At 33.3% G+C, this 123580-nt stretch overlaps 10 protein-coding genes across 17 annotated transcripts; 1 reads left to right on the top strand and 9 right to left on the bottom strand.

The window, feature by feature from the left end:
• Window positions 1-38256: 38256 nt before the first annotated feature.
• LOC148543631 (uncharacterized) lies at window positions 38257-41235 on the bottom strand. The gene has a single exon (XM_021111329.2). The coding sequence runs from the start codon at window positions 39786-39788 to the stop codon at window positions 38538-38540; it is 1251 nt and encodes a 416-aa protein (XP_020966988.1). The 5' UTR covers window positions 39789-41235; the 3' UTR covers window positions 38257-38537.
• Window positions 41236-62062: 20827 nt separating this feature from the next.
• Window positions 62063-65104, bottom strand: LOC107617467 (FBD-associated F-box protein At5g60610-like). Its single transcript, XM_016319226.3, has 4 exons — window positions 64938-65104; window positions 62853-64121; window positions 62577-62765; window positions 62063-62418 (listed from the first exon to the last, which is right to left on the bottom strand). The coding sequence occupies exons 2-4, from the start codon at window positions 64101-64103 to the stop codon at window positions 62215-62217; spliced, it is 1644 nt and encodes a 547-aa protein (XP_016174712.1). The 5' UTR covers window positions 64104-64121; window positions 64938-65104; the 3' UTR covers window positions 62063-62214.
• A 1528-nt stretch (window positions 65105-66632) lies between these two features.
• On the bottom strand, window positions 66633-70165 carry LOC107614724 (uncharacterized). 2 transcript variants are annotated; one of them, XM_088500531.1, is made up of 3 exons: window positions 69992-70165; window positions 69307-69686; window positions 66633-68180 (listed from the first exon to the last, which is right to left on the bottom strand). In XM_088500531.1, the coding sequence occupies exon 3, from the start codon at window positions 68155-68157 to the stop codon at window positions 66907-66909; it is 1251 nt and encodes a 416-aa protein (XP_088356657.1). In that variant the 5' UTR covers window positions 68158-68180; window positions 69307-69686; window positions 69992-70165; the 3' UTR covers window positions 66633-66906. The 2 variants fall into 2 exon arrangements, with proteins under 2 accessions (XP_088356657.1, XP_088356656.1); XM_088500530.1 differs by having other exon boundaries at window positions 66633-69686.
• A 4575-nt stretch (window positions 70166-74740) lies between these two features.
• LOC148543630 (uncharacterized) lies at window positions 74741-77895 on the bottom strand. Its single transcript, XM_088498607.1, has 15 exons — window positions 77852-77895; window positions 77668-77745; window positions 77515-77580; window positions 77368-77436; window positions 77218-77292; window positions 77091-77144; window positions 76848-76934; window positions 76552-76617; window positions 76374-76469; window positions 76185-76250; window positions 75623-76106; window positions 75449-75535; window positions 75206-75334; window positions 74981-75115; window positions 74741-74890 (listed from the first exon to the last, which is right to left on the bottom strand). Exons 2-15 carry the CDS (start codon window positions 77742-77744, stop codon window positions 74741-74743), a joined length of 1641 nt encoding a protein of 546 aa, XP_088354733.1. The 5' UTR covers window position 77745; window positions 77852-77895.
• Window positions 77829-80023, bottom strand: LOC148543629 (uncharacterized). The gene is made up of 4 exons (XM_088498056.1): window positions 79728-80023; window positions 78763-79038; window positions 78147-78649; window positions 77829-78074 (listed from the first exon to the last, which is right to left on the bottom strand). Exons 1-4 carry the CDS (start codon window positions 79912-79914, stop codon window positions 77829-77831), a joined length of 1212 nt encoding a protein of 403 aa, XP_088354182.1. The 5' UTR covers window positions 79915-80023.
• A 782-nt stretch (window positions 80024-80805) lies between these two features.
• On the bottom strand, window positions 80806-95378 carry LOC107614725 (FBD-associated F-box protein At5g60610-like). Of its 2 annotated transcripts, none has more exons than XR_015900059.1 (4): window positions 95268-95378; window positions 81588-82856; window positions 80895-81500; window positions 80806-80832 (listed from the first exon to the last, which is right to left on the bottom strand). XR_015900059.1 is itself a non-coding variant. In XM_021111330.2 (4 exons), exons 2-4 carry the CDS (start codon window positions 82836-82838, stop codon window positions 80948-80950), a joined length of 1644 nt encoding a protein of 547 aa, XP_020966989.2. In that variant the 5' UTR covers window positions 82839-82856; window positions 83694-83831; the 3' UTR covers window positions 80806-80947. The 2 variants fall into 2 exon arrangements, 1 of the variants encoding a protein (XP_020966989.2); XM_021111330.2 differs by lacking the exon at window positions 95268-95378 and adding an exon at window positions 83694-83831 and having other exon boundaries at window positions 80806-81151; window positions 81312-81500.
• A 7919-nt stretch (window positions 95379-103297) lies between these two features.
• LOC107617629 (uncharacterized) lies at window positions 103298-106630 on the bottom strand. The gene is made up of 3 exons (XM_016319439.3): window positions 106482-106630; window positions 105845-106224; window positions 103298-104718 (listed from the first exon to the last, which is right to left on the bottom strand). The coding sequence occupies exon 3, from the start codon at window positions 104693-104695 to the stop codon at window positions 103445-103447; it is 1251 nt and encodes a 416-aa protein (XP_016174925.2). The 5' UTR covers window positions 104696-104718; window positions 105845-106224; window positions 106482-106630; the 3' UTR covers window positions 103298-103444.
• Window positions 106631-108159: 1529 nt separating this feature from the next.
• LOC107614726 (uncharacterized) lies at window positions 108160-109649 on the top strand. The gene is made up of 4 exons (XM_088498606.1): window positions 108160-108226; window positions 108515-109090; window positions 109217-109507; window positions 109594-109649. Exons 1-4 carry the CDS (start codon window positions 108166-108168, stop codon window positions 109647-109649), a joined length of 984 nt encoding a protein of 327 aa, XP_088354732.1. The 5' UTR covers window positions 108160-108165.
• A 4560-nt stretch (window positions 109650-114209) lies between these two features.
• Window positions 114210-117090, bottom strand: LOC107617628 (FBD-associated F-box protein At5g60610-like). The gene is made up of 4 exons (XM_016319438.3): window positions 116953-117090; window positions 114836-116104; window positions 114560-114748; window positions 114210-114413 (listed from the first exon to the last, which is right to left on the bottom strand). Exons 2-4 carry the CDS (start codon window positions 116084-116086, stop codon window positions 114210-114212), a joined length of 1644 nt encoding a protein of 547 aa, XP_016174924.1. The 5' UTR covers window positions 116087-116104; window positions 116953-117090.
• A 1645-nt stretch (window positions 117091-118735) lies between these two features.
• Window positions 118736-122552, bottom strand: LOC148543628 (uncharacterized). Of its 6 annotated transcripts, none has more exons than XM_088497792.1 (4): window positions 122370-122516; window positions 121992-122146; window positions 121446-121812; window positions 118736-121403 (listed from the first exon to the last, which is right to left on the bottom strand). In XM_088497792.1, exon 4 carries the CDS (start codon window positions 120224-120226, stop codon window positions 118976-118978), a length of 1251 nt encoding a protein of 416 aa, XP_088353918.1. In that variant the 5' UTR covers window positions 120227-121403; window positions 121446-121812; window positions 121992-122146; window positions 122370-122516; the 3' UTR covers window positions 118736-118975. The 6 variants fall into 6 exon arrangements, with proteins under 6 accessions (XP_088353918.1, XP_088353921.1, XP_088353920.1 ...); XM_088497795.1 differs by having other exon boundaries at window positions 118736-120249; window positions 121767-121812; window positions 122370-122510; XM_088497794.1 differs by having other exon boundaries at window positions 118736-120249; window positions 121767-122146; window positions 122370-122552.
• Window positions 122553-123580: the final 1028 nt, after the last annotated feature.

Here is a 123580-nt window from a genome sequence, read left to right as displayed (position 1 = left end):
ATCATTATTTTGATAAAAAAAAATTTAATAGAAAAAGATTTTTTTTTTTTATGTTTTAACATGTTTGACAAATTTTTAGTAGTAAAAGTCAAAGTACTAGAAAAATTAAAATATATTTTTTTGAGAAGCTGTAATTTACATCTTTTTTAAAATTTTTCTTTTTAAAATTTTTTTTCATGTAATAAATAAGCAAAAAAGTGTTTTTATATTGTTATACCTAAACACAATTGATAGATAAAAAGATCTTTTTACATGAGATACTCAAACATAAAATTACTTATATCTTTTCATAAAATCTTTTAAAAAAAGATAACTTGAAAAAAAATTTTTTTTTAAAACTCACCCAAACAAACCCTTAATATATTAAATGTCCAAAATATTCTTATTTATAATTAATAAAATAATTTTATCGAAGATAAAATTATAAAAATAAAAATTTAATTCACATAAAAGTTATTTTAAACTAAAAAATTAAATTTATTCTATTAATATATTATAGTCCTTCCAAATTATAGAATTGAGTTTGAAATAGAAATTATTTTTTTAAAAAGAAAATAAAATTTTTTTCGATATTAAATAATTTTAAACAAATTCCTTTTATGAAAGGTGTAATAATATTTTTTTTGTGACTAAACAAAAAAAAGAAGAAAAAAAAAAAGAGACAAAGCCAAATTAATTGGCTAGGTTCATATCTAAGTCTATTTGATGTTGAGTTCAGTTCACGGTTGAATCCAAGTTGAATAAATGTCCGCACCAAAAGCAACTATTTTAGCTATACAATTTACAATACTATTCGTATTTACCTAAATTAAAACAATAGATACTCTCTAATTCCAATTCATAACCTCCTCTATATGCTTTGCTAAATCTTATTTTAAAATATCATTACCAAATATCTTTTGGTTTATCAAAAAAAGGCTTCTACATAGTCTGTTTCCCAAACGGGCCTGCTACACATACAAGCAAAAAGGCCTTACAAGTTATCCAAGCCCCAGCCCACAAACAATCCACACGCGCAGAGAAGAGCATTGAATGGGGCGTAACATTCACGCGCTCCACTCAAACGGTTACGCTTCGCGTAAACCGCCCCCTTAATGGCAGACTCTTCCACTTCTTCCACTTCTCAAAGCCATTCAGAGAAAAAGCAAACGTTCCATTTTCGAGCATCATTCGATACTGAAAATATACAACTCGTCGCTAATATTCGAAAATTCCATCAACACAACATAGAACTCTCGATCAAGAATCTCCAGAGAAAACAAAGCTATCATACTCAAGGTACGTTACATTACCATTCCTGTATATTTTCCACATTTCGAAATTGAAGAACTAGGTTTTACTGTTCTTCTACGTTGTTTTACGTTTTACTGTTCTTCTTGCTCTACGTCTCATTTTACAGTTTATGATGTTCTACTTGTTCTAGGTTTTACTGTTATTCTTGGTTCTATGTTACACTGTTCTTCTTAGTTCTTCTAGGTGTTACTGTTCTTGTTGTTCTAGTTCTTCTGGTAACTGATTTTTGGGGTATATTCCGTAGTTTGGTGGGTGTATAGGAGGTAATTTGTTGGGTGTATATGGCACAAATTGTTGGGTGTATATTTCTGAACTGATATACTGTAATAGTCAGCAGTTGCAACTGTTCTTATATTTGCTTGTCCATGGGTGTATATTGCTTGACCTTGTATATTGATGCATGTTTGAGTGATATCTGACTGATATATATGGGTGTATCTGAATCATATCTATGGGTGTATCTTACTGATATCTATGGGTATATCTGACTCATATCTGTGGGTGTATCGTACTGATATCTATGGGTGTATCTGACTCGTATATATGGGTGTATCTTACTGATAACTTTGGGTGTATTTTTCATTTCAGAAAAAATGGCAGCGAGAAACCAACCTGGAAGAAATGTAAGAACAAATATATGTCTTAGATGAAATCAGTTTTATATAATAGAAACATATCTGACTATAATTTTATTTTTGTTTACAGCAAACAAAAGACCTTAAGTGTGCAACACATTTGTTAAATGATAAATTCAGAAACATGAGTGAGGAGAAGAAAACGATTGTGAGGGATTTAGGATTCGGTGGCTTGATGCACATCCCACCACTAAGGGTGCATCACCAAGTGTTAAGGGAGTTGGCTAACAACTTCAAATTAGGGGAGAACAGACTGGAAACTGGATACAGTTCTTTTAAAATAACACAAAAAAAAATAGGTGATGCGCTTGGCATCAACGCAACAGGTAACTTGCTAAAAATTATAGGTGTATATTAACTGACGCTTGGGTGTATTTTAGTTGATGCTTGGGTGTATTTGAACTGATATTCATACTTTGTTGTTTTCATTTTTGTAGGAGATCTATTTCCTCATAAAGTCGATTATAAGAAACTTTCTGAGGATGACAAAGAAATTTTTAGAAGATTCCAGGGTAAGACCCTCAAAAGTCTTACAGATGAGATGATGGATATTGGCGTTGGTAACGAAGAGGATCGCCTAATGTTCAAGAGGATTTTCATCCTCTATATACAAATGGCGTTCCTTTTACCAACGACAATAAACAAAATCTTGCCTGTGCACCTGGCCCCAATTTTTGATATGAACACCATAATAGAGAGAAACTGGGGAGGGCATGTTTTGAGTTTTATCGTCAAGAGCATAACTGACTACAAGGAGAAAAAGAAAAAGGCAATTGATGGCTGCCTCTTTGCCCTGATGATAATTTATTTTCATCTTTCTAAAAATAAAGGCAATAAGAGGGCTGAAAGACCGCCAAAACCCTGGATTGCCAACTGGAGTAAGGAGCAGTTGGACGAAAGAATGACGGCAGAAAGAGAGGAAAATATGGTAAGTGAACATAATATGTTGGGTGTATTTTATTTACCTGAATGCTGCTAACTAAAATTTCTAATGTTTCAGGGGATTGTAAAGATGGCGCAAACAAGAGAGAAAATGAAAAAAATAGAGAAAAAAGAAAAAAACAAGAAATAAAAAAAACAAAAAAGGAAGGCAAGTTCAACATCGTCTTCGGAGCAAGAAATAACTGATAGTGACAGTTCTACCTCTGAGTCTGAGACTCAAGAAGACTCAGAGGATTCACCAATAAAACAACCCAGCAAAAGGGGAAAAAAGTAAGTACCATACTTGGGTGTATTTTCTTTATCGAGTTGGGTGTATTTTGTGGAACCATTTGGGTGTATTTTGTTTATGAAGTTGGGTGTATGTTGTTTATTAAGTTGGGTATATTTCGTTTGTTGTGTTGGGTGTATATTGTCCATTCAGTTGGTTGTATCATGTGCATTCATTTGGGTGTATTTTATATCTTTAGTATGTTCTAAATAATGATTGTTTGCCTTCCAGAATGGACTCCAAAAAAAGAAAGAAGAGTCAAGAGGATGAGGATTCTGATTCAGAATCTGAATCAACTGATGAGTAATGTTTTGAAATTATTACTCCTTTCTTTTGGCTTAATTATCAAGATTTCGTGTATTAACTGAAGTGTCTCTTATTAACTTATAGAAGCGAAGAATCATCACCGGTGAAGAAGCAAAAAAAAAAAAAAAAGAAAAAGACACAAAGAACACCAAAAAAGTAAGCACTTCTTTGAATAATATTCCGTGATAAAATTAATTTTTTATTTCTGATTCATACTTGTTTTTTCCACCCAGAACACAATCCAAAAAGAAAAAGGTTGTTGTTGAGTATTCATCTCCTGAAGAAGATCAATCCTATGATGGGTACAGTACTTCGTAAGCTATATTACCGTCTATCATCATAATTATTTTTGTTAACATCTTCTTTTATGAATGTAGTGACAGATATAAAATAGGAAGTGAAGATCTAGATGAATTGTTAAGGGAAAACAATGAAAAATCTGCTGCAGAGGGGTATGTCTTGTTGGGGTGTATATTTCAGATTTTAGTGTGTTTTCTTTGCTAATAATTGTTTCTTGTTTCGCAGGGAGAAGGAAGCTGACCTGCGATCGACAGAAGGTCGCTATGTCTCCTCTGAAACGTAAGAAGCATTATTTAATAAAATCTTTTTATCATGATTTACGTGTATCATATTTTGTCTGAATAACATGAAATCTGTTTAGAATACCGGACGTGAACTTGGGAAGTGATGATCCTTCCTCTCAAGGACACACAGAACAAAGTAGTGTAAACAGGCCTGCAGAGAGCATGTAATTTCTCTTTCAAATAACCGTTACTTTTGTTCTTTTATTACCTTCTACTTCTAATTCTGTATATATTTTTTTTAGAAAAAAAGCCCTTTATTATTTTATTCGAGAAAAAAAAGGCAGGAAAAAAAAAGCAAAAACTGCAATTATGTAAGTTCTCAAAAAACAAAGCCTGTCTTCCTTTTGAATTGTTCGGGTGTATTTTTTGACTTTTTTTTGGTGTATTTTAGGTTGAGTCTGGTTCAAGAGTTAGCCAGTGAGCCAGATGATTCGAATATAATGGTTGTGAGGGAAGAGACACCGTCGGAAGCGCTTGCAATGTGAGTTTTTCAAGAATATTTCAACCTTATAACCTTATTATTTTCAAAGGCGTTGTTAACCTTTCATTTTTCTTCTTGTTTAGAGTTCCGATTCAAGTTTTTGTGTCAGTGTCCCAAACAACCACTGTGCCGGAATTTGAAGAAACACCTGAGACAGATTTTGAACCAACCCCTCTGCTACAAATTGAAGGAACTACAAAAACGTAAGAAATAGTATTGGGTGTATATTTGTTTAGAGTTTGGGTGTATATTGGGTTACAGTTCGGGTGTATATTTGCTTACAGTTTGGGTGTATATTGTTCCTGAATAGTTTTTTTTCATCATGATTAATTTGATGTGCCGTGCAGCACTCCTGACCCCCCCCCCAACAACTTGAAGAAAGCACAGCCACACTTCCCCCAGCTCCATCTAAAATGTAAGTTCATCAGAGTAAAATCAATGTATGGGTGTATATTGGGTTACAGTTTGGGTGTATATTGGGTTACAGTTTGGGTGTATATTGTTCCTGAATAGTTTTTTTTATGTCATGATTAATTTTCTGTGCTGTGCAGCACTCCTGAACCCCCCCCCCCCCCAAAAAAAAAAAACTTGAAGAAAGCACACCCACGCTTCCCCCAGCTCCATCTAAAAGGTAAGTTCATCAGACTAAAATCAATCTTTACTTATCATCTGTATATTCTTACTCTTATAATACGTTATACATGATCACGCAGTTATCCAGCCGAAGAAGACGCTGCTGCCCCGATGATGATGGCACGGACAGCATCGTATGTTCCTAAAACAGGTCCAATGCCATCATTCAGCCTGGGCTTCACTGATTCAAGCCAAGAAGAAGCAGCAACGTAGGAAGGAGCGTCAACGCAGGAGGCAGACAGGGCAAAAACTCCAGAAACTGTAAATTTGCTAGAATAATTAGAGGATTTGGTACAAAAAATAGCAAGCAGTGCGGCGAAAGAAGAAAGTAAAAGTCCACAAATTCAAAAGGAGACTGGCGGAGAAAGTTCTGGGAAGTTTGAAACTCCTGCGGGAATAAATCAGAATACGGGTGATATGAAAGAGAAGTGCTACATCTGGGCGGCACGAGTGAAGACATACGCAGATGGCAGTACTAACAAGTTTGACAACTTGTGCACTCTGATTGCCCAAGACAAATACATTTTGAATAGAATGCACCTTGCATCGCTCCAGGCAGGAAGTTATATAGAATCTGAGATAATATTATAATAACATTAATGATAAAAGGATAAAAAGTTTCAAGAACAAGTATACTGTCTCCCCCCTGATATTGTGGTAAGTGTTACTTCTACAAAATTTGGCTGTATTTTCTGTATTCCTTAGGGTGTATATTCTCTGATCAACGGGTCTGTTTTTGTATTCATTTAGGTGTATTTTTTACGTTTAATTGGGTGTAAGTTGTGTAGTCATTTGGGTTTATTTAAAGTATTCACTTGGGTGTATTTTCAGTATTTCATTTGTTATTTCACAATTGTTGCAGAGCATGGCCATTTCGAAGCACTCAAACGGGGAATTCATATCACCTAAAACCAATAAAGAATTCAAGGTGGAAGACTACCCAATGTTTATTCCCTTCATAGATGGAAAAAAATTAGCTTCGCATCGATATGTGAGTTTTCATTTGTAAAATTTGTTAGTACCGTTCTTTACTTATATGCCAAATAAAATAACACACTGTTGAAATGTGGCAATCCTTCAGATTTTTGCGCCTGTTTGCTACTCAGGCCATTGGTGGTTATGGGTGATTGATACAACAAAGGGGAGATTTTATATACTTGACCCGCTACACAAGAAAGCTCCAAGCGATGGGAGAAAGCAGCTTAATAAATTCACTGTAAGTTGGCTCTGTGTTCTTTATTTTAATAGATAGGTGTATTTCAATTCAATATAAGGTGTATGTATGTTTTGCTTTGGGTGTATTTCATTCGAGTGTATTACTAATTTGTTTTGTTTTTTAAGGGATATGTAATTTCAAGAATTAGAGCATATGCCGGCGGGGCACCTCTGAAGAAAAAGGAGAATGAGTTGGAAATTAAAGCAACATACGTTAAAATCTCAGGCCAAAAATCAAGGTATAAATTTGTGACTCTGAACATTAAACTTTCCTAAATGAGATTTGTAATTTATTTTCTTCGTTTTCAGCTATGACTGTGCTATTTACGTTATGAAGTGTCTTGAGTTAATTGAGCCCGAAAACATTAAAAGGGCAAAGTATGAATGGGATAATTGGCTACAGGTAACTGTCTTTAAAACTATATAACTCTGTATTACTTTACTGGAATTAATATTGTTGTTTAAACAGAATATACTTTTTAATTGTAGGAGGAGGTGGACCACTATAGAGTAGAATATGCTTCGCGGATACTATTCAGTGAAATGAATAAAGAGAGAGATCAAGCAATTAGAGCGAGTAATGCAATAAGACTGTCCAAGCCATCCTCAGTATTATTGAGTCCATTTTATCAGATAAATTCTACTGATATTGAAACTGAGTAATCTAACTGCTAGCTAGTTTGTAAATTGAACAAATGCTGTAAAAATTTGCCATTTATAAACAACTTCTGTTCAATGAAATTTTTTTCCATAGTTAAACTGTCTGTGCTGTTAAACTGTCTGTGCTGTATTCAAAAGCTCTGTATTACAGGTGGTAAAATATGAAGGAAAACATCAAGGCAGATCGAAACACAAATTATAAACTTTTACACCGAACGGAAGTTTAATATACACCCAAGATTGCTTAAATATACACCCAAATTGTCTGTGTTGTTAAACTGTCTGTGCTGTATTCAAAATGTATGAATTACAGGTACTATAATATGAAGAGAAACATCAAATCAAATATACACCCATAACCTGCGATTTTTTACACCCAAAGAAAGTTGAATATACACCCTAAGATCTATCCCCCCTATGCTTTGAGCCTAAAACCCTGAACCCTAAACACTTAAAACATAAACCCTTACCCCTAACCTGTAAACCCTAAAACCCTGAACCCTAATATTATATATATGTATCTATATATAGAATGTGAATCACAAGAAAATTCAGAAAAATACACCCAAAAGAACAGTGCTTTTACACCCATATTCTGTAACTATACACCCAAAGAGTTATCCCCTGCTCCTGGTACCCTGAACTAATAATTCATAACATGTCCTTGATATTGGCTGGAATTTGAATGCACCACTGATGCAGCATCAAACAAGTTTATCTGAATATAAGAAACTCACATATTAGCTAAACTATTAACGAGAAAAATAAACTCAATCACCACAAATTTAAAGAACATTACTTTTACCTCGCTTAAAACTTTCGTTTTCTTCTTCTTTGTGGCATTTGCAATCTGTTTGTCCAACTTTGAACCTAGCCTATTTTTTGGACGTCCTCTTGTTCGAATCCTTGGCGGGCTTTGAAGCTCGTTAACGGATTCCAAGTTGGCGTCTTCGTGGGATAAAGAAGATGTCCCCTTCCTTTTGGCTTTTAATGATTCCATCTCAGCCATGACGTTATCGTATGCACGGTGCAGAATTGCAGTCAGCTCCTCCGATTCGGATGCAAATTCGCAAATATTTTGCGAACGAAAAACTAATTGGTCAAACCTCTTGCTTCTTGGCTCCAACAGTGGCTCGTCGTGGCTGCTCTTGATGTGTGTGTGTGTCGCCTCTTTACCTTCTTGCTCCATCGTTCCAGTATATATCTCGGTGACACTTGGCTTACTTGTTCAAAGCTTAACACGCTTAGTGCGTGACGACACAGTATCCCTCTCGACTCGAATAATAAGCATTGGCATTTTACCTCGGCTGCAACTGAGTCGTAAGTAACCACAAACTTGTTGAATATTGAGCTGGAAACTTGTTCTCCGACTTCGTATACTGAATAGCCTAGAGTGGAATTCGTTAATCTGGTGATGCAATTCGCCTTTCCTCTGAATTGCGCTTGGACTTTCCTAAACTTTTGATGAGTGTACACATCTTGAAACTAAGCTTCAATGGAGGATTTGGTTGCACACGGTATGACCGTATGAAAATCTGCAGCATCTGATTCTCTCTCTGCTTGCTCCCGGCTTCCAAGGCAATTATCGTATTGTTTGACGAACTGAATAAGCGAGTTGTTCTGGGTGATAAACTTGTTAAAAAATGAATGCATGCTCTCGCTCCTTTGTGTGCTTCTCATCCCTACCCAGAAGTGGTGATCCAGATATATAGGAACCCATATATGATGGTCTTCATACAGATCTGCAGAATATACCCAAACACAGACTATAAATACACCCGAAAAAACATGCAATTTACACTTCTGCTGCAGATTTTTAACAAACATTACCTGAAAGCCATTTGTTGTCCACAAGACCAAAATTCAGCAGAAAATCATTCCAATTCCTATCGAATGAGTCTTTGCTATGAGAGTTCCAAACAACTTGGCTCATTTCTTGTTCAATATCTGCATGTCCCTTGTACCCGTTTAATTTGCTTGGTATCTTCTTCATGATATGCCAAATACACCAACGGTGAATTGTTGTTGGCATACAGGCCTCTAAAGCCCTTTTTATTGATGCGCATTGATCGGTGAGAAACCCTTTCGGAGCGTTTTCTCCCATGCAACGAAGCCAACATTCAAATAACCATTTGAATGATTCAATTTCTTCGTTTTTCATCAAAGAGCATCCGAGAAGTGTTGACTGACCGTGGTGATTCACCCCGACAAAAGAACCACAAACCAAATTATACCTGAAACAAATTACCATAGTGCAGAATGCAAAATCATTAGGTACACCCAACAAATGCTTCGTATACACCCAAAAAAATAGCCAATATACACCTCTGCGGCAGATTCATAAAAATACATTAATTTAGCATCATAAACAGGGACCGTTTGTTACCTGTTTGTATTGTAGGTGGTGTCAAATGAAATAACGTCTCCGAAATACTCAAAGGCAGCTCTGCTTCTTGCATCGGCCCAAAACGCCAGCTTAATCGATTGATCCTCCTCGAGTTCAAGCTCAAAAAAGAAATTTTGATTCTTCTCTTTCATTCTTAACAAATATTTCCTGAATTCCTTTGCATCTTCTTGTTCGGAAACATTCCACACTTCTCTCATAATGTAATTCCTCACATCCTTTTCGATAAAATTTAACTCGCGGTGACCCCCCGCAGCCGCAACAAATGATTGGTAGGTTTTGCTTGGTCTGATACCGGCCTCCTCGTTATTATCTATTGTACGACGAATGGACATGCTTAGTTCCCTGTGCTGTTTGAGCATCTCTGCTTTACTTGGATAGCAGGGGTGTGAATGATCCAGCACAACCTTTGAAATGATCCAAGCACCGACATCCTTCAATATGTGTATATAAATTCTTGTAGGATAGTTTAAACCGGATGTCGGATTAGTCTTCTCGGTCGGAGATATTTTAGATTTCTATTTTTCCTCTCTGCTACATGTAATAAATTGATTCTTAATCTCGTTTCCCTTCCTATTTGTGCTCCGAACTCTTGTAGAAAAACCTGCAGCCTTGGCGTAGTTCTTGTAAAATTTTACAACATCTTCAAGGGTGGTAAAGGTCATTCCAACCTTCGGAACAAACTGGTCATCAACAACAGAGAGAGGCTGCAGAATACACCATGTCAAAAACTAAAAATACACCCAATCATTGCTGATATAATACATCTGAACCGAAACAACTCAACTAAAATAACAAAAAAAAAAACCATAAACTGTAAATACACAGGCTACAGAATACACCATGTCAAAAACTAAAAACACACCCAATTATGTCTGATATAATACACCCGAACGACAACAACTTAGCTAACATAACACAAAAAGCCATAAACTGTAAATACACCCACACTTCTCGCAAAAATACACCCAAAAAAGTTCTGATCTACACCTGAGCGTCTGCTATAAATTCCAGATAATTAATCAAAACTAATACATTACATTCAATCGACAGATTCATGTTAACGTGTTAGTTTCACAGTCAATGTTCACGAATTATTCAGCTACACAATGCTATTCAAATGACTGCAACAAAATTCAAAGTAATCGTATGTAAATCAAACCTCAGGAACTTCGTTAGATTCAAATTCATAATCCACTTCGCCCTGATTCAGCTGACAATCTGAGGTTGAATCATCCATAATCTTCAAAATGAGTTCAAACTTTGATTTCAGAAAATAACAAATCAAATAGAAAACGAAGCTGGAGTTGCAGAGAGAGGAACTAACGTAAATGACGAAGAACATACCAGTGAGAAAGGAGGGGAAAAGAACGATCGAGAAGAAGCAGGGAAGAGGCGGGAGAAGAAGAATGAGCAAATTTGAAAATAAGGAGAACGAAGAAGGAAACAAATCTTTTAAATTTTGGTAGTTATATATACGCGAGATCTTATATAGCGCGTGTTGTAAGACCTCTAAATTTTTAAAAGTTATTAATTAATTATTTACGATGCATTATATTTATTTAAGACTGTATTTCGGAGATTTTTATATAGAAGTTGAGTAAACTCTTATTTTTTATTTAGAGTTCTTATAATTGAAAAAAAAATAGTGAATATTTTATATGGCTTAGTTTTAAATATTTATATTTTTAACCTTATTTTATAAATGAAGGAGAATTAATTTATTTGTCTCCAATTTTTATTTAATTAGCATTTAATCGAAACTAATTTATAAATTTGTAATTGAAAGGTATTTTAAAGATGGATATTTTATATTTAATTTAATATAATATCTCTTAATTTTATTAAAATTTAACAAATTTCAATTTGCCCAAAAATCCCTAATTTCACTTTTGTCCCAAATCAAACCCTAATTTGCTAAATATTTCCTAAAATCCTAACCCTAACTTTCCCATTCCCTTTCAGCCGCCACACACCCTTCACCCTTCCAAAATCAAACAGAAAAAAAAAAAACCAACACTTTGCAGCAGCAAAAATTAACTGAGAGGAAGAAAAGAGAGGAGAGGGTGCGAATCAGGAGAGGGGAAGGGGGGAGAGTGCGCCGGCGAGTCACCGCCGCTCGTCGCGCTGCCGTCGTCGCTGATGAGGGAGGAACGAGGAGAGTGTGTTGCGGAGCAGGAGGAGCTACCCACATACGCCACCGTGGTGCACCACCGCCACGTCGCCGACGAAGGGGAAAGAGCGAACCGCGCCGTCCGTGAAGCTTGGCTCGCCGTCGTCCGTGCGCGTCGCTGTCGAGGGTACATCCACGCCATCGCCGGAGCTTGAACGCCGCTGCAACCACCGCGAGTTATCATCTTCAGATCCGCCGCCGTTTGAGTCGCGAATAGGGGAAAGGCGCGAAGGAAACCATCGCGGAGCTGCCGTCGCCGCCGCGTTGCCGGGCTCGCCGTCGTTCTGCCCGCGTGGTTGCTGCGTTGCCGGAGCTCCTCGCCGCCGTTGCTGGCGCCGGAAACCGCCTTTCAAGCCAGTGTCTGTTGGTAAGCCCTAACCCTGCTTCAGCTTCTTTATCCGTTAACTTTACCTTTATCGTGAGAGTTGTCGCTGAGGTTGTCCGTGCCAGGTTATACGGTCACCGTGAGTCTCTCTGTCGCCGTCTAAGCTGCCATCAGAAGGATCCACCACAGCCTCCTCTGTTCTTGTCTTCGGATCAGTACTACCCTTTTCCAGTTTCAATCCCTATTCTGCTATTTCTGAATATGTAACTCCTCAGTCCTTACTCCGCTTCCATTTTGTTTCTTAGTCTTTTTCTATTCTGAATAAGAAAAACCTATATTTCTGTTTAACACTGCTGCTCTGCCTTCCCTGTTTGCTGATGGAATCATCATAGGTAACAGTATTAACGATACTAACGAGCTATTAGAGTTGCTGCCGCTGCTGAAATTAACAAAAAGAGAAGGGAGTTACCGTGTTTAACCTATGTGAATTCAGCTAGTCGAGGTAGGGGTTTTTCTTAAAATCTAATTTATATTACAGAGTTGTGATAAATAGATATTAATGTGAGAAAACATATGCCTGTGATTATAATTGTTTTCTAAATGTGGTTGTTTGCTGGACTGAACGACTGATTGCTTGATTGCTTGAGTAGTTTGTGATTGTTGAAAAGAAATTAATTTGAAAGGTTATTTAGTTGATTATTATGAAAAATGGCTTTTCTTGGTTTTGAAGCTATTTTTGATGATGTAAAGGAATTGGCTTTGGAAATGGTTTAATTTTGAGTTAGTGACTTTATAAATGACTTTATAAATGATTTAGTATTTGAGCTGGTTTGATTTTAAAAAGAGATTTATTATGGGCACTGATTCGCTTTGAAAATAATTTGATATTGGAACTAGCTGAATCTTGGAAAATGATTGAGGTTTTGGAAAGGTTTGAGAAATGTTTGGATGGGACCCGAAAAGGGTGGCAGAATCCAAGTTTTAGAGGAGATGCTGCCGAAATTTTATAAAATTAGAAGTTTCATTTGAAGTAGTTATTTTAAAAGGTTTAATTTTAAGCATTATATGATTTGAGATTACTTCATTTATCAAAGGAAAAGTTATGTTTTGGATTGAGAATTGTTAGTGAACGAAACGGAAAGAGGGATGATGATGATTGATTTGAAATATGATTTTTGAATGAATTTGGAAATGGGATATGGATTGACGAATGATGATGATATTGAGAATGGCTTAGATATTGATGAATGATGAATGAATTATTTATGTGGCTTATGAATTTGAAATATCTGAGATACGAGGTTCCCTGGATTAAGTGCCGTGGCTTGCCACCACGTGTACCAGGTTGAAAACTCGATACTCTGTTGACCCTACGACGTAAGTGTGACCGGGCACTATATAAATTCCCGGGAATGTTACCCCCATTGAGCAATACTGATTATTTGAGAAAAAGCTATGCATAGACTCTTGGGGATGCACGTCGGGGGACAGTCTAAGGACAATTCAGACTTGTCGGGTTGGCTGGATAACCGACAGATGAGCCTCATCAGCCATAGGACAGGCATGCATCATATGCATTTGTATGCTTTGCTTAAGTTTGAACTTGTTTTGGTTTGCCTAACTGCTAAACTGTTCATAATTGCTACTTGAACTATTTGCTGTAACTGATGCCTACTTGTGCTTTCCTTATCTGTCTTGCCTGTGTTTGTCCTGGCGTGCTACATTTAAGATTGAACTTTGGTGCTGAATTAATGATTGTGTTGTTTGATTGCGTGGTTGGTCTCTGATTGAGATTTTCTTATAAGAAAGGAAAGATTTCAGATTTCTAAAAGATTAAACATTGTTTGTTTAAAAAGGTTTTGAACAATTTCCTATTTGGTTTTTAAAAGATTTGTAAGGCAATGATAATCACTGAGCTTGAAAACAGTTTTCTTTTAAAATATCTTCTTATGACAACTTTGAAACTCTGTGGTGAGACCGTGTGGTTAGGTTCTCACCCCCCTACAGCTTTACCTTTTCAGGAACCGGATGAAGAAGCATTAAGAAGAGTTAAACTGCGTTTGGTTTTATATGTTGTTGTATTAATTAGATTATTTTCTTCCCTCGTCTTTGTTATCACAAGTTTGTAAGAGGGATAGGAGTTGTATGTTTTATATGTATATTATATTATAAGATATTATGTAAGGAGTCTTGTATATGAATCCATGCTTATTTGTTTTCTTAAGATAAAGTATTTATTTTTTTTGGTTTTCAAAGAACGCTGCGATACAGTGTCGAGTCACAGGCTCCTATTTTAGTATTTAATATGTAAAGTAGTCGTAATACTTCTTGCTATCAGGATAGTGCAGCCGGAAGCATGACTTCTGGTAGTGAGGGTGTTACACGTGTATTGGACGTATGTGTAGCAGCGCGTCTTTTGGGTTTATTCCTTAATGAACTTGTAAAGCATACAAGCCATTAGGGCTTGTATGCAGAGCTTTTCTGTTTCTCGGGCCCAAATCACTATCCCAAGTTAGAAGTAAACCTCTCCAAATTAAATAACACACAATTTAGCAACAACAAAAAAAAAACACTACACACTTCGACTTTATCTGTGTAACTTTTCAACCAACATCAATCAAAATTGCAAACGATATAATCAAAACCAGTATAGCAAAAAAGAACAAGACAACTAGCATCACAATTCAATTTAACAAAATTGACACGAGGAGGAACCTAATGCAAACAAAGTGAAGGAGGAGACAATGATTGATGCATAGCAAAAATGGTGTGAAACTTCTTTATTGAACTACAAATCAAGCTCACCACTTTATTAGCACTCCCGTCAGTATTAAATAACTCATAATTCCTCCTTCTCCAAATTCACCCGATGGTAGAATTGAAAATAGGTCAGATCTGTAATGTATTAAACTGACTTGAGTTTGGCCGGTAATTTGTTATAGATTTTATTTTAAATATTAAGTCTGGCATGTTATTAAATTTAGCCTGACTTAAAATCTGATAAAAGACTTGATATATATAATTTTGTACTAAAATAAAAAAAATTACAAGATTAATTTTTTTTGAATATTTATATGCAATATACTAAATTCAATTCTTATAATAATATCCAAATTTTAAAATATTTAAAATATAAAACAAATATTTATAATAAAATATAATAAATTTAAAATTTATGATAACTATTTTAATTATAAAAGAAAATTTTGTATTTATTTATATTTTAATAGATTCGAGTAAACCTAACAATCCTATTAACAAAATGCAGGATATTTTTATATTTATTTATATTTTAACATGTCAGACCAGGTTAAATGTAGGCTAAGTTGTAGGCTCTTGGCAAGTTGCCTGATTTATTTTTACCCTTACCAGATGGTTGAGAAAAATAAAAAATAAAAACATCCTCACTTCTTGTGTCTCTATAGAGTCAATCAAGTAAATTTAAGTTATCTAAATGCATGTCTAATAAATTTCAGATCTCTTTAGCACTAGGACACTCTCAAAAGACAATAAAGCACGATTTTAGAACTACTCCGATATCGATGACAAATGCTTGATAAAGTTAAACCATGATCAAATCTAAATTCTACTGTACTAATCATGAAGACCGAGTCAAATAAAAAATTTATACTTCTAAGAAATATACAATCCCCAAAACCACAACTTATAAATATAAAATCAATTTTGTTGTGTATATATAAAACACTAATCATTAAATTAGTCTACCTTAAAAAATATATATCAAAATATAAAATATATATTAAAAATAAATTAAATAATATATATTTATATATAAATAATTAAATATATAGTGATTGATTTGGTGATTAATTCTCAATGTAATTATTATGTAAAATTGATAATTGAGAATGATTAAATAACAACTTAATCAAACATGTCAAATCATCTAATAATTTTTAATTAATATTTTTGCATAAAGATAACTTCACCCTGAATTTTTATCTTTTTTATTGCACATAATAATTTTGTATAAAATTTACCAAATTGATAGATACTATTTTTTTAATACAAATTTTAAAAATAGTGGATATATACAAAATATATTTTAGAAAAAATGCTATGCATCAAATCCTCTAATTCTCTTTCGGAAATTCTCGATTCTCTTAATGTTAGTTAATGTTAGAGTGTGATATTATATCATACAAAATTTAAGTGAGATTAAGAAAAGAAAATATAAAAGAAACTATGTTTATATATTCATATTTAGGAAACAGAATCTAAGTATTGCATGAAAATATCAATGCCTAAACACAAATAAAAAGACTTATAAAATATAAAAATACTATACGCACATCAAAAATCAACCACTAAATTAATTATTATATATTTATGTACAAATATATATTATTTAACTTATTTTAAAGAAAAAGTCTAGAGGATCAGCAACTTTTTCAAATTTTGGCCAGTATAACCAGCAAAGAAAAGTGAGTCATTGGATGAAATCTCATACCAATCTCACACCATTAAAATCATGAGTGATAGCTATTTGATAGCTACAAATCACAAAAGTTACTACCCCTTAACACTCCTCAATTTTTAATATATATTTTATATTTTAATATATATTTTATATTAATAATTTATTTGATAACTAACTTTTTATATATATATCTAACATATTTGTATAAAATATTAGACTCTTTTATTATAATAACTATATATTTTTTTAAATGAATTTTGAAGATCATGTAACTCATCAGACTAAATCATCGTTTAAGTGTATCAGCACCAAATTTCTTTCAACCTTCTTTTAAACGATTAGATTGAAATTAAGATTTTTTAGATATATATACACATTAAAACAAAAAAATTATAATATTTATAAGTATTAGAACAAATTTATAATAATTGGGAGAAAAGCTGCTTCAATCAAAGGTTAAAATATATGTTTAAGAGTATAGGACAAATTATCCATAAAAAGTATAAATCCATAAATCAAATGTGAGCCATAACAATATACAATCAGAAAGTCCACCAAATAAACTAACTTACAAAACTCAACTTATATATTTTCACGTAATAAAATTATGATTTATGCTTTCATGTAATATTAAATTTATGTAAAACCATTTTCTTTTGTGAACTACATATTATTTTTGCTGTAAAAGGAATACAAGTTTTTAGTAAAATTATTTTTTCTCCTGAAGAAAACTGTAAATATAAGCATGCATACTAATCATGACCATGTATAATAAACTTCAAATGTTATAATTCTTCGTTACATGCCAATGAGTTATACCTCAAATGGCATAATCTCCCCATACTCAATTAAGAGGTTGCAGATTCGAGTCTCCTATCTTTGGTTAAAAAAAAAATGTTTCGTTACATAATGGACACTTCAATACATACATAGATGTAAGTTGTAGACCGTGAACATCAAAGTCTCTAACTCTAATTAGAAATGTTTATAGGTTGATAATAGCATTTGAGATGATGAAGACTCTGCTGGAATGGAAGTAGAATTCTAATTTGTAAAAAGGAGAATTAAATAGGCACATATCAATATGAATGAAGATAATAAATGACATATCTCAATGAATGTGTAACGATCACTATATCAAATAGGCACATATCAATATGAATGAAGAAAGAACCATCAAAGTAGCAAGTGGAAGCTTACACGAAATGGCTCATAGATAAAGAGGGAGAGCCATGGCAAAATATTTTGTGGTATATTCCGGATAAATTCCCTCAAGCTATAAAATATTGGGTTTTTTCTCTCCTTTGTGAGGCCCAAATCCAACATTTTGGAGGTGTATTCTTGCACCCCAGTGTCACAATCCTAATTCAGATTTTTGGGGGTCATTGAGAGTGAGAGAGAGTAGCCACCAAGTGAGAGAGAAGGGGAAAAACAGAATTTCCGTTTTTGTCCAAAGCAGTAAATTTCAAATGGCAGTTTCTCAGTTGTTCACCATTGGATCGGCTTGAAATTTAAACTGTATGTTTCTATCATCTTGTTATTCATTCTGGTTAGTGGAGATGTTGATTGGAGATTTTCAGTGGGAGAAATTGGCTTCGCAAGAGAGAAATTAGGTTTCCCGTTTTTACACAGAGCAGCAATCTTGGAACGGCAGTTTCTCATTCTTTCACGGTTGGATTGACGTGAAATTTGAACTGTAGATTTTTCACATCTTGTTCTTCATTTTGGACGGTGGAGATTTTAATTAAAGGTCTGCAAAGGGAGAAATTGGCTTCGACAGCAGCTCTTTTTTTTTGGGTATATTTCATCTTCTTGCTTCTAATTTGTAAGCTTTAGTGCTTTGATGTTTTGGTTGGTTATATGCACGTTTTTGTGCTTTATTTGAGACTCTCTTGTACCTCATTTGATTATAGTGGAGCTATTTCATTGGTCTGGACGACTCGTGGTTTTTACCTCTCACATTGAGGGGGTTTTCCACGTAAAAATCTCGGTGTGTTCTTATTATTGCTTTACTTGCTATATTTGCTTGTTGTAGTTGCTGCCATATTGTGTTGTGAGTATTTTCATATTTTTCTTGTGTTGGACATTTGTGTCGTTTCCGCTGTTAGGCTCTTTCATACTGGTATTAGAGCTTGTTGGTATTTTTCTGGGCTTGTGATTTTGTGAACAATGGAAGCTAATACTAATACTAGTAGGATGATCACTCTTAATTGTCCTAATTATGATTTGTGGAAGTCAAAAATGGAAGATTTGCTTTATGTCAAGAATTTTCATCAACCAGTTTTTGGTACAGAGAAGCCTAATGATAAGTTTGATGATGATTGGACTTTGTTGCATAGACAAGTCTGTGGATATATTAGGCAGTGGGTTGACGATAATGTGTTGAACCATATTATTGGAGAGACACATGCTCGGACTCTTTGGATTAAGCTTGAACAGTTGTATGCTCGAAAAACTGGGAATAACAAGATGTTTTTGATCAAGCAATTGTTGGCTTTGAAGTATACAGATGAGACATCAATGACAGATCACTTGAATAATTTTCAAGAAATTATGAATCAGTTATCTTCCATGGGTATCAAGTTTGATGAAGAGGTTCAAGGATTGTTACTTCTTGGCTCCTTACCAGACTCGTGGGAAATTCTCAGAATGTCATTGTCAAATTCTGCTCCTGATGGTGTAATCTCTATGGATCTTGCCAAGAGCAGTGTTTTGAATGAAGAGATGAGAAGAAAGTCACAAGGTACATCGACTACACATTCAGATGTTCTTGTTTCTGAGTCTAGGGGGAGAAGCAAAAGTCGAGGTTCTAAAGGTAGAGATCAAAGCAGAAGCAAGTCTCGAGGAAAGTATAAGAATATTGAGTGTCATCATTGTGGTCAAAAGAGACATGTAAAGAAATTTTGTTGGCAGCTAAAGAAGGAGAAAGCCAAGGCAAGTAAAGACAAGAGCACAAATAAAGATGATGGTAGCAAGGAAGACAAGGTTAATGTAACTCATGATGATTTTCTTGTTGTTGAGGAGTTTGAATCTATTAACCTTGTTGATAATAGCACTAGTTGGGTGATTGATAGCGGTGCTTCTATTCATGTTACATCTAGGAGAGATTTGTTTACGTCTTATACTCCTGGTGATTTTGGTGATGTGAAAATGGCTCATCAAGGTGTTGCAAAATGTGCCGGTGTTGGATAGGTTTGCTTGGAAACCTCCAACGGTACCAAGTTGACTTTGAAGCGTGTGAAGCATGTTCCAGATATTCGATTGAACTTACCTTCTGTTGGTAAGTTGTGTGATGAAGATTTGGATAGCTCATTCTCTCGTGATAGTTGGAAGCTCACCAAGGATTCAATGGTTGTTGCTAGAGGTACTCGACACTCTACTCTTTATTTAACTCAAGCAAAGATTGTGAAAGATGTTGTTAATGCTGCTGAGTTTGTTGATGAAACTGATTTATGGCATAAGAGATTATGTCATATGAGTGAGAAGGGCATGAATATGTTATCCAAGAGGAATCTTTTATCTGGTTGTAAGGTTGCTTTACAAAAGTGCAACCATTGCTTTGCTGGGAAACAGAACATGGTTTCTTTCAAGAGCCACCCACCTTCAAGGAAGTCAGAGATACTTGACTTGGTGCATTCTGATGTATGTGGGCCGATGAAGACAAGAACACTTGGAGGGTCTATCTATTTTGTAACCTTTATTGATGATCATTCTAGGAAATTATGGGTTTACACTTTGAAGACCAAAGATCAAGTTTTGAATGTGTTCAAGCAATTTCAAGCTTCTGTTAAAAGAAAAACTGGGAATAAGTTGAAATGCATTCGTACTGACAATGGTGGTGAGTACTCAGGTCCATTTGATGCTTATTGTAAAGAGCATGGTATAAGACATCAGAAGACTCCTCCGAAGACTCCTCAGTTGAATGGCTTGGCTGAAAGGATGAACAGAACATTGGTTGAAAGAGTTAGGTGCTTATTATCACAGTTTGGATTGGCAAAATCCTTTTGGGGTGAAGCTTTGAGCACTGTTGTTCATGTCTTGAACCGGACACCATGTGTTCCCTTGCAATTTGAAGTGCCAGAGAAGGTATGGTCAGGTAAAGATGTTTCTTATGATCATTTAAGAGTCTTTGGATGTAAAGCTTTTGTTCATATTCCTAAAGATGAGAGATCTAAACTTGATGTAAAGACTAGGCAATGTATTTTTATTGGCTATGGCATGGATGAGTTTGGTTACAAGTTTTATGATCCTGTTAACAAGAAGGTGATTCGGAGTAGAGATGTTGTCTTTGTTGAAGACCAAACATTGAAGGATGTTGATAATGCGGAAAAGCCAATGGTTCATCCTAGTGATGATTTTTCTGACTTGGATATTACTCCCTCTATGCCTATGGTAGAAGATGGTAGAGTTGAAGCTCAAAATAATGAGCATAATACAAGTACAGGTGAAGATGGAACAGTTGATCCGATACTTGATGAAGTTGGTGATGATGATCAAGATGAAGAACCAGCTTTAGAAATTCTTGCAAATGCATTTAGAAGGTCTACGAGAGAGAGAAAACCTTCGTCAAGGTATTATCCACATGAGTTTGTTTTGTTGACTGATGGGGGAGAACCTGAATGCTTTGGAGAGGCTGTTGAAGATGAAAGCAAAGTTCAATGGCTTGAAGCTATGCAAGAAGAAATGAAGTCCTTGCTTGAGAATTATACCTATAAGTTGGTGAAGCTACCGAAGGGTATGCGAGTTTTGAAGAACAAATGGGTATTCAGAATCAAGAATGAAGAACACAATTCTAAGCCTCGGTATAAGGCTAGATTGGTTGTTAGAGGTTTTAGCCAGAGAAAAAGTGTTGATTATGAGGAGATCTTTTCTCCTGTTGTGAGGATGTCATCCATTCGTGCTGTGCTTGGATTAGCAGCGTCTCTTGATCTGGAGATTGAGCAAATGGATGTGAAGACAACTTTTCTTCATGGTGATTTAGACAAGGAGATCTACATGGAGCAACCGGAGGGCTTTGTTGTTAAAGGAAAGGAAGATTTTGTGTGCAAGCTTAAGAAGAGTCTTTATGGGTTGAAACAAGCTCCAAGACAGTGGTACAAGAAGTTTGAATCTGTTATGGGGAAGCATGGTTACCGTAAAACAACTTCAGATCATTGTGTATTTGTGCAAAAATTTTCTGATGATGATTTTATCATTCTTTTGCTTTATGTGGATGATATTTTGATTGTGGGCAAGAATGCTTTGAGGATTAATGATTTGAAGAAATAATTGAGCAAGTTCTTTGCTATGAAGGACTTGGGTCCTGCCAAACAAATTTTGAGCATGACTATTACTCGTTATAGAGATTCTAAGAAGCTTTATTTGTCACTGGAGAAGTACATAAAGAAGGTGCTTCAAAGGTTTGACATGAATGATGCCAAATGTGTTGCTAGTTCTTTTGCTCCTCATTTTACGTTGAGTACCAAGCAGTGTCCAACCACTGATGAGGAGAAACAAGCGATGGATGAAATTCCTTATGCCTCAGCTGTTGGAAGCTTAATGTATGCTATGGTATGTACTAGACCAGACATTGCTCATGCGGTTGGTACTGTGAGTCGTTTTCTCTCTAATCCAGGTAAAGAACATTGGAATGCTGTTAAATGGATTATGAGATATCTCAAAGGTACAACTAACTTGAGTTTGAGTTTTGGTGGTGAGAAACCTTTGCTAGTTGGCTTTACTGATGCAGACATGGCAGGAGATATTGATTCTCGAAAGTCTACTTCAGGTTATTTGGTCAAGTTTGCAGCGGGAGCTATTTCATGGAAGTCAAGGCTACAAAAGTGTGTTGCACTTTCTACCACAGAGGCAGAGTTTATTACAGCAACTGAAGCATGTAAAGAGTTGTTGTGGATGAAGAAGTTTCTTGCAGCATTTGGTTTCAAGCAAGACCGTTATGTGTTGTTGTGTGATAGCCAAAGTGCTATTCATCTTGCCAAGAATTCTATTTTTCATCAAAGATCTAAACATATTGATGTTAGGTATCACTGGATACGGGATGTGTTAGATTCAAAGTTGTTGGAACTTGAGAAAGTTCACACTGATGACAATGGTGCTGATATGATGACAAAAGCATTGTCAAGAGAAAAGTTTGAAACATGTTTGATCGCCGGAATGGTGAGAGCCTCTACCTAGTCGAGAAGGGGGAGATTTGTTGGGTTTTTTCTCTCTTTGGTGGGGCCCAAGCCCAACATTTTGGGGGTGTATTCTTGCACCCTAGTGTCACAACCCTAATTCAGATTTTTGGGGGTCATTGAGAGTGAGAGAGAGTAGCCACCAAGTGAGAGAGAAGGGAAAAAACAGAATTCCAGTTTTTGCCCAAAACAGTAAATTTCAAATGGCAGTTTCGCAGTTGTTCACCGTTGGATCGGCTTGAAATTTAAACTGCGTGTTCCTATCATCTTGTTATTCATTCTGGTCGGTGAAGATGTTGATTGGAGATTTTCAGTGAGAGAAATTGGCTTCACAAGAGAGAAATTAGGTTTCCCGTTTTTACAAAGAGTAGCAATCTTGGAACGGCAGTTTCTCATTCTTTCACCGTTGGATCGACGTGAAATTTGAACTGTAGATTCTTCACATCTTGTTCTTCATTTTGGATGGTGAAGATTTTAATTAAAGGTCTTCAAAGGGAGAAATTGGCTTCGACAGCAGCTCTGTTCTTCATCTTCTTGCTTCTAATTTGTAAGCTTTGGTGCTTTGATGTTTTGGCTGGTTATATGCACGTTTTTGTGCTTTGTTTGAGACTCTCTTGTACCTCATTTGATTATAGTGGAGCTATTTCATTGGTCTGGATGACTCGTAGTTTTTACCTCTCACATTGAGAAGGTTTTCCACGTTAAAATCTCGGTGTGTTCTTATTATTGCTTTATTTGCTATATTTGCTTGTTGTAGTTGCTGCCATATTGTGTTGTGAGTGTTTCCATATTGTTCTTGTGTTAGACATTTGTGTCGTTTCCGCTGCTAGGCTCTTTCATAAAAATCCTCTAAATCCACGAAAGTACAAACACTGACTTCAAGTTTATTAGAACCTCCTAAAAAAGATATAACATGTTTGTTAGGGACGTGATTTGATGCTCCAAAATTGTTTGGAGTTTTAATGCTCTTTAATTAAAAGTAAGAAAGAAAACTTGTACGAAGTTTTAGAGCTCTATAATTAAAAAGAGAGAGAAAAATCATCATTCAATTACTAAGGAGAGAAAAAAAATCAGCATTAAATTTTATTTAGCTAAATTTTTTGTTTTAATTTAAATTTATTTTATTTTTAGATTGATATTAAATTATTATAAAATTATGACAAAAATAAAAATTTAAAAGAATTAATAGGACATAATACTCTTATTATTTTAAAATTTTTTCATTTAAATAAACATATTTGTATTATTTTAAAATTAATACGAATAAATTTATTTAAAATTTATAAATTTTAAATAAATATATTTATCTTATTTTAAATAAATATTTTCTATTATTTTTTTAAACCGATTAAACATGGTCTTTAAATATCTCAACAAAAAAGATAGATATATATAATCTTTTAAATTAATAATATTAAAGTGTATATATAAGTACATAATATCTGAAAAGATTAATAAATCTTACCTAGAAAATATAGTTAGAGATATTTTTTGCTTAAGATAATAAAAATAATACGAATACGTTTATTTTTATTAAATTAAATTATTAATTTAAATTATATTTATTTAAATTTTAAATAAAAAAATTTTAAAAATTTAAGATTTAAATATGTGAATAAAATTATATTAATAAAAAAAATAAAAATATACGAATACAATTCAAATTATTTAGAAATAGGAATAAATTTGTTTGTGGACGAATTCATTATTTTCAATGAAAAAAAGAAGATACTATATTAAATAAATTTTATGAAATAAATTATAATTTTAAATAAATAATTAAAATAAATAAAATATAAAATTATTAATTAATTATATTTTATTAACTAATTTAATAATTTATATACTAATAGAGCATATTAAATTTCTCATAGTAATTATAATTATCATTTATTAAAAATATATTTTATAAGTTGTAATTAATATATTTGTAGTTTTTCAAAAAAAAAGTATTAATTGTTTATTAATTTTAACAATATGCATTAAATGTTAACCTAAATCAACACAAGGTAAATTGAATTTTAAATTTTAATAATATTTTTTTGTTAAAATTATATGGAGTTTTAAAACTCCAAACATTAAAGGAGTATTGTAACATTCACCGGTTTGTTATCATCAACATAGTCAAATGATAATAAATTTGGAGTATCAATGTTGATCTCCTTCAAGTTAGAGCAATGAGATAACGTTACTTAAATTATTTTTTTATTAATAATAGATGTAGATTTATTTGTTGTATTTTTTTTATTAAGGACAATGAAAATTTTTTTAAAAAATATTTGTTGAATTATTACATTTTATATATTATGTATTTCTTATGTACTCTTACTAAAAAAATTATAACAAATAAGTATATATTTACTATTGATAAAAAATAATCTGGTAACATAAAATACTGTGAACTGGGCACTCAAAATATTAATCATCTGTAACATAGAGCAATGGCCAATTTCAAACTCTCAAGAAAAGGATACTTAGAAAACAGTTCAAGAACCATTTGTCTGCCATAGCAGTGCTCTGCAAATACAATAAGCACAAACATCTTAAATTTGTGCAACTATCGCTTGAGGGGTGCATCAAAATCCAATGGACGATAACATAAGTTCTCAAGATTTGGAGAATCAATCTGTACTTCTTGTATTCCTTGAACATCAATGTCCTTCAGAGAGAGAAAAAAAAATAAGTTTTTCTCATTGTTCAAGAGAATGAAAAATCTTCCTTTCAAATATATCGGTTGAGTTATTATACTTTATATACTATGTACTCCTTATATACTCCTATTAAAAAAAATTACAACAAATAAGTCTACATCTACTATTGATAAAAAAAATAATCTAAATAACATAAAAACCATGAGCTGGTCACCCAAAATATTAATTCTCTTGGACATAGAGCAATGGCCAGTTTCAAACTCTCAACAAAAGGATACTTAGAAAATAGTTCAAGAAACTACTTGCAAATACAATAAGCACAAACATCTTAAATTTGTGCAACTATCGCTTGAGGGGTGCATCAAAATCCAATGGACGATAACATAAGTTCTCAAGATTTGGAGAATCAATCTGTACTTCTTGTATTCCTTGAACATCAATGTCCTTCAGAAATAATGATTTCATCCGATGACTCCTTTGTGCTAGAGGATCTTCTGTGCTTAGATGGTTATATACGGAACAATAGTTCATGGATAAATGTTCAATAAGAGTGCAGTATGAAGAAAATCTCATGCCCTAGATTATTTAAACTGTGATGTTAATGGTTTGATGACCAGAACGATTAAGAGAGGGAGAAAAAATAAATTCTTCTAGTTGTTCAAGAGAATGAAAAATCTTCTTTAAAAAATATCTGTTGAGTTATTACACTTTATATATACTATGTATTCTTTATGTACTTCAACTAAAAAAATTACAACAAATAAGCCTATACCTACTATTGATAAAAAAACCTAGGTAACACCCTCCCTAGAATTCTATAAATCTAACAATCCTAACTTGAAAACATTAGTAAGAAAAGGACTCGTGGTAGAGCTTTAGTAAGAAAATCAACAAGTTGGTCTTTGGAACGAATTGACATCAGATGAATGAGACCAGACAAATGCTTTTTACAAACGATGTGGCAGTCCACTTTAATATGTTTGGTTCTTTCATGAAAAATTAGATTATTGGCAATATGACTGGTTGGTTGTCACATAATAGAGTGATAGACTTTTGAAGGGGCAAATCAATGAAATCTACTAAGAAAGATAACCAACTAGTTTCACAAGTAGCAACAGCAAGAGACCTATCGTTTGCTTCTTACTCTTTCAACTAACGAGAGAGTTTCCAAGCATGAAGCAATAACCAAAAACGGAACGACGAGTATCGGCACAGGTAGTCTAGTCAGCGTCAGCAAATCCAATGAGATGCAGATTAGAAGTAGAGGAGAAGAATAGACCAGTTGCAGGGTTTGCCCTTTAAATATCGGAGTACACAAAAAGCAGCCTGTAAGTGAGAAGTGGTTGCACAGTCCAAAAACTAGCTCAAACGTCCCACATCATAAGAGATGTAACACCCTAACTATCAAAATATCATGCTTTCGGCTGCGCCACTCTGATAGCTCGGGTATTACGACGACTCTTAAGATATTTAATACTAAAATATGAGCCTGTTTAAAATTAAAACCGAATATTCAAAACATACATCCATACGTTACAATACAGATTACAATAATATATATATATATACATCATACCAATATACAAATTTCACATATCAAAACTCCTATCCCTCTTGCAAAAATTGCTAGAAATAAAGGCGAAGAAAAAATAAAAACTGAGGTAATACAAAATAATGTCAAATAAACAGAAAATGAATATAACTCTTCTGAAGCTTCGTCGCTCGTATCCTGAAAAGGAAAAAATCTGTAGGGGATTGAGAACATCGTCCTCGAAAGGGTTCTCACTATAGGGTTATAGAATTGCTATAATAAGATACGAAAATAAAACCGTTTTTAAAGTACAGTGATTAATAATCGCCTTATGCTTCTTTTCAAAACCAAAGATTTAATATTCAAAATCCGAAATCCTTTCTAAAAGAAAAAGCTGTTAATTTCTGAGAAATTCAAAAGCCAAATTCAAAATTTGTATATATATATATATATATGTATTATTTGTAAGTATTGTAATCTGTATTGTAACGTATGGATGTATGTTTTGAATATTTGGTTTCAATTTTAAACAGGCCCATAATTTAGTATTAAATATCTTAAGAGTCGTCGTAATATCCAAGCTATCAGAGTGGCGCAGGCGGAAGCGTGACATTTTGATATTTAGGGTGTTACAAGAGATATCGGGTCTAGTGTTCGTGAGTTAAAGGAGTCGGCCGATGAGCTATCTGTAAGTAGTGTTATCCGTTAAAATGGTACCGAATTTTTTCGAGAGTTTCTGACTATAATCAAAAGGAGTGGAGAGAGGTTTGCAATCTAGATAACCAAAATCCTTGAGAAGGTCCGTGACGTACTTCCGTTGATAAATGTGAATTCCAGAGTTAGAGTGTGCTACTTCCATTCCCAAGAAGTACTTGAGATCACCGAGATCCTTTATTTTGAATTTGTCATCCAAAATTTGCTTGATGGAATTGATTTCGCCAATGTCATTCCCAGCTAAAACTAAGTCATCAACATATACTAGAATGGCAGTGAAACTTTCGGATTGTTTCTTGATGAAGAAGGGATGATCATAAAAAAATTGCTTATAATCAGCATCAATGTAACGACCCAACTTCCAGTACGTCATGATCGTACTTAAAGTAAGGCGTTACTAACTCGTTTTCCTTATTAACTATTTAATATTTAGCCTTTAGTTCGATGTCACGTTTCAGTTTTTAAGAAAATGCTAGAAAATTTTATTTTTATTTATCAAAATCATATGTCAAAGATTACCAAGTAATAATAATCACATAATTATTAATAATAATAAATGTTATACAAAGGAATGTAAACGAAACTCAGATACAACTCCTATCTCTCTGTAAAAAAATAAAAACTAAAGTAACAAGGGAGTTGGAACTCTATAAAAGCAACAGGAATTATAAATAAAATCTAAACTAATCGCCCGCAACTTCGTATTGAGTCTTTAAACCCATGTCATTGAAAAGATGGAAAATTTTGGGGTGAAAATAAACAACACATTCTCAGTAGGAAATGGGAATACCGTAAAAGTAATGAAATAAAATGCAAATAATTAACATACTCAAGAAAACTATATTTTTATCAAATCTTTTGAAAATATTCTTAGTTTTACTTTAGCTAATTAATTACCTCTTTTAAAATCTCTAAACTCAAAACAAATTTTAATTATAAAACTAGTCATATAAACCATCTCTTAGCCACATAATTAATTTTCAATCACAACGTCAATTCTTAATCACCTTTGGTAAAATAAATTTCTTAAAATAAAATTATCAACAAACATAATAAATCATAAATTACTAATTATTTGATTTTCACAAACTAGGGTTGTTACAATCAACAAGAGTCTGAGTGAACTTAATGTTCCATTGTCTGTTTGCTTGCTTAAGTCCATATAAAGACTTTTGCTATTTACAAACTAAACCTGGTTATGACACAGCCAAACCGAATGATATCTTCATATAAACTTCCTTATCCAAATCTCCATGAAGGAAGGCAGTATTGATGTCCAGCTGTTTCAAATGCCATTTCTTTGCCGCTACTAATGCTAACATTACTCGTAAAGTAGTCATTTTGATAACTGGACTAAAAGTATCACCATAATTCACTCCTTACACTTGAGTGAATCCTTTTTCAACTAGCTTCGCTTTATGCCTTTCTATGGTACCATCGGGATTGAATTTTACCCGAAAAATCCATTTACAACCCACAGCCTTCTTGTCTTTTGGAAGTTTAGTGAGACACCAAGTTCTGTTCTGATCTAGAGTTGTCAATTCAGCTTGTATTGCATTTCTCCAACATTCATGTGCAACCGCTTTCTCATAAGTGCTGGGTTCCGAATTTGAGGTGATAGATAGAGAAAGAAACTTATATTTTGGGGTTAGTTTATCATATGACAAGTGTTGGGAGATAGGATATAAAGAGTTAGAGTTGACAAAGTTGCTAGAGTGAGTTGCGTGGGTTATCAAACAATGGTAGTCCTTAAATAAGTAGGCAATTTTTTTACTCTTTCAGATTTTCTAGTGATGCAGTCATGTGTGATGTCGTAGTTTTGTGATGTAGGTGCATTGTTAGTGTGTGGTGTGGTAATGGGTGCAATTGTGCGTGAGAAAATTGGTGAGTGCATTGAACTTGAGAAATGTTCATTTGATTCTGTGAGTGTGATGGGTGTGGATGATTGCAAATGATGTGTGGATGGTGTATCATATTGAAAAAGATTAATGCATTGTGGAGTACGGGTGGGTACTGCATGAATGTCAGTGCTAGTGGAATGTGAAAATGGAAAATGAGTTTCATAGAAAGTCACATTTCTAGATATAAAAATTTCCTTTTGGTTTTAAATTAATAAATCGAAAACTCTTTGTTCCTAATTTAAAATCGAGAAAAGTTGTTTTCCTGGCTTTTGGTATAATTTTGTTCTTGAATTTGTTAATGTGGAGCCATATACAAGAGAACCAAATACTCTTAACTATGAAAGGTTAGGTAAATTACAATACAAAAATTTATAAAGACTAGCATTATCCAGTCTAATGCTGGGCAGCCTATTAATTAGGTGAATAGCGTGAGCAACTACGTATTGCCAAAAACAATATGGAATTCCTGATTGAAATAACAGTACTCTAGCAACACCTAAAATGTGCTGGTATTTTCGCTCTACAATCTTGTTTTGCTTTGGTGTTCTACACAAGAGGTTTGGTGTAAAATGCCAGTTGATGCAAAAAAGAATTTTAGAGTGAATTCTGGCCCATTGTCAGTCCTTATACACTTAACTTGTTTTTCAAATTGTACTCTGACAAAATTCACAAAATTAATAACCAATTGTGATGTCTCAGATTTGGTTTTCATAAAAAAAATTCAAGTGAATCTGCTCTTGCCATCCACTACAGTAAAAAAAGATAATTTCTTTGTTTTGCAAAATGGCATGAGTCACAAGGAAGTTTTGAAGCAATACAATCTATAAAATGATAATACTTCTTCAGTAAAATCAATTTATGCATGGGTATGTGTCCTAATCTAAGATACCAAATGTTGTTGTGCTCAGTGTGTGAAGGTGTTGTGGGATGAGTAGTAGTCGTAGTTGCCGCCAATGAAGCTTACTTTGTTGGAGGAGGGGGGAAAGGGAGAGAATTCTGATTCTCTACTCATTGTATATAACCCTTCTGTACACTCAGTAATGCCAATCATCTTTGATGTGGATCGATCTTGTATCTCACAACACTTATCATTGATTAACAGTTGGCAATGTAAGTTTGAAGTTAATTTTGACACAGAGATCAGTTTAAAATTAAAAGAAGGTATGTATAAACATTTTTGAGAAAAAGTTTTTAGAGAATGTGCTTGTGCCAATGATAGTGCTAACAGTTTTGGTCCATTTGGCAATATCACATTGATTGGAGCAATATTTTGAAAGTTTGCAAAATCTTTTAAGTCAAAAGTCACATGATCTGTTGCACCGGAATCAATGAGCAATAGTGTAGATTTTGGAGTGATAATGCTCATAATTCTCGCATTAAAATGTAATGCAATGGTTTTACCTGGAGTGGAGGTTTGAATCGAATGAGGCAAAATTTGGTTTGCATAATGTGAAGGATCTTGCACCTATTGAGAAAGAACACTGATGACCAAAGAAGAGAGAATGATGCAGAGAAAGTAATGACAAAAAATTATTAAGAGCTGAATGAGAAAAACATGTTATTAGAGAGTATTTATACAAAGGCATCTAGCTCCTATTTTATAGCTTTAAAAACTGCACTAACACCCTCTAACTACCTCTAACATCCACTCTAACTGAATTCTTCTCATAATAGAATTTTACTGACTTCACATAATTTGTTACTTAAGCTATTACTTAAGTTTTGATTTCTACTCCCTTAACACCCCCTCAAGCTTAGTTGGGGCTTTGTTCCCAACCTAAGCTTGAACTTAAACCGTTCAAACAATTTACACGACAAGAGTTTGGTCAATATATCTGCTATCTGATCTTGTGCATGTATATTAACTACAAAAATTTGCTTTCTATTAACTAGCTCTCTTAAAAAATGTAGATCAGTTTCAAGATGCTTGCAACGGCTATGCATAACTGGGTTCACAGCTAGGTGACAAGTACTTTGATTGTCACAGTAGATCGTTGGTGTCACTTATTGTGGAACTTGCAACTCATGAAGAAGCTGTTGTATAGACATGACTTCCATTTGAGCAGATGCAACCGCTCGATATTCTACCTCGGTACTCGACCTGCTAACTTTCGATTGTTTTTCACACTTCTAAGCATTGAGGTTGCTTCCTAAGAACACCAAATAGCCACTGATCAACCTTCTATCATCCAAATCTGTCGCCCAATCTGCATCAGCAAAGGAAATAATTCTATAGTCAGTACATTTGTTAAACACTAAGCCTTGATCAGGGGTACCTTGTAAGTATCTCAAGATTCTCTTGACAGCCTTCCATTGTTCAATTGTTGGATGATGCATGAACTGTGAGCACTTATTTACTGCAAAAGCAATATCCGGTCATGTGACGGTCAAATATTGTAGTGCTCCAACAATTGATTGATACTTCTTAGGGTCATCAAAAATTTCTGAGTCATTCTTGTGCAATCTTAATGAAGACACCATTGGTGTTGGCATTGATTTTGACTGGTTCATCCCTGCTCTAATTAACAGATCATGTACATATTTAGACTGTGTTAGTAATAGTTTATCCTTTGCCAAAAATTGAGCCTCTAACCCCAAAAAATAATTGAATTTTCCTAAATCTTTTAGAGAGAAAATTGAATTCAAAGAAGTAATTAAATCATCAATTTCATTTGGGTTAGAGCCTTTAATCACTATATCATCAACATAAATGATCATGTATATAACAGAATTATGAGATCTTCGAATGAATAAAGCTATGTCTGAGGTTGAGTTACAGAATTCAAACTGTTTTAGAGTGTGTGCTAGGGTCAAATACCATGTTCTGGGGGCTTGCTTAAGACCATAGAGGGCCTTGTGTAGCTTGCACACTCTTGTAGAATTCTGAGTTGTGTAGCCCGGAGGTTGCTGCATAAACACTTTATCTTCTAATTTGCCATTGAGAAAGGCATTATCAAAGTCAAATTGTCTCATAACCCAGCCTTGTGTTAATGCTATTGTTATGATTATTCGAATTGTGATAGGCTGTACAACAGGACTATAGACTTTTTCATAGTCAATGCCTTCAATTTGGTGAAATTTTTTGGCAACTAATCTAGCTTTGTACCTAAGAATTTCACCATGTTGATTTTTCTTTACTGCAAAAACCCACTTACAACCCACTATTGTTGCATTTGGTGGTGTATCTATTAGTGTCCAAGTATTACACTTGTAGAAAGCCTTGATTTCATTGTCCATGGCCTCCTTCCAATGAGGGCATTGTAATGCCTGTTGAACTGTAGTTGGGGTTTCTTTTGTTAAATCAATATTGTTTATTGTTTTGGCCAGAAAGGTTTTTAGATGTGATACACTAGATTTCGGTCTAGTGATCATTTGGTGGGTATTACTCTCTTTTGTGGTTGGTGGTAATTGTGGAGTGGGGGAAGGTGTATTTCAATTCCAGAGATTGGAATTGTTGTGGACTAGTGGTGTGTTTGTTGATTAGCAGTAGAAGCTTGTGGATGTATAGTATTTAAATAAAAAATCATAGGTGGTTTATTTTGACTACTAGAAGTAATATCAGCACTGGTTGTAGGGGTTGTAGTATAGATGGTATTGTTGGAATTAGTAGAAGTGCTCGATGAAGGCATTGTACTTCTTTTAAAGATAGGAAAGTATGAACTTGTAGCATTGTCAATGACATGCTTGGAAGGAGGTGTTGCATTTGAAAGATTAATACTAATAGTTGGAAACAAAGTGTGATAAGGGAAAAGAAACTCATTAAACACTACATTTCTTGCAAGATAGATTCTGCCTTCTTTAGATAAACATTTGTAACCACTATGATTAGAATCATATCCTAAGAAAATACACATTTGAGATTTAAAATCAAATTTTCTTTTGTTATAAGATTTCAATAAAGGATAGCAAGCACACTCAAAAACTTTAAAAGTAGGGTAATCTGGTTTGTGCTTAAATAGAACCTCAAAAGGACTTTTAGAGTCCAAAACTGGAGTAGGTAGGCGATTGATGACATAGACTGCAGTAAGAAAGGCTGAATCCCAATGTTTAAGAGGCATTGAAGCAGTAGCCAAGACAGATAAGCCACACTCTGTAATGTGTCTATGTTTTGTCTCTATAGATCCTTGTCGTTGGTGTGTATATGGACATGACAATCTATGAAATATACCATTGTTGGAGAGAAATGTAGAAAAGGCTTTAGATAGAAATTCTTGGCCATGGTCACTTTGCAAGGCCTTGGTTCCACAACTTGTTTGATTTTCAATGAAAGATTTATATTTTTGTAAAGCTTCTAGAGCCTGACTTTTGTTGAATAAGAGAAAAAATGCAAGTATATTTACTAAATGCATCTAAAAAACTAATATAATATTTGTAGCCATGATGGGAAGGAAAGGGAGCTGGGCCCCAAATGTCAACATATACTAGTTCTAAGGGTTGTGTATAAACAGATTCTAATGTCTTAAATGGTAATTGATGCATTTTTGCAATGGTACAAAACTCACACATTTTATGATTTTCATCAATTGGTGAGGTCTGTATGCCACACTGGTGCATGACTTGAGCTACTGCCCTAAGAGAGTTATGGGCAAGTCTTTAATGCCAGAGCTCTAAGTCATCAATTTTCTTATTATAAGTATAATAAGCCACAAGATAATTCATAGAAGGTGTTAATGATATTCCTGTAGAAAAAATAACAAAATTAGCATTAGATCCTAATGAATCAGGTATAGAAAGGTGAGAATTAAGTGTAGTATAATTGGATAGAAAGATAGAATCAAAGGAACTTTTTACTGCATTATTATTTAAGAGAGAAACACTATTAGTGACAATGTTACTATTGATAAAGGAATTATTACAATCAGTAGCATTAATAGGATCCTCATTACACAAACGTGATTTTTTGTGATCTTTTGTACTAACAAATTTACAATGTGAAACAGAATTAGACAAATTGCTTGTAGTAGGATTCAGATGAGATGCTGTTGGCACCACTAGATTATCAAAAGAGTAAATGCCTTCTCTAGCTATTCCTTGTAGGAGAAAGTCCTTGGACACCTAATCACGAACCATACAAGATTTAAGCCAGAATTCAAAATAGACTTTATTATCCTCAGCGAATTTGGACACACTCAAAAGATTTTGTGTAATAGAAGGGACATGCAGTAAGTTATTTAATTTAAATGAAATATTTTGATATTTATCATAAAGAATTGTAGATCCATGATGTAAAATAGATACTCCCTGACCATTACCAACAAAGAGTTGCTCATGGCCTTGTGATGAATCGGTGGAATTCAGGAAATTGGCATGTTTAGCAGTAATATGATGTGAAGTACCAGAATCTGGGTAGCATGCACTGTCATTCAGGGTGGAAGAGGTGGTCATGTATGCTCGAGGTTGATGAAAGGATGCTGGAGGAGGTGGTGGAAGTGAATTTGCATATGGAACTGCAGTCTGAGTAGATGTTGAAGATGATGAATTCTGAAATTGAGCATCAAACCTGTGATAACAATTTTGCACTACATCACCCATTCTACCACATAATTGGCATTAAGGTATTGAATTCATAAATCTAACACCCATTCTCATAGATCTCCCAGCACAGTCCCTTCTTCCATATCTTCCTCTTCCAAAGTTTGGTGGTGAAAATGGAGAAGATTGAACTAAATTTGCTAAAACAATCCCTTGTTCAGGCTTCTTAAACCTCTCGAGCATATCTTCATAGGCAAGCAAAAATGATTCTACTTCATGAATTGTGAAATTTGTCATTCGAGACATCACTGATGTGATGTAGCCTTGATATTCTTCTGTGAGACCATCCAAGATAGCTTGGATGTGATCATTTTCTTGAAATGAGTAACCTATAGCAATGAGAGAGTTTGCAATCGTGCGAATTATAGAGAGATATTCAACAATTGTTGTAGTTTTCTTGCAAGCTCTAAGCTGAGTCTTTAAACTTTGAATACGTGTTCTTGAAGAAACCGTAAAGATGTGATTAATCTTTTCCCACATTTTAGCAAAAGTAACGCAGTGTACCATCTTGTTCTTGTATGTACCATTCATGGAGGACACAGCCCAAGTCATGAGTGCAAGGTCATTTTGCCTCCATTCTTTGTATTTGGATGAGTCCTTTTGAATTGTTGATGTAGGTGTGGATTTCGTTGTTGCAGGGACCTCATCTTTTGTAGCAGAGGGGCTGGAGTTTGTTGTGCAGAATCTGAGCTTTGACTTTCTTCAACAATTGTAACTGATTCTTACTGTGATGGAGTTTTTGACAGATCGAGATGATCCTCAAGCTCAAACGTCTGAAATGTTAGAAGGATGATGTGCCTCCATGTTGAGAAGTTATTTTCTTCAAGTTTGTCTACTAGAGGAACCCGTGCGTTCTTGAGATTTGTTGATGAAGTTACAAGGAGTAGAGCCACGATCGTTTTCAACCTGCTCTTGATACCATGTGAAGGATCTTGCATCTATTGAGAAAGAACACTGATGACCAAAGAAGAGAGAATGATGCAGAGAAAGTAATGATAAAAAATGATTAAGAGCTAAATGAGAAAAATGTGTTATTAAAGAGTAGTTATACAAAGGAATCTAACTCCTATTTTATAGCTTAATAAAAATTGCACTAACACCCTCTAACTACCTCTAACAGCCACTCTAACTGAATTCTTCTCATAACAGAATTTTACTGACTTCACGTAATTTGTTACTTTAGTTGTTACTTAAGTTTTGACTTCTTCTCCCTTAACACAAGGTTGCTGTTGCACACTTTTGTCTTTGATCAACTCTAACAAGGCAAATCTTTGCTCTGAAGTGAACCCAGATCTTGATGTTCCAGTGTTCTCTTGGAGACAATTGAGCTGTGATTGTTTGTCACTGAGTATATCATCATGACCCTCAGTGATAACGTGATTGATGGTGATGTTATGTTGCTGCCGTTGATAGAAATGGGAGGAGTACCCATCCTTCTTATAGCACACATCTTCTGGGTGGTCTTGCTTGTTACAATGAGAGTATGCCAATGTAGCTCCACGACTTCTACTACCTAGATTTTCTCTAAGGTGGAGAAAACAGGGATTTCATTGATATTGAATCGAACTTGTGGTGTTCTTCAAAATTTAAGATTGAAGGTTCGTGAGTTGATGGAGGAGAATGTCATTGCTCTAGTTGTCAAAATCACCACTCCAGAATTTGTTTACCATATCCGTCATTTTGAGAAATCAATGAATCACAGAATAATAAGAATTCAGATCTTCTTCCTTCCAACTCGTTGATCGGAGTAGCTATGTTCACTAAGAAAGAATCTTGCGAAATAGTCTCTCATCAAACTCCATTGGATGAGTTTGAAGGAAGAGGTAAGAGAGGGGAAAGGAAAATGTCGAAAGAAAAATTAGGAAAAGAAAGAAAATGACAAAATTGGTAACGGTTGGATCTCAATTCACAGCCTTTATCAATTTGATTCACAATTTGGTTGCTCTCCACGCTCACTGTACCATGAAAAAAATCTCATGCCTTAAGCTGTTTAAATTGTGATGTTGATTGTTTGATGAACTAAAAGGAATTAAAAAAGAAAGTTATTCTCATTATTCAAGAGAATGAAAAATCTCTCTTTAAAAAATATCTATTAAGTTATTATATTTTATATATTATGTATTTTCTATATACTCCCACTAAAAAAAATTATAACAAATAAACCTATATCTACTATTGATAAAAAATAATTTAAGTAACACAGTGAGAAATGAGGTACTCAATAATGTTTTCATGCGTGAAAAGTACATGACTTAAAAATAACGATTTCACCGAAGAAAACTTCATGGAATGATTTAACAAAATTGGAATTCTTGGTCAATTCTGATTCCCCCGCCAACTCCAGCTTAGCAAGTGACTTGGCTTCAATAACTATAAAATATATGCATTAAAATACGTGTCGTTTTGTAGGTTGAGTGGGCATTTATTGCTGCAAAATGTTTGAGGAAATGACATACAACAATTGCTAAGTGACATGGGCTCCTAACCCAACAATAATATCATCATCATCACTATGCTTTGCATTGCATGGCATGTGTGAAGAAGATTACAAGGATTTCCCATTATTGTAACATTAAAAGGCTCTCCTTTAATAAAAGAATTCGCCCCAAAATATGTAAAAGAATTCCGCTAATAATTAAATACTATAAATGTATATTTTTATGGAGCCAAAAATAGGGATTCTCAAGTGTTAGGATAATAATTTAGTCCATTAATTATATTTTAAGTTAGCATTATAATTTATAAGGTTTTACTTTTTAATTTAAAAATTTCAAAAATTAACAAAATAAAAACTAATAAAAATTTGGGCCACATTATTGAGGAAAAAAAACATAAAACAAGAGTATTTATTTACTCTCAGAACGTAAAAAATAGGACAAAAATCTTATTTATGCCTTACCAAAAGGATAGGATCGTTATCAAACTACACATCATGAAATTTTGTTGTGTACCTTTCCCACCCTAAACATGAGACGAAATGCAATTTTGTTTTGTGTGGCTAATTATATGTATTCAGTGTGTTGACGATCTCAAAAGTTTGGTCATTTTACACCTTGTAATATGCCAAAATTCTTAGCAAATTTTCGTGCAAGATGATGAACTATCATGATCTTGCTCTACGTATTTTCATTTAGCGATAAGCTTAAAAAGTGAAGTGGATTTTTTAATTTATTTTGTTCCCTACTTCCCATGGCATTAGATAGTGGCGATATAACATCAATCAAATAGGAATAAATTAAAATCTATGCTTATTGTTATTGGCTTATGGCATATTTTCTGAAGAGTCAAGGTACAAAGAATTTGTGGAACGCGCATTTGTATGATTGGTAGCAATTAAGGGCAAGTGAAAAATTTCATATCCTACATCAGCATCCTCCATTCTTCATTTAGATACTGTTCCAAAATCTAATAGACTAAATTATTCATATGAAAATGGGCACATACACAAGATAATTTGCAATTGAACATTTGTTTGTGACAACAAAAGCTATGAAAATAATAAAAATCATAGAATAGAGGTTGAATGATTTTGTAAAGATACTCACATATAGTTGTCTTCACGCGACATTAATAGTTAAGAATCGTTAGATGATTTGACATGCGTGACTAAATTGTTATTTAACGGTTTTTAACTATCAAATTCACATGAAAACAACTACATATGAGTTTCCAAGATTAAAGGCAAATGCCATGAAGAAAGTATGTGTTTCCTCTGTACCTAAGAACCCTACTGTGTTCTCCAACACACCACAAATGGCCTTGAAGGTCCAAATGACCTTTCATTTCAGCAGTTTCCCATACAAACTTGAAAAGGCTAAGTGCTCTATCCAACTGCTTCACACCACGCCCAATCATCTTCTCACTATCTGAAGTCAAAATTCTTCCCATACACAACCGGTTCTTGTTGTCGCTTCCACTCTCGTAAACTCCCCCAGCCATGTCTACTTCAATATCTGAGACTCTTCCAAAGAGGTAATATAATAATAGCGTGAATAAGCAGCCAGATGAGTGTCCCAATGTTTTGGAAAGCTTCTTTTGCACCAGGCGTTCTTGGTGTCTAGCTTCCTTGTATCCAATACTGTTGTCAATCAAAATGTCCTTGATTTGCAAAAGCCCTTCTTTCATGACTTCAGCCTTAGCCACATGCAACTTTAATCTTGTTTCGGCTCTAAAATACTCGATCAGATCATTGAACATCTCAAGAACATCTTCCCATTTCCGGGAACCAGAGGTGTTCACATTTTTTGAAGGTGAAAGCCTCATCCATGAAGTGGATTCAGGTTCATTGGAAACAGCAGCTTCAGTGAGAAACTTCAGGCAGGTAAGAACAATTTGCTGACCCATTATAGTATCTTTGTCTAAGCCCTGAGAATCCAAAGCATCCAAATCAACTTTAAAGTTATTCAGAACTTCCTTGAGTGTACCAGTCAATATGCGGTGCTGGGTTGCCTGTGGACACACTTTGAGACGAACTACCTTCCTTTGTTGAGTAGAAACATCAAGAAAGTTGCTCACTTTGGCAAGGTTATCAATCACTATAGGTTCTCTTTCTCTTGCTTGACTGAAAGGAGAAAATGGTTCATTTTGTGTTCCCATGGTGGAGACCAGAACCTGTTTCATTTTGTGCTGAACTGGTGGAGATCCAATAAAGGCCCGGACAAGAGACTTGAAGGTACACATATCATGCTTAATCTGCTCATAAAAAATGGTTGAATTACTAATTGTGTCAACAAGTTTTCCATTAATTGCATCCACATTTGCCAGAACCCGAATCAATTCTTCTAGCTTGGAAAAGTCACTCTGATAGCATTGCAGGTTGGAAACATCTTGATAGCAGTGATAAGGCATTGAGTTCAGGTTAAAAGGTGTAGATTTGTTGGTTTTGACACCGGAAAGCAGCTTCCGAATTCCAGAAGACAGTTCCATTACTTCCAAGAAAAATAGAGGAACTGAAAAATAACACTAAAAACGAATGGAAACAAATAATGACTCTAAAAAGAGTAACCCTTTTCATTCAGGCATTTTATCAAACACCTAGCAGACAAACTTAAAAAGAACGTGATAATGGCTTGCACATTATGCAAGCATTTGATGTTCATATAGATACTTATTCATTGAGATTTAAGGGGAAAGAAAAACAATAAATTTATTGCTAAGCATTGACATATAAATTCTATAGCTACTTGTAGTGTGGTAACCACAATTGGTCGCTCAACTGATGTAAGCATGCTCTTGAATAGGGGTGTTCAGTTTGCAGTTTGATTCCGTTTTTTGGAAAAAAGTCATCCGAACCAATTATATGTAAAATGTTCGGTGTGGTTTGGTTCGACTTTTTTTTTCTGAGGTCAATCAAACCAAACAAAACCAATGAGAATTGGTTTGGTTCGGTTCAGTTTTTCAGTTTTTACACTAATTAAGGGGGAAAAAAAAAGATAAGATGTTCTAAAGTCTTGATCATATCTATTGCAATAAGAACATGTCCTAAGCTATTTTCAACTAATAATATAGATCAAGTGCTAACATATAATTAACAGAATAACAAGTTCAACTTCCTAACTCATTAAAAGTCACACAACACAATCATCAACAAGAGTCTTGAGATGAAATTCAACAGTGACAAAAGAAAAAACAACTCCAAGCATAGTTATCAGAACGAAGCGATCATCAAACCAATCAGACTACTGGGTAACTAGTTCAACTGGTAGGTTATTGGTTGAATCGGCTAACCTGGTCCTACTTAAATAACAATATAAAATAGTCAAAAACTTAAAATTAAATTTTGAAATATATATCTTCAACACTTTAACAACAATCAAGTCTCAATTTCTAAAATAAAATAGACATATTATTGGTCAATAGTTCAATACTACAATAATATCTTAATTTCACACAATTGTGACAATCAATTAGGTAATTAGCAATCAATTCCAATTAAGCAATTAACAATCACACTGTAGCAACGGAGCCTATTAACCATTAATCAATTAGGCAATTAACAATCAATTCTAACAATGATAATTTCATGGCCCTCAAAATTAAAATTGGAAATAAGGTGCATCCCTATTATTTTTTATTAGCAAAATCATAATATGATAACCACAAACTAAAATTAAATAACTAAATACTAATTTCCAAACATTTTCTTTCCAAATTCAAAATGAGCAAACAAACACAAAATCAACAATGAGCAGGATAACTAAGAAATTAACAAGTTTCCCATGCAACAAATTCATGTCTCATCATAAACTCATAACGTAGCAATTAGTCAATTACATTACATACATAGCATCATATAATTGTTTTTAACTAAATCATTTTGAACACATTAAAAACTAAATTAACCAAATCACATTTTTTTTTTATGAACAACAGACTGAAAACGAAAGAAGTAAGCAAGAAAAATTAAGTAACCTTGGTAGTCTTCCAATGAGCAGAGAAGAATGTGACACGGAGAAGCTGGCGGCAATGTGGCAGTCCTTCTCCTTATGTTTACAAGGCGGAGAACTAGAAAAATATGAGGGATAGGAGAGCGCCAGCGACAATCACGCGAGGGACGACAAAGCTCAAGCGGAGACGCGAGGAGGGAGAGAGGCGAGAGAGGCGCGAGCAGCCGAGCTCAGACGGAGGAGAGAGGCCAGACGAGAGCACACAACGCGGAGGATCCGGCGAGATGCGCGGGGACGCGGCGAGCATGCAGCGGCGATGAACCATGACCCAAAATGTCATCAACTATCCCAACCTATGTAAATTTCCATCACGAATTTCACGAGAAATAAACAGCAACAAATGATATAGTGTTGGAAACAGAATTATGCTATAGGAAAGAAATCATCATTTGAATTTTGAAATTTGTATAACACAATTTGCTGATCTCATATAAGCACAAAAGAACACACAGCTATTTTCCAAACAGTCAATTTTTTTTCCGCTTTTAACCCCACTGAACTATTATTATACATCATCTATAACCAAAAGCTCATTGTTAATAATGAAAGGTGAATTTTAGTATACATATCAAAAAGTCATTTAAAGATTTGCTTACACCACACTTTTTAAAAGCCACATTTTTCACTTTAAACCATAACTCTTCACAAAGAAAAGCGTCACCTAATGGAAAAAAGTAAATTAGAAGATTTAAGAGAAGAAATAATTAAATTATCAAAATTAATAGATCAAAAATTAATGATTTTAACTAATGTTAACTGTAATGACACCGAATTCTTAAAATCAATACAAAATAATTTTTCTCAAAATCTTTATTTTACTATAAGTTTTATTGAAGGACTTCAAAAACCTGAAAAAACTTATTTTTCACACAGAATTTCTAAGAAATGTTACCATGGAAATGATTCCCCACATCTTTATCATACTTTTAACCCACAATTAAATTCTATAGTAGATATGCTTGAAGAAATATTAGTATCCATAAAATTTCAAAGAAATAAGGAAAAAGAGATTCCCAAAGAAGAAAAATTTCAAAATATAATCAACATAACAGATTTAAAAGTAAAACCACCACTAAAATTATGAATATTGAAGAAAAATTAGAAGAAGTTACAATGCTTTTTAAACAATTAAAAATGGCTCAAGAAAATAATATTATGGAACAGGGATTTCAAATAGAAGAAGAATTAGTAAATTCTGAAAATATAGAAAATGAAGAACACATCCTAGATTATTCAAGTGACGAATTCCAATACAAGTAAAAAATGAAGCTGGAACATCTAAGGATAGTCAATCTCAATTTAAATGGAAAACAGGTTTTGATAATTATGCTTTTAAAAAGGGTTTATAAATAAAGATTCAAAATATACAAAAATACCATCAAAATACGTTCCTAAAATCCAGGAAATGGAAGGAGAAAGAATGCTCGATTTAGACCGTAAAAAGAATGAAAAAGAAATTTTCGAAAACTGGTTGAATTCCTTCTTATTAGAAGCCTTTACTAATCCAAAACTTAGTAAATTGTCTGGAAGAGACATTTGGAATTACATAGGGTTTCATACTAAAGGAGCTATAAGAGATTATATGACATCAATAGAAAACCAAATAATAGAAGAATTAGCAATAAAAACAACAGCTTATGATAAGATATTATATATAATGATGATTATATATAAAGAATTTTTTGGAAAAAATATTATAGATCATAAACAAGAAGTCTATAATAAAGAATATCAAGAAGCAAAAAACCATTTAGCTAACATTCAGATATATGATTTATGTAATGTGGAGTCTTATATATGTGAATATAGAATACATTATTACAAATTAAAAGAAGAAGATAAAAATCATTATCTTAGTATGTATATAACAAAACTTCCATATCCTGCTAATGAATTTATAATGGAAAGATTTATAAGAGAAATAAATAGAGGGACAATTGAAAATAATTTTGGTGGAGCAACCTCTGCAATAAGAGAGGAAATAAAAGAACGTTGTATGCAAGAAGCAACTCAAAAAAGATTTGCAAATATAATTAGAATTTGCTGTCAGGATAATGAAGAGATACCTCAAAAATATGGTCTTAATAAAAATTTTCAAAGAAAAAGAAAATATCAATTTAGAAAAAAGAAAATACTATCCAAACTGGAGAAAAAAGAGGTATTTTAAAAAGAAAAATAACAATAAAAACAAAAGACAAAAAAATGACTATTGCCCAAATAAAAAAGAAAATTGTAAGTGTTGGTATTGCCAAGAAGAATGACACTATGCAAATGAATGTCCAAAAAAGAAGGATAAAAAGGATCTTACCAAACAAATAGAAATTGCTAAGTCTTGTTTCATGGAACTATTAGAAGAATCTGATGATAACTTAGACTATATTTTTGAATATGTCTCGGAAACAGACTCAGAGACTGAGTAATAATGCCACATTTATTACCATAAAAATATCAGAAAAGTTCATAAATGCTTTCATAGATACTGGAGCAACACAATGCTTTGCTAGTACAAATATAAAACTTGATTGGAAAAAATTAAAGAAACCATTAAGAGTTAGAATAGCTGACAAATCAATACATAAAATTGACCAAAAAGTAGAGATGGCTGAAGTTTTTATTCAAAATTATATGTTCATTGTTCCATCTATATATATGTTAGATTCTGGAATGAATTTTGTTATAGGCAATAACTTTTTAAAGCTATATCATCCATTCATTCAAGAATTAACATATATAGTTTTAAAAGCTCCACACGATTCTTCAATAAATCAAAAATCAAAATGTATAAAAATACCAACTACTACTATAGATAAGATCTTAAAATTTAAAATATTTTCTATATTAGAAACATGTTATTTAAATTTATACTTTCAGATAAATATTCCAAAAAATAATCTTGAAATAAAGATAGGAGAACTTTTGGATGAAATTTGTGCTGAAAATCCTTTAGATATTAAAAATACAAATAACGAATTAGTAAACATTAAATTAAAAGATTCTACAAAAGAGATAAATGTTCCAAATAAAATTCCTTATTCCGCAAGAGATAGAGAAGAGTTCTCATTAGAATGTAAAGATCTTTTGGAAAAAGGAATTATAAGATTAAGTAAAAGTCCTCATGCGGCTCCAGCTTTTTATGTCGAAAACAATAATGAAATTAAAAGGGGAAAGCGAAGAATGGTTATTAACTATAAGAAGATGAATGAAGTAACTATTGGTGATGCTCATAAACTTCCAAGAAAAGATTCTATTTTAGAAAAAATCAAAGGAGCAACTTGGTTTTCATCTCTTGATGCAAAATCAGGATATTGGCAACTTCGTTTAGACGAAGAAACAAAGAAATTAACTGCTTTTACTTGCCCAACAAAAGAATCAACAAGTGTGTTTCTCTATGAATGAAATGTATTACCATTCGGATTAAAACAAGCCCCAGGTATTTATCAAAGATTTATGGAAGAAAATCTAAAAGAGTTAAATGAATTTGTTTTAGTGTACATTGATGATATGCTAATTTTTACAAAACAGGATAAAGAAGATCATCTTCAAAAATTATTAATAGTTTTAGAAAGATGTAAAGAAAAAGGATTAGTTCTTAGCAAAAAGAAAGCAAGAATAACAAAACAAGAAATAGAGTTTCTTGGATTAATTCTATCTACTCAAGGAAAGCTAAAACTTCAACCAAATATTTTAGAAAAGGTAAATTTATTTCCTAATAAAATAGAAGATAGAAAATAATTACAAAGATTTTTAGGGTGTATAAATTATATTTCTGATCAAGGATTTTTAAAGAATATAACAGAATACACTAAAAGTTTATTTCCAAAAATAAGTACTAAAAAGGAGTGGAAATGGGATGAAAAAGATAGTATGCAAATTCAAAGAATTAAAGAATTATGTAAAAAACTTCCAGAACTTTATATTCCAGAAGAAAACGACTACTTAATAGTAGAAACAGATGCTTCAGACATAACCTGGTCAGGATGTCTAAAAGCTAAGAAAGCTATAAAAAGTTTGGAACAAGAAAAAGAATCACTAGATTCTAAGTATTCCTTAAAGGAATTACTTTGCAAGTATATTTCAGGAACTTTTACTCCAACAGAACAGAGATATACCACTCATGAAAAGAAAACTCTAGCAGCAATTAAATCTCTTAAGAAATGGAAAATTGATTTACTACCCAGAGAATTTACATTAAGGACAGATTCAAGTTACCTAACAGGTTTCATACGATATAATTTAAAATTTGATTATAATCATGGACGATTGGTAAGATGGCAATTATTTTTGTTACAATATCCAATAAAAATTGAATATATTAAGGGTGACAAAAATGTTATTGCAGATACATTAACAAGAGAATGGAGTTCGTCTACAACGCATTAGATCAAGAAATTCAAAAATATGAGCAAGAACTCGAAAAATGCAAGCATTGTCAGCAAATAAGGACACAGATCCAATCCCTCAAGAAGGCAATTGAAGCAATGAAATCAACACAACAAGCAAAACCATCAGAGTTCAGCCAGATAAGCATGGTGGACAAATCAGGTGAAGAAAAAATTTCAGAAAATAAAACAATTGCTGAAATCATTAAAAAATCCACCCAAGATAAAAAATATTATGTAATTTATAATGACCCCATGAAAGGAGTATATGATGCCTGGGAAAAAGCAGCACCATTCACACATCAATCAAGGATAATTCATAAAGGAGGGTTTCTAACACTGGAAGAGGCAAAAGAATCCTTCAGGGAATATAAAGCTCTCCATCCAGAGCAAACCCTAAAAAGAGCAGATAAAGCTCCAATTCAAACCCAGAGAACAGGAATAATAAGAAACATTCCTACAAGGGCTGAAATCAAGGAAAAGAAAAGGGTCTGTAGATCTAATCTCAGAGAAACCCTTAACATAGTCCTGAATTGGACTAAAGAAAAAAGGACAATTTTGGGATATTATCCTATTGCCAAAGAACAGCTAACAAAACTGGTTATATTTCCAGATGCTTCCCCATCTGACACCTATCAGTTTTTCCAGTATGGATTGATGAGTTTGGAAAACTCTAAACTAAATTGATGATGATCAAACATTATTAACAGCAAAATTATTAAGCTAATCTTGGTTAATGTGTTAACTAAAATAATTTTTGTTGTGCAGGATTAATATTGGGCCGAAAACAAATTTATTGTGCTAGCCCAATTTACACTCAGCCTTGGTTTTAATAACGAAAAAAATGAATATGGCTGATTTAATGTTATTTGGGCCAAATAATTTTGATTGCTCCAAGCCCAAGTGTGTTACATGCTTTCCATTTGCTTTAGACATGATCCAAATTCTATCAGGAAAGCAAATGTTACTAATGGGCCAACTATTAATTTCAACATTACAAAGCCCAAAAATCTATTAGGTAACACTTGGTGTTTACCTTGATCCGAAACCAAGAGAAAAGAGAAAACAAAGTGCTTCCAACGGATATCACATGCTTAACTTGTAATGGAATTCAAATTTTATCAAGTAAGGTTAATGCAGTCCTTGGAAATATGAAAGAGAAAAAGTCAAGTGATTTGATGGCAATCAATAGTAGCTTACACGCTACTTCACAAGCTTGGAGAAATGCACCTAATTAATTTATCTTTCATAACTCTCATAGCTTTGCTTTTCTCTTTCTTCTTTCTTTCTTTTTGCTTCTCTCTTCAGTCCTTGTCCAGGAAATAATGGAAGAAATGTTCTTCAACCAACAGAAGGAAGAAGCTGCATGCGTCAAGACCATCAAGTTGATGATGGCAAGAAAACATACTAAAATAAAAATGAGCTGTGGCTGAGATTGTCACCATTTATGGACAGATTTGGTGAGGTAAGCTTGGCTTCTCCATGCTCAAAAAGGAAGAAGAAGATTCGGCCAGCTGGAGGAGATTCTTGAAGCATGGCTTGTCTTCGATTCTGCTCAACCACCACAGGAAGTAGCTAGAGTGGCGAAGTGATGGTTGAAGGCAGAGATTGAAGCAGATGAAGTCATCATCATCATGAAGCATCAAGGGCCAGAATTTCATCTTGGAGAGCAAGCCAAGGATGGAGAGCTCGGATTGATGAAGGGTGATGATCAAGAAAGGACTAGAGGTAATTGCATGTTGGTTAATGCATGGTTATCTCTTCTCTCTCTATGTGGCCGAACCGGATTTGTTGAAGGAGGAAGAAGTTGGTTCGGTTTTGGCTTCAAGTGTGGAGGCTTTCCTCTTCTTTAAAAAGGGGGAACAACCACTGTTTGAAGCAAGGAGAAAAATTGAGAGTGCAAGGCACAGAGTTCTCAGAGCTACCTGAGCTAACAGTTTTCTCTTCTCCTTCAATGTATTCTGTTTTGTATTTTTCTGTTTAATTTTGTCATGTCTTGAGTCTCATGGTAAAAGGCAAACAGTGAGGTTTGTAATGAAAAAGCCATAGAGCGGAAAAAGGCAGAGAGTGCAAAATTGAAAGAAAAAGCCATAGATGTCTTAGAGTTCCTTTGGTCATCTATGTTGTGTTTCATGATTCTGTGGGAATCCCCTTGTAAGTTGGGTTAGCACTTTACAAGTTGTAATCTGTTGATTATAGTGAAATTCCATCATTGTTGTGATGGAGACTGGATGTAGGCTGCACTGCACTTAGCAGCCGAACCAGGATATATCTTGGTGTAATTTTCTTCCTCTCCTACTCCATTTCTGTTTTCTACTGCACAGGAGCAAAAACCAAAAATGTCTCGTGCCAAGTGACGAGACAAAATGAAAATGTCTCGTGGCTAGGGACGAGCTAAAAACAGAAAAGTCTCCTCTGAATCCAGCAAGTATTAGCAAGCAAAAAGGGGGCTAAGATTCAACCCCCCCTTCTCTTAGCCACTGAAACCATCAATTGGTATCAGAGCTTGGTCTCAAAGAGATCAAGCTTTGCAGCTTGGAGTAAAGATCCTCATGGCAGAAAATAGTGGCGCAAACGTGGTGTCTTATAATCTAACTGAAGGACAATCAAGCAACAGACCCCCTCTTTTCAATGGGAAAAATTATACCTATTGGAAGGAGAGGATGAAAATCTTCATACAAGCAGTGGACTACAGACTTTGGAAGATTATTCTCGAAGGGCCTAAATATCCAACTACCACAAGTGCAGAAGGAGTTGTTTCTCTCAAACCAGAAGCAAGATGGACCGAGGAAGATAGGAAGAAAGTGGAGTTAAATGCCAAGGCAATAAATCTGCTCAATTGTGCTATCAGCTTTGAGGAGTACCGACGGGTATCAAGATGCACAACGGCAAAGGAAATCTGGGACAAATTGCAAATCACCCATGAAGGAACCACCATTGTCAAGAAGACTCGGGCAGATATGTTAAACAGAGAATATGAAACGTTTCCAATGAAGGAAGGAGAGTCCATTGATGAACTCTTTGAACGTTTCAATGCTATCATTGTTGGCTTAGATGCTCTGGGAATTACACATTCTGATTCTGTGCTAGTGAGAAGAGTGTTGAGATGTCTCACAAAAGAGTGGGAGACTAAAGCTTTAATTATTTCTGAGAGTAGTAGCCTAGACTCCATAACACTTGATGATTTGAGAGGAAATCTTCTTGCTTTTGAAAATACCTATTTGAAAAAAGATACAAAAAAGAAAAGAATTGCATTTTCTTCTGTGACTAACCCCCTGGATGATGAATCCAGTGATAACTCTTCTGAAAATGAGTTTGTTTTATTTGCAAAAAAATTCAGGAAAATGGCTAAGCTCAGAGGCAAAGGCAGCAGCACAAGGAAAGTGAAGAAAGACCTCAGCAAGGTAACTTGCTACAATTGCAAGGAAATAGGGCATTTCAAATCTGATTGTCCCAAGCTGAAGAAGGAGGAAAAGCCAAAAAGAGGAAAGAAGAAAGGACTGATGGCCACATGGGAAGACTTGGAGAATGATTCTGATGATGATGATGAAGAAACCGAGACCAAGTCACAAACATGTCTCATGGCAGACCACATAGATCAGGTAGTCTTTCATAACCCTAACACTGAAGATCTCCATCTTATGATAGACCACCTTTTTGAAAAAATAAGATGTTTTCTGCTGGAAAATCAAGAACTTGAACAGCAAATTACCATTCTTAAGGCCGAAAACAGTTTTCTAAAAGAAAAAGTAAGAGAGGCCGAAACTGCCTGTGATCTTGTTGAAGAAAATAAGCAGTTAAGAGCCCAAGTTAGGAGCTGTGAAAGTAACCATTGTGTTCTTGCATATGTGGACTGTTTTAAACAAAATGAAGAGTTGCTTAAAAAGGTTAAAAGACTTGAGGAAGACTTGGCCAAATTTACACAAAGTTCTGAAAGTTTAAATCACATCTTGGCTAGTCAAAAACCTCTTTATGATAAGGCTGGGTTGGGGTTTCATAAATCTGAAAATTCACATTTTGAAAATATTGCTTCATCTTCTAATGACACAAGATTTCAAGATCCCACCTACTTTAACAAAAAGGCAACTCCAAGGTTTTGTAGACTATGCAATCGGAATGGACACTTTCCCATTCAATGCTTTTTCGGTGAAAGAATGGTTGGTGACAAAGTTTATAAAATTGTTTTTGATTACAATGCCTTAGGACATAGAAGATGGTTTAACGTAAAAGGATCCAAAAAGATTTGGATACCTAAGGTTACTTAAGCATTGTTTTGTAGGTGTGCCTAGCATCCAAAAGGAAGGAAAATGTGTGGTATATGGATAGCGGATGCTCTAGGCATATGACCGGAAAGGCAACCTTCTTCATAAAGCTTGATGACTATGATGGAGGACTTGTCACTTTCGGTGATGATGCAAAAGGAAAAATTGTGGCTATTGGGAAAGTTGGTAAAAACTTTTCTTCTTGTATAAATGATGTTCTCCTTGTACATGGCTTGAAACATAATTTGCTTAGTGTTAGTCAACTTTGTGATTTGGGTTTTGAAGTTATTTTTAAGAAATCTGTTTGTTTAGTTGTGTGTGAAAAAACTGGGAATGTTCTTTTTGAAGCTAAAAGATGCAACAATGTGTATGGATTAACTCTTGAGGATTTAAAGGAACAAAATGTAACATGCTTCACATCTTTTGAATCTGAAAAATGGCTTTGGCATAGAAAGTTGGGACATGCTAGCATGTATCAAATTTCTAAGCTAGTTAAAAGAAAATTGGTTAGAGGGATCCCAAACATCAAGTTTGATAAGGATCTTACTTGTGACGCTTGTCAATTAGGCAAACAAGTAAAATCCTCTTTTAAATCAAAAGATGGAATCTCAACCAAACGGCCATTGGAAATGTTACATATTGATCTTTTTGGTCCTACTAGAACTCAAAGTTTAGGAGGTAAACATTATGGTCTTGTGGTGGTAGATGATTACTCTAGATTTGGTTGGGTACTTTTCCTTGCCCATAAGAATGATGCCTTTCATGCTTTTTCAACCCTTTGTAAGAAAATTCAAAATGAAAAGGATTCGAAAATTGCTCATTTAAGAAGTGATCATGGAAGAGAATTTGAAAATCAAGATTTTGAAAAATTCTGTGATGACTTAGGGATTTCTCACAATTTTTCATGTCCTAGAACCCCCCAACAAAATGGAGTGGTTGAAAGAAGGAATAGAAGCCTTCAAGAAATGACTAGGGCTATGTTATGTGAAAGTGAAATTCCTAAATTCTTATGGGCTGAAGCTGTGAACACAGCGTGTTATATTTTGAATAGAACAATCATTAGAAAAGGGTTAAAGAAAACACCTTATGAGCTATGGAAAGGAACCCCTCCAAATCTTAAGTACTTTCATGTTTTTGGATGCAAATGTTTTGTGCTTAATAATAAAGAAAATCTTGGAAAGTTTGATCCAAAATCCTATGAAGGAATGTTTGTTGGATACTCCACCACAAGCAAGGCCTATAGAGTTTATCTCAAGGAGCATAGGACAATAGAGGAATCCATACATGTTACTTTTTGTGATTCTAACTTAATTCCCAGTATTGTGAAGGATATTGATTCAGATTGTGAAGAGGCTGGAACAAGTAAAGAAAACCCCAAATCTGTTCAAAGTGAAGAATCTGTCAGCCCGATTTTATCTCGTCAGATTGGAGGAGACATTTCCATTTTGTCTCCTGAACAGGCACGAGCAACTGAAACAGTGAGACCACCAGAAGATCATCAAAGTACTACACCCATCCGAAAGCCTAGAGAATGGAAATCTATGAGGGGTTATCCTCATGATTTCATCATTGGTGATCCCTCTCATGGTGTAATAACAAGATCATCCACCAAAAGGCAAGCCGAACCTAGCAATCTTGCTCTCTTGTCACAAATAGAGCCCAACAATGTCAAAGAAGCTCTTGAGGATCCATCTTGGGTTAAAGCAATGCAAGAAGAGCTTGCTCAATTTGACAAGAATGAGGTTTGGACACTAGTACCTCATCCGGATGGTAAGAAAGTTACCGGTACTAAGTGGGTATTTAAAAATAAACTTGGTGAGGATGGACAAGTTGTTCGTAACAAGGCTAGATTAGTGGCCCAAGGTTACGATCAAGAAGAGGGTATAGATTTTGATGAGTCTTTTGCTCCGGTAGCTAGAATGGAAGCAATTAGATTGCTTCTTGCCTATGCCGCCCATAAAGGTTTCAAAATGTTTCAAATGGATGTTAAGTGTGCTTTCCTTAATGGCTTTATTGATAGAGAAGTGTATGTGGCTCAACCCCCCGGTTTTGAACAAAAAGAGTTTCCAAATCATGTTTTCAAATTAACTAAGGCTCTTTATGGTCTTAGACAAGCTCCAAGAGCTTGGTATGAAAGGCTTAGTGCCTTCTTGTTGGAAAATCAATTTCAAAGGGGTACCACCGACACTACTTTATTTATCAAAGCATCTAATGATGACATACTTCTTGTTCAAGTTTATGTTGATGACATTGTATTTGGATCGGCCAACATTTCCTTGTGTGAAGAGTTTGGAAAACTCATGACTAGTGAGTTTGAAATGAGTTTAATGGGAGAGCTTACTTTCTTTCTTAGTCTCCAAATTAAACAAACTCCTAGTGGCACTTTTATTTACCAAGGAAAGTATGCAAAAGAACTTATCAAAAAGTTTGGCCTAGAAAATTCCAAAGAAATGGGTACACCAATGCATCCCAACACAAAACTTGAAAAGGATGATGATGGTCAAGATGTGGATGAAACAAGGTATAGAGGAATGATAGGTTCACTCATGTACCTTACCTCCTCTAGACCGGATATTGTTCAAAGTGTGGGTGTATGTTCAAGATTTCAATCTCACCCAAAAGAATCCCATCTTACGGCTGTTAAACGCATCATTAGATACATTAAGGGAACTTGTGATTATGGCTTGTGGTATCCTAAATCTGATGAATTTTGTGCAGTAGGGTTTTGTGATGCAGATTATGCGGGAGATAGAGTGGATAGAAGAAGCACGTCCGGCATGTGTTGCTTCCTTGGAAGCTCACTCAATATGTGGTCAAGCAAGAAATAAGCCACAGTGGCTTTATCCACAGCTGAAGCAGAATACATTTCCGCATCTGCATGTTGCACTCAACTAATTTGGTTAAAAACACAATTAGAAGATTACAAATTAAAAATCAATAGTATACCCTTATTTTGTGACAATATGAGTGCTATAAACATCTCAAAAAATCCTGTTCTGCACTCAAGAACAAAGCACATTGAAATTAAATATCATTTCATTAGAGAACATGTGCAAAAGGGAACTATTGATATTCAATTTGTAAAATCTGAAGACCAAATTGCTGATATTTTTACAAAACCACTCTGTGAAGACAGATTCTGTACCTTAAGAAAAAGTTTGGGAATGTTTGATTTAAGTCTCATTGAAAATTTGTGAATTTTTAACTCTGTTCAGTTTTGTCTCGTAGGTTTGGACGAGATAAAAATGCAAGCTTGATAGAGGAGCTCTGTTCAGGGGGAGGCAACACAGATTTAAATTCTCCTGGGTCCCACCTAATAAATTCTGACCCCACCATGGCAGTTTAGTTAGTTATTCCTTCCTTGAAAAATAAAATCACAAAATCTCTTAGATTGTCTTTTCAAATCTAGTTGGAAGATACATGTTGTCAAATCATATCTTTTCCTTCCAACTAAATCCCTTGATTCAAGGAAAAACTCCCTCTTTATCACTTTTTGAAACTTCCATTTGGATAATAACCGTGCCATTATGGTCATTAACCTCCCATCATCTCTCTCCAATCCTCATTTATTGCACCTCTAACCTCCCTTCATCCTCCTCTCATTCGGCCTTCACCCCTTCATATTCAACCCATCATTCATCCACCATGAAAAAGAAAACCGCTGTTAGGCGAAGTAGTCGAACCCCCATTCTAAAAAACCCACCTTTCTCATCACCTCCAACTCATACACATATCCATCTCCATTCTACCTCATCCTCTACTCAGTCACCTCCCTCCAAGAAAACCGAAACCATGCGCCGAAAGGTTATTGCTCAGAAAACCTCAGGGAGAGGCAAGACAGGGAAGAACAAGCAACCAAATGTTGAAGAAGATGAAGAAGCATCACAGACTACTCCACCTCCATCACCACCAAAAAGATCTACCTCTCATGCAAAAAGCTCTCACAAGAAACAGAAAACCTTTACTCTGCATGACACAAGCGAACCCCCCAATCTGGAATCTCTAGAGTTCAAAAACAAATTCCACAAAACTCATTCACATTTTGATCCTTCTCGCTTCCACTCATGTGCCTTCTATGAATTTCACAAAGACGTTCTTCTGCAGCGCAATCTCTGCTCCTCTTACTTGGTGAACCTTCCAAATCTTGCCACCAAAGGAATGAACTTTTCGTCTCTGTTTGATGCTCTGAAATGGACTCCTCTGACTCACATTCAGAAATTGGTATACCCGGGGCTGGTCCGGGAATTTTATGCAAACATGCGTTTGATTGGTGGGTCAATCCACTCTTACGTCAAGCGTGTTTACATAACCCTCACCCCTCAAACCATTGGTGCTGCTCTTGGGTATGAAGATGAGGGACCAAAGGTTTATATGGTTGATAAATGGGATGATCAAGTGGGAGTTACTCAACAAACTGTCATGCAACACATCTGTGCCAACCTCTCCGGGCTTGATGGATTAATCCCAACTCACAAATCCCTCGGCCCAGAGAACTCTCTGTTACACCGTATCATCACTCATATCATCACTCCTCAAAGTGGTTCTCATCATAGAGTAACAGTTTCTGACTCTATCATTCTCTTTGCTCTTATTACTTCCACTCCAATTTCATTTGCTTATATTATGACACGTCATATGTGGGAAGCAGTAAGAAGCACAAAAAAGGCTAATCTTCCTTATGGCATGTTTCTTACATGTATATTTGAATATTTTAAGGTTGATTTGTCTAATGAATCTGTTGAGAACAAAGTGTCACAGATTAAAGGAGGAGGAGTTTCGAACAAGAAAAGCAAGCAGTCTGTTGCCTCCGAACCCTCTCTAAGCGATTTGGACAGCCACCCTGAACCCTCAAAGGTCACGGCATCCATCAGGGAGGCTCTCAGCGAATTCCGCAATATGTCCAAATTGATGCTAAAGTCAAGCAAGGCTGCCCGGAAATTGGCATTTGCAAATGAGAAAGCCTGGAAGAAGTGCTATGAAAGGGTCGGTTTCATGATTCAAACCTTTGATGATGAAATGGGAACAGGAGATTCTGAAGATGATTCTGGTTCTGAGTTCAATGTTTCTGATAATTAGTGACTATTCCTCTACTTTTATTTGATATTGGCAACAATAGGCTCAATCCTTCTTTTGTTTTTTTTGTAAAGGCATGACTTGATACTCTCTGCCGTATGATACTCTGAACAATTACTGCTTTGTTATAAATGTTATGTATTGCTCATGTCTCTTGTTGCAGGTCTTGTATGCCCCTTGATGCCAAAAGGGGGAGGAAATTTAAATTCCAAAATTGAAATTGGAATGAAACAGGGGTTGAAAAAAAAAAAAACAGGGAACAAGGGTTGAAATTTTCAAATTGAAAATTCATGATTATCCTTGTTCAAAGAATGCATTTGTTCTATTATGATCCCTGCTGTATGAACTACATTTGGCATTTGGTCTATAATAATGTTTGATATATTGTGATGCCTGACTGATGGTTCATCTTTGATAAATCTGTTGATTTGAAAATTTATATTTGGCAGTTCCTTTAAGCTGTGTTATTTAACATCTGCCATGCTTTGATATGTGCATATGTGTATCAAAAATATTTTCCTTATTTGAATGACATTGCTCTGATATTTTGACTGGAAAATATTTTGAAATTTTCTGAAACAACACTGTTTTGTGTTCTGTTGATATATGTATGTTTGAGCAGATAATCAATTTATTGATAACAAATGAGTTTTGATTATCATCACATTCTGCTCATAAATCAAGCATTCAACATTTCAAAATAAAATATGTTGAATAACATTGTTACTTGAAGCTTGATCCAATTGTTACAGGTTAAGTGCTTCCCTTGATAAAAATAGCACATATTAAGGGGGAGCCATGTGACAATTTGAAAGGGGAAGAAATTCAATCTTCAAAGGGAGTATTCTTTACTCTATCTTTAAATTTCTTTCCATTTCAATTTTAATAATGTTTGTCATCAAGGGGGAGATTGATGAGTTTGGAAAACTCTAAACTAAATTGATGATGATCAAACATTATTAACAGCAAAATTATTAAGCTAATCTTGGTTAATGTGTTAACTAAAATAATTTTTGTTGTGCAGGATTAATATTGGGCCGAAAACAAATTTATTGTGCTAGCCCAATTTACACTCAGCCTTGGTTTTAATAACGAAAAAAATGAATATGGCTGATTTAATGTTATTTGGGCCAAATAATTTTGATTGCTCCAAGCCCAAGTGTGTTACATGCTTTCCATTTGCTTTAGACATGATCCAAATTCTATCAGGAAAGCAAATGTTACTAATGGGCCAACTATTAATTTCAACATTACAAAGCCCAAAAATCTATTAGGTAACACTTGGTGTTTACCTTGATCCGAAACCAAGAGAAAAGAGAAAACAAAGTGCTTCCAACGGATATCACATGCTTAACTTGTAATGGAATTCAAATTTTATCAAGTAAGGTTAATGCAGTCCTTGGAAATATGAAAGAGAAAAAGTCAAGTGATTTGATGGCAATCAATAGTAGCTTACACGCTACTTCACAAGCTTGGAGAAATGCACCTAATTAATTTATCTTTCATAACTCTCATAGCTTTGCTTTTCTCTTTCTTCTTTCTTTCTTTTTGCTTCTCTCTTCAGTCCTTGTCCAGGAAATAATGGAAGAAATGTTCTTCAACCAACAGAAGGAAGAAGCTGCATGCGTCAAGACCATCAAGTTGATGATGGCAAGAAAACATACTAAAATAAAAATGAGCTGTGGCTGAGATTGTCACCATTTATGGACAGATTTGGTGAGGTAAGCTTGGCTTCTCCATGCTCAAAAAGGAAGAAGAAGATTCGGCCAGCTGGAGGAGATTCTTGAAGCATGGCTTGTCTTCGATTCTGCTCAACCACCACAGGAAGTAGCTAGAGTGGCGAAGTGATGGTTGAAGGCAGAGATTGAAGCAGATGAAGTCATCATCATCATGAAGCATCAAGGGCCAGAATTTCATCTTGGAGAGCAAGCCAAGGATGGAGAGCTCGGATTGATGAAGGGTGATGATCAAGAAAGGACTAGAGGTAATTGCATGTTGGTTAATGCATGGTTATCTCTTCTCTCTCTATGTGGCCGAACCGGATTTGTTGAAGGAGGAAGAAGTTGGTTCGGTTTTGGCTTCAAGTGTGGAGGCTTTCCTCTTCTTTAAAAAGGGGGAACAACCACTGTTTGAAGCAAGGAGAAAAATTGAGAGTGCAAGGCACAGAGTTCTCAGAGCTACCTGAGCTAACAGTTTTCTCTTCTCCTTCAATGTATTCTGTTTTGTATTTTTCTGTTTAATTTTGTCATGTCTTGAGTCTCATGGTAAAAGGCAAACAGTGAGGTTTGTAATGAAAAAGCCATAGAGCGGAAAAAGGCAGAGAGTGCAAAATTGAAAGAAAAAGCCATAGATGTCTTAGAGTTCCTTTGGTCATCTATGTTGTGTTTCATGATTCTGTGGGAATCCCCTTGTAAGTTGGGTTAGCACTTTACAAGTTGTAATCTGTTGATTATAGTGAAATTCCATCATTGTTGTGATGGAGACTGGATGTAGGCTGCACTGCACTTAGCAGCCGAACCAGGATATATCTTGGTGTAATTTTCTTCCTCTCCTACTCCATTTCTGTTTTCTACTGCACAGGAGCAAAAACCAAAAATGTCTCGTGCCAAGTGACGAGACAAAATGAAAATGTCTCGTGGCTAGGGACGAGCTAAAAACAGAAAAGTCTCCTCTGAATCCAGCAAGTATTAGCAAGCAAAAAGGGGGCTAAGATTCAACCCCCCCCCCTTCTCTTAGCCACTGAAACCATCATGGATTAATTGATACAATTTTAATTTTTAATGATCTAAAAATTATTAGTGAGTTTCCTGCAGGATTCGCTGATGCAGTAAAGAGATTTAAAAATATGATTGACAATGTAAATCCAAGGGATATATCCCTAAAATTTACAAACAGTCAACCTATTTTTAATGAAGAAGAAGAATGCTTGGTTCCAACACACCAAGTAATATTCATGTCCGTCTTCCCAGGAAATTTTTAACCAATTGATCAGATTCAAGATTTAACAATTTACAGTTATGAAGGAAGGCTAGCCAGCACATTAGCAAGGGTCTTTGAAAGAACTCAAAAAATAACGAAGGAATCTCACACAAGGATTAATTATAAAAGTAGAAATACTCTGCTTGTGTCCAGTAAAAGAAATGAAATTGAAGAAAGAGAGATGAGACTCTTGGTGGAATTTGAATCAGCATTCTACAACTTATCTGGACTTTTAGAAAAGCTCCCTGAAGGGATAAAGAGGAATCTCTGCTATTTGATAAAAGACAGAGAAGATCACAAGTGCCAGCTATGTGCCTCAGAAATATCTGAAGAAAGCAATAATGAAACGGAATCAACCCACATGATAAAAGAAGATGACAATGCATCTGAAGCCCATATGATAAAAGAAGAGGACAGTGCATCTGAAGCATCCCTCAATATTATTGTATAATGACGTAAGCGCTTAGGTCATAAGGCACCAACAATGTAGCTGGTGCAAGGTAATAAACAATGACGTAAGCAATGACGTCATAAGAAGGGTAAGGATGGGAATTGTCCATCAGACCCAACCATTATAAATAGATTGCTTAGGCAATTGTAAGAGGCATCAGACAATAGGAAGCAGGAGGCTAAGAGTACTCATATGCTAGGAGAGCAAGGAGGAAGCTGCCGAGGCGATTCTATAGTCTGAGAAAGAATTCCCTTAGGAAAAAATAATTCTAAACTCCCCTCTGGAGTTAGTATCTACAATCTCCCCTCTGAAGATAAAAACACCTTATGTAAAATATACTAAATAAAGGAAGTTTTTCTCCAGAAAGGTACATCTTCATTCTAGTCTTTCAATTATGAATTATTTAGAAAGTTTAGAATTAACAGAAGAATCTGATTATTATAGATTAACTGCTTTATTAGATAATGAAAAACAGGCTGTTCTAAAAACAGAATTAAATCTCAAATCAAATGAAAATTTTAATAAACAAAATCTTTTAAAAGAAGTTTTTAATAGAAAAAATATAATATACTATGGAAAAATTCAACTAGAAACCCCTATAAAGATAAAATCCGCCAATGGAGAACTTGAAATAGCTTTGATAAATGTGAAGAATTGAATAAATAGATTGAGAAAATTAAGGATCAACAAAAAAGATCTAAAATTGGATGGATTCATATTAGTACTATACAAGTCTTAATCAAATCTACATATATGAAAGGAATTAATTCACCAATAAGCTTAGCAATCTGTGATAAAAGAATTACTGATGACCCAATAGATCAAATAATTGGAATTGTCCATGAAAACTTGGCAAACGTAAATGTTAAATTTAATGCCCATCTTGGATATGCTATACCTTTATCAACTGAAAATCTTGGAAGATCTATAAGTTTGGCTTATAAATTCCATAGAAAGAATCTAATGGAACAAGACGATGAACCATTTTCAATTACATATGCAATAAATTATGCTTTAACAAATAGTCATCATAGTATAATATTTAAAAACAAAGAAAGAATTTATGTTGATGAATTATTTCAGAAAATTGTAAAAACAGAAATTCCAAAATATAAAGCTATTGAAAACCCAGTTCTATTATTAAAAGAACCATCAGGAAAATTAGTTTCATCGATTTTTCAAATAAGAGAATCTAAAATTAATATCCCTTTAAGTTTATCTAAGTTAAAGATTAAAGAAGAAAATTCTGAAATAAAAGAATTAACAAAAAAGGTCGAAAAATTAAATGAAACCCTAAACACTAAATTATGACAATAAATAAAGAAAAAATATATGTAACTTATCAAGACAAGAAACAAGAGCTCTTTGAAAGAGAAAATCGGTTGAATTATTTACAGTTTTCTGAAATAAATCAAAGAGCATTTGAAGCTCTAAAAATAATCTATGACAAGTTAAAAAGAGAAGTTGAAGAGCTAGAAAAATTAATAGAATCTCTAGAAAATAGTGATGAATCGATGATAGAATTTGCAGAAATTCTAAAATAAATAATGAAGCATACAAAGATTGAAAGACCAGAAAATAAAATAAAAAGAGAAAGGGCGAAAAAATTAAAAAGCAAAATAAAGGAGTATAAAAGGGAATTAAATAATCTTCAAATCGAAATTGATGACCTTATAATAAAAAGGATAGAAATAAGAATAAATATAAACAAGTTGGAGTTAAACTTAAAAAATTTATAAATGCCTGGAAAACCATATTATGACTTAAAAGAATTAAAACTGTTAAAAGAAAAAATGGAGAATGAAGTTGAAAAACTAAAAAGATATTTAGAAACAACAGAAAGTGTAGAAATAAAAGAAGTTTTTGAAGATTTGAAAAATTATATTAAAGAAAAAGACAAACAAATAAAAGATTTTATATACAATAATCCATGCAAAAAAGAATATTATAAACTAAAACAAGATTGAAAAAATATAAAATTGAAATCAGAATTATAAATACCTAGTAATAGTAGAAATGGTCAACACTTTTGATTATGAATTTGCATCACCAATCGAATCCATACAAACTATAAACTTATTCAAAGTAAAATATGAAGAGTTAATAGAAATCTCGAAAAAGAAATTAAAAGAAAAGTCGACTTTAAAAATTGGTATCAGAGCCAAGTTAACAATTAAGGGTAACACTTTTTTTTAAGCAACACTTTTAATGATACGTTTTTAAATCAATAAACAATCAAATAAAAACAAAAATCTATAAATCTGTACCAAAATACATCTGTACACTAGATGGACCCATAATGAAATGGGGTGAAATATTAAGAGGGGAAAAAAGCAGCAAGGATATAAGACTTACCTTGTCCGAATAATTTGTGTTGTGTGGTGAAGAAAGTAGTTGTAGCCTTTGAAGACACGTCTCGTTTGGAAGTAGGGCCTAGGGTTCAGCCTTTCAGTTTCAGATCGTGAGAGTGAGAATGTGAAAGAAATTCGAATTGAGAGCGAATTAACGAGTGAATATAGTGAGTGGGTCACTTTATAGTGTCACTATATCTATATGTTGTTAATTCTAACTCCAAAAAAATTCAAATCTTATCTCATGTACTATTTTAGAGGTTATACTTTTTAATAATTTTTTAATATTAAAAGTTTCGATAATAAATTTTTAGATATTAATAAATCTAAGGATAATATTTAACAAAATTTTAAAAATCGTTAATGGTTTCGTTTTGAATTTATAAGTTTAAAAAAATATAAATTTTCTGAAATTTGAACTAAAATATAAAATTTTAATTTTTATTTTTTTTTGTTTTGATTTTTTAATATTTTATTTGAATCTAAATGAAATATTTTCTATCGATATTTATGTTTTAAAATTAATACAATTAACTTAAAAGTGTAAATGTCAATAAGTTGTATTAGTAATAAATCGAATCAAGCTTATTCGATTTACTAGGTGACTAAGCTAAATCGAAACAACCTAATTCATATTGTATCGAATTTTATTCATTCATAAATCAAAGCAATCCATTTCGATTTGCCTTTTCAAATCATACTGATTTGATTTAATATTCGATTTACATAAATTTGTGCAGGAAGACATGCACATTTTTTAATTTAGGACTTTTCATATAATATTGAATCCCACTTTATTTATTAATGTTATTTACCTTAAAAGTTATAAATCTATAATTGAAATGTGAACAATAACAATATACAGGTATACAACCAGAAGGTCGACCAAATGAACCAACTTATATCACCTCAATTCATAAATATTTTAAGTTTTTAACGCTCATTTTAACCAGTTAATTATCAATTACTTCAAAATTATCACGGACTTAAGTTGGTCTCAGTAATCAGTATCATTTATGTTATGCTTTTATTTTATGTTTTCATGTAATACTAAATTTATGCAAACCTTTTTCTTTTGTGAACTACATATTATTTTTTCTGTAAAAGGAATACAAGTATATTTTAATAATAATATGACATTTCAAACACACTTTTACATTTACTTCTACAGGATTAGTTTTTAACTTTATATTATATGCTTTGACGTAATAGTGAATATAAATCAATCGCTTTATTTTTTTCGCAAAAAGATAAAATTCTAAACATGAACATTCACATTTATCGTTACCTTATAAAGAGAGAAAATGTTATAGAACATTGATATATACAATTATACATGTAAGCACTTACTTAAGTACATACTAAATTACTAAACCAAATAAGGAATATCTATGAGTTGATAATAGAAAGATTACAATTCTAAGATAAAACCAATTTTTTCATCAGCATGACATGTTGGCAATGCATCTAACATTGTCTTAAAATCAGCGTTCTCATCAATCTTGAAGGTACAAATAACCTTGACAATCTTCAAGGCATGCCACCAACATTTTGTATTACTTGAACTGCAGTGGCACTTCCCTTCCTTTCTTCCCATCAGTGTCTCATACAAAAACTGTTGTTTTTTGCAAAATAACAAACGGCGTTAGAAAGATCATATTGATGATAAAGTATATAAACACAAATGCAGTCACAGCTGGGATGAAAGTACTGTTGTCGTTGTAAATGCAAGACTCAATGCAAGACTCAGAAAATTTGAGGATAATGACATACCTGAATGAATGCTTTACCATGAACATAAGAGCGAAAACTAAATGAAATAGAGTTCGGGCAGCAACTTGAAAGCAAGTAATTCATAAAAGGGAAATAGAGAGCTTCGTAGTCCGGAGAAAAAAGTAATTCCAAGCGTTTAATAGTTGGAGGAATAGATGAAACTTGGAATGCACCCTGCTCTGGTTCAGTCTACAGAATTCAGACAAACAAACAAATAAATAAAATAGGCAAATATGTAAAGCAGAATGAACCAATGTAGCAAGTGTATATACTTACTAGAATTGACAGACAGATAAAGAGGGAGACTGATGCCCAAATCTTTTGGGGTTTAATGTTTTGGACAAATTTCCTCAAGCTACAAAGGTCCCGAAAATCCACATCGCTAAAACTATTGACTTCCAATTGATTAGAACATTTCTGAAAAGATATACCAGGTTGGTTGTTTCCCTCATACGCAAATGATAATAAATTTCGAGCATCAATGTTAAGCTCCTCCAAGTTAGAGCAGTATGATAACTTCAAGACCTTGAGTTGAGCACTTGAAATATTAATCCTCTGAGACATCGAGCAATTGTCTAGTTCCAAACTCTCAAGGAAAGGAAATTTAGAAAATAGTTCAAGAAACCATTTGTCTCCGATAGCAATGTTCTTCAAATTCCATAAGCACAGCCATCTCAAATTTGTGCAACTATCTAAATTCAGCTTGAAAGATGTATTTTGATACTGAAGACAACAATGTAAGCTCTCAAGATTTGGAGCATCAATATATACTTCCCGCATTCCTTGAACATAAACTTTCTTGAGCTTATGTAAACCATGCAAGAATAGTGATTCCACAAGACTGAACTCATACACTTGAGGAGTTCCTCTGATTGGAGGGTTATAGACAGCACAATCAATCACGGTTAAATCTTCAATTAGAGGACAATGAGAAATGACATGATCTATAATCCCTTCATGTGCAAAAAATATATTGCATAGTTTTATTATTCTCACTGAGTAAAGCTTGATGGAATGGGTGAGGAATGCTTGGTCAACTCTGATTCGGTCCATCAACACCAACTTAGTAAGTGATTTGGATTCAATGACACTGAGTGGAAGGTCATAAAACCTGTCCGGACTGTGTCTCCTTACATAGCGACTAGGGAGGCGAAGCTGTAAATGTAATACTTCGCCACCACTTTCAAGAGCCATCTTCATCCATAGATCAACATGGTGGGCCATGCACTTATGGTCTACATAGTCCATGATGAGCTTGAATTCTTTGATTGCTAAGCCTAGGTCGCCGAGCCTCAGTAATCTTCTCCCAACATAGTCAACAACTTTGTCTATTTTGCTATGATAATTGTCTACCGTTACATCTTGACTCTTAAAATGTTGATCGCTGCAAATAGACAATATTGGAAACGTAGACCATGCTTCTCTCCAAGCCTTTGATAAAACACTAGTCCTGGCAGAATCTCTGTCCGGAAGTCTTGCGAGAATGTCATGAAGTATAGCTTCTGGCAAACCAGATATTTGGTCCATTTTTCCCCAGCTTCAGTACTGATAGCAAGTATAATATCATGGATGGATAATTGTAACTTATACAATGCCAAGAAAGAAAGAAATAAAAAAAAAATCACATGTATTACATGTTTATTATCAAAATGATTCATCTGGGAAGCTAGAGATGTATGATTATGAATGACTTTCAACTAAGTACACTGATGAGATTTTTCATTGTAAAATTCATAAACTGTTCATCAAATTTTCATCATGACCCAAAATGTCCCATTAAAACTCATAAATACTATAATAATAATAATAATATAAAGATCAATGTGGAACCTATGTAGATCTCTATCACTAATTTCTTCTTCTTCTTATGTGAAGTGTAATAATTTTTGAGATGGAGTTACGACATAAGAAAGAAAACACAAGGGACTAATTGTTTTTCTCTATGGAAGTATGATGATTGATGTACATGTACTCTAACATTGTAATTTTTAGTATTTTTTAAAATGGTAAAAAATATAGAAATCGGAGTATCTCAAATCTTTTACGATTTTAAAAATTAAAGGATCCAATTTTTGTGCTTTAGAAATGTCTGTACTCCTAGAATTTAAATTTTTTAATTTCTGTACTCCAAATCAAACTTTACTACATTTATCAAATTAATATCCCAAACTCTAGAAAAATACCATTATTAAACCAATATAAACAAATAAAGTGTAGACTCTATCTCCTTTGTCACTAAAAAATGAATTTCAATTTTTCTTCCTATCTCCTAAACAGTAACCTCACTAGTTTCTAGACTAAAGAAAAGCTCGTTGTTCCAATAACAGAAAAAGAAAGGGGAATATTAAAAAATAAACTTACCTTCTCCAATAGAGTGTGTTTGTGGTGATTTGAAAGGTGTAGAAGTGCGGTATTTTTTTTGCTTTGTGATAGATGATGCGAAATAAATGAGCGAATTTCTGGGCTTAAGGTTTTGGTTTCAGTGTTTTATACTCTCACTTTAGACGGTGATAGAAGAGACCTCTCTTCTGGGTTTAAAGTTTTGGTTTTAGTATCTTATACTCTCACTTTAAACGGCTTTAGACGGTGATAGAAGAGACCTCTCTTCTCGGTTTAAAGTTTTGGTTTTAGTATCTTATACTTTCACTTTAGACGGTGAAAGAAGAGACTGACAGAGAAGTCCGTTTTAAGTGGTGATCTTCTGAAAAAAAAAAAAAAAATTTTTGAGTTTTTTTTTTTTATAAATTTTATAAAAAAACAATTTTATGTTTAAATATTTTATAAAAAAATTATATTTATCAATTATATTTAGGTATAATAAGATAAAAATACTTTTTGTTTATTTATTACGTGAAAAATATTTTTTAAAAAAATCTTTTAAAAAAATGTAAATTTTTATTTTTTTAAAAAAATATAAATTGTAATTTTTTTAAAAAATATTTTTTATTTTTTATTTTTTACTATTTTTATTTTTAATTTTTTACTAATAAAAATTTACCGAATACGCTAAAAAATAAAAAAAATATTTTTTATCAACTTAATAATACTCAAACAAACATAAAAGAATTACATTTTTTATTTATAAAAGATGTAGTTTATAAATATGAAATCAATTTTGTTATTGATATATAAAAGCCTACTGAGCATTAAATTAGTTCATCCTTAAAAAAATAAACTATCAAAATATTACTTGAAAATTTGTATCGCTAATAAAACAAATTTTAAAAAATACTAACGATAAATAAATCCGTAAAAAATTTAAAAATACGACAAAAAGAACTTGATACTCAAAATGTTGTGGCATGTAGACGGTAGTTTAAGTGTTTACTCGAATCCTATGTAAAATTTTCATCCGAAATTTTTAGAAAATAAACTTTAAAAAAAAGGATAGAAAAAGGATCTACAAACAGAATGAAATAAAGCTATGCTTAAATGGTTAAGATTACAAATCTGAGGAAAGAGCATTTACCGAAGAAACTTTGCGGCTAATAAAAGAATTCGCCACCAAAATATGTAAAAGAATTCATGCTAATAATTAAATACTATAAATGTATATTTTTATGGAGCCAAAAATAGGAATTCTTAATTGTTAGGAGAATAATGTAGTCCATTAATTATCTTTTAAGTTAATATTATAATTTATAAGGTTTTACTTTTTAATTTTAAAATTTTAAAAATTAACAAAATAAAAACTAATAAAAAATTGGGCCACATTATTGAGAAAAAAAATGAATAACATAAAACAAGAGTATTTATTTACTCTCAGAACATAAAAAAATAGGACAAAACTCTTATTTATGCCTTACCTAAAGGATAGGATCGTTATCAAACTACACATCATGAAATTTTGTTGTGTACCTTTCCCACCCTAAATATGAAACGATATGCAATTTTGTTTTGTGTGGTTAATTATATGCATTCAGTGTGTTGATGATCTCAAAGTTTGGCCATTTGACACCTTGTAATATGTCAAAAAGGAGAGTTAAGGTACATAGAATTTATGGAAGGCACATTTGTATCCTACATCAGCATCCTCCATTCTTCATTTAGATACTGTTTCAAAATCTAATAAACTAAATTCATACGAAAATGGGCACATACACAAGATAATTTGCAATTGAATATTTGTTTGTGACAACAAAAGCTATGGAAAGAATAAAAATCATAGAATAGAGGTTGAATAATTTTGTAAAGATACTCATATACAGTTGTCTTCACGCGACATTAATAGTTAAGAATCGTTAGATAATTTGATGTGTGTGACTAAATTGTTATTTAACAGTTCTTAACTATCAAATTCACATGAAAACAACTGCATGAGTTTCCAAGATTAGAGACAAATCCCATGAAGAAAGTATGTGTTTCCTCTGTACCTAAGCATCCTGTTGTGTTCTCCAACACACCACAAATGGCCTTCAAGATCCAAATCATCTTTCATTTCAGCAGTTTCCCATACAAACTTGAAAAGGCTAGGTGCTTTATCCAACTGCTTCACACCGCGCCCAATCATCTTCTCACTATCTGAAGTCAAAATTCTTCCCAGACACAACCAGTTCTTGTTGTCGCTTCCACTCTTGTAAACTCCACCAGCCATGTCTACTTCAATATCTGAGACTCTTCCAAAGAGGTAATATAATAATAGCGTGAATAAGCAGCGAGATGAGTGTCCCAATGTTTTGGAAAGCTTCTTTTGCACCAGGCGTTCTTGGTGTCTAGCTTCCTTGTATCCAATACTGTTGTCAATCAAAATGTCCTTGATTTGCAAAAGCCCTTCTTTCATGACTTCAGCCTTAGCCACATGCAACTTTAATCTTGTTTCGGCTCTAAAATACTTGATCAGATCATTGAACATCTCAAGAACATCTTCCCATTTCCGGGAACCAGAGGTGTTGACATTATTTGAAGGTGAAAGCCTCATCCATGAATTGGATTCAGGTTCATTGGAAACAGCAGCTTCAGTGAGAAACTTCAGGCAGGTAAGAACAATTTGCTGACCCATTATAGTATCTTTGTCTAAGCCCTGAGAATCCAAAGCATCCAAATCAACTTTAAAATTATTCAGAACTTCCTTGAGTGTACCAATCAATATGCGGTGCTGGGTTGCCTGTGGACACACTTTGAAACGAACTACCTTCCTTTGTTGAGTAGAAACATCAAGAAAGTTGCTCACTTTGGCAAGGTTATCAATCACTATAGGTTCTCTTTCTCTTGCTTGACTGAAAGGAGAAAATGGTTCATTTTGTGTTCCCATGGTGGAGACCAGAACATGTTTCATTTTGTGCTGAACTGGTGGTGATCCAATAAAGGCCCGGGCAAGAGACTTGAAGGTACACATATCATGCTTAATCTGCTCATCAAAAATGGTTGAATTACTAATTGTGTCAACAAGTTTTCCATTAATTGCATCCATGTTCGCCAGAACCCGAGTCAATTCTTCTAGCTTGGAAAAGTCATTCTGATAGCATTGCAGGTTGGAAACATCTTGATAACAGTGATAAGGCATTGAGTTCAGGTTAAAAGGTGTAGATTTGTTGATTTTGACACCGGAAAGCAGCTTCCGAATTCCAGAAGAAAGTTCCATTACTTCCAACAAAAATAGAGGAACTGAAAAATAACACTCAAAACAAATGGAAACAAATAATGACTCTAAAAAGAGGATTTGGATCCTCTAAAGTTTCAATTTCACTTTAGAGAGTAAAGTGTGATCTCTCACCATTGATTTCATAGGTGGTACCAATAATAAATATGAAAGAGAAACTATTCAAGAGTAGAAGATCTATTGCAATAAGAACATGTCCTAAGCTATTTTCAACTAATAATATAGATCAAGTGCTAACATATAATTAACAGAATAACAAGTTCAACTTCCTAATTCATAAAAAGTCACACAACACAATCATCAACAAGAGTCTTGAGATGAAATTCAGCAAAGTGACAAAAGAAAAAACAACTCCAAGCATAGTTATCAGGACAAAGCGATCATCAAACCAATCAGACTACTGGGTCACTAGTTCAACTGGTAGGTTATTGGTTGAATCGGCTAACCTAGTCCTACTTAAATAACAATATAAAATAGTCAAAAACTTAAAATTAAATTTTGAAATATATATCTTCAACACTTTAACAACAATCAAGTCTCAATTTCTAAAATAAAATAGACATATTATTGGTCAATAGTTCAATACTACAATAATATCTTAATTTCACACAATAACAGTGACAATCAATTAGGTAATTAGCAATCAATTCCAATTAAGCAATTAACAATCACACTGTAGCAACGGAGCCTATTAACCATTAATCAATTAGGCAATTAACAATCAATTCTAACAATGATAATTTCAGGGCCCTCAAAATTAAAATTGGAAATAAGGTGCATCCCTATTATTTTTATTAGCAAAATTATAATATCATAACTACAAAGTAAAATTAAATAACTAAATACTAATTTCCAAACATTTTCTTTCCAAATTCAAAATTAGCGAACGAACACAAAATCAGCAATGAGCAGGATAACTAAGAAATTAACAAGCTTCCCATGCAACAAATTCAAGTCTCATCATAAATTCATAACGTAGCAATTAGTCAATTACATTACATACATAGCATCATATAATTGTTTTTAACTAAATCATTTTGAACACATTAAAAACTAAATTAACCAAATCACATTTTTTTTTATGAACAACAGACTGAAACCGAAAGAAGTAAGCAAGAAAAATTAAGTAACCTTCGGTAGTCTTCCAATGAGCAGAGAAGAATGTGACACGGAGAAGCTGGCGGCACTGTGGCAGTCCTTCTCCTTATGTTTACAAGGCGGAGAACTAGAAAAATATGAGGGATAAGGAGAGCGCCGGCGACAAGCACGCGAGGGACGACAAAGCTCAAGCGGAGACGCGAGGAGGGAGAGAGGCGAGGGAGGCGTGGCGACGACACAAGCAGGCGCTCGAGCAGATGCGGAGGCGAGAGAGGCGCGAGCAGCCGAGCTCAGACGGAGGAGAGAGGCCAGACGAGAGCACACAACGCGGAGGATCCGGCGAGATGCGCGGGGACGCGGCGAGCATGCGGCGGCGATGAACCATGACCCAAAATGTCATCAACTATCCCAACCTATGTAAATTTCCATCACGAATTTCACGAGAAATAAACAGCAACAAATGATATAGTGTTGGAAATAGAATTATGCTATAGGAAAGAAATCATCATTTGAATTTTGAAATTTGTATAACACAATTTGCTGATCTCATATAAGCACAAAAGAACACACAGCTATTTTCCAAACAGTCAATTTTTTTCCCCCTTCTAACCCCACTGAACTATTATTATACATCATCTATAACCAAAAGCTCATTGTTAATAATGAAATGGGGTGAAATATTAAGAGGGGGAAAAAGCAGCAAGGATATAAGACTTACCTTGTCCGAATAATTTGTGTTGTGTGGTGAAGAGAGTAGTTGTAGCCTTTGAAGACACGTCTCGTTTGGAAGTAAGGCCTAGGGTTCAGCCTTTCAGTTTCAGACCGTGGGAGTGAGAATGAGAAAGAAAATCGAATTGGGAGCGAATTAACGAGTGAATATAGTGAGTGGGTCACTTTATTTATAGTGTCACTATATCTATATATATGTTAATTCTAACTCCAAAAAAATTCAAATCTTATCTCATGTACTATTTTGGAGGTTATACTTTTTAATAATTTTTTAATATTAAAAATTTCGATAATAAATTTTTAGATATTAATAAATCTAAGGATAATATTTAACAAAATTTTAAAAATCATCGTTTTAAATTTATAAGTTTAAAAAAATATAAATTTTCTGAAATTTGAACTAAAATACAAAATTTAAATTTTTATATTTTTTTTGTTTTGATTTTTTAATATTTTATTTGAATCTAAATGAAATATTTTTTACGGAAAAGCTCTGCATACAAGCCCTAATGGCTTGTATGCCATACAAGTTCATTAAACAATAAGATCAAAATACGCGCTGCTTCAGGTACGTTGATTACACGCGCTATATAACATCGCGCGTATATCTAACTACCAGATTTAAAATATTTCTTTCCCTTTTCGTTTTCGTTATTTTGAGATTTCATTCTTCTTCTTCTCCCGCGTTTACCCTCCTTCTTCTCCATTGTTCTTTTCTTCTCCTTTTCTCACTAGCATCTTCTTCGTTTAGGTTACCTTTGTCTCTCTCTGCAACTCCATCTTCGTTTTCTATTTTTGATTTGTTGTTTTTCGAAATCAAAGTTTGATCTCGTTTTGAAGATAATGGATCATTCAACCTCAGATTGTCATCTGAATGCAGGCGAAGTGGATTATGAGTCAGAATCTAACGAAGTCCCTGAGGTTTGATTTACATAGGATTAGTATGAAATTTCTTTCAGTAATTTGTATAGCATTGTGTAGTTGAAAAATTGCTGAACATTACTGTGAAAGTAACACGTTTACGTGAATCTGTCGATTCAATGTATTAGTTGTGATTAATTACCTGGAATTTGTAGCAGACGCTCGGGTGTAGATCAATTCTTGTTTGGGTGTATTTTAGCTAGAAGTGTGGGTGTATCTACACTTTACTGGTTTTTTGTTATTTTAATTTACTTGTTGTTGTTCAGCTGTATTATAACAGACATGATTAGGTGTGTTTTTAGAACTGTATTATATCTGCATGCTGTGTATTTACAGTTTATGGCTTTAAAAGTCATTCTGTAGTTGAGTTGTTGCGGTTAGGGTGTATCGTATTAGACATGATTGGGTGTATTTGAATCATATCTATGGGTGTATTTACAGTTCTGACACGGTGTATTTTGCAGCCTCTCTCAGTTGTTGATGACGAGCTTGTTCCAAAGGTCGGAATGACCTTTACTACCCTTGAAGATGCTGGAAAATTTTACAGGAACTACGCCAAGGCTGCAGGTTTCTCTACAAGAGTTCGGTGCACAAATAGGAAGGGAAACGAGATTAAGAACCAACTGATTACATGTAGCAGAGAGGGAAAATGGAAATCTAAAATATCTCCGACCGAGAAGATCAATCCGACAGCCGGTCTAAACTGTCCTGCAAGAATTTATATACACACATTGAAGGATGTCGGTGCTTGGATCATTTCAAAGGTTGTGCTGGATCATTCACACCCCTGCTGTCCAAGCAAAGCAGAGACGCTCAAACAGCACAGGGAACTAAGCATGTCCATTCATCGTACGATAGAGAATAACGAGGAGGCCGGTATCAGACCAAGCAAAACCTACCAATCATTTGTTGCGGCTGCCGGGGGTCACCGCGAGTTAAATTTTATCGAAAAGGACGTGAGGAATTACATTACCAGGGAAGTGCGGAATGTTTCCGAACAAGAAGATGCAAAGGAATTCGGGAAATATTTCTTAAGAATGAAAGAGAAGAATCCGAATTTCTTTTTTGAGCTCCAACTCGAAGATGATCAATCGATTAAGCTGGCTTTTTGGGCCGATGCAAGAAGCAGAGCCGCCTTTGAGTATTTCGGAGACGTCATTTCATTCGACACCACCTACAATACAAACAGGTAACAAACTGTCCCTGTTTATGATGCCAAATTAATTTATTTTTACGAATCCGCAGTAGAGGTGTATATTGGCTGTTTCATTGGGTGTATGCGAAGCATTTGTTAGGGTGTAGCTAATGATTTTGCATTCTGGACCATGGTAATTTGTTTCAGGTATAATTTGGTCTGTGGTTCTTTTGTCGGGGTGAATCACCACGGTCAATCAACACTTTTCGGATGCTCTTTGATGAAGAACGAAGAAATTGAAATCATTCAAATGGTTATTTCAAAGCTGGCTTCGTTGCATGGGAGGAAACGCTCCGAAAGGGTTTCTCACCGATCAGTGCGCATCCATGAAAAGGGCTTTAGAGGCTTGTATGCCAACAACAGTTCACCGCTGGTGCATTTGGCACATCATGAAGAAGATTCCAAGCAAATTAAACGGGTACAAGGGACATGCCGATATCGAACAAGAAATGAGCCAAGTTGTTTGGAACTCTCACAGCAAAGACTCATTCGATAGGAATTGGAACGATTTTCTGCTGAATTTTGGTCTTGGGGACAACAAGTGGCTTTCAGGTAATGTCTTTTTAAAATCTGCATCAGAGGTGTAAATTGCATGTTTTTTCGGGTGTATTTATAGACTGTCTTTGGGTGTATTATGCAGATCTGTACGAAGACCGTCACATATGGGTTCCTATCTATCTGGATCACCATTTCTGGGCAGGGATGAGAAGCACACAAAGGAGCGAGAGCATGCATTCATTTTTTAACAAGTATATCACCCGGAACAGCTCGCTTATTCAGTTCGTCAAACAATACGATAATTGCCTCGGAAGCAGGGAGCAAGCAGAGAGAGAATCAGATGCTGCAGATTTTCATACGGTCATACCGTGTGCAACGAAATCCTGCATTGAAGCTCAGTTTCAAGATGCGTACACTCACGCAAAGTTTAGGGAAGTCCAAGCGCAATTCAGAAGAAAGGCGAATTGCATCACCAGACTGAAGAATTCCGCTCTAGGCTATTCAGTATACGAAGTCGGAGAACAAGTTTCCAGCTCAATATTCAACAAGTTCGTGGTTACTTACGACTCGGTTGCAGCCGAGGTAAAATGTCATTGCTTATTATTCGAGTCGAGAGGGATACTGTGCCGTCACGCACTAAGCGTGTTAAGCTTCGAACAAGTAAGCCAAGTGTCACCGAGATACATACTGGAACGATGGAGCAAGAAGGTAAAGAGGCGACACACACACATCAAGAGCAGCCACGACGAGCCACTAATGGAGCCAAGAAGCAAGAGGTTCGACCAATTGGTTTTTCGTTCGCAAAATATATGCGAATTTGCCTCCGAATCGGAGGAGCTGACTGCAATTCTGCACCGTGCGTACGATAACGTCATGGCCGAGATGGAAGCATTAAAAGCCAAAAGGAAGGGGACATCTTCTTTATCCCACGAAGACGCCAACTTGGAATCCGTTAACGAGCTTCAAAGCCCGCCAAGGATTCGAACAAGAGGACGTCCAAAAAACAGGCTAGGTTCAAAGCTGGAGAAACAGATCGCAAATGCCACAAAGAAGAAGAAGACGAAAGTTTTAAGCGAGGTAAAAGTAATGTTCTTTAAATTTGTGGCGATTGAGTTTATTTTTCTCGTTAATAGTTTAGGTAATGTGTGTGTGTTATATTTCAGATAAACCTGTTTGATGCTGCATCAGCGGCGCATTCAAATTGCAGCCAATATCAAGGACACGTTATGAGTTATCAGTTCAGGGTACCAGCAGCAGGGGATAACTGGTTGGGTGTATAGTTTTACAGAATATGGGTGTAAAAGCACCGTTATTTTGGGTGTATTTTCGTTAATTCACAATTTAGATATAGACACATATATAGATATATATAAAACAAAAGCTGTAAAAATTCTCAGGTTATGGGTTTATATTTGATTTGATGTTTTTCTTCATATTTTAGTACATGTAATTCATACATTTTGAATACAGCGCAGACAGTTTGGGTGTATATTTTATACAACCTTGGGTGTATTATTAGACTTGCGTTGGGTGTAGCAGTTTATAATTTGTGTTTATATATGCCTTGATTTTTTCCTTCATATTTTACCACCTGTAATACAGCTTTTGAATACATCACAGACAGTTTACCAGCACAGATAGTTTAACTATGGGAAAAAATATACATGGAATAGAAGTTGTTGATAAATGGCAAATATTTACATCATTTGTTCAATTTACAAACTACCAAGCAGTTGGATTACCCAGTTTCTATATCAGCAGAATTAATCTGACAAAACGGACTTAATAATATAGAGGATGGCTTCGACAGCCTTATAGCACTACTCTCTCTAATTGCCTGATCTCTCTGTATATTCATCTCACTGAATAGTATCCGGGATGCGTACTCCACTCTATAGTGGTCCACCTCCTCCTACAATAAAAAAGTATATTCTGTTTAAACAGCAATATTAATTCAGTAAAGTAATACAGAGTTATATGGTTTTAAAGACAGTTATCTGTGGCCAATTATCCCATTGATACTTCCCCTTTTTGATGTTTTCCGGCTCAATTATCTCCATCCACTTCATAACGTACACAGCGCAGTCATAGCTGAAAACAAAGAAAATAAATTACAAATCTCATTTACAAAAGTTTAATGTTCAGACTCACAAATTTATACCTTGTTTTTTGGCCTGATATTTTAACATATGGTGATTTAATTTCCTTCTCCCTCTCCCCTTTCTGAAGAGGTCCCCCGCCGGCATATGTTATCAATCTTGAAAATACGTATCCCTTAAATACGAAAACAAATCAGTAATACACCCGAATGAATGGACAAGATACACCCAACTGAATGGACAATATACACCCATCACAACTTACAGTGAATTTATTAATGGTCTTTCTCTCATCAGTGGGAGCTATTTTGTGTAGCGGGTCAAGTATTTGACATTTCCGCTTTCTTGTATTTATCAGCCATAACCACCAATGCCCGGCGTAGCAGACAGGGGCAAAAATCTGAAGGATTCCCACACATGAACAGTGTGTTATTTTATTTTGCAAATAAGTAAATAAGCGTAGTAACAAATTTAGCAAACGAAAACTTACATATGGGTGCGAAGTCAATTTTTTTCTATCTATGAAGGGAATGAAACTCGGGTAGGCTTCCACCCTGAATTCCTTTTTCGTTTTTGGTGATACGAATTCCCCGTTTGGGTGATCCAAAAGCGCCATGCACTGCAAGAATGGGAAACGAGAAATGAAATACTAAACTTACACCCAATGGAACGTGACAAATACACCCAAATCAATACAGAAAATACACCCGAAGTTCGTAGAAGTAACACTTACCACAATATCGGGGGGGAGACAGTATATTTGTTCTTGAAATCTCTTTTCATTTTTGTTGTTGAGGATGAGGCAGATGGCAGATACAATCTAGAAATATATGCCGAAATCAATTTTACATTAATAAGCATTGTAATTGACTTTGGTGTAAAATCAGTAATCTTATTCTAATATTACCTGAGATTCTATATCACTTTTTGCCTGGAGGGAAGCAAGGTGCATTCTCATCAAAATGTATTCTCCTTGGCCAATCAGAGTGCACATCTCCTCATACTCGTTAGTATTGCCATCTGCATCTTCCTTCAGTCTCGTCCCCCAGATGTAGCACTTTTGTTTCATATCATCCGTAATCTGATATAATCCCCGAGGAGTTTCAAACTTTGCAGAACTTTCTCCCCCAGTCTCCCTCTGAATTTGTGGACTTGTGTTTTTTCCCTTCGTCGCGCTGCTTGCTATTCTTTGGACCAAACTGTCCAATTGTTCTATCAAATTCGCAGCTTCTGGAGATTTTTCCCTTTCTGTCTCCTGCGTTGACGCCCCCTCCTGGCTTGAATCAGTCAATCCAAGGCTGAATGATGGCACCCCTGGATCTGTTTTAGGAACATAGGAAGCTGTCCGTGCCATCATCAACAGGGCAGCAGCGTCTTCTGCGTCTGGATGACTGCGTCATCATGTATAAGAATAAGAATAAGAATATACAGATGATAAGCAAAGATTGATTTTAGTCTGATGAACTTACACTTTAGTTGGAGCTGGGGGAACCGTGGGTGTGGTCTCTTGAAGTTGTTTGGGGGTTTCAGGAGTGCTGCACAGTTACAAAAAATTAATCACGGCGTAAAAGAAACTAATCAGGAACAATATACACCCAAACTGTTAGCTAATATACACCCAAACTCCAAACAAATATACACTCAATACTATTTCTTACGTTTCTGTAGTCCCTTCAATCTGTAGCATAGAGGTTGGTTCAAAATCTGTCTCTGTGGTTGTTTGGGATGCCGGCACAAAAACCTGAATCGGGACTCTAAACAAGAAGAAAAATGAAAGGTTAACAACGCCTTTGAAAATAATAAGGTTATAAGGTTGAATATTATTGTAAAACTCACATTGCAAGCGCTTCGGACGGTGTCTGTTCCCTCACAACCATCATATTCGAATCAGACGGACTCAACCTAAAATACACCCAAAGAAATTCAAGAAATACACCCGAACAATTCAAAAAGAAGACAGGCTTTGTTTTTTTGAGAACTTACATACTTGCAGTTTTTGCTTTTTTTTCCTGCCTTTTTTTTCTTGAATAAAATAATAAAGGGCTTTTTTTTCTAAAAAAAAATATATACAGAATTAGAAGTAGAAGGGTAATAGAAGAACAAAAGTAACGGTTATTTGAAAGAGAAATTACATGCTCTGTGACGGCTGGTTTACACTACTCTGTTCTGTGTTTCCTTGAGAGGAAGGAGCATCAGTTCCCAAGTTCACAGCCGGTATTCTAAGACAGATTTGATCCAAGCAACACAACAAAGTTAATATTCCAACTTATTAGACAACATACACCCAACTTGATCCACTCAATACACCCAAATGGTACCACAAGACACACCCAATTCATGATAACAAGATTTTATTAAATAATAAAGCTTCTTACGTTTCAGACGACACATAGCGACCTTCTGTCGATCGCAGGTCAGGTTGGTTCTCCCTGCGAAACAAGAAACAATTATTAGCATGCAAAACACAACAAAATATGAAATAGACAGCCCATCAAGACATACCCCTCTGCAGCAGATTTATCAACGTTTTGCCCTAGCCATTCATCCAGTTCGTCACTTGATATTTCATATGTCTCACTACATTCATAAAGGAAGATGTTAACAAAAATAATTACGACGATAGACGGTAATATAGCTTACGAGGTACTGTACCCGTCAAAGTATTGGTCTTCTTTAGGAGGTGAATCCTCCACGAGAACTTTTTTCTTTTTTGGTTGTGTTCTGGGTGGAAAAAAAAGAGTACCAATCAGAAATAAAAAATTAATTTTATCACAGAATATTATGCAAAGAAGTGCTTACTTTTTTGGTGTTGTTTTTGTTTTTTTCTTCTCCTTCTCCTTCTCTGCAGGTGATGATTCTTCACTCCTATAAGTTAATAACAGACACTTCAGTTAATACACGAAATCTTTATAATGAAGCCAAAAGAAAGGAGTAATAATTTCAGGACATTACTCATCACTTTGTTCAGATTCAGATTCTGAATCAGAATCTGGCTCCTCTTGCCTCTGCTTTCTTTTTCTGGAGTCCATTCTGGAAGGCAAACAGTGATTATTTAGAACATACTAAAATACACCCAACGTGATCAACAAGATACACCCAACTCGAAAAAGAAATTACACCCAAGTATGGTACTTACTTTTTCCCCTTTTTGATGGGGTGTTTTCTTGCTGAATCCTCCGAGTCTTGTTGAGTCTCAGACTCAGAGGTAGAAGTGTCACTGTCAGTAGTTGTTTCTGTCTCCGAAGACGATGTTGGACTCGCCTTCCTTTTTTTGTTTTTTTGATTTCTTGTTTTTTTTCTTTTTTTTCTTTTTCTTTCATTTTTTCTCTTGCTCTTGTCTCCGCCATCTTCACAATCCCCTGAAACATGAGATATTTTAGCTAGCAGCATTCAGGTAAATAAAATACAAGCAACATATTATGTTTACTTACCAAAATTTCTTCTTTTTCTACAGTCATTCTTTCCACCAACTTCTCCTTAGTCCAGTTGGCAATCCAAGGCTTTGGTGGTCTTTCAGCCCTCTTCTTGCCTTTGTTTTCAGAAAGATGAAAGTATATTATCATGAGGGCAAAGAGGCAGCCATCAATTGCCTTCTTCTTCTTCTCCTGGTAGTCTGTGATGCCTTTGATCAAGAAGGTCAAAACATGCGCCCCCCAGTTTCTCTCCGATATGCCGTCCATCTTAAAAATTGGGGCGAGGTGCACGGGCGATATTTTGTTTATCGTCGTTGGCAAAAGGAACGCCATCTGTATGTAGAGGATGAATATCCTCTTGAACATCAGGCGTTCCTCTTCGCTGCCAACGCCGATTTCCATCATTTCATCGGTAAGACTTTTGAGGGTCTTACCCTGGAATCTTCTATAAATTATTTTGTCATCATCAGAAAGTTGCTTATAAAGTTGCTTATACTCAACTTTCTCAGGAAACAGATTTCCTACAAAAAAGAAAACAACAAAGTATCAAAATCGGTTTAAAAACACCCAAGTATCAACCTTAAATACACCCAAGCATCAACTTAATATACACCTATAATTTTGAGCTAGTTACCTGTTGCATTGATGCCAAGCGCATCACCTATTGTCTTTGGTGTTATTTGGAAAGAACCATATCCTGTCTTCAGTCTGTTCTCCCTAAGTTTGAAGTTGTTTGCCAGTTCCCTTAAGAGTTGGTGATCCACCCTTAGAGGTGGGACGTGCATCAACCCACCAAATCCGAGATCCCTGACAATTGCCTTCTTCTCCTCAGCCATGTTTCTGAACTTATCACTCAGGAGATGTGTGGCACACTTAAGGTCTTTCGTTTGGTTTCTTGCTGCCATTTTATCTGAAACAAAAAATACACACAAATATACTCCCATTAGTAACAGTAAGATACACCCATATGTAAGAATCAGATACACCCATTGATAACAGTGAGATACACCCATTGAAATTATTCAGATACATTCATATATATCAGTCAGATATCAGTCAAACATGTTTCAATATCAAGCAACATTACAAGGTCTAATAACAGTAAGATACACCCATATGTAAGAATCCGATACACTCATTGTTAACAGGGAGATACACCCATAGATATTATTCAGATAAATCCATATATATCAGTCAGTTATCACTCAAACATGCTTCAATATCAAATTAATTCAGATATCAGTAAGATACACGCATATATGAGTCAGATACACCCATTGATAAGAGTAAGATACACCCATATGTAAGAATCAGATACACCCATTGATAACAGTGAGATATCACTCAAACATGCATCAATATCAAGTCACATTACAAGTTCAAACAGTATACAACCCCCAATCTACGGAATAAAGCCCCAAAAATCAACAACAGTAGCAAGAGAACTTAGAACAAGAATGTAGAACGACGTAGAACTTAGAAGAATGACGTAGAACTTAGAACAGTGTGACAAAGAAGCAAGAATAATAGCACAGTAAACCCTAGAGAAGAACGACGTAGAAGAAAACTAAAATTGGGAGGTTTTCTTGATGAACTTACGTTGAGTGTATTTGCTTCGTTTTCTCTTCAGATTCTTCACGGAGAGTTTGATGTTGTTTTGATGGAGGTTTCGAACAACGATTTGTATATTTTGAACTTTGATTTTTGCTCGAAATTGGGAGCGTTTCCTTGGTTTCGAAGCGTTTTGAGAAGTGGAAGAAGTGGAGGAAGTGGAAGAGTCTGTCATACGTAACCGTTTGTGTTGAGCGCGTGATTTTGACGCGCCATGTTATGCTTCCTTATGCGCGTGTCTTCGATTTGGGCTGGGCCAACTTGGATGCTTGGATACTTGTATGTGTAGCAGGCCCGTATTTTTTATCGATATTTATGTTTTAAAGTTAATACAATTAACTTAAAAATGTAAATGTCAATAAGTTGTATTAGTAATAAATCGAATCAAGCTGATTCGATTTACTAGGTGACTAAACTAAATCGAAACAACCTAATTCATATTGTATCGAATTTTATTCATTCATAAATCAAAGCTATCTATTTCGATTTGCCTTTTCGAATCATACTGATTCGATTTAATATTCGATTTACATAAATTTATGCATGAAGACATGCACGTTTTTTAATTTAAGACTTTCATATAATATTGAATTTCACTTTATTTATTAATGTTATTTACCCTAAAAGTTATAAATCCATAATTGAAATGTGAACAATAACAATATACAAGTATACAACTAGAAGGTCGACCAAATGAGCCAACTTATATCACCTCAATCCATAAATATTTTAAGTTTTTAACGCTCATTTTAATCTCTTAATTATCAATTACTTCAAAATTATCACGGACTTAAGTTGATCTCAGTAATCAGTATCATTTATGTTATGCTTTTATTTTATGTTTTCATGTAATACTAAATTTATGTCAAACCAATTTCTTTTGTGAACTACATATTATTTTTCCTGTAAAAGGAATACAAGTATATTTTAATAATAATATGACATTTCAAACACACTTTTACATTTACTTCTACAAGATTAGTTTTTAACTTTATATTATATGCTTTGACGTAATAGTGAATATAAATCAATCGCTTTATTTTTTTCGCAAAAAGATAAAATTCTAAACATGAACATTCACATTTATCGTTACCTTATAAAGAGAGAAAATGTTGTAGAACATTGATATATACATGTAAGCACTTACTTAAGTACATACTAAATTACTAAACCAAATAAGGAATATCTATGAGTTGATAATAGAAAGATTACAATTCTAAGATAAAACCAATTTTTTCATCAGCATGACATGTTGGCAATGCATCTAACATTGTCTTAAAATCAGCGTTCTCATCAATCTTGAAGGTACAAATAACCTTGACAATCTTCAAGGCATGCCACCAACATTTTGTATTACTTGAACTGCAGTGGCACTTCCCTTCCTTTCTTCCCATCAGTGTCTCATACAAAAACTGTTGTTTTTTGCAAAATAACAAACGGAATTAGAAAGAACGTATTGATGATAAAGTATATAAACACAAATGCAGTCACTGCTGGGATGGAAGTACTGTTGTCGTTGTAAATGCAAGACTCAATGCAAGACTCAGAGAAAATTTGAGGATAATGACATACCTGAATGAATGCTTTACCATGAACATAAGAGCGAAAACTAAATGAAATAGAGTTCGGGCAGCAACTTGAAAGCAAGTAATTCATAAAAGGGAAATAGAGAGCTTCGTAGTCCGGAGAAAACTGTAATTCCAAGCGTTTAATAGTTGGAGGAATAGATGAAACTTGGAATGCACCCTGCTCTGGTTCAGTCTACAGAATTCAGACAAACAAACAAATAAATAAAATACGCAAATATGTAAAGCAGAATGAACCAATGTAGCAAGTGTACATACTTACTAGAATTGACAGACAGATAAAGAGGGAGACTGATGCCCAAATCTTTTGGGGTTTAATGTTTTGGACAAATTTCCTCAAGCTACAAAGGTCCCGAAAATCCACATCGCTAAAACTATTGACTTCCAATTGATTAGAACATTTCTGAAAAGATATACCAGGTTGGTTGTTTCCCTCATACGCAAATGATAATAAATTTCGAGCATCAATGTTAAGCTCCTCCAAGTTAGAGCAGTATGATAACTTCAAGACCTTGAGTTGAGCACTTGAAATATTAATCCTCTTAGACATCGAGCAATTGTCTAGTTCCAAACTCTCAAGGAAAGGAAATTTAGAAAATAGTTCAAGAAACCATTTGTCTCCAATAGCAATGTTCTTCAAATTCCATAAGCACAGCCATCTCAAATTTGTGCAACTATCTAAATTCAGCTTGAAATATGTATTTAGATACTGAAGACAACAATGTAAGCTCTCAAGATTTGGAGCATCAATATATACTTCCCGCATTCCTTGAACATAAACTTTCTTGAGCTTATGTAAACCATGCAAGAATAGAAATTCCACAAGACTGAACTCATACACTTGAGGAATTCCTCCGATTGGAGGGTTATAGACAGCACAATCAATCACGGTTAAATCTTCAATTAGAGGACAATGAGAAATGAGATGATCTATAATCCCTTCATGTCCAAAAAATATATTGCATAGTTTTAATATTCTCACTGAGTAAAGCTTGATGGAATGGGTGAGGAATGCTTGGCCAACTCTGATTCGGTCCATCAACACCAACTTAGTAAGTGATTTGGATTCAATGACACTGAGTGGAAGGTCATAAAACCTGTCCGAACTGTGTCTCCCTACATAGCGACCAGGGAGGCGAAGCTGTAAATGTAATACTTCGCCACCACTTTCAATAGCCATCTTCATCCATAGATCAACATGGTGGGCCATGCACTTATAGTCTACATAGTCCATGATGAGCTTGAATTCTTTGATTGCTAAGCCTAGGTCGCGGAGCCTCAGTAATCTTCTCCCAACATAGTCAATAACTTTGTCTATTTTGCTATGATAATTGTCTACCGTTACATCTTGACTCTTAAAATGTTGATCGCTGCAAATAGACAATATCGGAAAGGTAGACCATGTTTCTCTCCAAGCCTTTGATAAAACACTAGTCCTGGCAGAATCTCTGTCCGGAAGCCTTGCGAGAATGTCATGAAGTATAGCTTCTGGCAAACCAGATATTTGGTCCATTTTTCCCCAGCTTCAGTGCTGATAGCAAGTATAATATCATGGATGGATAATTGCAACTCATAAAATGCGAAGAAAGAAAGAATAAAAAAATCACATGTATTACATGTTTATTATCAAAATGATTCATCTGCGAAGCTAGGGATCTATGATTATGAATGACTTTCAACTAAGTGCAATGATGAGATTTTTCATTGTAAAATTCATAAACTGTTCATCAAATTTTCATCATGACCCAAAATGTCCCATTTGAAACTCATAAATACTATAATAATAATAATAATAATAATAATAATAATAATAATAATAATAATATAAAGATCAATGTGGGAACCTATGTAGATTTATATCACAAATTTCTTCTTCTTCTTATGTGAGGTGAAATAATTTTTGAGATGGAGTTAAGACATAAAAAGAAAACACAAGAGACTAATTTTTTTTTCTCTATAGAAGTAAGATGATTGATGTACATATACTCTAACATTATAATTTTTAGTATTTTTTAAAATGGTAAAAAGTATAAAAGTCGGAGTATCTCAAATCTTTTACGATTTTAAAAATTAAAGGATCCGATTCTGTACTTTAGAAATATATGTACTCTAAGAATTTAAACTTTTTAATTTCTGTACTCCAAATTAAACTTTACTACATTTAAAATTAATATCCCAAACTCCAGAAAAATACTATTATTAAATTAATATAAAAAAATAAAGTGTAGACTTTATCTCCTTTGTCACTAAAACATGAATTTCAATTTTTCCTCCTATCTCCTATGTAACCTCACTAGTTACTAGACTAACGAAAAGCTCGTTGTTCCAATAACAGAAAAAGGGGGGAAATATTAAAAAATAAACTTACCTTCTCCGATAGTGTGTGTTTGTGGTGATTTGAAGAGTGTAGAAGTGCAGTATTTTTTTGCTTTGGGATAGATGTCAGATGATGTGAAATAAATGAGCGAATTTTTAGGCTCAAGATTTTCGTTTCAGTGTTTTATACTCTCACTTTAAATGGTGAAAGAAGAGACTTCTCTTCTGAGCTTAAGGTTAAGGTTTCGATTTCAATATTTTATACTCTCATTTTAACGGTGAAAGAAGAGACCGACAGAGAAGCGGTTTTATTTGGTGATCTTATAAAAAATATATTTTTTTGAGTTTTTTTTTTATAAATTTTATAAAAAAAAAAGTAATTTTATGTTTAAATATTTCGTAAAAAAAATTATATTTATTAATTATGTTTAGGTATAATAAGATAAAAGTATTTTTTGTTTATTTATTATGTGAAAATTATTTTTTTTATTTTTTCTTAAAAATATAAATTGTAATTTTTTTAAAAAATGTAAATTGTAATTTTTTAAAAAATATATTTTTTATTTTTTAGTATTTTTATTTTTACTAATAAAAATTTATTAAACACACTAAAAAATAAAAAAAATATTTTTTATCAACTTAATAATATTCAAACAAACACAAAAAAATTACATTTTTTATTTATAAAAGATGTAGTTTATAAATATGAAATCAATTTTGTTATTGATATACAAAGCCTACTAAGCATCAAATTAGTCTATCCTTAAAAAAAGATAAATTATCAAAATATTACTTGAAAGTTTGTATCGCTAATAAAACAAATTTTAAAAAATACCAACGATAAATAAATTCATAAAAGATTTAAAAATACGAAAAAAAGAACTTGATACTCAAAATGTTGTGGCATGTAGACAGTAGTTTAAGTATTTACCCGAATCCTATGTAAAATTTTCATCCGAAATTTTCAGAAAATATACTTTAAAAGACTTAAAAGGATAAAAAAAAGGTATGTCTAAAATGAGTACAATAAATATATGTTTATAGGATGCGCCATGTTTATATAAGTCGTTAGATTTTAGTAGATGAAAATCAAAGGCTAATATAAAAGAAGAGCATTGATAGATTCTAATAAATACAGAATATCCTAATACATAAATAAATACTTTAAATGACAGTACTTCAATACACAAGACTTTAAATGACAACAAAATCTTTTATTCTTAAATAATTAAATATAAAATATATAAATACAAAATATATGAATATTTTTTATTCATTAAGATTAATTATCATGTAAGAAATTTTTATAATATTAAAAATTATATTAAAATAATATTTTAAATAGTAACATAAAAATATAAAAATTAAAATTTTATTTTATATTACTTAACAAATAATTAAATTATTATATTCAAAATTTATTAACTAACTAATTTTATTAAAAATATTATTATATAATATAATTTTTTATCAAAATATTTTTAAAATATAATTTATTTAAAATATTATATATAATACATAAAAATATTAATCTTTTTATTTTTTTCAATTTTTTTAAACAAAATAAATAATATAATTTTAAATACATGTTTGGTGGCTAGCGGCCATTTGAGCATATATGTATTTGTCCGTTTATTTATTTGTTTTTTTTTCTTATAACTAATAAATTGAAAAATTAAAATCAGTTTTTAAATTTAATATTTATAATTTTATATATATAATATTTATAGTTATATATTTATAATAAGATTATTTTTTAATTTTTATTATTTTTAAATATTTGTTTATTTTTTTAGTTAACTTTTTTATTCTATAACTCAACCAAACTTTTATATATATATATATATATATATATATATATATATATATATATATATAATTGGTGTATAAATATATTTTTTAAAATATTTTTTATTATATAAAATTTATTAAAAATATATTTTGTTAAATTCAAGAGTAATATATATATATAGTTTTAATGTAACAAATTTAATATGTTATTTGATGTAGACTGCATTCACCAACAAGAAGGATTATGAAAAAGGTGAAAGGAAAGTTCAATGGACAAAGGATCAGCGCACAACGCAGGGTCTTCATGTTAAAAAAAATTGAAAAAAAAAAAGTTAATATTTTCATCTATTATATATAATATTTTAAATAAATTATATTTTTAAAATATTTTAATAAAAAATTATATAATATAATAATATTTTTAACAAAATTAATTAATAAATAAATTTTAAATATAATAATTTAATTATTTATCAAGTAATATAAAATAAAATTTTAATTATTTTATATTTTTATGTTATAATTTAAAATATTATTTTAATATAAATTTTTAATATTATAAAAAATTTTTACACTAATTAATTTTAATGAATAAAAAATACTCATATATTTTGTATTTATATATTTTATATTTAATTATTTAAGAATAAAAAATTTTGTTGCTATTTAAAGTCTTGCATATTAAAGTATTGTCATTTAAAGTATTTATTTATGTATTAGGATATTCTGTATTTATTAAAGTCTATCAATACTCTTCTTTTATATTAGCCTTTGATTTTTATCTAATAAAATCTAATGGTTTATATAAACATGACATATCCAATAAATACATAATTATTGTGCTCATTTTAGACATATACTCAAAGAAAAGGATCTACAAACAGGATCAAATAAAGCTATGCTTAAATGGTTAAGATTACAAATATGAAGAAAGAGTATTTACCGAAGAAACTTTGCGGCTTCGTTCAGTCTTTCTCTAACTCCTCTGTTGAGCACTCTTCGATAAGCTTTATATATAGCTACTAATGATCTAATCCCTCTTCTACAAATAATAATCATTATCATAATCAGTTATCATAATAATATATTATGATTTTTAAATTTAAAGTAACTAAAATTTTAATTTTTCCATTTTATACCTTGTCACTTTAAAGAAATTAGTCATATAATTTTATACACAAGTGGTAACGTATAACACAATCATAAAACAATTACCATAAAAGACTATGTATATTTCAATTGAACAACATCTCTTAGATAAAAAGTACAAAACCACGAGAATAGGGACCCTCACTTTCTTGATTTAATTCGGGGTTTTGTTGGTGAGAATGAGAGCAAGAATTTGTGGGTTGCTCACCACCCAACGTGTGGGAGAGGAACGACTAGTGTGTTCAAAACTCTAAATCTAATCTAATTTGAAAATACATCAAATTAGTTTTACTTTTTGTTTAAACAAAAACATTGAAATATTTGATATGGATTTTTAGTTAGAGCAGTATGTTATTTGTTGTTTAATTGAGTGAAATCTCTTCATCTTGCTTGCTTTGCTTTGCTTTCTTTTCTTTTAACCCTAATATTCACAAATCAAAAGAATTCAAATTTCATATTTAAATTTTGAAAGTAACTCAATTCAATATTTTAAATCAAATATCGTTATATAATATTCTATTTTTATAATTAAATTAAATTGCTCACCTCTCAAACTTTAGGTGACTATATATGGTTTTCCCTAGGTTTAATTTAATTAGGGGTAAAATAATTATTTTATGAGTGGCATTAAATTGGTAATTTTAAAATTGGTGATTTATATAGTAGAGTTAAATATGTACAGAGCTACAGATATTCCGTGTGATGCAATGAGAAACGCACACAATACAAATATTTTCATCAGCATAACATGTTGGCAATGCATCTAACATGGTCTTAAAGTCAGCGTTCTCATCAATCTTGAAGGTACAAATAACCTTGACAATCTTCAAGGCATGCCACCAACATTTTGTATTACTTGAACTGCAGTGGCACTTCCCTTCCTTTCTTCCCATCAGTGTCTCATACAAAAACTGTTGTTTTTTGCAAAATAACAAACGGCGTTAGAAAGAACATATTGATGATAAAGTATATAAACACAAATGCAGTCACTGCTGAGATGGAAGTACTGTTGTAAATGCAAGACTCAGAAAATTGGAGGATAATGAGATACTTCAATGAATGCTTTACTATGAACATAAGAGCAAAAACTAACCGAAATAAAGTTCGGGCAGCAACTTAAAAGCAAGTAATTCATAAAAGGGAAATAGAGAGCTTCATCTTCCGGAGAAAACTGTAATTCCAAGCGTTTAATAGTTGGAGGAATAGATGAAACTTGGAATGCACCCGGCTCTGGTTTACTCTACAGAATTCAGACAAACAAACAAATAAATAAAATAGGCAAATTTGCAAGCAGAATGAACCATTGTAGTAGCAAGTGTATACTTACCAGAAGTGACCGACAGATAAAGAGGGAAACTGATGCCAAAATCCTTTGGGGTTTAATGTTTTGGACAAATTTCCTCAAGCTACAAAGGTCCCAAAAATCCACATCGTAAAACTATTGACTTCCAATTGATTAGAACTTTTCTGAAAAGATAGACCAGGTTGGTTGTTTCCCTCATATGCAAATGATAATAAATTTCGAGCATCAATGTTAAGCTCCTCCAAGTTAGAGCAGTATGATAACTTCAAGACCTTGAGTTGAGCACTCGAAATATTAATCCTCTTAGGCATAAAGCAATTGCCTAGTTTCAAATTCTCAAGGAAAGGAAGCTTAGAAAATAGTTCAAGAAACCATGTCTCCAATATCAATGCTCTTTAAATTCCATAAGCACAACCATCTCAAATTTGTACAACTATCTAAATTCAGCTTGAAAGATGAATTTGGATGAAGACAATAATCTAAGCTCTCAAGATTTGGAGCATCAATATATACTTCCTGCATTCCTTTAACATTAACTTTCTTGAGCTTATGTAAACCATGCAAGAATAGTGATTCCACAGAACTGAACTCAAACACCGGAGGAATTTCTCAAGTTAGAGGGTTATATACAGCACAATCAATCACGGTTAAATCTTCAATTAGAGGACAATGAAAAATGAGATGATCTATAATCCCTTCATGTGCAAAAAGTAGTCTATATAGAGTTATTATTCTCAATGAGTAAAGCTTGATGGAATGGGTGAGGAATGCTTGCTCAAATCTGATTCGTCCCATCAACACCAACTTAGTAAGTGATTTGGATTCAATGATACTGAGTGGAAGCTCATAAAACCTGTCCACACTGTCTCCCAATACAAAGCCACCAGGGAGGCGAAGCTGTAAATGTAATACTTCGCCACCACTTTCAATAGCCATCTTCATCCATAGATCAACACGGTGGGCCATATACTTATGGTCTACATAGTCCATGATAAGCTTGAATTCTTTGATTGCTATGCCTAGGTCACGGAGCCTCAGCGATTTTCTCCCAACATAGTCAATAACTTTGTCTAGTTTGATATAATTGTTTATCGTTACATCTTGACTCCTAAAAGGTTGATCGCTGCAAATAGACAATATCGGAAACGTAGACCATGTTTCTCTCCAAGCCTTTGATAAAACACTAGTGCTGGCAGAATCTCTATCCGGAAGTCTTGCGAGAATGTCATGAAGCATAGCTTCTGTCAAACCAGATATCTGGTCAATTTTTTCCCAGCTTCAGTACGATAGCAAGTATAATATCATAGATGGATACATTGCCATTCGTAAATTGCTAAGAAAGAAAGCAAACAAAAAAAACGCACGTATTAATTACATGTTTATTATCAAAATGATTCATCTTGGGAGCGAGAGTGGTGGTGGCGCTTCTCAAGGAGGAAGAAGAAGGTTGTATGTTCTTGTAATCAGTTGGACCCAACTGTAATGTTATCCAGCTAAATTTTTCCATCAAGAGGGAGTCTGTAGAAAGATATTTGCCAGTTTAATATTAAAGAACAACAGGTAAGAGACATGATGATAAGTGGTTTGTCTATGGAGGTGGGAAACGGCAGGAGAACTCGTTTTTGGGAGGATACTTTGGTACAAGGTGGCTCTTTGAAAGATAATTTTCTGATACTCTTCTCTGTTTTAAATCAACAAGGATTCGTAATAGAGGACTGTGGATTTTGGGATGGACTAGAGTGGGTATAGAACTTCCAATGGAGAAGATAACTCTTCCAATGGGAATTAGAGTTGCTCAATCAGCTCTATGACAGATTACGGGTTGTTAGATTATCGAGTGATAAAGAGGACTCAGTTGTATGAAAATTTGACAAAAAATGTGTTTTTTCTACAAATTCTTTTGTGCATGTGATACAGAAAGAGACTCTTTCGGAGGATATCACGAGCTACAGTTTCACTAGTTCGATTTGGAGAGGCTTGGTTCCTCCAAGAGTTGAACTATTTGCATAGTTTGTTTTAGTATGTAGGGTCAACACAAAGGAGAGGCTGAGTAGACTGGGCATTATCTATTTATAGTATATAAAAGTTGATACCAATTCTCTCCACAACAAGTTTAAGTCATCTTTTCTTTGCTAATGATGCCATATCAGCAATTCTAATGACTTGGCAAAAGATGAAAATCAACCAATCACTATTTAATAAAATGTTTTAAAAAAATTAAAACAAAAAACTCTTATTTATTATTATTCAATTGAAACATCAAATACTAATTAAATGCAATAAACACACATTAAAAGTGTCATAATAATAATAATTATAAAAAAATTCAGTTACAAATATTCAAATTCTACAACTTATACATATTAAGACTCTTACTACTATTCATTTCTTAATCTCTCATACTAATGGTAAAAAATTTCTTAAATTTAATATAACATTTTTATATGTTTTTCATTCTCATTCATTTATTTTTTTTAATTATTTACAAACAAAAAAACCGCAAGAAAAGACAAAGTGTAGCGCAAATCGAAAAATGAAAAAAAAAAATGAAAATGCAGTTTGTATAACTCTAATATAAATAACCTATATCTTTCTTAAAAATAAATAATTTCAAAATCTATTTATAATATGTTCTCTAAAATATTTTTAATATAACATTTATTAAAATATACTATATAGTATAAATAATCTATCTCTCCGCACATTGCGCGGGTCTCACTCTAATTAATTATAATGACAATATATGTGCATTGTGTAAAAATGATATAGAATTTGTACATCATTTATTTGTTGCCTGTGAGTTTATGTGGCAGGTGTGGAGTGCTTGATTGAAATATGTTGATAGAGCATGGGTTATTTCAGGATCAGTTAAAGAGTTCTTCGAGAGTTGGACTGGAGTAGCAGGCGAAAAGCTGGAGCAAAAGAAATGGCTAATAGGCTTCTTTGCGGTTATCTGGAACATTTGGGTGGAGCGAAACAGAAGAGTATTTGAGAGACCAGAGACAAGTGTTGAAAGTGTACAGATTATGTTATTTTCGAGTTATAGGGAATGGTGTAGAGTTGATCCGATTGGTTGTTGATGGCAATATCGGAGATGACAACGGATTATCCTTGTTTTTAGTGTCATTATGTCTTTACTGCTCCACTTTATTGTGTTGAGCTCCACTTGTTCAAAAAAAAAAAACTAACTACAGTGATGAGATTTTTCATAATAAAATTCATAAAATATTCATCAAATTTTCATCATGACCCAAAATTTCCCATCTCAAACTCATAAAATACTATTATAATAATAATAATAATAATAATAATAATAATAATAATAATAATAATATAAAAGATCAATCTATGTAGATCTCCATCAAAAAAATTTCTATTTATTGTTATTATTATTATTTCAAGCATTATGTGAAGTGAAATAATGTTTGAAATAGATTGAGAAAAATCTAAAATAGCCCCTGACAATTATCTCAAAAGACAATGAGGCCCTTGACAAAAAAAAATACCAACCCGACTCCTGAGACAAAAAAAATACCAACCCGGCTCCTGAGATTTACTTTTATAGGACTAATTAGCTCCTGTGCCAAAAAAATTAATGTTGTTTTTTTGACACAAGGGCTAATCAGTCCTAAAAAAAAGATCAGGGACCGGGTTGGATGTTTTTTTTTTTTGGGCCTCTTTGTCCTTTCGAGATAATTGTCAGGGACCGGATGGAGTATTCACTCAAATAGATTTAAGACCTAAAATAGAAACCACAAGGGAGTCGGCTAATTTTTTTCTCTGAGATTGAGATGACTCAAATATTGTAAGGATTTGTTTGGGCGCTATTTTCGAAAAAAAAATTTTAATAATTTTTTTAAAGGATCTTTAAAAAAAAATAAAAGTAACTTTATATTTAGATATTTTATTTAAAAGTATTTAAAAGATGTTATTGTTTGAATACAAAAATATAAAAATATTTTTATAATAATAAAATTACTTAAAAAGGCATTCAATCATAAAAGAGTTTATTAATAGTAATAGAAGAAAAATAATTACTTACTAATTCATTTGATCCGATAATTGATCTCTTATATTATTTTTTATTTCTTTCATAATTAAAAATAAGATTTAAGAGCATCTCATCTATTTTTTAATTCTTTATACACATATTCGGAGTCCTGTTCTCTCTCTAATTTTTTTTTTTGTAGATTTTTCCATCCAATTTTATTGACATGTTTATTAGGCCTATTACCATCTCGTATCCTGTTCTCTCTCTAATTTTTTTTTGTAGATTTTTCCATCCAATTTTATTGACATATTTATTAGGTTTATTACCATCTCGTATCTCTTCCTTCCTCACAGATAATCAAAAATAGTTTAGTATTTCAATTATCTCATTTTGTTTTTACAATTTCTACTTCTCATTCATTTGTTGCATCCTCATTTTCAATATTCACTTGATTAGAACTTCTCATATTTAGTTTTGGTGCCATACTATATAAATTATAAATTATATCAAATTTTATAATGTATAACGTTAACGAAACCAAATAATAACAGTGAATATAATAACACACTAAATAAAAATAAAGTATTATGATAAAAAAAAACCAAATAATAATAACGTAAATGATAACAAATTAATAATAACAAAATGATAAAAAAAATTAATATGAAGATGGAAACAATATGAACGCAATATAAAAAAAGATAACAAAAAAATAAAAAAATAAATAATAATAACGTAAAGTGATATGAAGACGGAAACAACATGAAAAAAAAAAGCAAATAATATTAGTATGAAGAAGAAAGGGTAAAAGAAATAAAAAAAAAAAAAGCAAATTGAAGACGGAAATAATATGAAAAGAAAGCAAATAATAATAACAACATGAACAAGAAAGGGTAAAAGATAAGAGCCTGACAACTTGTTGAATGCGTAGAATAATACCATCCAATAATATTCTTTCAACCTTTTTATATATATATATATCACAAAAACTAAATGAATATGTTATATTTTTATTTGTGAATCATTTTAGATTTTTTATTTTTTTATATTTTGATATTAGTATTTTTTTTATCTTCGTATATGATTATATTTTATATCAAATTATTAAAGATTTTATTTTAAAATATTGCATGATTTGAATATTAATGTAGTATATTTATTAATGAAAGAAAGGGGTAAAAAATATAATGTCTTTTCAAAATTTTAGTAAGAATATTTTTGTCTATCGATTACAAAACATCTTTTTTTAAAAGAAAAAAATATTTAAAAAAAATGTAAATTGTAGCTTCTCAAAAAGGTTTTTTTTTTTTATTTTTCTAGTACTTTTATTTTTACTATAAGAAATTTGTCAAATATACTAAACATAAAAAAAAGAATATTTTTCATTAATTTTTTTTATCAAAATAATGACACACAAACAAGCACTAATTTTTAATTTTTTTCTAATAAAAAAATGAATTTCAAAAATTAAAGGTTCTGACTTTGGTACTTTGAAAATCGAATAGTCCGATTTATATACTTTTCAGAAATCAAACTCGAGTTAAATCCCAAAATGATCATTGAGATTGGCGTCATGCACTAAAATCGTCTCTGAGATTCCAATTGCACCAATTACGTCCCTAAGATTGAAAAAAATGCATCATATTAATCCCTGACCTATTTTCTATTAACGACGTGATGACATGGCATGATGACATGGACTGTAAGTGACACGTGTCACTTCATGATTTGGCCACGTGTAATGGTATGATGATGTGGTGACCAGTGACACATGGCATGCTGACGTGGATGGTTGTGTCACGTGTCACAATGTTATTTCGACACGTGTTCGTTTGTGCCACGTGTCGCAACAGTATTCGTCCATGTGTCATCCATTATGTCATCGTTGTATATGCACCAAATTAGTCCCTCACTTTACATTAAGTGACTCATTTTAGTCCCTGAAATTGAATGTTGTGCACCAAACTAGTCCCTTCACCAATTTTTCTCATTTTTTTTAGATTTAAAATTTTAATATCTTGAATACACTAATTTCAATTCTATTTTTTCATATATCGTTTAAATACAAGTGCTTTCATAAAAAAATTTAAGATTTTACTTTTTAGTTTTAGTTATATCATTTTTTTTAATAATTTAATATTGATAAATTTTGTAATATATAAGTATATTATTATAAAAAAAAACAATTATATGATTGATTAAGCACATTTTTTTCATAAAAAAAATATGTGTTTTTAATAATAAATTAATAATTAAAATAAATATTTTTTTCTTATGAAATACACGTTTTCGTTATGTGTCAATGAGCTAAATTGAAGGCACTTCAAGCACCCTCACTACCATCTTTGACCTCTACAGTCTAGACGAAAGAAGTCGGAGATGGTAATGAGGGAAGCTTGAATTGCCTTCACGTCAACTCCAAGACGGCGGTTATTAGGGGTATCTGCAAGAAAAAATATTTTATAAAAGTACTGAAAGAAGTCGGAGATGATAGTGAAGGTGCTTGAAAAGCCTTCACGTCAACTCTAAATCGGCGGTTAGAGTATTCACAAGAAAAAAATATTTTATAAAAACACTTTTATTTGAAGAACATGTGAAAAAATAGAATTGAAATTAACGCATTCAAAAATATTGAGAATTTTGAATTTATAGAAAAAAATGAGAAAAAAATTGGTGAAGGGACTAGTTTGGTGCACGACATTCAATTTCACGGACTAAAATGAGTCACTTAATGCAAAGTGAGGGACTAATTTGGTGCATATACGACGATGACATAATGGATGACACGTGGACGAATACTATTGCGACATGTGGCACAAACGGACATGTGGCCAAATAACATTGTGACACGTGGCACAACCATCCACGTCAGCATGCCACGTGTCACTGGTCACCACATCATCATACCATTATACGTGGCCAAATCATGAAGTGACACGTGTCACTTACAGTCCACGTCATCATGCCATGTCATCACGTCGTTAATAAAAAATAGATCAAGAACTTATATGATGCACTTTTTTCAATTTTAGGAATGTAATTGGTGTAATTGAAATCTCAGGGACAATTTTAGTACACGACGCCAATCTTAGAGACCATTTTAGGATTTAACTCATTAAACTCTCCGAACCTTCCGATTTTTGTATTCCAAATTACACGAAGTCACTTAACACCCAACAATCCATCCACCAAAAAATTACTATTGTAAGCTCAATATAAAAAATAAAAAGCGTTAGACTTTATCCTTTTTGTCATTAAAAAATAAATTTCAATTTTTCCTCATAATTCCACTGAACTCCTAAACATTAGCCTCACTAGTTGCTACCCTAATGAAAAGCTCGTTGTTCTAATCACCGAAAAAAAAAAGAGGGGATGTGAAAAAATAAACTTACCTTCTCCAATAGAGTGTGTTTGTGGTGATTTGAAGAGCGTAGAAATGCGATACCTTTTCATTTTGTGAAGATGATGTGAAATAAATGAGCTAGAAGAACTGGAATTTTTGGATTAGATTTCGGTTTCAGGTGTGTTTTACGCTTTCACTTTACACGCCAAAAGAGAGAAGAAAGGGTTGAATTCTTTCTTATTTTAAAACAACTCCAAGTAAATTAATTAAATTTTTTTAAAAATTTATTTTTTATTTTATTTATAAATCAAATTAAAAAGAATCTTGTTTTTAAATTAATTTTTACATTTTTTATATATTTAGTGTTTGTTTGAGCATCATTATTTTGATAAAAAAAAATTAATAAAAAAAGATTTTTTTTATATTTTAACATGTTTTGCATATTTTTAGTGATAAAAGTAAAAACATTAGAAAAATTAAAAAATATTTTACGTCTTTTTTAAAAAATCTTTTTTCTTAAAATTTTTTTTCCATGTAATAAATAAGTAAAAAAGTGCTTTTATATTGTTATACCTAAACATAATTGATAGATAAAAAGATCTTTTTACATGAGATACTCAAACATAAAAGTATTTATACTTTTTCATAAGATCTTTTAAAAAAAGATATAAATGATCTTGGACCTATTGAGAAAGGACACTGATGACCAAAGAAGAGAGAATGATGCAGAGAAAGTAATGACAAAAAAATTGATTAAGATCTGAATGAAGAAAATGTGTTATTAGAGAGTTGTTATACAAAGGCACTTAGCTCCTATTTTATAGCTTAACTAACACCCTCTAACTACCTCTAACAGCCACTTTAACTGAATTCTTCTCATAATAGAATTTTACTGACTTCACGTAATCTGTTACATAAGTTTTGACTTCTTTTCCCTTAACACCCCCCTCAAGCTTAGTTGGGGTTTTGTTCCCAACCTAAGCTTGGACTTAAAACTTTCAAACAATTCACAAGACAGGGTTTGGTCAATATATCTGTTATCTGATCTTGTGCAGGTATATTAACTACAAAAAAGTTACTTTCTATTAACTAGCTCTCTCAAAAAATGTAGATCAGTTTCAAGATGCTTGCAACAGCTATGCATAACTGGGTTCACAGCTAGGTGACAAGTACTCTGATTGTCACAGTAGATCATTGGTGTCACTTGTTGTGAAACTTGTGACTCTTGAAGAAACTGCTGTATAGACATCACTTCCGTTTGAGCAGAGGCAACCGCTCGATATTCTGCCTTGGTACTCGACCTGCTAACTTCCGATTGTTTTTCACACTTCCAAGCAATGAGGTTGCTTCCTAAGAACACCAAATAGCCACTGATAGACCTTCTATCATCCAAATCTGTCGCCCAATCTGCATCAGCAAAGGAAATAATTCTATAGTCAGTACATTTGTTAAACACTAAGCCTTGATTAGGGATACCTTGTAAGTATCTCAAGATTCTCTTGACAGCTTTCCATTGTTCAATTGTTGGCTGATGCATGAACTGTGAGCACTTATTTACTGCAAAAGCAATATCCGGCCGTGTGATGGTCAAAAATTGTAGTGCTCCAACAATTGATCGATACTTCTTAGGGTCGTCAAAAATTTCTGAGTCATTCTTGTGCAATCTTAATGAAGACACCATTGGTGTTGGCATTGGATTTGACTGGTTCATCCCTATTCTAATTAACAGATCATGAACATATTTAGATTGTGTTAGTAATAGTTTATCCTTTGCCAAAAATTGAGCCTCTAACCCCAAAAAAAATTGAATTTGCCTAAATCTTTTAGAGAGAAAATTGAATTCAAAGAAGTAATTAAATCATCAATTTCATTTGGGTTAGAGCTGTAATCACTATATCATCAACATAAATGATCATGTATATAACAGAATTATGAGATCTTCGAATGAATAAAGCTATATTTGAGGTTGAGTTAGAGAATCCAAACTGTTTTAGAGTGTGTGCTAGGGTCAGATACTATGTTCTGGGGGCTTGCTTAAGACCATAAAGAGCCTTGTGTAGCTTGCACACTCTTGTAGAATTCTGAGTTGTGTAGTCCGGGGGTTGCTGCATAAATACTTTATCTTTTAATTTGCCTTTGAGAAAGGTATTATCAAAGTCGAATTGTCTCATAACCTATCCTTGTGTTAATGCTATTGTTATGATTATTCGAATTGTGATAGGTCGTACAACAGGACTATAGACTTCCTCATAGTCAATGCCTTCAATTTGGTGAAATCTTTTGGCAACTAATCTAGCTTTGTACTTAAGGATTTCACCATGTTGATTTTTCTTTACTGCAAAAATCCACTTATTGTTGCATTTGGTGGTGGATCTATTAGTGTCTAAGTATTACACTTATAGAGAGCCTTGATTTCATTGTCCATGGCCTCCTTCCAATGAGGGCATTGTAATGCCTATTGAACTATAGTTGGGGTTTCCTTTGTTAAATCAATATTGTTTACTGTTTTGGCCAGAAAAGTTTTTGGATTTGATACACCAGATTTCGATCTAGTGATCATTTGATGGGTATTACGCTCTTTTATGGTTGGTGGTGGTAATTGTGGAATGGGGAGAAGGTTTGTTTCAATTCCAAAGATTGGAATTGTCGTGGACTAGTAGTGTGTTTGCTGATTAGCAGCAAAAGCTTGTGGATGTATAGTATTTAAATAAAAAATCGTAGGTGGTGTATTTTGACTACTAGAAATAATATCAACACTGGTTGTAGGGGTTGTAGTATAGATGATATTGTTGGAATTAGTAGAAGTGCTCGATGAAGGCATTGTACTTCTTTTAAAGACTGGAAAGTATGAACTTGTAGCATTGTCAATGAGATGCTTTGAAGGAGCTGTTGCATTTGAAAGATTAGTACTAATAGTTGGAAACAAAGTGTGATAAGGGAAAAGAAACTCATTAAACACTACATTTCTTGCAAGATAGATTCTGCCTTCTTTAGATAAACATTTGTAACCACTATGATCAGAATCATATCCTAAAAAAATACACATTTGAGATTTAAAATCAAATTTTCTTTTGTTATAAGGTTTCAATAAAGGATAGCAAGCACACCCAAAAATTTTAAATGTAGAGTAATCTGGTTTGTGCTTAAATAGAACCTCAAAAGGACTTTTAGAGTCCAAAACTGGAGTAGGTAGGCGATTGATGACATAGATTGCAGTAAGAAAGGCTGAATCCCAATGTTTAAGAGGCATTGAAGCAGTAGCTAAGACAGATAAGTCACACTCTGTAATGTGTCTATGTTTTCTCTCTATAGATCCTTGTTGTTGGTGTGTATATGGACATGACAATCTATGGAATATACCATTGTTAGAGAGAAATGTAAAAAAGGCTTTAGATAGAAATTCTTGGCCATGGTCACTTTGCAAGGCCTTGATTCCACAACCTGTTTGATTTTCAATGAAAGATTTATATTTTTGAAAAGCTTCTAGAGCCAAACTTTTGTTTAATAATAGAAAAATGCAAGTATATTTACTAAATGCATCTAAAAAAACTAATATAATATTTGTAGCCATGATGAGAAGGAAAGGGAGCTGGCCCCAAATGTCAACATATACTAGTTCTAAGGGTTGTGTATAAACAGATTCTGAGGTCTTAAATGGTAATTGATGCATTTTTACAATGGTACAAAACTCACACACTTTATGATTTTCATCAATTGGTGAGGTCTGTATGCCACACTGGTGCATGACTTGAGCTACTGTCCTAAGAGAGCTATGGGCAAGTCTTTAATGCCAAAGCTCTAAGTCATCAATTTTTTTATTATAAGTATAATAAGCCACAGGATAATTCATAGAAGGTGTTAATGATGTTCCTGTAGAAGAAGTAACAAAATTAGCATTAGATCCTAATGAATCAGGTATAGAAAGGTGAGAATTAGGTGTAGTATAATTGAATAGAAAGATAGAATCAAAGAAACTTTTTACTACATTATTATTCAAGAGAGAACCACTATTAGTGACGATGTTACTATTGATAGAGGAATTATTACAATTAGTAGCATTAATAGGATCCTCATTACAAAAACGTGATTTTTTGTGATCTTTTGTACTAACAAATTTACAATGTGAAATAGAATTAGACAAATTGCTTGTAGTAGGATTCAGATGAGATGATGTTGGCACCACTAAATTATCAAAAGAGTAAATGCCTCCTCTAGCTATTTCTTGTAGGAGAATGTCCTTGGACACTTGATCACGAACCAACAAGATTTAGGCCAGAATTCAAAATAGATTTTATTATCCTCAACGAATTTGGACACACTCAAAAGATTTTGTGTAATAAAAGGGACATGCAGTAAGATATTTAATTTAAATGAAATATTTTGATATTTATCAAATTGTAGATCCATGATGTAAAATAGGTACTCCCTAACCATTACCAATAAAGAGTTTCTCAGGGCCTTGTGATGAATCGATGGAATTCAAGAAATTGGTATGTTCAGCAGTAATATGATGTGAAGCACCAGAATCTGGGTACCATGCACTGTCAATCAGGGTGGAAGAGGTGGTCATGTATGCTCGAGGTTGATGAAAGGATGCTGGAGGAGGTGGTGGAAGTGAATTTGCATATAAAACTGCAATCTGAGAAGATGTTGAAGATGATGGATTCTGAAATTGAACATCAAATCTGTGATAACAATTTTGCACTACATAACCCATTCTACCACATAATTGGCATTGGGGTCTTGAATTCATAAATCTAGCACCCCTCTCATAGATCTCCCAGCACGGCCCCTTCTTCCATTGTTGCCTCTTCCAAAGTTTGGTAGTGAAAATGGAAAAGTTTGAACTAAATTTGCTAAAACAATCTCTTGTTCAGGCTTCTTAGACCTCTCGATCATATCTTCATAGGCAAGCAAAAATGATTCAGCTTCATGAATTGTGAAATTTGTCATTCGAGACATCACTGATGTGATGAAGCCTTGATATTCTTCTGTGAGACCATCCAAGATAGCTTGGATGTGATCATCTTCTTGAAATGAGTAACCTATAGCAATGAAAAAATCTACAATCTTGTGAATTGTAGAGAGGTATTCAGCAATGGTTGTAGTTTTCTTGCAAGCTCTAAGCTGAGTCTTTAAACTTTGAATATGTGTTCTTGAAGAAACCGTAAAGATGTGATTAATCTTTTTTCACATTTCAGCAAAAGTAACGCAGTGTACCATCTTGTTCTTGTATGTACCGTTCATGGAGGACACAGTCCACGTCATGAGTGCAAGGTCATTTTGCCTCCATTCTTTGTATTTGGATGAGTCCTTTTGAATTGTTGATGTAGGTGTGGATTTTGTTGTTGCAGGGACCTCATCTTTTGTAACAGAGGGGGTTGGAGTTTGTTGTGCAGAATCTGAGCTTTTACTTTCTTCAACAATTGTAACTGATTCTTGTTGTGATGGGATTTTTGACGAATCGAGATGATCCTCAAGCTCAAGCGTCTGAATTGTTAGAAGGATGCTGTGCCTCCATGTTGAGAAGTTATTTTCTTCAAGTTTGTCTGCCAGAGAAACCAGTGCGTTCTTGAGATTTGTTGATGAAGTTACAAGGGGTAGAGCCATGATCATTTTCAACCTGCTCTTGATACCATGTAAATGATCTTGCATCTATTGAGAAAGGACACTGATGACCAAAGAAGAGAGAATGATGCAGAGAAAGTAATGACCAAAAAATTGATTAAGATCTGAATGAGAAAAATGTGTTATTAGAGAGTTGTTATACAAAGGCACTTAGCTCCTATTTTATAGCTTAATAAAAACTGCACTAACACCCTTTAACTACCTCTAACAGCCACTCTAACTAAATTCTTCTCGTAATAGAATTTTACTGACTTCACGTAATCTGTTACTTAAGTTGTTACTTAAGTTTTGACTTCTTCTCCCTTAACACATAATGAGGTTGTTGCTGCACACTTTTGTCTTTGATTAACTCTAACAAGGCAAATCTTTGCTCTGAAGTGAACCCAGATCTTGATGTTCTAGTGTTCTCTTGGAGACAATTGAACTATAATTGTTTGTCACTGAGTATATCATCATGCCCCTCAGTGATAACGTGATTGATGGTGGTATTATGTTGCTGCCGTTGATAGAAATGGGAGGAGTACCAATTCTTCTTATAGCACACATCTTCTGGGTGGTCTTGCTTGTTATAATGAGAGCATACCAATGTAACTCCACGACCTCTACTACTTAAATTTCCTCTAAGGTGGAGAAAATAGGGATTTGATTGATATTGAATCGGACTTATGGTGTTCTTCAAGATTTGAGATTGAAGGTTCGTGAATTGATGTAGGAGATTGTCATTGCTCTGGTGGTCAAGACCACCACTCGAGGATCTGTTTACCTGCCATTTTGAGAAATCAATGAATCACAGAGTAATAAGAATTCAGATCTTTTTCCTTCTAACTCGTTGATCGGAACAACTATGTTCACTAAGAAAGAATCTTGCGAAATAGTCTCTTATCAAACTCCATTGGATGAGTTTGAAGGAAGAGGTAAGAGAGGGAAAAGGAAAATGTCGAAAGAAAAATTAGGGAATGAAAGAAAATGACAAAATTGATAACGGTTGGATCTTGACAACCTTTTTAATTTGATTCACAGCTTGGTTGCTCTCCATGTTCACTCCTAAATTGTTCGCTCTCCACGTTCACTCCTAAATTGTTCAAACTGTGATGTTGATGGTTTGATAAACTAAAAGGAATTAAAAAAAAAAAAGTTATTCTCATTATTTAAGATAATAAAAAAAATTTTAAAAAATATCTATTAAGTTATTATATTTTATATATTATGTACTTTTTATATATTCTCACTAAAAAAATATAACAAATAAATCTATATCTATTATTGATAAAAAATAATCTAAGTAACACCATAAGAAATGAGATACTCAATAATGCTTTCATGCGTGAAAAGTACATGACTTAAGAATAACGATTTCACCGAGGAAAACTTCATGGAATGATTTAAAAATTCTTGGTCAATTCTGATTCCCCCACCAACTCCAGCTTAGCAAGTGACTTGGCTTCACTAACTATAAATATATGCATTAAGAAACGTGTCGTTTTGTAGGTTGAGTGGGCATTTATTGCTGCAAAATGTTTGAGGAAATGACATACAACAATTGCTAACATGGGCTCCTATCCCAACAATAATATCATCATCATCACTATGCTCTGCATTGCATGGCATGTGTGAAGAAGAAGATTACAAGGATTTCCCATTATTGTAACATTAAAAGGCTCTCCTTTAATAAAAGAATTCGCCCCAAAATATGTAAAAGAATTCTGCTAATAATTAAATACTATAAATGTATATTTTTTATGGAGCCAAAAATAGGGATTCTTAAGTGTTAGGATAATAATTTAGTCCATTAATTATAGAACAAAAATCTTATTTATGCCTTACCAAAAGGATAGGATCGTTATCAAACTACACATCATGAAATTTTGTTGTGTACCTTTCCCACCCTAAACATGAGACGATATGCAATTTTGTTTTGTGTGGCTAATTATATGTATTCAGTGTGTTGACGATCTCAAAAGTTCGGTCATTTTACACCTTGTAATATGCCAAAATTCTTAGCAAATTTTCGTGCAAGATGATGAACTATCATGATCTTGCTGTACGTATTTTCATTTAGCGATAAGCTTAAAAAGTGAAGTGGAATTTTTAATTTATTTTGTTCCCTACTTCCCATGGCATTAGATAGTGGCGATATAACATCAATCAAGGAGGAAGAAATTAAAATCTATGCTTATTGTTATTGGCTTATGGCATATTTTCTGAAGAGTTAAGGTACATAGAATTTGTGGAAGGCGCATTTGTATGATTGGTAGCAATTAAGGGCAAGTGAAAAATTTCATATCCTACATCAGCATCCTCCATTCTTCATTTAGATACTGTTCCAAAATCTAATAGACTAAATTATTCATATGAAAATGGACACATACACAAGATAATTTGCAATTGAATGTTTGTTTGTGACAACAAAAGCTATGGAAAGAATAAAAATCATAGAATAGAGGTTAAATGATTTTGTAAAGATACTCACATACAGTTGTCTTCACACGACATTAATAGTTAAGAATCGTTAGATAATTTGACATGCGTGACTAAATTGTTATTTAACGGTTTTTAACTATCAAATTTACATGAAAACAACTGCATAAGTTTCCAAGATTAAAGGCAAATGCCATGAAGAAAGTATGTGTTTCCTCTGTACCTAAGAACCCTATTGTGTTCTCCAACACACCACAAATGGCCTTGAAGGTCCAAATGACCTTTCATTTCAGCAGTTTCCCATACAAACTTGAAAAGGCTAAGTGCTCTATCCAACTGCTTCACACCACGCCCAATCATCTTCTCACTATCTGAAGTCAAAATTCTTCCCATACACAACCAGTTCTTGTTGTCGCTAACACTCTCGTAAACTCCCCCAGCCATGTCTACTTCAATATCTGAGACTCTTCCAAAGAGGTAATATAATAATAGCGTGAATAAGCAGCGAGATGAGTGTCCCAATGTTTTGGAAAGCTTCTTTTGCACCAGGCGTTCTTGGTGTCTAGCTTCCTTGTATCCAATACTGTTGTCAATCAAAATGTCCTTGATTTGCAAAAGCCCTTCTTTCATGACTTCAGCCTTAGCCACATGCAACTTTAATCTTGTTTCGGCTCTAAAATACTCGATCAGATCATTGAACATCTCAAGAACATCTTCCCATTTCCGGGAACCAGAGGTGTTGACATTATTTGAAGGTGAAAGCCTCATCCATGAATTGGATTCAGGTTCATTGGAAACAGCAGCTTCAGTGAGAAACTTCAGGCAGGTAAGAACAATTTGCTGACCCATTATAGTATCTTTGTCTAAGCCCTGAGAATCCAAAGCATCCAAATCAACTTTAAAATTATTCAGAACTTCCTTGAGTGTACCAATCAATATGCGGTGCTGGGTTGCCTGTGGACACACTTTGAAACGAACTACCTTCCTTTGTTGAGTAGAAACATCAAGAAAGTTGCTCACTTTGGCAAGGTTATCAATCACTATAGGTTCTCTTTCTCTTGCTTGACTGAAAGGAGAAAATGGTTCATTTTGTGTTCCCATGGTGGAGACCAGAACATGTTTCATTTTGTGCTGAACTGGTGGAGATCCAATAAAGGCCCGGGCAAGAGACTTGAAGGTACACATATCATGCTTAATCTGCTCATCAAAAATGGTTGAATTACTAATTGTGTCAACAAGTTTTCCATTAATTGCATCCATGTTCGCCAGAACCCGAGTCAATTCTTCTAGCTTGGAAAAGTCATTCTGATAGCATTGCAGGTTGGAAACATCTTGATAACAGTGATAAGGCATTGAGTTCAGGTTAAAAGGTGTAGATTTGTTGGTTTTGACACCGGAAAGCAGCTTCCGAATTCCAGAAGAAAGTTCCATTACTTCCAACAAAAATAGAGGAACTGAAAAATAACACTCAAAACAAATGGAAACAAATAATGACTCTAAAAAGAGGATTTGGATCCTCTAAAGTTTCAATTTCACTTTAGAGAGTAAAGTGTGATCTCTCACCATTGATTCCATAGGTGGTACCAATAATAAATATGAAAGAGAAACTATTCAAGAGTAGAAGATCTATTGCAATAAGAACATGTCCTAAGCTATTTTCAACTAATAATATAGATCAAGTGCTAACATATAATTAACAGAATAACAAGTTCAACTTCCTAATTCATAAAAAGTCACACAACACAATCATCAACAAGAGTCTTGAGATGAAATTCAGCAAAGTGACAAAAGAAAAAACAACTCCAAGCATAGTTATCAGGACAAAGCGATCATCAAACCAATCAGACTACTGGGTCACTAGTTCAACTGGTAGGTTATTGGTTGAATCGGCTAACCTAGTCCTACTTAAATAACAATATAAAATAGTCAAAAACTTAAAATTAAATTTTGAAATATATATCTTCAACACTTTAACAACAATCAAGTCTCAATTTCTAAAATAAAATAGACATATTATTGGTCAATAGTTCAATACTACAATAATATCTTAATTTCACACAATAACAGTGACAATCAATTAGGTAATTAGCAATCAATTCCAATTAAGCAATTAACAATCACACTGTAGCAACGGAGCCTATTAACCATTAATCAATTAGGCAATTAACAATCAATTCTAACAATGATAATTTCAGGGCCCTCAAAATTAAAATTGGAAATAAGGTGCATCCCTATTATTTTTATTAGCAAAATTATAATATCATAACTACAAAGTAAAATTAAATAACTAAATACTAATTTCCAAACATTTTCTTTCCAAATTCAAAATTAGCGAACGAACACAAAATCAGCAATGAGCAGGATAACTAAGAAATTAACAAGCTTCCCATGCAACAAATTCAAGTCTCATCATAAATTCATAACGTAGCAATTAGTCAATTACATTACATACATAGCATCATATAATTGTTTTTAACTAAATCATTTTGAACACATTAAAAACTAAATTAACCAAATCACATTTTTTTTTATGAACAACAGACTGAAACCGAAAGAAGTAAGCAAGAAAAATTAAGTAACCTTCGGTAGTCTTCCAATGAGCAGAGAAGAATGTGACACGGAGAAGCTGGCGGCACTGTGGCAGTCCTTCTCCTTATGTTTACAAGGCGGAGAACTAGAAAAATATGAGGGATAAGGAGAGCGCCGGCGACAAGCACGCGAGGGACGACAAAGCTCAAGCGGAGACGCGAGGAGGGAGAGAGGCGAGGGAGGCGTGGCGACGACACAAGCAGGCGCTCGAGCAGATGCGGAGGCGAGAGAGGCGCGAGCAGCCGAGCTCAGACGGAGGAGAGAGGCCAGACGAGAGCACACAACGCGGAGGATCCGGCGAGATGCGCGGGGACGCGGCGAGCATGCGGCGGCGATGAACCATGACCCAAAATGTCATCAACTATCCCAACCTATGTAAATTTCCATCACGAATTTCACGAGAAATAAACAGCAACAAATGATATAGTGTTGGAAATAGAATTATGCTATAGGAAAGAAATCATCATTTGAATTTTGAAATTTGTATAACACAATTTGCTGATCTCATATAAGCACAAAAGAACACACAGCTATTTTCCAAACAGTCAATTTTTTTTCCCCCTTCTAACCCCACTGAACTATTATTATACATCATCTATAACCAAAAGCTCATTGTTATAAGACTTACCTTGTCCGAATAATTTGTGTTGTGTGGTGAAGAAAGTAGTTGTAGCCTTTGAAGACACGTCTCGTTTGGAAGTAAGGCCTAGGGTTCAGCCTTTCAGTTTCAGACCGTGAGAGTGAGAAAGAGAAAGAAATTCGAATTGAGAGCGAATTAACGAGTGAATATAGTGAGTGGGTCACTTTATAGTGTCAGTATATCTATATGTTAATTCTAACTCCAAAAAAATTCAAATCTTATCTCCTATACTATTTTGGAGGTTATACTTTTTAATAATTTTTTAATATTAAAAGTTTCCATAATAAATTTTTAGATATTAATAAATCCAAGGATAATATTTAACAAATTTTTAAAAATCGTTTATGATTTCGTTTTGAATTTATAAGTTTGAAAAAATATAAATTTTATAGAATTTGAACTAAAATATAAAATTTTTATTTTTATTTTTTTTGTTTTAATTTTTTAATATTTTATTTGAATCTAAAGAAAATATTTTCTATCGATATTAATGTTTTAAAGTTAATACAATTAACTTAAAAATGTAAATATCAATAAGTTGTATTAGTAATAAATCGAATTAAGCTAATTCGATTTATTAGGTGATCAAGCTAAATCAAAAGACTGATTTTTTTAGATATGATTTAGGGGTGTGAGTTATGCTGGGATATGATGATTAAGGGTGATTTACACAGTTATGACGGCGTTGGTTTTTTGGAATTTTGGGGGAAGAAATCGGGGGCACCGATTTGAAGCTGGGAGGAATTGGTCCCACCGATTTGTGTGAGGGAGAGGTTGATGGGTGTGAAATCGGTGCCACCGATTTGTGCAAGGGAGAGGCTAATGGGTATTAAATCGGTGCCACCGATTTGTGGGTGCTGGAAGACGTTAGCTAAGAGTGCAGTAATCGGTCCCACCTATTAATGGAGGCAAAGAATTTTATTTTAATCGGGGTGCACCCATCGGACCTACCGATTTGGGGGTGCAGCGGTCGGTCCTCCGATTTGCCCTTTGTCCATACAAAAAGCGGATGGTGGTATATCACAGAAGCCCCATTTCTTCCTCGTCAACTAATGTTCATCCTCTTCTCCTCTCTTCTCTTCTCTGATTCTTCTCCTTTATTTCTGTAAAAAAAATTCCTATGAGGTTGAGAATAGTTAGTGTTATGGATGATAGAGTTGTATTGAAGATTTATTATTACGGACATATGTTATTACAAACATATGAGGGAGTTCAATTTGTGTGTGAAAATCCGTTTGATGTTGTTATTCCGTTCACATTGTCATTTGAGGAGTTAAAAGGTGTGATTTGTGAGAAGATAGATTCTCAAAGATGTAGGAGAATATCGTGTATTTTGTACAGGTATCCTTTAGCTGTGTTTGGTGGGTTTGTTCAATTTCAGACCAAGTATGTGATGGACGAAGCGAGTATGCAGGAAATGTTTTCAATATACATGGAAAATCGCCACCGAATGTCGTGCATCGAGTTATATATTGAGTTTGAGCAATCTGAAGCGGACCGTAACATTGAATTGGAAGATTATAATAGTGAAAGCGAAGATGAATTTGAAAGCAACTATGAGATCGTCGGTCCAAGTGAGGACGAAGAAGAAGCTAGCGGCGCCATGAACGCAGATGTGGCGGAAGTTGCAAATGCACTAGCAAACCCGCATCCGTTTCAGGAGCCTTCTTTCATGCGGTCGTTGGATTTGGAGGCTATGCACGCACCGGAGTTTTCGCAATATATGAATCCAGGTGCGTAAACCTAGGTAGCTATGTGAATCTCTGAAGTAGCAGATCGATAAGTCAGATGAGTAATGTATGTGATATGTGACCAGGCATTTGTGACCATAGCGTTTGATTTTTTTATTAATTAATAGTTCTTTGTTGTGAATGATATTTAGTTGTTGTTTACGTAGATGGAATAGCGAAAAATAAGACTATAACGATCTTACATAGTAAAGTGTGTTTATTAATTGAGTTGTAATAAAAGACTTGTTACTGAGTACATAATGAAGCATTTATTACTTTTGCTGTATGCAGCCCCTCCTGTTGTGGCGGATGGTGAGTTCACAGTGGGGATGGAATTCAGTTCAAGGGAGGCAGTAATCAAGGCAATGAAAGATTATACCATCCGGAGAGGTGTGGACTATCGGGTATATGAGTCGGAACCGACGACATTCTATGCAAAATGTACAGAATATGGGAATGGTTGTGACTGGTTGATCAGGGTAACCAAAATGCAGAAGAAGTACTGTTGGGAGATAAGGAGGTACAATGGAAGTCATACTTGTACGAGGTCTACTATTTCTCAAGACCATTCGAAGCTGGATTCCAAGACAGTTGCAGAAGCAATAAAGCCGTTGGTAGAGGTTGACCCGTCTATAAAGGTGAAATCAGTAATTGCTGATATCCAGTCAAAGTTTAACTACACCATCAGTTATCGCAAGGCTTGGTTAGCAAAGCAGCAAGCGATCGAATCAATTTTCGGAAGTTGGGAAGCATCGTATGAAGCTTTGCCGATATGGTTTGAGGCCATGTGCCACAAAGAGCCATCAGCAGTGGTTCACTTTGAAACAATGCCAGCTTACCAGAGGGATGATTTAGTTCCTGATATACGTGTTCTACATAGAGTCTTCTGAAGTTATTACCCCTGTATAAGGGCCTTCAGACACTGCAAGCCAGTGGTGCAGGTGGACGGGACTCATTTGTATGGAAAATACAAGGGTTGTTTATTGGTTGCAGTCTCACAAGATGGTAATAACAACATCGTGCCTATTGCATTTGCCATAGTGGAGGGAGAGACTTCTGATGCATGGCACTTTTTTCTGAGCAACCTGCGTCAACATGTGGTGACACGTGATGGTGTCGGACTAATATCTGATCGACACGATTCGATTAGGTCAGCTATTGAACGAAGTAATGGGGCGTGGTCTCCTCCAAAAGCTTTCCATATGTTTTGTATCCGGCATATTGAGTCCAACTTCTTGAGGAAGTTCAAAGCACCTTACCTGCAGAAGCTTATCGTCAACATTGGTAAGTTTGAATAGAATGAACTTTGAATTTATTGTAAGTACGATCAAATAGAATGGTGTTCATAGCTGACTGAATGTTTTTCATAGGATACTCGAGGACGACCAGGGAGTACCAGATGCGCTATGAACGATTATATCGGTAGGCATAGTTTTGACGGTCCCAGTTATGCCACCTGCAGACGGACAATCCATTTGTTAACTTAACTTACCATAAACAGAATATAATTTCTATGAATTCTTTCAATGCATACTTTAATCAAAATTACCTGTTTGCAATTGGAAACACTCGGGGATTGCCAGGAATCGGCGCTAGAAATGGTAGCCGGATCCAAGCCCAACTGACCAACAGTGTCAGTGGACCGTCCATCTCCTTGCAGTCGACACGAGTTGCCCTACACAATGATCTATACAAGTGTGCCAAGCATGCTGAACCCCAACTAAATTGTATGATCCCACCGAAGTTGCGGAGCAAAGGTAAAAATTTTCAGTGCACCGCTGCACCCGACTTATCTGCAAACAGAATTTTCCCAAATAACAACATTATGTGACACTTTACATACATCTGCATGTGCACATCATTATTCAACACTATACGATCTCTCACACTCCTAAACCACATTAATTTTATAAAGCTCCCTCTACAGTCATTCTTGCTGGGTGCAATTCCAAATTGGTGCAAGCACTCGGCTTCCAATGCCTCAAACCTACTCATGGTCGGACCTGTAACCGGAAGACCATTTGTTGGCAGACCGAGAATTACCGCCACATCTTCCAAGGTCACGGCACACTCACCAACCGGAAAATGAAAAGTATGAGTCTCGAGCCGCCATCTCTCAATCAGAGCATTAATCATTGCTGACTGGCCTTTAATAACTCCAATTTGGGATACATAATAAAATCCAATATCGCGTAACTGTGCCTCAACAATTTGGTTATATGGATCCGGCGGGTGTAAATGATCGCACATCAACATCCTTGAAGCCTACAATATCACATTTTCCAGTATAAGAACAAGTATAATATAACTATATTATTCAAAAACACAATTATGCTTAACATGTCCATCATAACTACTTCCCAGCATAATTGCAATTCAAAATACACATTAAATCTGTTATACAAAAATCCTTCAATCATATGCATTACCTTTTAACAGAAATTAATTAACCTTACACAGTAAATCAGCCTCTATTATTATTATTATTATTATTATTATTATTATTATTGTTATTATTATTATAATTCATATAAAAAAATAGCATACTAATTTATTATTATTATTATTATTATTATTATTATTATTATTATTATTATTATTATTATTATTATTATTCAAACAACATACATACTAATTTTTCTATTATTATTATTATTATTACTAATATTATTATTATTATTATTTATATAAACTAAACAACATACTAATTTCTTATTATTATTATTATTCAAACAACATACATACTAATTTTATTATTATTATCATTGATGTTTTTATTACTATTATTCATACAAAAAACAGTGTACTAATTTATTATTATTATTATTATTATTATTATTATTATTATTATTATTATTATCCAAACAGCCTGCATACTAATTATTATTATTATTATTATTATTATTATTATTATTATTATTATTATTATTCAAACAACAGCATACATACTAATTTTATTATTATTATTATTGTTGTTATTATTATTATTATTCATATATACCAGGTTTACTAATTTATTATTATTATTATTATTATTATTATTATTATTATTATTATTATTAGGTAACACAGCACAAAATCTAATTTTAGTTATTACTAATATATTGTCTAATTTTGACTGAATTAAAATTCAATTGTTAACGATCATAAATAAAATAATTAATAAAATTTTTATTACTAATCATAATAATTAATTAAATTCAATTACTAATACTGATAATAACAACAACAATATATTAATATCTTCCTATTCCAATCTAATATATACAGATCTCATTTTTTTTCTCCTTTATTCATTATTTTTTACAAACATTTATTTTATTTTATTTTTTTTAAATAATATACCTAAAAAAAAATCCAGTTCAGTTCATGAGCACCGGTACAGACATTCATCATCTCCATACATACATACATACAAAGTTTATTCCTATTTTTATTTCTATTTCTAACCACCTAATAATAAAATTATACATATATGTTTAATTTCTAATTTCTACATAGTGCCATTATAATATACTGTTAATAAAATCTACAATTATCACTATTATTATCATTAAATAAGATTATTAAAAAATAAAAATTTACATAATTTGGATCTCTAAGATAATTAACAATGTGAAGCTCCGGTTGATTTACTTCCTTGGTTTTCCTTTTTTTTGGCATTTTTCTTCATATTTTTCAACGAGGTAATGGTGGTCCAACAATAGTGAAATGGTGGGGTTGAGTGGGGTTGAGAGTAAGCAGAAAGGGAAAGTTGCTGTTGAGAGTGAAAGAGATAGTGTTGGAGGATGAAAGAGATAGGGGTATCCGGTTTTGAGAGGGTAAAAACGCATAAGGAGTCACGGGCCAGCTGCATGCGCGACGCGTGGCAAGGGGGTCACCAGTGGCGGAACTTGAAACAAAATTTTGGGGGGCCAAATAAAAAATAATTGTCAAAATATTTTTTTCTATGGACCTCATTTAAGATAAGCTCGTCTAATTTTATCTCTCTAGTTTGGGTGATACTGCCAAATTTAAAGCCCTTTTTCAAGATCTCGTTCCAAAAAGTTAAAGTTAAAGTCATCAGATATAACTTTTTGAACTTTTGAAGGTTATATCTCACTTTCTTCGTAATTCATTAAAGTAGAAGAACTATCTACATGTGTTGATATTGTAAAAGTTATATGTTCTCCTTCTTAATATTAACCTTCCTCTTAAAAAATGTATCAATTCTTTGATTTTTCATTATTATTTTATATAAAAATTTGAATATATATCCTGTAAAATATATAAAGAAAAAGTTAGAAGGACAAATATTAAAATTTATAATATTTATTGAATTTTTTTTATCAATTTATACAAATACAATAATATTAATACTTATTGAATATTCTATTATTTTATATCATATAAAAAATTAAATTAAATAAATAGTAAAATATAAAATAATATTAAATTAAATAAATAAAAGATATCTAATTTTTTATATTTGAACCTAAAGATAGAGAGAATGTTGTTTATTGAACTTATTAGATACTTTAAGTCATAGTAAAGTATTTAAGTCAATTGAACTATTTTTTATCTTTTGAAAAAGTGCTACTAAGTTTTTTATAAAAAATTTGGGAGGGCCATGGCCACCCCTTGTCTGAACTAAGCTCCACCACTGGGGTAACCAATCGGTGCCACCGATTTGCGCACCTACCCCTCCCTGAAATCGGTCCCACCGATTTCCGTCTCCCCCATCGGTGCCACCGATTTCTTCTGCAACGCCGTCACATCTCCGTCAAACACCCCAAAACCCCATAACGCTGCGAAACACCAGCTTCTTCCCCATATCAAAATTAAAAAACTCAAATCGAAACAACCTAATTCATATTGTATCGAATTTTATTCATTCATAAATTGAAACTATCCATTTTAATTTGTCTTTTTGAATCATACTGATTCGATTTACATAAATTTGTACATAAAGACATGCACGTTTTTTAATTTAGGACTTTCATATAATATTGAATCCCACTTTATTTATTAATGTTATTTACCCTAAAAGTTATACATCTATAATTGAAATATGAACAATAACAATATGCGAATTTTTTATTTTTAATATTGGAGTGGTAGTGGTGTTTTTTTAAAATGTGGATTGTTGGGGTGTTATACTCAAATGTGGAATCGTTTAACTAGAAAAGCAGAAATCGGACCGTCCGATTTCTAGATGTACACAAATCGGACTGTCCGATTTCTAGATGTACACAAATCGGACTGTCCGATTTCTGTACGATTTGTAGAGGTACAGAAATCGAACCGTCCGATTTGTGTTTAAAAAAAATTAAAAAATTTTAGGTACAGAAATCGGACCCTCCGATTTGTGTACTTTCACAGTTTTGAAAAACACCAAAAATTACAATGTTAAGGTATATCACCACTTCTACTTCCATAACAAAAAAAAATTAGCCACAGTATACAAGTCTACAACCAGAAGGTCGACCAAATGAGCCAACTTATATCACCTCAATCCATAAATATTTTAGGTATTTAACGCTCATTTTAATCTCCTAATTATCCATTACTTCAAAATTATCACGGATTTAAGTTGGTCTCAGTAATCAGTATCATTTATGTTATGCTTTTATTTTATGTTTTCATGTAACACTAAATTTATGTCAAACCATTTTCTTTTGTGAACTACATATTATTTTTTATGTAAAAGGAATACAAGTATATTTTAATAATAATATGACATTTCAAACACACTTTTACATTTACTTCTACAGAATTAGTTTTTAACTTTATATTATATGCTTTGACGGAATAGTGAATATAAATTAATCGCTTTATTTTTTTCGCAAAAAAGATAAATTTCTAAACATGAACATTCACATTTATCGTTACCTTATAAAGAGAGAAAATGTTGTAGAACATTGATATATACATGTAAGCACTTACTTAAGTACATACTAAATTACTAAACCAAATAAGGAATATATATGAGTTGATAATAGAAAGATTACAATTCTAAGATAAAACCAATTTTTTCATCAGCAAGACATGTTGGCAATGCATCTAACATTGTCTTAAAATCAGCGTTCTCATCAATCTTGAAGGTACAAATAACCTTGACAATCTTCAAGGCATGCCACCAACATTTTGTATTACTTGAACTGCAGTGGCACTTCCCTTCCTTTCTTCCCATCAGTGTCTCATACAAAAACTGTTGTTTTTTTCAAAATAACAAACGGCGTTAGAAAGAACATATTGATGATAAAGTATATAAACACAAATGCAGTCACTGCTGGGATGGAAGTACTGTTGTCGTTGTAAATGCAAGACTCAGAAAATTTGAGGATAATGACATACCTCAATGAATGCTTTACTATGAACATAAGAGCAAAAACTAAATGAAATAGAGTTCGGGCAGCAACTTGAAAGCAAGTAATTCATAAAAGGGAAATAGAGAGCTTCGTAGTCCGGGGAAAACTGTAATTCCAAGCGTTTAATAGTTGGAGGAATAGATGAAACTTGGAATGCACCCTGCTCTGGTTCACTCTACAGAATTCAGACAAACAAACAAATAAATAAAATAGGCAAATATGTAAAGCAGAATGAACCAATGTAGCAAGTGTATATACTTACTAGAATTGACAGACAGATAAAGAGGGAGACTGATGCCCAAATCTTTTGGGGTTTAATGTTTTGGACAAATTTCCTCAAGCTACAAAGGTCCCGAAAATCCACATCGCTAAAACTATTGACTTCCAATTGATTAGAACATTTCTGAAAAGATATACCAGGTTGGTTGTTTCCCTCATACGCAAATGATAATAAATTTCGAGCATCAATGTTAAGCTCCTCCAAGTTAGAGCAGTATGATAACTTCAAGACCTTGAGTTGAGCACTTGAAATATTAATCCTCTGAGACATCGAGAAATTGTCTAGTTCCAAACTCTCAAGGAAAGGAAATTTAGAAAATAGTTCAAGAAACCATTTGTCTCCAATAGCAATGTTCTTCAAATTCCATAAGCACAGCCATCTCAAATTTGTGCAACTATCTAAATTCAGCTTGAAATATGTATTTAGATACTGAAGACAACAATGTAAGCTCTCAAGATTTGGAGCATCAATATATACTTCCCGCATTCCTTGAACATAAACTTTCTTGAGCTTATGTAAACCATGCAAGAATAGTGATTCCACAAGACTGAACTCATACACTTGAGGAATTCCTCCGATTGGAGGGTTATAGACAGCACAATCAATCACGGTTAAATCTTCAATTAGAGGACAATGAGAAATGAGATGATCTATAATCCCTTCATGTCCAAAAAATATATTGCATAGTTTCAATATTCTCACTGAGTAAAGCTTGATGGAATGGGTGAGGAATGCTTGGCCAACTCTGATTCCGTCCATCAACACCAACTTAGTAAGTGATTTGGATTCAATGACACTGAGTGGAAGCTCATAAAACCTGTCCGGACTGTGTCTCCCTACATAGCGACCAGGGAGGCGAAGCTGTAAATGTAATACTTCGCCGCCACTTTCAATAGCCATCTTCATCCATAGATCAACATGGTGCGCCATGCACTTATGGTCTACATAGTCCATGATGAGCTTGAATTCTTTGATTGCTAAGCCTAGGTCGCGGAGCCTCAGTAATCTTCTCCCAACATAGTCAACAACTTTGTCTATTTTGCTATGATAATTGTCTACCGTTACATCTTGACTCTTAAAATGTTGATCGCTGCAAATAGACAATATTGGAAACGTAGACCATGTTTCTCTCCAAGCCTTTGATAAAACACTAGTCCTGGCAGAATCTCTGTCCGGAAGCCTTGCGAGAATGTCATGAAGTATAGCTTCCGGCAAACCAGATATTTGGTCCATTTTTCCCCAGCTTCAGTACTAATAGCAAGTATAATATCATGGATGGATAATTGTAACTCATTCAATGCCAAGAAAGAAAAAAAAAAAATCACATGTATTACATGTTTATTGTCAAAATGATTCATCTAGGGATCTATGATTATGAATGACTTTCAACTAAGTACAGTGATGAGATTTTTCATTGTAAAATTCATAAACTGTTCATCAAATTTTCATCATGACCCAAAATGTCCCATCTGAAACTCATAAATACTATAATAATAATAATAATAATAATAATAATAATAATAATAATAATAATAATATAAAGATCAATGTGGGAACCTATGTAGATCTCTATCACTAATTTCTTCTTCTTTTTCTTCTTATGTGAAGTGAAATAATTTTTAAGATGGAATTAAGACACAAAAAAGAAAACACTAAGGGACTAATTTTTTTTCTCTATGGAAGTATGATGAGTGATGTACATGTACTCTAACATTGTAATTTTTAATGTTTTTTAAAATGATAAAAAGTATAGAAATCGGAATATCTCAAATCTTTTATGATTTTAAAAATTAAAGAATCCAACTTTTGGGCTTTAGAAATGTGTGTACTCATAGAATTTAAACTTTTTAATTTCTGTACTCCAAATTAAACTTTACTACATTTATAAGATTAATATCCCAAACTCCAGAAAAATATCATTATTAAACCAATATAAATAAACAAATAAAGTGTAGACTCTATCTCCTTTGTCACTACAAAATAAATTTCAATTTTTCCTCCTATCTCCTAAACAATAACTTAACTAGTTACTAGACTAAGGAAAAGCTCGTTGTTCCAATAACAGAAGAAAAAGGGGGAATATTAAAAGATAAACTTACCTTCTCCAATAGAGTGTGTTTGTGGTGATTTGAAGGGTGTAGAAGTGCGGTATTTTTTTACTTTGTGATAGATGAACGAATTTCTGGGCTTAAGATTTTGGTTTCAGTGTTTTATATTCTTATTGTAGACGGTGAAAGAAGAAACGTCTCTTCTGGGTTTAAAGTTTCAGGTTGAGTATTTTATACTCTCACTTTAGAAAGGTGAAAAAAGAGACCGACATCGATTTTAAGTGATAATCTTTTGAAAAAATATTTTTTTTGAGTTATTTTTTTTATAAATTCTATAAAAAAATAATTTTATGTTTAAATCTTTCGTAAAAAAAATTTATATTTATCAATTATATTTAGGTATAATAAAATAAAAGTACTTTTTGTTTATTTATTATGTGAAAAATATTTTTTAAAAAAATATAAATTGTAACTTTTTTTTAAAAAATATTTTTTTATTTTTTATTATTTTTATTTTTAGTTTTTTACTAATAAAAATTTACCGAACACGATAAAAAAAATTTATCAACTTAATGATACTCAAACAAACACAAAAAAAATTACATTTTTTATTTATAAAAGATGTAATTTATAAATATGAAATCAATTTTGTTATTGATATATAAAAGCCTACTAAGCATCAAATTAGTCCATCCTTAAAAAAATAAATTATCAAAATATTACTTGAAAATTTGTATCGCTAATAAAACAAATTTTAAAAAGTCACCAAAAAAAAATAAATTTTAAAAGATACTAACAATAAATAAATCCGTCAAAAATAAAAAAATACTACAAAAAGAACTTGATACTCAAAATGTTGTGGCATGTAGACAGTAGTTTAAGTGTTTACTCGAATCCTATGTAAAATTTTCATCCGAAATTTTTAGAAAATAAACTTAAAAAAAAAGAATAAAAAAGGATCTACAAACAGAATGAAATAAAGCTATGCTTAAATGGTTAAGATTACAAATATGAGGAAAGAGCATTTACCGAAGAAACTTTGCGGCTAATAAAAGAATTCGCCACCAAAATATGTAAAAGAATTCTGCTAATAATTAAATACTATAAATGTATATTTTTATGGAGCCAAAGATAGGAATTCTTAATTGTTAGGAGAATAATGTAGTCCATTAATTATCTTTTAAGTTAATATTATAATTTATAAGGTTTTACTTTTTAATTTAAAAATTTTAAAATTAACAAAATAAAAACTAATAAAAAATTGGGCCACATTATTGAGAAAAAAAAAATGAATAACATAAAACAAGAGTATTTATTTACTCTCAGAACATAAAAAAATAGGATAAAAATCTTATTTATGCCTTACCTAAAGGATAGGATCGTTATCAAACTACACCATGAAATTTTGTTGTGTAGCTTTCCCACCCTAAATATGAAACGATATGCAATTTTGTTTTGTGTGGTTAATTATATGTATTCAGTGTGTTGATGATCTCAAAGTTTGGCCATTTGACACCTTGTAATATGTCAAAATTCTTAGCAAAATTTTTCGTGCAAGATGATGAACTATCATGATCTTGCTCTACGTATTTTTAATTTATTTTGTTCCCTACTTCCCATGGCTTTAGAGTTTAGATAGTGGAGATATAGCATCAATCAAGTAGGAAGAAGTTAAAATCTATGCTTATTCTTATTGGCTTATGGCATATTTTCTGAAGAAGAGTTAAGGTACATAGAATTTATGGAAGGCACATTTGTATCCTACATCAGCATCCTCCATTCTTCATTTAGATACTGTTTCAAAATCTAATAAACTAAATTATTCATATGAAAATGGGCACATACACAAGATAATTTGCAATTGAATATTTGTTTGTGACAACAAAAGCTATGGAAAGAATAAAAATCATAGAATAGAGGTTGAATGATTTTGTAAAGATACTCATATACAGTTGTCTTCACGCGACATTAATAGTTAAGAATCGTTAGATAATTTGTCGTGTGTGACTAAATTGTTATTTAACGGTTCTTAACTATCAAATTTACATGAAAATAACTGCATGAGTTTCCAAGATTAGAGGCAAATGCCATGAAGAAAGTATGTGTTTCCTCTGTACCTAAGCAACCTGTTGTGTTCTCCAACACACCACAAATGGCCTTGAAGGTCCAAATGACCTTTCATTTCAGCAGTTTCCCATACAAACTTGAAAAGGCTAAGTGCTTTATCCAACTGCTTTACACCGCGCTCAATCATCTTCTCACTATCTGAAGTCAAAATTCTTCCCATACACAACCAGTTCTTGTTGTCGCTTCCACTCTTGTAAACTCCACCAGCCATGTCTACTTCAATATCTGAGACTCTTCCAAAGAGGTAATATAATAATAGCGTGAATAAGCAGCGAGATGAGTGTCCCAATGTTTTGGAAAGCTTCTTTTGCACCAGGCGTTCTTGGTGTCTAGCTTCCTTGTATCCAATACTGTTGTCAATCAAAATGTCCTTGATTTGCAAAAGCCCTTCTTTCATGACTTCAGCCTTAGCCACATGCAACTTTAATCTTGTTTCGGCTCTAAAATACTCGATCAGATCATTGAACATCTCAAGAACATCTTCCCATTTCCGGGAACCAGAGGTGTTGACATTTTTTGAAGGAGAAAGCCTCATCCATGAAGTGGATTCAGGTTCATTGGAAACAGCAGCTTCAGTGAGAAACTTCAGGCAGGTAAGAACAATTTGCTGACCCATTATAGTATCTTTGTCTAAGCCCTGAGAATCCAAAGCATCCAAATCAACTTTAAAATTATTCAGAACTTCCTTGAGTGTACCAGTCAATATGCGGTGCTGGGTTGCCTGTGGACACACTTTGAGACGAACTACTTTCCTTTGTTGAGTAGAAACATCAAGAAAGTTGCTCACTTTGGCAAGGTTATCAATCACTATAGGTTCTCTTTCTCTTGCTTGACTGAAAGGAGAAAATGGTTCATTTTGTGTTCCCATGGTGGAGACCAGAACCTGTTTCATTTTGTGCTGAACTGGTGGAGATCCAATAAAGGCCCGGACAAGAGACTTGAAGGTACACATATCATGCTTAATCTGCTCATCAAAAATGGTTGAATTACTAATTGTGTCAACAAGTTTTCCATTAATTGCATCCACATTTGCCAGAACCCGAGTCAATTCTTCTAGCTTGGAAAAGTCACTCTGATAGCATTGCAGGTTGGAAACATCTTGATAGCAGTGATAAGGCATTGAGTTCAGGTTAAAAGGTGTAGATTTGTTGGTTTTGACACCGGAAAGCAGCTTCCGAATTCCAGAAGACAGTTCCATTACTTCCAAGAAAAATAGAGGAACTGAAAAATAACACTAAAAACGAATGGAAACAAATAATGACTCTAAAAAGAGTAACCCTTTTCATTCAGGCATTTTATCAAACACCTAGCAGACAAACTTAAAAAGAACGTGATAATGGCTTGCACATTATGCAAGCACTTGATGTTCATATAGATACTTATTCACTGAGATTTAAGGGGAAAGAAAAACAATAAATTTATTGCTAAGCATTGACATATAAATTCTATAGCTACTTGTAGTGTTGTAACCACAATTGGTCGCTCAACCGATGTAAGCATGCTCTTGAACAGGAGTGTTCGGTTTGCAGTTTGGTTCTTTTTTTGGAAAAAAAGTTATCTGAACCAATTATATATAAAATGTTCGGTGTGGTTTGGTTCGACTTTTTTTGTGAGGCCAATCAAACATAACAAAACCAATGAGAATTGGTTTGGTTTGGTTCAGTTTTTCAGTTTTTACACTAATTAAGAAAAAAAAAAAAAGATGAGATGTCCTAAAGTCTTGATCATATTAAGAACATGTCCTGAAATATTTTCAACTAATAATATAGACCAAGTGCTAACATATAATTAACAAATAAGTTCAACTTCCTAACTCATAAAAAGTCACACAACACAATCATCAACTAGAGTCTTGAGACGAAATTCAGCAAAGTGACAAAAGGAAAAACAACTCCATAGTTATGAAAATCGAATAGGTGATCAAATTAGTCAGACTACTAGGTTACTAGTTCAACTGGTGGGTTATTGGTTGAATCGGCTAACCTAGTCCTACTTAAATAACAATATAAAATAGTCAAAAACTTAAAATTAAATTTTGAAATATATATTTTCAACACTTTAACAACAATCAAGTCTCAATTTCTAAAATAAAATAGATATATTATTAGTCAATAGTTCAATACTACAATAATATCTTAATTTCACACAATAACAGTGACAATCAATTAAACAATTAGCAATCAATTCCAATTAAGCAATTAACAATCACACTGCAGCAACAGAGCCTATTAACCATTAATCAATTAGACAATTAACAATCAATTCTAACAATGATAATTTCAGGGTCTTCAAAATTAAAATTGGAAATAAGGTGCATCCCTATTATTTTTATTAGCAGAATCATAATATCATAACCACAAAGTAAAACTAAATAACTAAATAGTCACCCAAAAAAAAATATTAAATAACTAATTAACTAAATACCAATCTCCAAACATTTTCTTTCCAAATTCAAAATTAGCACACTAACACAAAATCAGCAATGAGCAGGATAACTAAGAAATTAACAAGCTTCTCATGCAACAAATTCAAGTCTCATCATAAATTCATAACCAAGCAATTAGTCAATTACATTATATACATAGCATCATAAGAGATCAGAGCTCACAAACACACAAAATTAACTAATTGTTTTTAACTAAATAATTTTAAACACAGCTAAATTAACCAAATCACAATTTTTTTTTCATGAACAAGAGATTGAAAACGAAAGAAGTAAGCAAGAGAAATTAAGTAACCTTCGGTGGTCTTCCAATGAGCAGAGAAGAATGTCACGCGGAGAAGCTGACGGCACTGCGGCAGTCCTTCTCCTTATGTTTACAACGCGAAGAACTAGCAGAGTATGAGGGATAGGGAGAGCGCAAGCACGCGAGGGACGACAAAGCTCAAGCGGAGACGCGAGGAGGGAGAGAGGCGACGGAGGCGCGGCGACGACACGAGCAGGAAGCACCGCTCGAGCAGACGCGGAGGCGAGAGAGGCGCGAGCAGCCGAGATCAGACGGAGGAGATAGGCCAGACGCGAGCACACAACGCGAAGGATTCGGCGAGATGCGCGGGGACGGCGGCGAACATGCGGCGGCGATGAACCATGACCCAAAATGTCATCAACTATACCAAACTATCATGAATTTCATGAGAAATAAACAGCAACACATGATATAGTGTTGGAAATAGAAATATGCCATAGGAAAGGAACCATCATTTGAATTTTGAAATTTTTATAACACAATTTGCTGATCTCATATAGGCACAAAAGAACACACAGCTATTTTTCAAACCGTAAATATTAAGAGGGGTGAAATATTAAGAGGGGAAAAAAGCAGCAAGGACATAAGACTTACCTTGTCCGAATAATTTGTGTTGTGTGGTGAAGAAAGTAGTTGTAGCCTTTCAGTTTCAGACCGTGAGAGTGAAAATGAGAAAGAAATTCAAATTGAGAGCGAGTTAATGAGTGAATGAAGAGGGAAGCACGCTTCATGCTTGGGAACTCGTCGTCTTGGTTCCAAGCAAATAATAATTAGTTTATTTTGTGTATATTAAATTAATAATCTATATTTTTATTAGAATTTTAACTCTTTAGCAGATGAAGAATTATTATCTGAATTTTTAGTATTGAAAAGGTTATTATAAAATATAATTCTCTAAGATGACATAAAAATTAAAGCTTAGAATTTTTTAAAGTTAGAAATAATAAAAAATTATACAACATAAAATATAAAATAATTAATTATATTTATACAATATATAATTTTAGCTATCATTAAAATACTTTTAATTACAATATTTTTATATTTTATATAATATTGTACAAATAGGTATGCATTATTTTTGTGATTTTGGACTTCTATTCTACATTTAGAATTTTTAGAATTAGAAGTAATGCAAAATGTCATCAAAGCATTTGTTCTATACTTAATTTTACAAATTAAATGATAATTTAATTGATATAATATTTTAATTATTTTTTAAATTATATATTATATAAATATTGTTAGTCATTTTATATTATATAACTATCTGTTCCTTCTTATTCTAAAAAATCTCAAGTTTTAATTTCTATATTATCTTTAGAGAATTATATTTTATAATAACTTTTTCAACATAAAAATATCGGTAATAATTCTTTATATACGAAAAAGTTAAAGGATGATTTTTAATAAATTTTTAGAAGTCCTCTATTGTTTTATTTTAAATTTATAAGTTTGTAAAATGTAGAGTAGTATTTGATTCAATTTGTATATATATTAATATATATATTATATTAGCAGTAAATTGAATCAAGTTGATTGGTAAAATCGAATCAATCGTATTCAATTTACATTGAAAAAACATAAATCCATTTTAGTTGATTTGATTTATATAGAAAATCAAATAAGATATGCATGTAACCAAATTCAGTTTAGGACATTTATGTAATTTTTTTTAACCAATTTATCTATGTAATTTACCTTTATTTTGTGTATATTAATTTATGTTTTTATTAAAATTTAATTTTTATGTATGAATAATGTAAAAGAATTTAATATAAATATTAAAGTATTGTGTGTCGTAA

This window comes from Arachis ipaensis, chromosome B9 (assembly GCF_059453495.1).
Source record: "Arachis ipaensis isolate K30076 ecotype BB chromosome B9, ASM5945349v1, whole genome shotgun sequence".
NCBI lineage: Eukaryota > Viridiplantae > Streptophyta > Magnoliopsida > Fabales > Fabaceae > Arachis > Arachis ipaensis.
This window is presented reverse-complemented; position numbering and strand designations above follow the sequence as displayed.

Coding starts and splice junctions, on each gene's coding strand:
- LOC148543628 (XM_088497794.1), bottom strand. CDS start 120,226: ATGGAACTGTCTTCTGGAATTCGGAAGCTGCTTTCCGGTGTCAAAACC.
- LOC107614724 (XM_088500530.1), bottom strand. CDS start 68,157: ATGGAACTTTCTTCTGGAATTCGGAAGCTGCTTTCCGGTGTCAAAATC.
- LOC107617467 (XM_016319226.3), bottom strand. CDS start 64,103: ATGGACCAAATATCTGGTTTGCCAGAAGCTATACTTCATGACATTCTC. Junction 62,766..62,852: donor TTATCTGTCTGTCAATTCTA/GTAAGTATATAC, acceptor TGAATTCTGTAG/ACTGAACCAGAGCAGGGTGC. Junction 62,419..62,576: donor ATGGTAAAGCATTCATTCAG/GTATGTCATTAT, acceptor AAAAAACAACAG/TTTTTGTATGAGACACTGAT.
- LOC107617629 (XM_016319439.3), bottom strand. CDS start 104,695: ATGGAACTTTCTTCTGGAATTCGGAAGCTGCTTTCCGGTGTCAAAACC.
- LOC148543631 (XM_021111329.2), bottom strand. CDS start 39,788: ATGGAACTGTCTTCTGGAATTCGGAAGCTGCTTTCCGGTGTCAAAACC.
- LOC148543630 (XM_088498607.1), bottom strand. CDS start 77,744: ATGGACTCCAGAAAAAGAAAGCAGAGGCAAGAGGAGCCAGATTCTGAT. Junction 75,335..75,448: donor GTCTCCCCCCCGATATTGTG/GTAAGTGTTACT, acceptor CCATTCTTGCAG/TGCATGGCGCTTTTGGATCA. Junction 74,891..74,980: donor AGACCATTAATAAATTCACT/GTAAGTTGTGAT, acceptor TTCGTATTTAAG/GGATACGTATTTTCAAGATT.
- LOC107617628 (XM_016319438.3), bottom strand. CDS start 116,086: ATGGACCAAATATCTGGTTTGCCGGAAGCTATACTTCATGACATTCTC. Junction 114,749..114,835: donor TTATCTGTCTGTCAATTCTA/GTAAGTATATAC, acceptor TGAATTCTGTAG/AGTGAACCAGAGCAGGGTGC. Junction 114,414..114,559: donor ATAGTAAAGCATTCATTGAG/GTATGTCATTAT, acceptor AAAAAACAACAG/TTTTTGTATGAGACACTGAT.
- LOC107614726 (XM_088498606.1), top strand. CDS start 108,166: ATGCGGTCGTTGGATTTGGAGGCTATGCACGCACCGGAGTTTTCGCAA. Junction 108,227..108,514: donor TTCGCAATATATGAATCCAG/GTGCGTAAACCT, acceptor TGCTGTATGCAG/CCCCTCCTGTTGTGGCGGAT. Junction 109,091..109,216: donor TGATTTAGTTCCTGATATAC/GTGTTCTACATA, acceptor TATTGGTTGCAG/TCTCACAAGATGGTAATAAC.
- LOC107614725 (XM_021111330.2), bottom strand. CDS start 82,838: ATGGACCAAATATCTGGTTTGCCAGAAGCTATACTTCATGACATTCTC. Junction 81,501..81,587: donor TTATCTGTCTGTCAATTCTA/GTAAGTATGTAC, acceptor TGAATTCTGTAG/ACTGAACCAGAGCAGGGTGC. Junction 81,152..81,311: donor ATGGTAAAGCATTCATTCAG/GTATGTCATTAT, acceptor AAAAAACAACAG/TTTTTGTATGAGACACTGAT.
- LOC148543629 (XM_088498056.1), bottom strand. CDS start 79,914: ATGACAGACTCTTCCACTTCCTCCACTTCTTCCACTTCTCAAAACGCT. Junction 79,039..79,727: donor ACGAAGCAAATACACTCAAC/GTAAGTTCATCA, acceptor TTTTTGTTTCAG/ATAAAATGGCAGCAAGAAAC. Junction 78,075..78,146: donor TAGAAAAAGAAGAAATTTTG/GTAAGTAAACAT, acceptor CTCATGTTTCAG/GGGATTGTGAAGATGGCGGA.